This window comes from Bacillus rossius, chromosome 10 (genome assembly GCF_032445375.1).
Source record: "Bacillus rossius redtenbacheri isolate Brsri chromosome 10, Brsri_v3, whole genome shotgun sequence".
In the NCBI taxonomy this organism is placed as follows: Eukaryota; Metazoa; Arthropoda; class Insecta; order Phasmatodea; family Bacillidae; genus Bacillus; species Bacillus rossius.
In genome coordinates this window covers 57,173,946-57,318,124 of record NC_086337.1, presented here as the reverse complement: position 1 = coordinate 57,318,124, position 144,179 = coordinate 57,173,946, and the positions used below count along the sequence as shown (strand labels likewise).

At 41.5% G+C, this 144,179-nt stretch overlaps 7 protein-coding genes across 16 annotated transcripts in view; 2 read left to right on the top strand and 5 right to left on the bottom strand.

Moving 5' to 3' along the window:
* Positions 1-6,069: 6,069 nt before the first annotated feature.
* LOC134536255 (uncharacterized) lies at positions 6,070-13,859 on the top strand. 2 transcript variants are annotated; one of them, XM_063375961.1, is made up of 5 exons: positions 6,070-6,167; positions 8,872-9,046; positions 9,699-9,815; positions 10,544-10,675; positions 12,508-13,859. In XM_063375961.1, the coding sequence occupies exons 1-5, from the start codon at positions 6,160-6,162 to the stop codon at positions 12,601-12,603; spliced, it is 528 nt and encodes a 175-aa protein (XP_063232031.1). In that variant the 5' UTR covers positions 6,070-6,159; the 3' UTR covers positions 12,604-13,859. The 2 variants fall into 2 exon arrangements, with proteins under 2 accessions (XP_063232031.1, XP_063232030.1); XM_063375960.1 differs by lacking the exon at positions 6,070-6,167 and having other exon boundaries at positions 8,193-9,046; positions 12,508-13,855.
* LOC134536254 (vascular endothelial growth factor A-like) lies at positions 13,532-25,000 on the bottom strand. Its single transcript, XM_063375959.1, has 7 exons — positions 24,824-25,000; positions 24,186-24,300; positions 22,995-23,101; positions 21,499-21,594; positions 19,166-19,282; positions 15,976-16,145; positions 13,532-13,882 (listed from the first exon to the last, which is right to left on the bottom strand). The coding sequence occupies exons 1-7, from the start codon at positions 24,896-24,898 to the stop codon at positions 13,852-13,854; spliced, it is 711 nt and encodes a 236-aa protein (XP_063232029.1). The 5' UTR covers positions 24,899-25,000; the 3' UTR covers positions 13,532-13,851.
* A 12,564-nt stretch (positions 25,001-37,564) lies between these two features.
* Positions 37,565-50,600, bottom strand: LOC134536253 (growth factor receptor-bound protein 2). Its single transcript, XM_063375958.1, has 5 exons — positions 50,147-50,600; positions 47,075-47,172; positions 44,417-44,536; positions 42,654-42,819; positions 37,565-39,151 (listed from the first exon to the last, which is right to left on the bottom strand). Exons 1-5 carry the CDS (start codon positions 50,222-50,224, stop codon positions 38,978-38,980), a joined length of 636 nt encoding a protein of 211 aa, XP_063232028.1. The 5' UTR covers positions 50,225-50,600; the 3' UTR covers positions 37,565-38,977.
* Positions 50,601-55,443: 4,843 nt separating this feature from the next.
* Positions 55,444-86,721, top strand: LOC134536252 (mitochondrial uncoupling protein 4-like). 5 transcript variants are annotated; one of them, XM_063375956.1, is made up of 8 exons: positions 55,444-55,576; positions 58,742-58,870; positions 75,804-75,880; positions 76,729-76,919; positions 79,257-79,379; positions 80,824-81,021; positions 83,002-83,094; positions 84,106-86,721. In XM_063375956.1, the coding sequence occupies exons 2-8, from the start codon at positions 58,786-58,788 to the stop codon at positions 84,278-84,280; spliced, it is 942 nt and encodes a 313-aa protein (XP_063232026.1). In that variant the 5' UTR covers positions 55,444-55,576; positions 58,742-58,785; the 3' UTR covers positions 84,281-86,721. The 5 variants fall into 5 exon arrangements, with proteins under 5 accessions (XP_063232026.1, XP_063232024.1, XP_063232023.1 ...); XM_063375953.1 differs by lacking the exons at positions 55,444-55,576; positions 58,742-58,870 and adding an exon at positions 69,141-69,426; XM_063375954.1 differs by lacking the exon at positions 55,444-55,576 and having other exon boundaries at positions 58,746-58,870; positions 83,002-86,721.
* A 745-nt stretch (positions 86,722-87,466) lies between these two features.
* LOC134536251 (sodium-independent sulfate anion transporter-like) lies at positions 87,467-126,018 on the bottom strand. 5 transcript variants are annotated; one of them, XM_063375947.1, is made up of 13 exons: positions 125,824-126,018; positions 122,704-122,883; positions 108,886-109,100; positions 107,339-107,534; positions 106,029-106,249; positions 103,559-103,733; positions 102,290-102,454; positions 99,396-99,557; positions 98,220-98,360; positions 96,358-96,503; positions 92,561-92,731; positions 90,357-90,510; positions 87,467-88,113 (listed from the first exon to the last, which is right to left on the bottom strand). In XM_063375947.1, the coding sequence occupies exons 2-13, from the start codon at positions 122,732-122,734 to the stop codon at positions 88,049-88,051; spliced, it is 1,842 nt and encodes a 613-aa protein (XP_063232017.1). In that variant the 5' UTR covers positions 122,735-122,883; positions 125,824-126,018; the 3' UTR covers positions 87,467-88,048. The 5 variants fall into 5 exon arrangements, with proteins under 5 accessions (XP_063232017.1, XP_063232018.1, XP_063232019.1 ...); XM_063375948.1 differs by lacking the exons at positions 87,467-88,113; positions 90,357-90,510 and having other exon boundaries at positions 92,673-93,265; positions 98,137-98,426; positions 102,290-102,512; XM_063375949.1 differs by lacking the exons at positions 87,467-88,113; positions 90,357-90,510 and having other exon boundaries at positions 92,682-93,265; positions 98,220-98,426; positions 102,290-102,512.
* A 3,004-nt stretch (positions 126,019-129,022) lies between these two features.
* Positions 129,023-137,646, bottom strand: LOC134536250 (uncharacterized). Its single transcript, XM_063375946.1, has 5 exons — positions 137,555-137,646; positions 133,175-133,310; positions 132,157-132,303; positions 130,731-130,891; positions 129,023-129,282 (listed from the first exon to the last, which is right to left on the bottom strand). Exons 1-5 carry the CDS (start codon positions 137,617-137,619, stop codon positions 129,114-129,116), a joined length of 678 nt encoding a protein of 225 aa, XP_063232016.1. The 5' UTR covers positions 137,620-137,646; the 3' UTR covers positions 129,023-129,113.
* A 6,277-nt stretch (positions 137,647-143,923) lies between these two features.
* Positions 143,924-144,179, bottom strand: part of LOC134536249 (uncharacterized) — an 18,904-nt gene continuing 18,648 nt past the window's right edge. Inside the window, exon 5 of the mRNA XM_063375944.1 lies at positions 143,924-144,170. Coding sequence (XP_063232014.1) covers positions 144,002-144,170 — 169 coding nt within the window. The 3' untranslated portion in view covers positions 143,924-144,001. The remainder of the gene's footprint in view (positions 144,171-144,179) is intronic.

Here is a 144,179-nt window from a genome sequence, read left to right as displayed (position 1 = left end):
CAGGATAGTCGCACTTACCGAACCAACAATCCAAGACCAATATCCCTGATCCAGAAGCAGTGCCTGAACACTTCCTATGCTGGGAACATCGCGGCCTAAAGAGACGTGACACGAATCATCGCCGATAAACATATTACTTCACATGAAAACAGTGCGAGGGATATTCATGGATCCATTGCCGCAGCTAAAAAATGTCATCCTTAAAACTACTGTAAAACTGCATGATTTGTTTTTAATTGATTTAATATTCCATAAATAATATTTTTAAGTAATTGTTAAACTGATTGATTTTTATTCTCAAACACAAACCAATTACATCTCTGATGACACCGGTGTATAGAAGAAGTTAAACTCTAATTTAATATGTTGCAAGCCAAATTATTTTGGACCTTTACTTTTCTCCTCAGAAATTTTACCTGTGGTGTTACGTTTCGTGAAGTTATGAAACATTTCGAGGGTTTTGGTATATTTACGAGGGCTATTTTTTTTAATCAGGTAAAAAAATTAATACGTGAGAAAATGATTTATTGGCACTTACTTCTTTTTCACATAATCGCCATTCGTAATGCTGCACCAGTTCCTTTATTCAACCAAATGCATCGAAGTTGGCCGCCTGGGAATGAAACCAGCCAGGTAGCGCTGCTACCCGCAGTGCAGGCGAGTGAAGCGGGAAGCCTGCTCTCAGGGGCATCGCTCGTGGCACTCCCAGGCCCCGTGACGTCAAGCCAATGGCATCTTGGCGGGTCACGCGCCAGACAGGCCCGGCTGCTCACCAGGATCCCCGGGAGACAAGGACAGCAAGGTCAGGCGTGTGAGGAAGCGCTTTGTGAAACGAGGTTTTTGTCTGAAAAAAAAATGGTTCTTCGCCTGCCCCTGTGTAGTGCCCCGGCATGCGGGCTTCCCGCTTCACGCGCGCGCACTGCGGGTAGCCGCGCGTCTCCTGACGCCTGCCTTTGTGTAGTGCCCCTGCATGCGGGCTTCCCGCTTCACGCGCGTGCAATGCAGGTAGCCGCGCGTCTCCTGACGCCTGCCCCTGTGTAGTGCCCCTGCATGCGGGCTTCCCGCTTCACACGCGTGCAATGCAGGTAGCCGCGCGTCCCCTGGCGCCTGCCCCTGTGTAGTGCCCCTGCATGCGGGCTTCCCGCTTCACACGCATGCACTGCGGGTAGCCACGCGTCTCCTGGTGCCTGCCCCTGTGTAGTGCCCCGGCATGCGGGCTTCCCGCTTCATGCGCGCGCACTGCGGGTAGCCGCGCGTCTCCTGACGCCTGCCTTTGTGTAGTGCCCCTGCATGCGGGCTTCCCGCTTCACGCGCGTGCAATGCAGGTAGCCGCGCGTCTCCTGACGCCTGCCCCTGTGTAGTGCCCCTGCATGCGGGCTTCCCGCTTCACGCGCGTGCAATGCAGGTAGCCGCGCGTCCCCTGGCGCCTGCCCCTGTGTAGTGCCCCTGCATGCGGGCTTCCCGCTTCACGCGCGTGCAATGCGGGTAGCCGCGCGTCTCCTGGCGCCTGTCTGCTTGGACGACTCGAGAGACAGGCTGCTGTCTGCTGGACTGCCCTTGGAGATGTCGCCGCCGCCCCAAGCTGACTCCGAGGAACTCGAGACTGCTGTTGTCAACTGGCTTAACTCCCAGGCGGTGACCTTCCAGCAGAGGGGTTCAAGAAACTGGTGTAGTTACGAATAGTGCTTAGACCTGAAAGACGATCATGTCAAAAAGATGAAGTAATATGTTGTAAATTAAAATGTTGATATCTTTTCTCAAGAGTTAATTTTTTAATGACCAAACGGACTTTATTTTAAAAAAACAGCCCTCGTAACTACATTGAATCAAGAAAATACCGAAAGAAGATTATTCAATCACAGATATTTCGTCAAAATATGTAAATTGGGTTGCAATGATTGACATATACTTCGTCATTAACAGGGCACCTCTGCCTGACACGCATTTAGCTCTGCTCCAATCCAGGATAGGGCTTACCTCAACCCAGCCTTTTCTCCTTTTACGCTTTCTCCCTTGTATTTCGAAAACGTGAGGAGGCATACAGATAAATTTTGTAAGTTCTACAAAGAAGTTCTTTTGAAAATAGTTGCGGCAGTTTTTCGTTGTAACAGCGCGTGTTTAATATGCATATAACATGTACATAACACACTAGTTAACATTTCATAATATTGCTGATATCATACCCATGTAAAAAAAATCATGTAATTAATTCCAAAATGTTTTTGCTAAACCAAAATACACAATAAAATGTCAAGTGTATATTTAACTTCATTCCTAACAACCCATTTATGGTTGAAACTGCAACAGTGGCAATGCGTTTGTTTCTTCATTTTTTATATAACTTAAGTATGTTTTCATTTATTAACTCCTGCTTAAGTTTATTTGGAGATGTATTTTACACTTACCTTTTTCTCATTTCATGAGGGGAAAATATTTTAGAAATGTGTGAAACATGTGCCTATTTCTAAAAAGTTTAGATTCTGCCATATTTAACATTTCCACATTCATTTAATTTTGGCTGTGTGCACAGTTAATTAAGATGAAACTAATCATGGATAAAATTTTAAGATTTTACAAACAATCACATATTTATTTGAAATTTAAAATAAAGGCTTTAAATGTTTTTTTATTGTTCGTTTTAGTGAATAAGTAGTTATATTTTGTATTAATGAAACTAAACTTACAAAATTTTCACACTCGTCTTTTTTTTTAAAAGAAAGGAATATAAAAAAATATATTTTAAAGAACTATAAAACTTTTTTTTTGTTTTGTGAACTAAAAAGGTAAAAAAAATATTAATTAATTTTAAATTTAAGTAAATCGTTTAACGGAGTTGCAGTGAACTGTAACTTTGTATAAACTCATTTTTTAAATTAAACTTAAAATAGGAATCAAGTAATAAATCATATCAGCTGTATTCGTTGGGGTGGAGTCATGAAGATGAAAGACGTGGATGACGAGAGACGAGCGAAGATGGGGTCATCGAGAACTGGTGCTGGGGGGGGGGGGCGGTGTCCCGGCGTGGACAATTGAGTAGCGCGAGGCAGTGTGTTGGGACAGAGGGGCGAGGTAACATGCCAGCAGCAGTGACAGCCACTGTCGAGCCCAATTCCAGTGGAAAGATCTCGCGTGGCATGACATATATGTTTTAATCAATTACTGCCGTGATTTTACGTGTGGACATAGATGGCAACGGAACCCATATCATCTTATTGACAAAGTCTTTGTTCTGGCTGCAGGCACGGCATAAAGTTATTTATTTCTGGTAAAGGCCCCTGGATGGTGTGTTGTACCATTCGAAACGAAAACACGGAAGATCGAAGGCCAATCATCTCCCATGGCGCATTACTTGCTGGTGTGCGTCTGGGTGGTTTTTCAAGAACAAAGCTAGTGCTCCTAGTACACCCTGGCGGGTTCAGTTCTAGGAGGTGGTGGTGGTGAGGCCAGGCCGGGCTTTGCCCGGAAATAACTTGTCGAGCCAAGCTCCTGTGGGGTGAGTGAACTGTGGACTTGTCTGTGGTCAGACTTTCAAATTGTTATAATGTCATTAATAGTGTAAATATTAGCTAATAAATAAAACTGCATCTAATTAATTGGGTTATCCTTTCCCGATCTGCATTCCCACACTCGTGACCATGTTTACCAGATATATAGGTTTAATTCTTTGTCCTTTCATCTATACTAATATTATAAAGCTGAAGAGTTTGTTTGTTTGTTTGTTTGAACGCGCTAATCTCAGGAGCCACTGGTCCGATTTGAAAAAAATATTTCAGTGTTGGATAGTACATTTATCGAGGAAGACTATAGGCTATATTATATTATCAATAACATTAGGGATCCTTACTAAAAGTCCAATTTAGAATCAAATGCGTTGGAGGGGGTTAGATACAACATGCAGTACACGTACTAAGTGTGTGTTGACTATGCCGCAGGAGCTAGAAGTTTATTAAGCGAAATACCACTCACTGACTCACTCATCACGAGATCTCTAAAACTATACACCCGAATGACTTGAAATTTAGCATAGTTACTCATTTTGTTATTTAGACGCTCACTAAGAACGGATTCTGCGGAAATCCGATCCCAAGGGGAGTTTCTGGGGCGTAATATATCAAAATTTCTAGTTTTTGGTAGGAAAACACCATAGCAACGGCTGTTGCTTTGTTGATGCTTCATTCGTCTCTATGACAACGACTATTTCATTGTTAGTGCAGTCCTCATCACCGTTGAAATTTTGCGGGTACTTTATATATCAAAAATTGCCCTTTTTTTCAAGTATAGGCTATATACTTTACAGACTTGAAACTTCACAGTAATGTTCCTTATGTTACGCAGGATGACATTTTCCGAAAATTAGATCCCATAGGTGGTTAAAACCAGGCAACAGTGGGTACTTTGTCTGCATGAGAACAGGATTTTGCATTGTTCATGCCTTCTGCGTCTCCATGGCAACGGGCATCGCGCGGCAGTGGCGTACCCACAAGGAGGGGCATGTATAATGAGCGGCGTAAGAGTGATCTGCCTGTAGACTGCCGTAGCGTAGTACGGGTACATCAGTTGTACGTTGCGTGCACGAGTCGGGAAACCATCGGTGCTATTCATTTTCTCTCCGGTACATTATACAACATTGTAATAAATTTTCACTGATTTTTTTTTATTTGCCATTACTGTAAATGGGAGATGTGGCTTAAATTTTTTCCATTAGTATAGCCGTGCGAAGCCGGGTCGGGCAGCTAGTGTTTAGATATGTCGCCGAAAATATTCACAGTGAACTTTCGTTTTTTGTTGACCTCGATGTGAGCGAAGCCTTCAGCCCAAGTGGTGGCAGCGGCCAGCGACGAATGACGAGCGAGAGGCGATGCAAACAGCACCAATCAGCACAGACAAACAACCACTCTCACCAAGTGAGCTGGGCTGTGCCTCCTGCGGGCTCTTCATGGGCGTGTGCTTGCGTGGAGTACGTCTGCGCCGTTCTCTCGCAGACGCCCGCCAATCACGAGGAAGAAACCGCTGGCGAGGGCACATCATGTTGCAGTCTAATTAACGTCAACCTTTTTTTCTCGCAAAAAAAAAATGGTTGTCTGTAAATTCGGTTTAAGGACGATAGTTTAACGTGACAACGTCATAACAAAACATTAATGAAATGATTGCATCTTTTATGAATAAAATTGAATCTTTTGTATTGAATTATCACTATTTTGTATGGATACAAAGAAGGAGTGAAATGAAATCTACAATTTGATTGATAAATTTACTTTTATTTGCACTCATTAATTCAAATATGTTTATTACTTTAACGAAGAGATTATTTTAACTATAACTTGTATACATGTTTGCTATTTAACTTCTTTCAATCGGTGTTATTCTGTTAAGGATAGGACGATGATAGGAAAAGTAGGAAACGAAAGGGAGTGTTTCAAGTTTAATGTGCCTCGAAAAAGCCAAATCGATGGTTGTTCCAATCGAGTGGAAGAGATAGATGCGGCGCAAGCGTACAATGAGCGTAACGGGACACAGCGTAACGGGGCACCGCGTGACGGGACATAGCGTAACGGAACACCCCGTAACGTGACACAAAGTAACGGGATAATGTGCGTTACGGGAAAATTTGCGTTACGGGACACTTTTTCGTGCGTGCAGCCGGCGTTCATCGATTTATTAGACGTTGTCACGTCAAAATGCCTACGCCTAGTTATGACACTTGCATGGTCCAATTAATAGGTGATCGCTATCGCATAGATGTCCGTGATTGGTACTTCACTTCTCTAAGCCTTTCGTGACCGCGCTACGCGAACTGCAGATGGACAATATATATAATTTTATTGATGTGTATTAAAATAACCGGCAGTGTAGAGACTTTCACAAAAAACATTGACTGAAGGTCGCCTGGAAAATGTCCGTCTTCGACCGCCCGGCCGAGACCACGACTCGGCGCGGCAATTCGTGTGCCTCGCGGTTGGCTTCTGTGCAGTGGGAGGTTCTTTGCCCCGGAGGAGGCGTGGAGAAAGCCCGCCACGCGCTCGGGTGTTGGGAAACAGCGAGGAGGGTTGGGGGGGGGAGGGGCTAGGAGTGACGGAGCCCGCGGCCTGCAGGCTGGACTAGTCAGTGGCGCGCCGCGCAAGCGACACCAGTGGAGGGCCTCGGCAGTCTGCGAGCCTCATGGCCAGGTGGGTGGCGCCATTTACACAACTACCAACCCTCACGCGTAACCATCTGGGGAAACATAAGTCACGGCGTGTTATTGCGTTACTACCTATTATATATTTAGTTCATTTGGCTAAAAAAAAAAAAAAAAAAAAAAAAAAAAAGTAACTCTATGATTAAAGTCCCTATCATTTTGCGGTATATTATACCCCCAGAATGCACTTCAAAAATAATCCGTGTTTCTCCTCGCGATGCGATTTGACCATCTTAAATTTGTAACAACATGCAGAACTTCAAGCCAACGGTAGGCTTTAAGCTCTCGAGGTATGGAGATCAGCAAGCCACCATTTCTCACGTAGGTTTTATTTTCTTAGCAGTCTCTTTCTATGTGACGTGATACACGGGGGGGGAAAAGTATAATCAGTGAGTTATTTTTTAAGTTTCAAACGTTGCCGAGAGATGTAAAATACTACAGACGTAAGCTTGACACCAAATTAATCACCTGAATATCTTGATCTCTGCCAATAGATAGATACGGTTATTTTTCATGAAAATATTTTTCGTCAAAGGTCTGATGCATGCTATAACTCCTTCTTGTGGTGGGAGAAATTATTTTAACATGGCGTGGTGTTTACCATAGAAAAATTTTCCCCTTGTTGAAAGAGTTTCTTTCACCAATTTGTGTCAGTTCCAGCAAGAAAAGTTTCGCATATCAAAAATACGTTTAAACCTAATCAACAGTCATATTTTTTCCAAAATATTGCAATATCTCTAAAAGTAAATGAATAATGTGAGCTGAGAAGGACATGCAATTAAAAGTTTGAGGAGGAATTGTAAGGAATGGCATGCTGGAGTCCTCGAAGGATCCGCCTGGAATTGAACCCGGATATTTTTGCACTGAAACCAACTGATTTATTACCAGCAATAGTTTAAATAGGTACCGGCAGTATCGACTGTGTGTGTCTGCGAATCCAGTCGGTTGCTGGTCATGACTTGCAGTCTCCTTAGAGCTTTGCGCTTCTTGAAAGTGATCCCTCGAGAACAGAGTGTCAGTCACGACGTGAAGAATTTCTCTCGCGATTTAAACGGGTCGGTGAGGAGAAAACGTTCGCGCCCGAAGCGCAGTTGCAGAAGATCGTGGAGTGTTGTGAAGTGAAACTTTGTTTTCTTCAACAAATACCATTATAATAAAATTAATATGCCATTAAGTAATAAAAAAGTTACCAATAGTGGAATAGTTATTGATTGTGATACAATGAATAAATTATACTATGTATGTGGTAGAAGTGGGTGTTGGTAGAAATGAGAGCTCATCTTATATTGGTTGCACTTGAATGTGATAAAATATAAACCAGTTTTTAAGTCTAATCATAAACTTTTAAAAACAAATGTTTCATCAAAATCAGTCCAGTAGTTTTTTGCGCGATATTCGAACAAATAAACAGACAATCGGATAAATATTCAAAAATAATATAAAAATTCAATAAAAATACTTATTACTAAACTATTTAAAATCAAACTATTTTTAAATAAATAAAAAAATATCTATTTAATGATACCAAAATTTATACTGATTAACTGCGTAGTTGTTGGTTTAAAAAAAGAAGGGATAAATACATATTAGTTATTGTATTATTGTATATGATGATATCACTCTTCTGGTATGATAATCAAAGTTTTTCAATTAGCCTACAATATCGTACAAATATTTTTTTTCAGTTTGAGTCCTTTATAACAAAATGACTTGGGGGTGATATTTTGGGTAGCACGTTAAATAAAGATGCTTTTCATTTAAATGCCTTATTTATTGACATTGTTTATACATACATATGATCAACTAGCGTGTTTAGCTGTGTTAGTAATTTAGAAACAAAATTTTTGTCTATAATGCAAAACATCTGTGGTAATAAAAATAAAAAGTATATATAGCTTGGAGACTGAAAAATGTGGGTTATTTCGACCCTAAAAGTGTTTGACGAGGGGAGGAGGGCTTTGAAGCGGGAGGGGAAATACCGGCGCTTCGACACGTTATCCAAGAGTGTCAGAGTAAAGATGACGGACTCGGGGGATCTATTCGCTTGGGCCGCGGGAAGGAACGAAGGAAGGAAGGAAAGAAGGAAGAGAGGAAGGAATGAGGAAGGAAGGACGAGAGGAATGAAGGAAGAGATGAAGGAATGAGGAAGGAAGCAAGTAAAGAAGAAAAAGGTAGAAAGGAAGGAAGGAAAGAAGGAAGGAATGAGGAAGGAAAATGGAAGGAAGAGAGGAAGAATTGAATGAGGAAGGCAAAAGAAAATGAAGGAAGAAGGAAGGAAAGAAGGAAGGAAGTAAAGAAAGTAAGGAAGGAATGAGGAAGCAAGAGAGGCAGACAGGGTCGGAGCGGCCGTCTGTAAGGTGGGGACCGTCAAGGCGCGCGCCGCCGCTGTTTTCACTTCCTGCCGGCGCGCCGCTGTGACGCAACCAGGAGGCACTTTCCCCGCCGACCTCGCGCGCCGAGCTGCAGGAGAGCACCGTTATATCGATACATCGAACATATCGATACTTCATGTTCAAATATCGATATTTTGTTACGATAATATCAAAAAAAACATATACTCTTAACCATTTTATTCTAAAACTTGTGTTGAGTAGTGTACATCGAAAGGCCCCAAGTTTCAGCGACGCTAAAGTCATTTCCAACTATCGTGTCTCCCTGCTTGTGAACTCCAGTCAGTTCTACTGTTGCCGCAGGCGCCGCGCGCACGGGCTGCTACTAGCGCTCCTGGCGGGCAGCTGGTGCACCGTGGCTCTGGAGCAGCAGGACCAGGGCAGCCAACCCGATCAGCCGGCCAGGATCGTCCTGCCAACCTATGAGCTCGAACCCCCTCAGCAACTCGCTGAGGCCAGCACCTCACCGAGGCCTCCCGTACGTACAGCCATGTAACATCTGTGGTGCGTCATGTCAGTAAAGAACTGCCTTGTATTCAGGAACACATTTCGATTGTTTACTATTGTTTGTGAGAAGTGCCCCTCCTCCATGCCAATGAGAATGCCGACAGTGTGCTACTTATCCTCCATGGTTCACCTGGAAAAAACTACTTCAAGTTAAAAAAAAATATTCTTCCAACCGTAACACCAAAACAGTAATAAAACGATGCGATGTTTCCACAGACATCTTAACACGAAATGCATGTGTGTCATCACAGTCCGCATCACCATCATGATCACTGTACTTGTCACCATCAAAATCACCATTTTCATCATCATAATCACTTATTAAACAATATCTAATCATCATTGCCATGATCACCACCATAATCTTCAACATGAACATCTTAATCACTAACATTTTCATCATCAAAGCCATTATTACTCTCATCGTAGTCAGCATTACGCTGAACATTGTCATCATCATGACAATTACCATCAGTATCATCATCATTGTCATCGCCATTGTCACCACAATTATCATCATCGTCATCATGAGCAGCATCTCCCCAGACGTGAGAAGCTCGCAGTGAAGGGGGTCGCACGGCAGGAAAGAACGGTTGTCTCAGGGTGGTTGGTGTGGTCCCCAGGCAGGGCTGGCCTCCACCAAGAGGCCAGAGCGGGCTCGGGAGGAGCTGAAGGAGCGAGGCCCTCTGGAGCCCAAACCCGTCAACAAGCTGCAGCTGGTGCTCCTCGAGTATCTCCAGGTGAGTCCTCCCAGCATCACCAGTGTCTGTCGTCTCTATACAATTGTTTTGCCGTCACTCCAAAATTGTCTGAATGGGATGTACTCTCAAGGAGGCTCCAAGTGCATGAATTGTGTCCATTTTCAGTCTCTGTATGAAGTGTCCATGCGTGGTGTCCATGTTTAGTCTCTGTATGAAGTGTCCATGCATGGTGTCCATGTTTAGTCTCTGTATGAAATGTCCATGCATGGTGTCCATGTTTAGTCCCTGTATGACGTGTCCATGCATGGTGTCCATGTTTAGTCCCGTAGGAAGTGTCCATGCATGGTGTCCATGTTTAGTCTCTGTATGAAGTGTCCATGCATGGTGTCCATGTTAAGTCTCTGTATGAAGTGTCCATGCATGGTGTCCATGTTTAGTCCCTGTAGGAAATGTCCATGCATGGTGTCCATGTTTAGTCTCTGTATGAAGTGTCCATGCATGGTGTCCATGTTAAGGCCCTGTATGAAGTGTCCATGCATGGTGTCCATGTTTAGTCCCTGTAGGAAATGTCCATGCATGGTGTCCATGTTTAGTCTCTGTATGAAGTGTCCATGCATGGTGTCCATGTTAAGTCCCTGTATGAAGTGTCCATGCGTGGTGTCCATGTTTAGTCCCTGTAGGAATTGTCCATGCATGGTGTCCATGAGAGGTATCAAGTACAGTGGACCAAGTACAGTGCGGCAGTGTGACTCGTGTCCCGTGCGCAGCCCACTCCGCTTGTGGACGGCCTGAGGGAGGAGGACAAGTACGGCAATGATGGAGAGAGGTTCAACCGCATCGGCCGCACCTTCGTGGACGGTGTGGGCGCCCTCACCAGCCTGCTGCGCTCCGCCGTCGACGTGAGTAGAACTGCCCTGGCGCGACCCGTACGTCTTTGGCCCAAGTTTCACGGCATCCACCAGATTGTGTGGAGATGCACCCATGGCGACAGTGGTGGTTGGCTCAAATCCTTGTAACACGGCCAGCATGGGATCCCCATCCCCTTAAGTTCAGCGGCGACCAGCAAGGGTACTAGCCGGTCAGAGCTAGTAGGGGTTGGATGGACCCCGGCCAGTCTGCTGACTCGCCATCAGAGAAATACAGAGATGGTATGAGTGCCCGAGTACATTCTGACAGGGGCACAGGGTCAGAACCCAATGTACTGGTAAGCAGAACTGAACACTGAATATGAATTCAAGTTAACCTGATGCATAGGAAATTCTATAATAGTACAAGACTCTGCCCAGTAAGGCTTAGTACCAAGAAGGGTTGAAAAGTTTCTATCTATCTATCTGACCCCCCATCGGGCATTAATAATTATTATATATACCGGAGACATTTCCAGTGTATGTCCCCATCAGTCTTGACTCCACAGCCAACATTCTCTGGGGGATTGTCAAACTGTCGTGTTGGACACCCCCTCGTCTTTCTCCCTGCACTGGGTACAGGCTGCACTGCACCCCAAACCACTGACAGAAAGTGACAACATTTTTTTGATGATTTGCTGATAACTGATAAACCAGTGACCTTTCTTGGAAATTTTGACTGTGAAATTCTCAACCAAATCAGATAAAATCGATAATAAATCACTACACTTAATCAGAAATTCGTTTGGGGGAGGGAGGAATTTTGTATGCTGTTTTCTTTCAAATTCTTTCCTCATGTCGGTGGGAAATACATTGTTTTTTTTTTTTTTTTAGGATTTTGGGCAGAAGGGTGTTGTACATCCCTCTTCGTCTTCTTGTATTCACCTCTGCACTTAAACTACTGAAATAAATTGTTGGAATCCACAAATTCATATGGAGCATATTTTACTAATTTTCAGATAAATTTTCCTTATTTTGAGCATTTTCCACCATTTAAAGTTCACAGTGTGGATTCACTTTTATGCATTATTAGCATTGACTAGGTTATAAACCACGTGGGCGAGTGGTCAGACCACTCGTCTCCGACCATGACGATCCGAGTTAAATGCCCGGCAGGGTTCAACGTGGCGGATTTTCCCTTGTATCGGTTGGTTCTCAAAAGGTACTCCCGACCTCTCGCCATATAGTTCATTCCGTGGATGCTCCATTCTCATACCATCGCCCCTCATCGTTACAATGACTTCGATGTTTGGGAAACGTAAACAATACCATTCATTCATTATAACATTGCTGCTCTGTGGTCTCGTATGCCTAATTGTACACTAGTTTGCCACCATTTGATCAGCTGGCGATACTTCTCACAAGACTCCAGAAGTCACCAGTCGCCATCCGTTTATTTGGACGTAGTTGAACCTGATCCGCTTGTTGCATTCGGGTCCCCGTGTTGTCGGGTGTGTGCCGTGATGCTGAGAGGTCTCGCTCAGCAGGCGACGAGTCCAGCCATCTAGTTAAGTCTCTTTGCGTGTGATTATCTACCTTCAGCTGGTTAAGTTTCCAGATTTTTGTTCGTGATGATTCTGAGGCGCGTAAGGCGTGTCCGATCACTTAAGTGTCCAGTGTTTCAAGTGAAATCTTTACTGAAGGAACTTGATGTAGTTCCTGGTCTTTTGGGCAGAATGTTGTATCTTGGGAATCTTCTGTAGGATTTGTTTTACCATTAAAATGTTGCGACAAGGAGAACTCAAGTACAACGTGTTTGTCCATGCGGAGATCCCGCGTGTAGGGTTCTCCGGTGTGCCAACCTCCAGCACACGGTCTTGTTCCAGTATCCGACGGTCGTGCTGAAAGGCATCTCCAGGAGGTTCACGCAAGCTCTCAACAGCATCGGCTCCAGGATCGTCGGTCTGCAGCGACGCCGGTGAGCGGGGGTGGAACTACGTCGGCGGAGAGCACACCAGCCGGTGATCCTCGCCATTTTGGCATTCTACCTCGGTACTCCTGCAGTAACGTTTGCCGTGCCAACACATCGGTGTCAGTGACGATGGACAAGCGCCGAAACGAAGCGAAAAAGTCCCCTTTCTTCCATCGCAACTCAGACTGTGTATGATGTTTTCTGAAGAAAACTGGGGAAAAAAGACCACCCATCCACCCCTTCTCATGAACTCCTTGTTAAGCCTTTTGGCGTGGTGCAAAATTTTCAAATAATATTGAAACACGTGCCAAAACCAATAGGATCTCTGCAATCTAACATGTCACACTGACAGTGAAACTTAACTTAGCTGAGTCGAAGCAACGGCTTGGGTATGACATCAACAATCAACAAACTGTAGTAGGTGTGAAAAGAGTGACTCGTCATGCGCTAACGATTATCAAAGTATATGTAATATGAGGTGAACTTTAACAACTGTGCCTTTAAAATAATTTAATTGTAGAGCCCGAGGATGAATAATAAAAAAAAATCGTCCGTTAAAAACTGCTCGTACCTATGCAGAAGATCAAAATTTTCAATGCAAATGTAAAAATAAGTTAATATTTAAACATTCGTGTAAAACTAAATTATTTTGACAGATTGGATATTATCATTTACTACAATAAATCATGAAAGTTTTGCAGACCAAAATATCTTAGTGATATATGTCAGTTCAATCCTCTCATTTAAATTCAACGATTAATCCTGCCCATAGAATAGCTTATTTATTTTTCTCCACTGCAACAAAAGTAATCAAAATATAGTTTTGATATTTGAAAATGATTTTTCTACTGCAAATTCGTTGTTTATAATAAAAATGAACCGTGATAAATTAGTCATGGATTTATATTAAGGACATTGGTGGAATGATACCTCAATAATTGGTTTTGAATGTATTTATATGTATTTGTTACAAAGACAAAATAATGTATCATTATCATGGTACAATCGTATACATTTGTAGTGTACAATCGTAATTCCCAAATAAATTAAGCTTTTTGTTTACCTACTACTCAGTTTATCATTAGACACCAAAAAAACATTATTCAGAATTAATCCGCTTATTGAAGTAATTTCAAGACTTAATAGTATTACTTCATAAATGAATTTATAATTTAATGTTTTAGGCTCTAAACATGGAGGATATTAATTTTCTTTGTAATAATTTGTGTGTTTTAACAAAAATTAAAGTTGATTTCTGTCAACCTCTTGCGCGTTGTTTCTTCATGCACCTGTGAACAAAAAATACAATTGTGACGGCTGCTAGAATCACACACTTTTTTTTCTTAGCAAACTAAGATTGAATAGTGAAATTGTGGTACAAATAACAGAAAGAGTATGAACACACCTGAGTGTACAGATGTACTGGAGCCGAGCCCGGGAGAGGGAGGCTGGGACAATGGGCGTGGGATAGGGAGGCTGGGACAGGGCGCAGGAGAGGGAGGCTAGGACAGGGCGCAGGAGAGGGAGGCTAGGACAGGGCGCAGGAGAGGGAGGCTAGGACAGGGCGCAGGAGAGGGAGGCTGGGACAGGGCGCAGGAGAGGGAGGCTAGGACAGGGCGCAGGAGAGGGAGGCTAGGACAGGGCGCAGGAGAGGGAGGCTAGGACAGGGCGCAGGAGAGGGAGGCTAGGACAGGGCGCAGGAGAGGGAGGCTAGGACAGGGCGCAGGAGAGGGAGGCTAGGACAGGGCGCAGGAGAGGGAGGCTAGGACAGGGCGCAGGAGAGGGAGGCTGGGACAGGGCGCAGGAGAGGGAGGCTAGGACAGGGCGCAGGAGAGGGAGGCTAGGACAGGGCGCAGGAGAGGGAGGCTGGGACAGGGCGCAGGAGAGGGAGGCTAGGACAGGGCGCAGGAGAGGGAGGCTAGGACAGGGCGCAGGAGAGGGAGGCTAGGACAGGGCGCAGGAGAGGGAGGCTAGGACAGGGCGCAGGAGAGGGAGGCTAGGACAGGGCGCAGGAGAGGGAGGCTAGGACAGGGCGCAGGAGAGGGAGGCTAGGACAGGGCGCAGGAGAGGGAGGCTAGGACAGGGCGCAGGAGAGGGAGGCTGGGACAGGGCGCAGGAGAGGGAGGCTAGGACAGGGCGCAGGAGAGGGAGGCTAGGACAGGGCGCAGGAGAGGGAGGCTAGGACAGGGCGCAGGAGAGGGAGGCTAGGACAGGGCGCAGGAGAGGGAGGCTGGGACAGGGCGCAGGAGAGGGAGGCTAGGACAGGGCGCAGGAGAGGGAGGCTAGGACAGGGCGCAGGAGAGGGAGGCTAGGACAGGGCGCAGGAGAGGGAGGCTAGGACAGGGCGCAGGAGAGGGAGGCTGGGACAGGGCGCAGGAGAGGGAGGCTAGGACAGGGCGCAGGAGAGGGAGGCTGGGACAGGGCGCAGGAGAGGGAGGCTAGGACAGGGCGCAGGAGAGGGAGGCTAGGACAGGGCGCAGGAGAGGGAGGCTAGGACAGGGCGCAGGAGAGGGAGGCTGGGACAGGGCGCAGGAGAGGGAGGCTAGGACAGGGCGCAGGAGAGGGAGGCTGGGACAGGGCGCAGGAGAGGGAGGCTAGGACAGGGCGCAGGAGAGGGAGGCTAGGACAGGGCGCAGGAGAGGGAGGCTGGGACAGGGCGCAGGAGAGGGAGGCTAGGACAGGGCGCAGGAGAGGGAGGCTAGGACAGGGCGCAGGAGAGGGAGGCTAGGACAGGGCGCAGGAGAGGGAGGCTGGGACAGGGCGCAGGAGAGGGAGGCTAGGACAGGGCGCAGGAGAGGGAGGCTAGGACAGGGCGCAGGAGAGGGAGGCTGGGACAGGGCGCAGGAGAGGGAGGCTAGGACAGGGCGCAGGAGAGGGAGGCTAGGACAGGGCGCAGGAGAGGGAGGCTAGGACAGGGCGCAGGAGAGGGAGGCTAGGACAGGGCGCAGGAGAGGGAGGCTAGGACAGGGCGCAGGAGAGGGAGGCTGGGACAGGGCGCAGGAGAGGGAGGCTAGGACAGGGCGCAGGAGAGGGAGGCTAGGACAGGGCGCAGGAGAGGGAGGCTAGGACAGGGCGCAGGAGAGGGAGGCTGGGACAGGGCGCAGGAGAGGGAGGCTAGGACAGGGCGCAGGAGAGGGAGGCTAGGACAGGGCGCAGGAGAGGGAGGCTGGGACAGGGCGCAGGAGAGGGAGGCTAGGACAGGGCGCAGGAGAGGGAGGCTAGGACAGGGCGCAGGAGAGGGAGGCTAGGACAGGGCGCAGGAGAGGGAGGCTAGGACAGGGCGCAGGAGAGGGAGGCTAGGACAGGGCGCAGGAGAGGGAGGCTAGGACAGGGCGCAGGAGAGGGAGGCTGGGACGGAGTACGGGGTCGAGGCCGCACGTACCTGCAGTTGTCCTCGTCCCAGGCGGTGCCCGTGCTGCAGGGTCGCCGCGGTTTGTTGCGGCAGATGCAGCGACACTCGTCGCCCAGCCACTGCTTGCCCAGGTGCAGGCAGTTCGCCTTCCTCACGGCCATGTCCATGCAGCGACACTCGCACGCGTTCTCGTCGTACATCTGCCGGCAAGCCTCCCACCGCTGCATACCTGCCCTCCCACCACAGCATACCTGCCCTCCCACCACAGCATACCTGCCCTCCCAACACTGCATATCTGTCCTCCCACCACTGCATACCTGTCCTCCCACCACTGCATACCTGCCCTCCCACCACAGCATACCTGCCCTCCCACCACAGCATACCTGCCCTCCCAACACTGCATATCTGTCCTCCCACCACTGCATACCTGTCCTCCCACCGCTGCATACCTGCCCTCCCACCACAGCATACCTGCCCTCCCACCACAGCATACCTGCCCTCCCACCACTGCATACCTGCCCTCCCACCACAGCATACCTGCCCTCCCACCACAGCATACCTGCCCTCCCAACACTGCATATCTGTCCTCCCACCACCGCATACCTGCCCTCCCACCACTGCATACCTGCCCTTCCACCACTGCATACCTGCCCTCCCACCACTGCATTCCTGTCCTCCCACCGCTGCATATCTGCCCTCCCACCACTGCTTACCTTCCCTCCCACCACTGCATACCTGCCCTCCCACCACCGCATATCTGCCCTCCCACCGTTGCATACCTGCCCTCCCACCACTGCATACCTGCCCTCCCACCACAGCATAACTTCCCTCCCACCACAGTATACCTGCCCTCCCACCACAGCATACCTGCCCTCCCACCACTGCATTCCTGTCCTCCCACCACAGCATACCTGCCCTCCCACCACAGCATACCTGCCCTCCCAACACTGCATATCTGTCCTCCCACCACCGCATACCTGCCCTCCCACCGCTGCATACCTGCCCTCCCACCACAGCATACCTTCCCTCCCACCACAGCATACCTGCCCTCCCACCACAGCATACCTGCCCTCCCACCACAGCATACCTGCCCTCCCACCACAGCATACCTGCCCTCCCAACACTGCATATCTGTCCTCCCACCACCGCATACCTGCCCTCCCACCACTGCATACCTGCCCTTCCACCACTGCATACCTGCCCTCCCACCACTGCATTCCTGTCCTCCCACCGCTGCATATCTGCCCTCCCACCACTGCTTACCTTCCCTCCCACCACTGCATACCTGCCCTCCCACCACCGCATATCTGCCCTCCCACCGTTGCATACCTGCCCTCCCACCACTGCATACCTGCCCTCCCACCACAGCATACCTTCCCTCCCACCACAGTATACCTGCCCTCCCACCACAGCATACCTGCCCTCCCACCACTGCATTCCTGTCCTCCCACCGCTGCATATCTGCCCTCCCACCACTGCATACCTGTCCTCACACCACTGCTTACCTGCCCTCCCACCACAGCATACCTGCCCTCCCAACACTGCATATCTGTCCTCCCACCACTGCATTCCTGTCCTCCCACCGCTGCATATCTGCCCTCCCACCACTGCTTACCTTCCCTCCCACCACTGCATATCTGCCCTCCCACCACCGCATATCTGCCCTCCCACCGTTGCATACCTGCCCTCCCACCACTGCATACCTGCCCTCCCACCACAGCATACCTTCCCTCCCACCACAGTATACCTGCCCTCCCACCACCGCATATCTGTCCTCCCACCGTTGCATACCTGCCCTCCCACCACTGCATACCTGCCCTCCCACCACAGCATACCTTCCCTCCCACCACAGTATACCTGCCCTTCCACCACAGCATACCTGCCCTCCCACCACTGCATTCCTGTCCTCCCACCGCTGCATATCTGCCCTCCCACCACTGCATACCTGTCCTCACACCACTGCTTACCTGCCCTCCCACCACTGCTTACCTTCCCTCCCACCACTGCATATCTCTCCTTCCACCACCGCATATCTGCCCTCCCACCGCTGCATATCTGCCCTCCCACCACCACATACCTGCCCTCCCACCACCGCGTACCTGCCCTCCCACCACTGCATACTTTCCCTCCCACCACTGCAATTTTTTAATGTGGTTTTGAAAAGTTGCAAATTATGTACCATGGTAGGGGCCCGAGAAATGTATTCGTAACCACGCCATTAGTTTCTCTCAACGTACCTGACAATCAAAATTCGCCATCTTAATTTAAACAGTATCTAGGTCATAACAATTTTCTGTCTTTTCATTTTCGAAAGTTTGTTTCGTTAAAGAACATTTTGTGATTAATGGAATGTTAGAATTACTGGCAGCTACGAAACAAAATAGCTTCCCTGCTCAGAAAAAAAAAAAAAATTCTGACCTTTTACAAAAGATTCTTTTGCAAACCTGTTGCCAGAACATAGTTCATAATACCACAAGAATGATATTTTAACTGTGTACAACATGTGGCTATGGTTATTTTTGCATATATGAAATACGTTTTCCAAAATAATACCGAGAATTAATTACGAGAATTGTGGTATCATTTGATTATTTAATCGATGTTTCATTCAAGCATTTTTTTTCAACCATGGAAAGTTTAATCAAATAAATAACATTTGACTTTATTTTGTCTACAAATAATTTTGATTATTGAAGGTCCTGGGACAGCACAAAGCATAAATGCTGGTGTAATAACCCGAACCCATTATTACTGCGAACACTAGTTTGTGGTGATACAGTTATTTTAATGTAAATTTACAAATTTACAACAATCTGTTGGGTTATGTGAATATTTCTGTTTCATTTACAAAAAAATAATGTGTGTGTGTAGTTATTAGTGTTTAGTATTGAATTCATTTTTGGGAATAACCAACTGTCGATAGACTCTTTGTAGGCTAAAGGTATTTGAAAATATCTAATTTTGTGATGTCTGTTCGATAAAAACGGCCGTTATATTGAAGGCGGGAAGTAGGCATGGAGTGTGTGTGCAGCGAATTTTTTACAAAAGTTCTACTGAGAAATACGCCGGAGGAAAAAAAAATTTTTTTGATCGGCCAAACTTATCACTGAAGTTACTTTTGGGAAAATGGCGACGCTGATCCGGTGAATCGAAACCCTCGGGGTTGGTTCGCCAGATCGCGCGCTACGCTTGGCCGCGAAGAAGGAAAAAAATTGCATACCTGAAGCGGACTGCAGTGCTTTTGCTGCACGATGCACTTGCACATGCAGCTGGTGTCCTCCTCAATGTAGGCGTAGGCGCAGTCCCTGGTCTGGTCCGACAGCAAAGTCCTCTCCACCTGCGCAGTAGCGGGTTTACCAGCAGGCCGAGTAGGCTTCAGTTTGGGGCGGCAGATTTGGCGACCGAATTTTCTTTTGACGTGACAACGTCTAATAAATCGATGAATGCCGGCTACACGCACGAAAAAGTGTCCCGTTACGCACATTGTCCCATTACGCTGTGTCCCATTACGCTCATTGTACGCTTGCATCTATCTCTCTTCCACTCGATTGGAACAACCATCGATTTGACTTTTTCGAGGCACATTAAAACTTGAAACACTCCCATTCGTTTCCTACTTTTCCTATCATCGTCCTATCCTTAACAGAATAACACAGATTGGAAGAAGTTAAATAGCAAACATGTATAAAAGTTATAGTTAAAATAATCTCTTCGTTAAAGTAATAAACATATTTGAATTAATGAGTGCAAATAAAAGTAAATTGATCAATTAAATTGTAGATTTCATTTCACTCATTCTTTGTATCCATACAAAATAGTGATAATTCGATAAAAATGATTCAATTTTATTCATAAAAGTATGCAATCATTTCATCAATGTTTTGTTATAACGTTGTCACGTTAAACTATCGTACGTAAACCGACTTTACAGACAACCAATTTTTTTAACAACCTCATAGAAATCAAAAACGTTTTCGGCATGATTTTCTGTTTTGTGATTTTTTAAAGACAGACGTCTGCAACAAATTTTGCCGATGACTTTCCCCTTCCCCCCCCCCCCCCTCTTGACATTGTACATTCCGTGAATCCGTGTAGCAAACTTTTATATTCTAGAGTAAAACAGCTAGTTAACTCCCCCCCCCCCCCCCCAAAAAAAAAAATCCCGTAATCGGCCTCTGCGCCCTCTGCCCACATGATTGAGCTTTGATTAGCTCAAAAATATACCCAAAAATCATTTTACGTGCAATTTCAACGAAATTGTTGGATTGTAAAAAATAATGTAGAACATGAAAATTAATTGTAGAGGGCAGGGCGTCAAAAACATTACAGCCTATTCCTTGAAAATTTGTAAATCCGCCACTGCACCTACAGCCGAGAGCCTGACTCCACACGACAGCTTTAGCACTGATCATGGACTACGTCTTCTCTTTTGGTTTACACTATTAGGACAGTCCAGCAAAATAGACGAGCTTGCAATCGAACTCAAAATGTTAAAGTTCCTCGATGAATATCAAATATTAAAAAAAAAAATGTTGCAAAATTCTGCTTAGGTGTTGTAAAAATCTATGATTTTAAGGCATTCACTTGCCATCTCAAAGACAACAAAAAAATGTATTTCCTACACTAGACACTTCAAATGATTTACTATGTAATATCAAATATTCAAAATAATACCTTTTTATGAACTAAAATAACCATACAATAAAAATCTATTTAATCTTTATATATATATAATTCCATAGCGTTTAACTTACGAAGAAAATGTTCACATTCTTTTTTTATCACAAATTGTTAAATTAATGCATTCTTTTAAAAGTCAAATTTGTAGCTGATGAATCTTTGAAAAAATTTTGTTTCCGGTAGTCTAACAAGCAAATGATTAGAACAAATTTGCTTTCCTACAGCATTTTGAATTTTAAATAACGTACTAGATCTGTGAGTAAACTTCCTACAACACTAAGTATGTTTAAAAAAATTGGTGCGTTTACTTACGTACTTACTTGGCGTGATAAAAAAATTACTTTAATTTAGCATGCAAATAATTAATATAATTAACCAAAAAATGATTGGAGTGATATTATAAATACAGCTGGTAAAGCATAAATTCACTAAAATTAAAAAAAAATACCCAGTTTGAATACTAATAAGTTTATGGAATTAATAATAAATAAAAAAATCTAAATGTTTAGTCAAATTTGTTAATTTTAAATATTTTTTTGTAATAATATATAATGCAAATAAATTATACATACGGGAAATTTTTAAGATTTTAAAAGCATGATTTCCAACACTAATACTCACAAATAATGAATGTTTTAATTATATGGGCTGGTATTAAATAACAATCACTAAAGTATAATATTTAAAAGCAGATATAAAAAAAATTATTTGTGAGTTGGTTTTTTTTTTCCATCCCGTGGGAATGTCGTTGCGTGGTGCGCGCGCATCGTCAAGATTCCCCTCCATAGAGAGGGAGAACAAAGAGGCGTGAGTGCTGGAAGCAGCGAGCAGGGGCGGGAGCTTGGCGCGGCCGCCGCCAGGAGCGCCACTCACCGGCACGAGCGCGGTCTTGTTGCCCATGGACACGCAGGTCTGGCGCGCCTTGCACATCCCGCCGCAGCGCCGCGCCTTGACGCTCGTGGGTCGGTACTGCCGGAGCACAGAACAACCGCCGTCACAGAGGCACAGCGGCCGTCAGCCTCCCAAACCCCCCACAACCACGTCACAAGCTATACTTATCTTTGATTCAACACACTCAACTACGGGAAGCCTAAGATGTACATCAAGTTCTGTCCCTGCCCGAACACGCCCGAATATTCAGCTTCGTCCAACCTCGGGCTTATTTATATATATTTATATTTCTCTGTTTATTTTAATGTAGCTATACTAACCTAACTAACTGTCCATAGTGTTTTAATGTAGCTAACCTAACCTACCACTTTTAATATTTGAATTCAATTTTCCTGCGCAAAAATAAATCAAACGCCCGAAGTTGGCCGAAGGTGAATTGTTCGGGTATAATCAGGAATGGCAGAACTTTATTTGCATCTTAGATCTCCCCTCAACTACTTTGAAATCAACTGTGACAAAAATTAGTTAAATATGTACTCAGTATATAAACATGTGTGTGAAATAATACTAAGGCAATACGGTAAACAAATAAAATTTAATAATATAGTTGCTTAAAGCACAATTTGTTTAATACAGTAAACTGTAATTTAAAAAAAAAGTAAAAACAATTTCTACTCTCGTGTTTAAAACCGTGGTCCTTTAGATTGTATGGAAAATACGTATTATAAATACTTGTAATACCAGTTTTTGAGTTCACTCGGGTAAAAACCCCTGTTGTCCCTGTCGGGATTTGGGGGGGGGGGGGGGGGCAAATGATTTGTTTAATAAAATGTATCAGAGAAAATGCATCAAATGTTGTTGCGAGAATGCAGCAAAGTGTAGCGTTTTTCAGACGCGAATCAACCAGTCGGACCTGACCCCTGGAGGGCGACTTCCCGTCGAACGCCGGCGTGTTGCAGGTAGCCGCGATTGCAGGCGCAGACCTACACTAGCTTGCTTCTCGTACTGGCTCAGTCGCGTCTGAGGCTGAGTTCCTGTTGCACAAACCATAGCTAACAATTCTAAAGCATCGCTTCACTTTACTGCATTCTTACAACAACATTTTATTCCAATTTTCTAATCAATTTTCTTAAACAAATAATTAAAATAACAAAAAAACGCCGATGGAACCAAAACACATTTAAAAAATTTTGACAGCTGAAAAAAAACTAAACATCCAATATGGCTAAAAATTTACAGATAAATTTTAGACATGTTTAATAACACAACACCGAAAATTTTTTACGAATCTGACAAATACAACCCGCGAAATTACATCATTCCCGTTACTTTTTGAACATAAATACATTTTTATAATTTTGGATTAAATAAAAAAAGCATAATAGCATTATATTCACCACAATAACAGTGATTTTTTTTCAGAATTTATAGATTAAAAACATTTGCTTAAGCCATGGAGGTGTTACTTCTCAACTCACGGAGTATCGGCTGTCCTCGGTCATGTTTACCAGCACATCCACCAGACGGAAGCAGCTGCTCTCGGTTAGGATTGTCTCAAGGTCATCCATGACCTTACCGCAGGGCACTGCAACAAAGGGGCGAGTGTTGCACCTCTCTCTGCCACTGCTGTACCTCCTGCAAGGCGGCGTGTTGCACGTCACTCTACCACTGCTGTACCTCCTGCAAGGCGGCGTGTTTCACGTCACTCTACCACTGCTGTACCTCCTGCAAGGCGGCGTGTTGCACGTCACTATACCACTGCTGTACCTCCTGCAAGGCGGCGTGTTGCACGTCACTCTACCACTGCTGTACCTCCTGCAAGGCGGCGTGTTGCACGTCACTCTACCACTGCTGTACCTCCTGCAAGGCGGCGTGTTGCACGTCACTATACCACTGCTGTACCTCCTGCAAGGTGGCGTGTTGCACGTCACTCTACCACTGCTGTACCTCCTGCAAGGCGGCGTGTTGCACGTCACTATACCACTGCTGTACCTCCTGCAAGGCGGCGTGTTGCACGTCACTCTACCACTGCTGTAACTCAAGTGCAGTTCATTCTCGTCACTACATATCTGCGTGGAGAGAGTGTTCCAACTTCGAGGGTCGATACGCAGATCGTAGTTAGAAATTCCCGACAAGATTTGGTACCCAAAACACAGCCCTAAATACCTAAGTTCAACTATTTATTAGCTGAAGAAAACATCACTCATCAAGATCAGCGCTACATAATATGTTACATGTAAATTGCTTGTAAAATACTTTCTTTGACTTTGGTTGATTTTATCATTAGCATTTCTTTGAGGCTACCATAATTTGGCTTGCAACACAAGGTATTAAAGAATTATGGCTTACTTCATCATTAAGAAAGTTTATACATAGCACTATTTCAGAGATAATGCAAACTTGCTTTTAACTTCAAATATTATCTACATGTGGAAGAAAACTTTTGTTTGCAGCAACACAAGTTTTTTTTTTTTTTCATATTTAAACGTAATTTTTTTTCAGAACAAACAATTTGTTGTGACACAGAAAAAAGGTTTACGTTCCACTGTGCACTTGTCTCGAGAAATTAAAGAAATACATGAAAAAAGGTGGTCAGGATCCTTTCTGAGGGTCTCAGAGGATGACACCTTAGGAACTCTAACATCAGTGCCGCGGACTTGTGGACATACCTTGCTTGTAGAGGATGTGACTTGACTCGCTTAGAAAGGTTTTGTCATCTTCTTCAGGGCCGAAATCTTCCTTGTCTACTTCCTGGCTGACTGCGTCTTTCTCGTTGTGGGGGATCTGTGCGAATAAGAAGCGTGCGTGAATGCGCTGAGATGTGGCAATCACGAGTGTGTTTTGTTCTGCATGTCGTGTCGTTTTGTTCAGTGCTCGATCCTGACCCACTACTGCTCCCGTTAGGGTGTTTTCCTGATTAGGAGAAAGATGGGTCTTTTACTTACCTGACACTGTTGCCAGTGCCCAACATGGGTTCCGAGAACCGGGAAATAGATCCGCCATTTCCAATCGCGGCATGTTACGGCTAGGTCGAGAGGTTGAGGAGACCCATCCCAACTTCGGCCCCACCGACCCGTGAACCCCCAGACCACCTGCAGAGCTAGCCCCCTCTGTGGGATCTGAGTAGCTACGACACGGAACCACGCCTCTCACATCCCTGGGACCCCTCGGTCACCCAGTTGCTCGTGATCCAGCCGAGGGCTATCCAACCTCTACCAGCTCAGCAGGCTAGTACCCGAGCTTAAGTAGCACCTATTTTGTTTTTAATTTATTAATTAATTGTGAACGCAGCCTCGAGAGCACTGACCTCGTTGTCCGAGACGCCCTGGTGTGTGGCGGCGGCGACGGCCGCGCAGGCCGCTAGGAGCGCTAGCAGTCGCATGGTCCGTCTGCGGCGGGGGACAGCTCTGGTGTGGTCCCTCCAGCCTAGCGGGTCCCGCGTCCTGCAGACCGCAAGTCCCCGCCCCGCTATCTGCTCGCCGCAGACAACACGACACAACACAACCCCGGGATGTTCGCTCTTCTCTTCGCGATTGCACATCTGCTGCACACTTCCCCCCCCCCCCCCTCCTTATTGAAGGCTCTGGCTCTAATGTCATTACTAGAGACCTGCAAAATTCGCGGAATTCATTCGGTGATAGGCTAGAATTCAAACACACGTACCTCTTAGATAATTTTGCCATTGGCTTACTGTTCATCTGGACGAATCTCAACCAGTTATAAACCCTTCAACCAAAGAAGGATCGAATCACAGACGAACCAGCTGAGACGACTTACAAGTCGGCAGCCAATGAACTTGCGTTATTTTCCCCAGTGTACAGGGGCATGTGCAGTCTATCCTGAAGGCAATCGAAACCGCGAATTTTGCAGGTCTCTAGTCATTACTATTGTTTCCGAGATTTTTCTGGTAATTTTTTTTTATCACAGAATTTTTGCATAATCATGTTTCGAGTCAGATTTCCCCAACAGATACGTACTAAAGATTATCTGAGAGTTGTACTAAGTCAAGCGAGAATTTATAGTTAGCCTATAAACTCTAGCTTGACCCTCTTGGAAGGGGGAGGGTTGTTTTTACGTAGCAGCATCCCCAGAACCCTGAATAATTTTTAAATTTTCTCTTAATTCTTTATCATAGTTTACCAAACTTACTTAACAGTACGTTTTCGAACCACAGATAAAATGTACTAAGTATTTCAATTTTATTTGTGCCAAAATTGTTTTAGAACATTTAATTTGGCCCTCTCCTGACCTACACTAGAGTTATAGGTTTAATAAGTAAAATGACGAGAAAATTTTATAAAAATGATTATAATAACCAAGTGTCTCTCGGAGACTAGGGCAAACGAAAATGACTAAGCCCGCTCTTTTTTTTTTTTTTTTGAGTCATGAGTATAATACAAATTGGTACATCACATTTGTGAAGATATTTACATTGTGCAAGATATGGGTGCTTGAAAGGGCTTGCTGGCCAACCACACAGGTGTCGTAGAATGTTCATTCCTTTGGATCAGTCGACGTTGTTTCTTCCGAAGAACCACTCCTAGTTTGTCAGTACAGCGAATGAGTCAGTATTTAGGTCATTGTTCGAGCAATATTTCTCCCGGCTCGCGAGGCCAGGAAGGAAGTAGTGCTCTCGGCTGCGCCCAGGACTATCAAGGGCATCTTGCAGCGGAAGAGAATAAGGAAAGAGACGGCTGCAGCGGCCGGAAGGAAGTGGTCAAAGTGTCTGAGGAAAACCGCTCGACCACAGAGTCAACATTAATATAGAGGTGAGTTGTTTTTCCCCCCTTCGTGTTTCTTCGCATACAGCGATATAGCCTACGCATAGTTCGTAGGAAAACAGTTTCTTCCCTGAACTAGCGATGGTAAAACCCGAGCCATGGTATACGAAATTAAGATTTTTTTTCACGTTTTTTTTTTTGTGCCACTTGAAGATGTTTGAAGACATTTGTTTCTGGTGTTATATCGCGAACATAAAATGAAGCATTAAATCAGTCTGAAACGCTTACACAGTTTGAGTTGCGTCTCAGTTATGCTAAGAATGTCCTTTTTTTCTGCTTCTGTTCCGTTGTATCCTTTGTATTGTTTGTTGAGCGATTTGTCTACATGGAAGTAGACTGAACTTCACCTGACCATTGCTTTTGGCCCAGAGAACCATATCCCATGTTACAAGTTAACATTACGACAAATCCCATTGCAAATATATATATATATATATATATATATATATATATATATATATATATACTTTAATTCCTCAATGTAAATACTTTCCAATACCGGTACTATTTAAAAAAGTTTTTTTTTTTAACATGTTATAATTTCTATCTATCTACACACACGTGATATGACTACCAGTAGTTGTGCGGAAAAATTTTTTGCCACTTACACTGTTTGTTAATTACATTAAACTGTTGTAAAAACATTTAATGTGTCCAATCTAGAGGGACTTCCTGGTTTACGTTTAGAAAGAACCATTGTTGAGAATAGTTGAAACAACTGTCAATTCAGGCATTTTACCTTATCATGCCATGAAGTTTCAAGCACACAACGTATTGTTACTGTTCATTATGTTCTGAATCTTAAATCCAGCTTCAAGCACCGTTGATACCTTTCCCTCCCCCCCCCCCCCCCCTCTAGCACCACATCCGAGGGGGTTCGTACTCACCCTAAGCCCCACAATAAAGCGAAAACATAAAAACAAAATGGGATGTGGCTGTGTCATGGACACGGCCGTGTGTTGTACGTGAATACGTGTACGTAACAGGTAAAATTTTCTATAAAAAAAAATATAAAATACGCTATTTTATGTATGTTATAATCATGTTTTATTTTAAAACCACATGTAGACCCTATTCACTGTAACTATTTTACACTAATGTGTTAAATATGCAATCATTATATTTTGACGACAGCTGACGACTGAAACATAAACGAAAGTCGTAGCTTTTCAGTGTCAAAAGTTATACCAAATGAAAATCTCGAAACGCAGAAAAATGATCTCAAAATGGCGGCGCTTCCCCCTCCACCGCGCGCGATGCGGCGCAGTCCTCACTTAGCGTTAACGAATTCTTTAATCCTTTAGCTATCCAGCGGTGTAATTAAATTTTGAATGGAGATGATAGATATGTCGCTGCAGCACAAAACTGTATCACCCCGATTTTGACATTATTCGTTTTTTTTTTTTGTTTTTTTAACTGCCTCGCCACTATGGAAGCAATTTTAAAGGCGTGTTCACGTCAAAAACTGAAACTCAACACGGAAGCACAAGATATTGCTGGACTCGTGGCCGGTCAGCCCTCCACGGGCTATAGTTACTGGAAGTTCTGTGGGACTTACAGAGGCTCACAGAACAAGGAGGGAAATAAAGAAGTGCGACTCTTACAGTGGAAACTGAAAACATGTGTCGCTATCTGTTGGGCGGGCCCATAACTACCACCAAATAAAAAAATCGGAATAGAGGTTCTCATAAAAAGTTTTTTTAGTTTTTTTTTTTACTTGAGGTCTTCCACTAGGGGAGTCCTCACCAAAAATTAATCTTTATTAAAAATAGTAAAGTACATGGAATAATGAAAAACAAATGTATATACATGGCCGCAAGGGCTCCAAGCCGACGAAGTTATTTATTTACAAAATGTACAAAGTTTGAGCTCCTCCGACGATCCGTCCCTGGGGCTCTGCTGCTCGTTGCGTGGTAAATAGGTAAAGGTGTAGGAGGTGCAAAAACTCATTGTATTACACACCACAAAATTAGTGGCTACCTAAATAGAGTGAATTTCCACTGGTTGGTTTGCCTGATAATAGCTTATACATGACTTCTAATAAATTAATGTAGTTGTGTCAGCAATACATTGTGAAAACTACTATCTATCGGACGGGCCCATAACTAACTTACTTCAAAAAACTAGGTCTCAGTCTCGGTGATTATTAGAGTTTCTCCCCCCATGCAGAGGCCGGCGCGTTTCTGGATGCTTCGGGCGTCGGGTCCGCCCGGGATGACGCGACACGCCACGATTATTCCAGAAGGACGGCCGACGGGTATAAAAGCAGCGACACCTGCCTCCACGGGAAGGGATGAGACAACCCACCCTTCCCCCCCCCCCTATTTTTTATTGTTCATGCGGCTGAGCGACGGGAGCGTGCGAGTGCGACAGAGTGGCGCAAGACTGTGTGTGTGTGTGTGTGTGCGTGTGTGTGTGCACAATGTTAATTATTTTGAATATAAGAACAGAGTACGTATTTTAGAAAATAATCAATTTAGTCAAACCTGATAATGTCTATGAACAGTCAAATGGTTTGAAATTTTTGCAAAATGATAGAGCGTTATTTTCTATGGCAGTGAATAAGCATATTATCTACTCCACGAAATTATAAACGGCATTTAGTAATTATCTTGATAGAATATACCAAAAATATTGTTGAACGCTGTCTGCATTCTTCTTTTATACATACAGAAGATATCACATTTTTCAAAGGGTTGAATAGGCAAATAAAAAAACAGTTTCCAGATCATCACTGTGTATATTGTTCTTTGTTATTATTTTACGAATGTGCATTAATGCATAATGAAAACAACATAGCAATTCTTTGAATAGGACAAAACAACACAGTCACCCTGCAATGTGGCATGGTGCGTAATTGGTGTTCATTAGCAAGTCAGTACTGACTACTGGTACATTTAAGTGTTATGTCAAACTTGTTAAAATATTCACAGTAAATGCAATAAAAACACTGAACATACTCTCACAATCAGCACAATGTATTCACCACTCTAGCAATACAAATACTGAATGCAGCAAATTTTTAGTCAAAAAAAGTAAATTGAAAAGTGCACTTAAGTTTCAAAACCAGCCTATCACACTAAAGGACAGATACATATTTACATCATTAACCAGAAACCAGACATTCTCAACTGCAAAGCCAATAAATTTTCCGAAAAGCGTTTACACAAGTTAAAAGTGAAAACCTAACAAAGGGTAAATTCACACCACCTACTGATGTACTGCATGTAAGTTGTAACTAACTGCATACATACACACACTACCACTTTTACCATATATCTGAATTGAAGAGGACAGAAGATTATTTCCATTTCCACACAAAAATTAATAAACTGGTAAAATAATTTAAATGTTTTATTCCTAACAGTTACTAATTCAGCATTGAATATAATTATTCCTGGTTTCCAAGCCCACTGCTAAACAAGCAAATACAATTATAATAACTATCACACTCCCTCAGACAACTAACATAAGTGTTTTACAATGATCATGCATACAAAGTGGAATCTTGATTTACCATAATTCATACACTCTTGCTTTCCAAAGTAAAACTGTCATGCTGGCAGTGTCTCATTCCTGCCAACTATAAGATATTTTCATCAGTAAAAGAATGCTATACGTATGGTAAGTCATTTCTGGTTTTACAGTAAAAAGACCCAAAATAATTTATTAATGTTACCCAATTTGAATAAAATTTGTAATTTGAAAATTACAGTTAAGAAATCAATTTTAGACAATTTTACACACACATTACTGTAAAACAATATACATTAATCTTAGTTCTGTCTCAGTAGATACAAGATGGTGGATGTGATAGTAAACTGCATTCCATTTGCGGGCTGCGGTTCCTTGTTAAAAAAAAATCAATCCTAATATACACATAAAAAAAGAGATAATATTAAAAAAATTGTTTATGAAAACTGCAACATATCTGAAAATTAATACATGTATTTACATCACTGTAAGACCAGTACATAACAGTAAATAAAACAATGTGTACAGAACAAATAACAAGTTTGTGATGGTCAGTATTTAATATGCTCATAATGTTCTGTAAACAAAAAAAAACACATTTACACTCAATTCAGTGTCTAACTTGTTCATTTCCTTTCAAATGACATTGAAAAAGCACACTTTCATTAATGTTTGAAGTCAAAAGTAGTCAATTTCCTATACCTTTACTTTATTGTGTATATATCCCTGTCTTAGCTAATTTAAAAGATTATCTTTGTGATTAACATGTCTTATACCAATAATGTTTTATAAGGATTACCGGTGACTCTCCAAAACTTTATAAAAAAAAAAGCAAACGTGCTGAAGTGCTTTCAACAAGTGCTTTGCAATCACACACCGTTCCAATACTCTCTCTGTCGTGTCTCAGACCAAACTGTGTACCCGCTCTCGGTGAAACATACTAGCAGAAGCGAAGATGCATATTACACTTGGATTTGTCATGGTTTCAAAACTTGATAACCCCTAAACAATTGGTCCACATATTGGTCCATTTTTTTTTTACCCACTTTGGGTGACTAAATCAAGATTCCACTGCAAAAAGTCAAAGATTTTGTTTAAGACAGTAAAAAGCGCCACGACAATGTTAACGAACACGAAACAATCGAAAACTGCCACAACCAGCGACAGGAAACCACTACGGCCAGGCGACAGCACCTGCGTATCGCCAACCTTACAACACTTTATAAAAATATACACAGGTAGCAAGGCATTGTAACAGGAAGTAGTGCTGTACTCCTATCTCGGGTTGGCCAGCCTGCACAGAGGCGACACGTGGCAGGTGGGGTTGGGCTCAGTTCCAGTTGAAGAACGCAGTGCGTGTGACGTCTTGCTGATGCCAAGATTGCGCAGTAAACTGCGGTTATTTAACACGAGTCCCTCGCTCTTGCTTCAGTCAATCTCCCGAGTTTTCCGTCTTGCCTAACTTGTTTTTTTCCCTGTCCCATTGATCTATCTGTCAAGATAACAAGTTGTATTATTATGATAAACAGTGTAAGTAAAAACACATTTCAACAAATGTACGTTAACGTGCAGAATTGACTTTAAAATGTTTTCCTACACGATTTGAAAGTTTTCACAGTTATCATTTTCATTAAATTACATAACCAATTCTGCCAATACTAAAAAATATATATATGTTTGTTTGATTAAATTTTTGAAAGCTGCATATTAAATTGTGATCAGGCAGAAGACAACAGATATCAGATTTTGCTTCAAATTAATACACAATGGTTTCTATCCCTTATATTTAATTAACGTTAGTAAAAATCTGATACCGATTATTCAAACCACACAAATCTTTAATTAAAATATATATCAGTTTTAAGACAAGATACTACATAGAACGAAAAATCATTGAAGCTGTTTTGTAACTGTGATTTCACCTTTTTCCAGTTATTTTCTGTTTAAGGTAACCATGTTCAAAATAACACTGCAATGCCAAACAAAGTATATATCACAGTTAAATCCAAGTCCACACATTGTGAACATCAAAATGCTAGTTAAATAATAATTATAACCTCTAGAAGAAAAAAATTCACTTCACTCAATCCTCCAACATTTTATCAAAAATTTTATGAATTGCACTTTGGTTCCACATATATTGTATAATTTGTATCATATATGTTAAAAATTATGGCTTAAATCTTAGACGAAATTGTTATTTGCTTACTAATCATTACATATTTACTTAGAAATTTTTTTTTTTAAAGATTTACGACAAATAACTCAGACAGAGCAACCCCATCAACAGAACCTCACAAAGTTCATTCAATGGACTAACTTGTACAATTTCAAAACCACTGTAGCGTTAATTTAGTCTTCATAAACTAATTAACATTTTCTTTTTTAAATTATGTTCTATAAATATTTAGAAGAAAATGATAATATTGGCATTTTTATTTATTTGGAAAAACCTGTAAATATTTTTAATTTTAAACATCTTAAAAACATTAGTATAAATACTGCACAATGGTATCTTTTAAAATAATAGTATTCATTACATGAAAGGAAAAAAAATGTAATTCTCGTTTTCCAAGAGGTGGCAATTCACACAGAACTTTTAAAATGACGTTATAATTACATACTCATAATAAATGTCAATCCACATATCAAATTTCCACCTGATACGTCTCACCATTCAGAATTTAGAGGTGTAACAGACGTGCAAATTCCATTAACAGATCACAAAAAAAAATTCACCAAATCAATGTTTTATATTTTCGAAGTTCGAAGTATACACTACCATTAGGGCCCACTAAAATATTTTAAAAAAAAAAAGTCTGCTTACTGCATAAAGAAAATGTATTTCTGGTTTACAATAAATTTAAAAATTACAACTATGTACTGACCAAAAACCAACGTTTATATGCCATCCTTAAGACAAAATAAGAGGTTATTTAGAAAACAAGAACAATTTCAAAGAGTCATAATTCATATTTTAGAACACTATTTACTTCTTGATAGGGTTTAGTTGTTTATGTTTTAATGTCCATTGTTGTTTTCTCTGTGTGCTTTGTATTATTATTTTCACACGTGCATGTCTGTTTTTTATTTGTAGTGTACCCCCTTGTCTTAGACGAGTGCAGTATATGTGCATGCTAAAAATTTTAAATTTAAAAAAAATATATTTTTTTTTAGTGAAACATGTGAATACAGACTTCTTCTAAAACTAAAACATTTGGAAAACAGTTTGCTAGCAGCTGCAAGCTTCACTAAGCAGATGGGTTTCGCCAAGGAGGATACAAAGTTGCCAGCACTTACTATATGACCGTGTGAAAGACATAGAGAAATGACACAAGCTCACTGTTTGTCTCTCGTACGACCCACCTCTATGATTTTCATATTATAAAACTGATATTAACCCTTTTTTCACTCCCTTAGGAATAGAATTTCATAATTGTGTGTAGTCTAAGTCACTCTCCGGCCCATAAACTAACCATATGCAAAAAAAATCATGTCGATCGATTGCTCTGCTGCTGCGTGAAAGGACAGACAGACAAAACACACTTTTGCATTTATATTATTAGTAGGGATTAAAATTATGAAACTACTTATAAAACAGTAAACCATTATAAAATACTGAATTAAATTTAGATAAAAGGGTAAAAAACTAAAATATATTATAGAAACCAAATAATTAAGATAACTAACCCCATAAACACTTTTTTTTTTTTCATCTTGTGGATGTGTCTACCAAAAACTTCTGCATTATTCAGCAGACGTAACTTTTCTGTTCCCCCGTGATCGCAGTACCAAGAGTGGTGTGTCCTCCGTGCGAGGGTCAATAGTTGGCATTCACAAGCACCTTGTCCAGCTCAATGGGGACCAACGAAGTTTCGAAGGTCCGATAACCCTGTCGTGTTAAACTAGCGATGGGTCGAATACACATGTTTCCTTGAAAGAGGGTTTCCAATCGAAGTCTAGATCACAAAGGTCACAAAATAAATTCATGTATTAGTAAGAACAGAAATTTAATAACTGAAACATTCAAATTATTTAAAAAAAAAAAAAAAATTATACATATTTACCACACTAACAATTTTTTTTTGTGTCAAAAACGTTCCCTGCAGTCCTAAACAAACATTCCCTGAACACTGCAGCGGCTGGTGGCAACACACAAAATGTTTCTTCTGTAGAGATAAATAATGTAGTCCCAAACAACTTCCGAGGTGTTAGTGTTTATATTCCTGAATTTTCCTTCCTGAAACATTCTTTCTTTGAATCTTTTTCATAGAAAGTAAATATTGACTACTAAAGGTAACAAAGTATTTGGGGATTTCACTGGCCCATTTCCATAATAAACCCTACCTCAAGAGGTTTACCATAGCAAAGTATAAATGCAGTTAATTTAACTCACCAGCTTATGGTATTGGAAATAACCTCATATTGTCAGTAACGTAAGCCGTCAATTACACATCAATGGCAAGAAGAGTCCACACACGTTAAATCCAGCCTCCTCCTCACGAAACAATAAAATGACAACAAAGTTTCACCGCAAAAAAAGGTTAAGCATTTCAACAGTCAAGTGCATGGAAGTTCAACTATAACCAACTGTACTAGAAATTTATTTTTTTAGTAAAACTTTCAATTGCTTCCTAAATCAAATCTGCACACAAACAAAATGCTGTACATTTTCAGTCGCTTGAAAATGTTGACTGCTCGTATTGAACACAAATTACGTGATTGGGCCACTGCAAAATGATATGGAAAATAAAGTGTGTACTATGCTGTGCATTAGAAGTTACACTTATTTTTGATTCAAGACACTGAACTATTTTGTAATTTTTGCAACAAAAAAAATTAAATTAGTACTCTCTATTCAATATTAATATAAACATGTATATAGAATAAATTATTAATTTGGTAAAATAATCAAGATAAATTTTAGTTAAAAAAAAATCAAAAATATGCTAAATGTTTAATTTATTTTTAATAATTAATTAAATAATAATGTAATAAATCATAATGCAAATAAATTATACATACGGGAAAATAACCGCACTTACATAATTGCACTTAGAAAATATTATGAACACAATTTATATCACTAATATTTACAATAAATAAATGTTTTTAATTACATGGACCAGTATTCAATGCCAATCACTAGATTACTGACGCGACTCACTCGTAGTTAAGCATTCGTTGCTAGAACTCGCTACCGGAGCAGGTACGTCAACTATAGAATCATTCGATTTGCAGAACGAAAGGTTATAATAAACATCTCCATTAAAAACGAAAGACTTGAAAAAATACCAAACCCCAGCTTGGACCTGATTACTGACAAGGAAATTATTACCTGAAGTTTTGTTCCAATGTAATTTATTTGTAGGGATGGGAAAACCGATTCCCAATTTCATCGATACCTACCGATTCTACTTAAATAATCTATAATCGAGAATCTATGATAAAAGTCGATTCCCGCATGTAGCAAAAAAAATCATTTCACAACATTGCAAATCTGTCAGATACAATTATTTAACGACTCTGAGTGGGGTTATGACTGACTAGACGCATATATAACAGTCATATTTCCCCAAATAAACAATATATAAAACATGGGTCGATGTTATACACAAGTCAAACTACAAAAATTATTTATAAAAAAATTATCACTGCGTATTAGAAGGGGGCCTGTTCTTTTTGAGATCGCGATTAAACGACGATAAACGCGAAATCACTATAAAATAAAGTTTATACGCGAAATCGCCACAACACAGAGTTTTTCCACGAAATTTAGTATTAAAACGCAAAATCGCAATGTTTTTACGGGATATTTAAATACTGGGTAAAAGACTTGTCAAAGGTAAACAAACACCGCAACATGGCCGCCACTGAACATTAATCATAAATGCACTAAAGCAAACAAAAGCTAACACACGCTCACGTTATAATGTTAAACCCAAAAATATACTGTAAAAATACGAAAAACTACGGCGTTTATTTTCCTTTCCGGCATAATGTTTGGAGAGATAAAACAAACAGGCAAAGTTTCAAAGTCCACGCACATTGCTCGGGGCACTGACGTCAGCTTGGAACAGCGACACCGGATAAATACAAAAGAAAACAGATTGGGCGAACGGTGTTTGGAACAGCCTTACGTGAGTGGCCATACCACGTCAGCCGAGGGCGCTGGCATATAGTTGGAACAGCGTCGTAGTATCAAGCAGATTATCGAGCGAACCAGTCGTACGGGGCAGCACAAGCATTTTAAATCGCGCCAAAAAGCGGAAAAAAGTAAACATTCATTTTTGAATGGTGTGACGATGATGATTAGTTGGTCAGTGTTTTATAGATTTTGTTGGGTCGTTACCACAACGCCGAAATAACAACGAATGAATATGTGTTTCTTAAATGTAACTTAACGCCAAAATACCACAATCAATTACAACACTTTCATTTGATAGTTGTCTAGTTGTTGCTTAATTTTGGTTACTTTTTCATTTCACAAATTTTTTAGTTAATTTGTACCCTTCTCTAAGTTAGGCAAGTTGTATGAACGAAAATAATTTATACTGCTCAAGGAAAGTTAAAAATTTTTTTTATAGTTTATTCCGTATTACAAAAATTTTTTTTAGATTAGTTCGACCCCTTTGACATATGAGCCATTAACTTCTAATGATGTAAACATTTATATGAGTTAATGTTAATAACTTAATTGTGTACTCAAATTTGATAAATATTAATTTATGATGTATGCTACATCATATATGTATTGAAAGCTGAAAAAAAAAAAGTTGCAAACAGAATTTGAACTATTTAATATTAAGTTAACTAGGTGAGTATCGAGAATCGAAGGATTTTTTAAGGAATTGATAATCGGGTATCGGAATCAAAAATTTTGGAATCGTCCCATCCCTATTTATTTGCATTATAAATTAAGACATTATTTAATAAATGATTACAATTAATAAATTAAAATAAAATTGCTAATAAAAATTTATCTCAATTATTTTACTAAATTATATAACTTATTTTATTGACATGTATTATATACTTATTTATTATATATATATTTATATATATTTATTATAAACGTATTTAATTAATTAATATTAGATAAATTTCAGAATAGTTTTGTGTCTAAAATCGAAAAGACGTATCAACTTCTAATGTGCCTACAAAGTACACACACTTTTTTTTTCCCCAAATAAAATATAATCACATGGCACAAAATTTTCTAATTGTACTGCGCAAAGCGTTGGTTGCTGTCAAGTCGTAAACAACCAAAAAAAACTTTAAATAGGTACCAGCATACACATTACTTACAAGCTATTAGTCTTTATTAAGTGGTTTTAATGAATTCTCGGTGAAATTTAAGGGCTTTTAAGGGCTCTTATCCAATTAAAGACAAATTAAGGACTTTTTAAGGATATTAAATGAAACATACAAATCCAGTAGTAAAAGAAATTTTTTTTTTATCTGTGCTGATCCCGACACTGGGAGACATGTTTTAAAGAAGCAAACATACTTTACTAGCTATTGATAATCGTGAACGGACTAGAGGGCATTTGGAAATGATTACTAGTACTTGGCATTAAAGCGGATGTCTACTTTGCTGAAAACTGCCATCAATGCTGCTTGCTGAATACAGCAATTTTTGTGAACAAAAATACTTAGTAGCACAAATTCAATTAACGACTCATTAAACTGCTAAACATATCCACACAAGTGAAAAAATACTATACAAAGAGTAAAATTTGTTTAAAGGTGAAAAAAATTGAACCAAAATCTATAATAAATTAATTCATAAGTTTAGTTTTCCTCTACATAGTTTTATTTTCAAATGATACAACTAGTCTGGTGTTTGTAAAATTACTGCTAGTATCACATAATGTTCACGGTAAATCTCTTTAAAAAAATTTAGTTGAAGGGGTGAAACCAAACACTGTTTACACATCATAACACACGAACTCGATAAGATTAAAAAAACTGTTTCACTACTCAAAAAACGAGCATTTCAACCATTACACAAAAAAAATGACAAGTTCCTAGAATAAGAGTTAAAACATTTCCAACTTCACAGCTTTAAAAAATAAGTGATAAATTGAAAATTTACTAACACCAAAACACTTCATCAATAATTCAAAAAATTTGTCACAAATCAATGTTCCCACAACTCAATCAAAAAAAATATATATATATACATTTTTAAAAACAAAATGTATAAATTATAATTTGAGAAGTACGCATAGTAGTTAATACACTGCACATAATGAAAACATTGATGTCATTAACAGTAATATTAAAAATGTATGTGTATATTACAAAATTGAATTATATCTATTCTATCAAAGTTACCATGTCAAAAAATAATGGGTTATCATTTCATAATTTGACACCCACAGCAAACTTGAATCACTTGGCGTTACTAGCAAAACTGGCTTAGTCGGGCGAAACACAAGACTAATCTGTCGCCAGGGAAGACGGACTATGAAATAAGCGGAAGCGACGTTAAGTGGAGAGAGACACTAAACAACGTTGCGCGTTACGACAAGCAGAAGTGCGCAAAGCAACACGGATAGTTCTCGAACCGAGGAGATTCAGTAGTGCCACAGCGTGGCGAATAAACCTCAACTTCCTCTACAATGCACGTGCCAAACCAGCACATCTCATCTGCATGTCAAATTGCTCAAAAGGGTTAAGCTCTGAAACTATCGGGATATCGTCTTTTCTCGGCTCCGCAACGAAGGAGGGCCAACTTCAAAGGGGAACAACAAACCAAGTGTCTACCACGAAAAAAAAAAATTCTCATCAGACAAGGCAAGCTTATTTTCTCGCATTTCCCCCCCCCCCCCCCCCCGCATCCCACCACATGTTGCCTTACACAGCACGGAGTTATAAATACGTGCAGCTCTCGCATACATGAGCAATACATCGAGTACCAAAATATCTCCCTATCTGTAACCTCCACACATGTCTCTCTGATTTTTCGGTCAGACGCTTCCATACAAAAAAAAAACTACAGGCTTTGATGGCACTAGGGTCTTCAACTTCTGCTACAGCTGCACGCTTCGTTCCCTCTGCAGGGAGGACTCGAGACGTGCGGGCGGGAGTAACCGGTGTTCACAAGTGTCACTGGCTGAAAGGAATCGAGGGGACAACGCACACAACCGCTCGTCCGGGGTGAACGTCCGTGCCTCGGAGGAGCGAGGGGCGGTGGCTTCCTAGGAGTGGTAGGGGGTGACGTAGGTGGCGGGGAAGAGCCCCTTGCGGGCGCCGATCTCCCCGTGCCACCAGTGCTGGTCCGTGCGGTCCGTCACGGTGATGACGTCGCCCCGCCGGAACTCCAGCTCGCCGGGCTCCTGGGGCGTGAAGTCGTACAGAGCCTGCACCAGGCACTGCAACCAACCCCGCGCCAGACGTCACCTCCGCGCAGTTACCCCGCAAACACTCACTACACACTTGGCATTACCAACATAGTAATTTAGAATTTATGATATGTTGGTGTATTTATGTTACACAATAATTCACCTACTTTCTGTACATTGGTAGGTAATGTTTAAACAACAATTTTTTGTTCCTATCAGTTGGTAGAGAGTAGTATGGGTACAACTCAATTCTGAAATGTTAAGTGAACCATTAGATCGTAAATAAAGACAAAATCTATGTTTTGTTTCGGTCTATTAGTATAAAAAAAGTTGATACAATTTGTGTTTTTTTTTTAAATTGTAACTCTGAAAACAGGTATTGCAGAAAACTTTTCAGCAAATTACTGGAAAATTTACCCAAAAATAATTTTCCGGAAAACTAACATCTCTATGCGACAGCCATGAACTCCACCTGACTCAAGTTCTGTCCAGCTTCAAACGGCACAAGGGCCATGCCATGAACAGATTACTTGCCTTTCACTAGTGATTTGGGGTTTAATTTCAGGTGTGATCCCGCTTGCTTACCACCTGCTTATCGCTCGCTAAGGGATCACTCACCGTCTTCAATTCATTGCACTCGCCAACCTCTATCACTCTCCTTACATTCCTCTCAGCCCCACTCTAGAAAGGTCCCGTAGTACTTCCAAGTGTCACGTCAAAAGGTTGACTTAACACCCGAAGTTCTCCTCCAGGACCATGTGTCAGTTAATTCACTAATATGCTCTCACCTCTTTGCGGACCATGTCACAGTCATTCCCAGACATTACCTCACTTCCTCGGAAACCATGTGTCATTCATTCACTCTTGTACTCTCACCTCTTTGGAGATCATATGTCATTCATTCCCTCTCATTCCCTCACTTCCTCGGGGACTATGTGCCATTCATTCTCAGACATTCTCTCACTTCCTCAGGGACTATGTGTCATTCTTTTCCAGACACTCTTCTCACCTCCATAGAGACCATGTTTCATTCATTTACTGATGTGTAGAGACCCCGAAAAATGAAGCGCGAAATTCACGAAATAACGCGAAAATTTGATACTTTAAACGAATTTTGCGACTTTCCTTTGATTTTGACATAGTCGCGAAATTCTCGAATTTTCGCGCGAAGTTCACGAATTTTCACGCAAAATTCACGCTTTTTCGCACAAAATAATGTCCTTATGTCGTAAGTTCTATTTATTTACGCCATCATAAACATAGGCATAAAATAAACATAGACTGAAAGACTAGTGCCGTGATATTATCTTCGTTTTGGCACGTTACTGAAATCCACGTATTTTTATTACTCTGTTTACAAGCAGTAAATATTGCCATCGCAAATGAAAACAAAATGTAAAAATTGTCAACAATCGATATGTGCGCACTACCAACATAACAAATTGACTCCACAGTTTTCGTGTTTTGAATAATGGTCGTTTCTGCCGCAAGGCGCACTGGTGTCGATTTTTCTAACCTAATTTAATCGCATCGAGCTAAGATGGCAGTCATTTTTGCGTGCACATTTCTATGAGTGTTTACAACTACCGTCCACATTTTGTAAGTTTTGTGATACAATTGAATTTGTGGCTAAGATGCCGAAAACTTCGACAATGTTTGATCGCGAAAGAGAGATAATATCGGATGATTTTATATTTTTGATCAGCGGGACAAAATTATGATGTGCAAGTTCTGCAACATGCAGGTTGATTGTACACGCAAAGACACGTGCAAAAATCATGTGGCAATTTACACACACAAAACAAAACAAAAAAGACAATTATTTTGTCAAGCATTCTACCGTGTCTAAACAAATCTCGATAGGCGACAGCGTGAATAAAGCAAACAAGCTTGAAAGTGCAGAAAACAAGAACTTTTTTTCTGATTTTGTTAATATGATGCTGTAAGTTAACATTCCTTTGGAAAAAGCTGATCATCCAGCTATGAGGGAATGGTGTAACACCCATGTTGAAGGTTAGCCTTATTTATTTAGAAATGTTTTACCCCTCTAATAAAAGTTCATAAGCATATGTAGGCCTACAATATTATTGATTAACTTATTTCAAATAAATATGCAAGTACCTCAGATTAACAAACACATAAATAGGATGGATTGCATTGTGAAATGGTGAGCACACCACAATATATTTTTGACTGATTGATTGATGGTTTGACTCTGTAATCCAGCAGTACCTAATCTAGAAAAGGTTAGGTTAGGTTTGGCTAAGAATTGTTTTGAATAAATTAGCCCATTAATATTTTTCAGCGATAACCTTATAAATGCTACCTATTTATAAGTATATTGTAAGTTATGTATACATTTTAGGTGCAGAGGATTTGCCATCATCAGCCAACACTCTTAGAGAACTTATGTCCCAAAAATTGGCCAGGCAAATAAGGAAGCAGTAAGGCTATGAGGTTTTTATTACACCGCCAATGGCATAATTTTTTCACAATTTTTTGGGGTCTCTACTAATTGCTTATTTTTACACCGATTTTTTGCACCGCTTGCTAATTTTTACACCGGTTTTTTGCACCGCTTTTGTCATTTTTTACACCGAAATGAGCCAGTTTTATTTACCATTTTCTGGGGTCCCTACTGATGTGCTCCAACCTCCTTGGGGATCATGCGTCATTAATTCACAGACATTCTCTCACCTCTTTGGAGACCATGTGTCACTCATTCACCGACGTGCTCTCACCTCCTCGGAGACCATGTCACTCATTCACTCTTGTCCCCTCACCTCCTCGGGGACCATGTGTCACTCATTCACCAACGTGCTCTCACCTCTTCGGGGACCATGTGTCATTCATTCACCAACGTGCTCTCACCTCCTCAGGGACCATGTTTCATTCATTCACCAACGTGCTCTCACCTCCTCGGGGACCATGTGTCACTCAATTCACCGACGTGCTCTCACCTCCTCGGGGACCATGTGTCACATAATTCACCGACGTACTCTCACTTCCTCGGGGACCATGTGTCATTCATTCACCGACGTACTCTCACCTCCTCCAGGACCACGTGTCATTCATTCACTGACGTACTCTCACCTCCTCCAGGACCACGTGTCATTCATTCACCGATGTACTCTCACCTCCTCGGGACCATGTGTCATTCATTCACTGACGTTCTCTCACCTCCTCGGGGACCATGTGTCATTCATTCACCGACGTACTCTCACCTCCTCCAGGACCATGTGTCATTCATTCACTGACGTACTCTCACCTCCTCGGGGACCATGTGTCACTCATTCACCGACGTTCTCTCACCTCCTCTGGGACCATGTTTCATTCATTCACTGACGTACTCTCACCTCCTCGGGGACCATGTGTCACTCATTCACCGACGTTCTCTCACCTCCTCGGGGACCATGTGTCACTCATTCACCGACGTTCTCTCACCTCCTCGGGGACCATGTGTCACTCATTCACCGACGTTCTCTCACCTCCTCGGGGACCATGTGTCACTCATTCATCGACGTGCTCTCACCTCCTCTGGGACCATGTCCCGCAGCTTGACGTCCTGCGACCGGGACACGGAGGCGGTGCGGTGGTACTCTACCAGCTCGTTCAGGCTACTGAACTTCACCACCCACAGGAAGAACTTGCCCTGCGCGTCGCGCAGTACCTTGAAGTGCTGCACCCCGTCGGAGCACCTGCCAGCACACACACTCTCTCTGAACTAACTTGCATAGTTTATAAACCAGGCATAACTCTCTGTGCATGTATCTCCTCTAGACTTGGTACATGCGGAGTTTTGTGACACATAGTCACACATAGCGAGTTAGGCCGGGTTTATTAAATACACAAGAAGCACAAGACGCATAATGTTCAGCTACCCATTTAAGAGTACCAGTTTATAAACCACGCAAGGCCGTGCAATAACATAACGCATGTATTGTTCAACTTCCAACTTTTTTGCGTTTTGGTGAGAAGTATTCCAAAAACTTTAAAGGATACAGATGTAATGTGCATAGAATCCCACAATGTCATTTTTATTATATTCATCACGTTACAACTTGTTAAACTTTCATACTGAGAAAATAAAATTAACACTTTTAAGTCATATATTGACAATTTATTTTAATAAAAAATTAGAACTGTCAAAGAAAAATTGGGATGTAAATTTTTCTTACAGCTTAACAAGTTTATGTTATAGGGTTGCAGGTGACTAGTGTGCTTTATAAACAACTGTAATTGTCTTGCATTTGAGTGTTGCGCTGTTGTGTTATTGCATTCATTTCTTGCATTGTTTATTAACCAAGATTTAAAATTTGTCATCCCCAGTAGTTCCAGATATTTAGGAAGAAATGTTATGAAAATGAGAGTATTGAAGTACAGTTGAATGCATTACCCAGCAGCGTAAATGCAGAGAATGAACCAACATGAGTTACCACAATGCTATCAGGCATAAAAACTTCAATTGCAAGAATTGGCCTGAATATTTTATGACAGCAGATAAAATGTAGAATGTTGGCTTCTGAAAATCTAATTTCCTTTTTTTCCTAACCAAATTTCAAACTGAATAGCTAATATTCATGAATATTGAATATTTTAGAATTGAAATTAAACATACAGTGAAATTTTTTTTTACACCCAGGAGTCCACAAAAAAATTGATGCAATATGCAATAAAATAAAAAAACAGGGAAATATATGTATAAGGAACCATCATACTAGGGTAGCGCAAAATGCATGAAAATATAAATCATAGCAAACACATTTTCTTAAACCAGGAAAATTTTAAGTTTGAAAATTATTTGTTAATCAAACTAATTTAATTATAAACAAGAATAAAGAATTTTTGATATTTTTAAAATTATAATAATATATTGTTACATAATTATAAAAAACATGTAGTTAATATGTTGCAGAAAGCAAACCCAAATTTCTAAATAAATCTTTTTGGTTTTATACGTATTATTTTTTTTATTTAAACTTTTCGATTGCTGTATATATACATTTTATTTTTATTTTTTAAATATTATTTCTAAATATTTAACATGCAAGCACATTTTTCACAAGAGAAAAAAAACAGGCTATAAACAGTATTTGAAACTCTACTCAATTCATGGAGCCATGTGACTGAGCAAGGTTTAACACGTTCGCTACCAATCGTCACACGCATGTGACAAACAGTTTCTGCTTCGGAAACCACTGTCACGTGCACGTGTCACTATGATACAACACGGTGGTAGTTAGTGACAGGGCACGGCAGCTGAGGAACTACGGGGCGCGGCCGACGGCAACTCACTTGACAGAGAGGGAGAAGTCGCCCGGAGAGCTCTCGCTCACTCGTATCAGGAAGGCTCCCTCGTGCTTGTTTGATAGCAGCTTCTCCGCGTCCGCTCGCGTTATCCTGCCGTAGTACCAGCTGCAACAAGAGACCCGGCCGGCATCACAGCAGATCGCTCTGCTCGCGCGCAACACATCGACCGCTGTTCGCTACGTCTTGCGCAAACCAAAACTGTCAAGTGTTCAAGGACCTTCATACTTCATTCCCTTCACCTCCATCAACAGGCACAAAACCATTTGTAACCTCAAAAAAAAGGGGGTTGTTGTCTGTAAAGTCGGTTTACGGACGATAATTTTACGTGATAACGTCATGAGAAAACATTGATGAAAATATTTGCATACTTTTTAATTTTCAAATATTATTTACAGTTTTTTTGCAAATTTAATTTAAATAATTTGTTTAAATATAATCACGAACAATTAGTTTAAAAGCCCGCCTTAACCTGTTTGATATAGAACATTTTCTCGCACGGTGGTTGGCCGGTTCTTGCACGCTCTGCTCAGGCGGAACGTGACAATTTTCCGTGCGTGCGGCCGGCGTTCATCGATTTATAAGGCCTTACCACGTCAAAACCCTTCAAGAAAATAAAGATATTTAATAACCAGTGCACAAAAATAATGTTGGTTTGCTCAGTACTAACAGTTAAGCCCCTTTTGTACAGAATTGTCTCTGGAATACATTATGTAACCCAAGTATTGTGTCTCTCTGAAATTTGTTGTCCTAACATTCAATTTAATCACTAAAAACCTATTCTTTATAAGTTAAAAGTAAGACAATCACACAATTTTGGTTTAAGGGTGTGGTACAAAATACGAAAAACTAATTCAAAACTAACAATTCACCAATTGTATTGCATATGTGCAAAGCGCTGTTTGCTGTTAAGTCGGAAACAAAAGACCATTTAATTACCCACATTCATAAATTACTTGCAAGCTATTGATCTTTATTAAGGCGTTTCTAAAGATTTAGACAAATTAAGACTTTTAAAGGATCTTATCAAATAAAGACAATTATTATATAGCAAAATTAATGTAGAAATAACTTTCAAAAAAAATTACGGCAAAAATATGATTCAAACCAACAGGTGATGAATGCTAAGAATTGGGTGGCGGGGAGGGGGGGAGGGGGAAAAGAGTGAAAGGTTATAGAAATGAATTGAAAGATTTCTAGAATTCAAAAGTTTCTATGTCTCAATTTTTTATTTTAAATTTGATTAAGGCAGAAAAATCATATTAATAAACTTTCTGAAACTGTAAAAGAGTGGCTATTTATATAATATTATTGCGTGGTAGTTATCTTTGAAAAAAAAATTAATTTAAAACTAAATACCAATAATTTCACATAGTGAACCACTTAAGGCATTCAGTTAAATTAAGTTATGTAACTTAGAAAAGTATGTCTGAAAACAGTAAGAATTTGTTACGACTTAACTATTGAATGCAAAATGTAAGTTTTTTTTTCAATTTCCATATTCTACCTCTTTAACATTTAAATATTAGAAAAATATAGAGGCTGAGATTTTAAATGGCCCACATACAATAAGTTGTCTTCATTCCAGCTCATTGGAATAAAAGTCAGAAATGTTAAAAGGAATTAAGGGATTAATGTTAAATGTTCCATTGACATCAGTATCTCAGTTATATGACTGGAACAGGAATGGAATGCATTGGCGGTAGAAACAGGAGGGATTGATGGAAACATTTTGCCACATGTTGATATATTGGCCTTCTGATGCATAATTGGAAAAACAATATCGATAAACTACTGACTTGAAAATATATATATATTTTTGATGTATTGGGTTATTGTAATACCAAAACTTTTACTTTAGTTTTACATATTATAATTTAAGTAAATGTAGTTTTAAGTTCTTGATACATCTAAGCTTTTATAATGAAATAACATAATAAAAGTTACTGTCACTAGCAAACTAAACCACCATATTATATTTTCCTATATATATTTTTATTAAATTCATTTACCTTGAAAAATATATATTTTTTATGATAAAATTGAAACAAAAAATTAATAGCCGAAAAATACATACATTAAAATACAGATATTTTGAACGTGACGTACATATTGATAATAATTCATTGTCACCCTACACCCTACCCCAGTAACCCCATAGGCTTAGAAGTCTGTGAATTTTCTCCACATGCAATAAACCAAGTATAGACACAACCCTACCCCCCTCCCCCCCCCCCCCACACACACACACAAATGAAACCTGGATCTCTTCGGTGGGAAGCGAGAGATTTACCCTCGAACACCTAAGCCCTGAGGCTTTGAAAGATCCTATTTTTAAGCCTCTTTTTGGTTTTATAGCAATTCCTATGTGTGTTTAACTAGGACTATACAGGCATAGCAAATAAATTTTTAATGTTAAAGTTTTATCAAAATACATTCTAAACATTATATAAAATTTGTAAAAAGCAAAGCACAATATTATTTTTCAAATTCAAGCCCATCTCACAGCATCATTGACAAATATATCATTTCTGACTTTCTAAACCCACATGATGGACACAAATTTATTTCAATAATCCCAAATTTTAGATGTGTTCATGATTAAATATCTGTGATTAATGACCAAGTCTAATCGCAGGCACTTACTCGTGGCCCTTCATCTCAATGTAGTTGCTGGGGATGAGGCCCTCTGAGCCCTCCAGTTCTGCTCGGTACCAGTTCAGATCATCCTCCATGTTGAGGATCTGGAACAACCAACAACACTCTGTGGACCCATCCTTCACCGTTCCTGCACTACCACTCAGCGATACCCATCCTTCACCAACCTGCATTACCACTCAGCGAGACGCATCCTTCACCTATCTGCATTACTTACCACTCAGCGAGACACAACCTTTACCTATCTGCATTACTTACCACTCAGCGAGACACAACCTTCACCGACCTGCATTACTTACCACTCAGAGAGACCCAACCTTTACTAAACTGCTACACCAATTACAACATAGATTATTATACAGGAATGTTATTTAAGTTCTAAACTGAGTGAAACTAATCATATAAGTTGTATCAACTGATAAGAAATATTTTTAGAAAAAAATTTAGAAAAATTAAATAATAGTTTTTATATGTTTTCATGTGTTTATTAGACTTTTTGCCATTATCTGTTTGTGTGTGTTTATTAGCCTTTTAAATGAGAAAATTTTAAATAACTGAATTTATTTTTGATTCAATGTTTTTTAAGTTGCTTTCGTTCGTAAATTTTTTTTTCAAAACTAAAAAATTTGTTTTTCAACAGTTGGAGCTTGAATAGTTTGGGCCTGAACAGAAGGAACAGAACAGGAGTAACTTGAAGCGTTTGGCCTGAACCGTTAGAGGTAAGACCATAAAACTGAAACTGTCATAGATAATTTAATATTTATTTTGATTAGATGCTTGTAAGAAATTGTCATGGTGAGAAATGATGCATTATATAATTAAATTTAAAAGCTGTTACTGAGCAAATTTGTATGATAAATCATATTATTGCAATATTTACACAAATTCCAGGTGCATCTCACATTTTTCTCTATGAATGTAAATTTCTATGCTTTCCACACTACCATTCATAGTAACTGCAGAAAAGGTCAGATTGTGGTATATTGTGTGTTTATATGTTATTTTACATTAGTGTGTTGTGTGTATTTCTTACCAAAGGTATGTTTTTGTTACTGTTTAGTTTTTTTTTTCCTTGAAAAGACTACATAAGAAACTAGATGATTATAACTTAAGTGTAGGGTTAAGTTAGGTTAGTTGTGTAACATTAAAATACTGTCAAATCATTAAAATGGCTATATTAAATATTTAAAAAAATATATATTTCTTCCATACTGGATTTGGTAATGGTAAAGGCTTTGAATTTGCGTAATATTGTGTGGTTTAACAAATTAAAAACATGTAAATATTAATGTATCAGGTGCACAACAGAAAAAATAAGAATATGATTTTAAGTATTTTCAATGTTGCTAACATAATCAAACCATTTACACCAGTTTCCAGAATTTTAAATGAAGATACCCTAACAGAAAAGTAAGAAGACATAAAACAGCTTAAATCAGACAATGTACAAAATCAAATACATAGACAATGCAGAGAATTCAATGGAAGGAATTAGAAAAAATCTAGCAGCACAGATGAATACAGTACGATGCCCAAGTCAATGTCAATAACAGTAGCATGAGGTAAACAGATATTCTGGACTACATGGCCATAACAACCCAGTACGTGCATTGTGTTTTTTTTTATCTAGTTCATCTGTTCAGTATCATCTGCTGTGTTTTGCAAGTTAGTTTTTTGTCTGTATTTACTGTTCTTATTGCAACTGTCTCATCACTATCATTCCACTGTGTTCATCTGTGATGTGATGTTTTTCTTTGTGCTATCTATGCATTTAGCTTTTGACAGGCTGATTTTTTACATGTTTTCTGTGTTTGAATATTTACCTTCAGGTTGCTCTGTGACGTATGTAGTGTAAACGAGCGGTGATGTAAATCCAAAAAAAAAATTGTTTTAATCACTCTTCCCAATTGCAAGAATAATTCACAGACGCTAACTTAACCAATTGCTCAAAGGATTTTTACAGAATTCTAAATGACATTTGTTAAGCTAACCTAACCTAACCTCACCAACTGATCGAAATATTAATTTACTGGTGAGCTACTATAAATATTGCAATAATGTTTAACATAATAATCAAATAAAAAAATAGAATATTAGAAATATCATTTTGAATTTTTTTTTTAAATCCACATAATAAGAATTTCTATGAAAAATTACTAACATCTTCGTAAATATTTTTAGAGCAATTGTAATGATATTCACTTAAGCTTTCTTTTTAACAGACTCCATGAGTATCCCCTCCACAATATTTCTTTCAAGATCCAATTGAAATTTCAAATGTGCTTTTGCGGTAAGTCAAGCAAAGCAACATTATAAGTAGGTACTGTAGATGCTCAAAATTATCATTTTGGAATTTTTTGTTTATGGTGAAGATGTCTCAACAAAAATTTCTCTTGTTTCTTCATGTTGTAAAGAAAAACTATTACAAAATTGAAATAAAAACCTCACAGGCAGGTGGGTGTGTACTATAAAATCACTCCTGCACTCCATAGACCAGTGAGGTGAAGATTTCATCCAAATATGTAGATACAAAACTATTTAGTCACAAGAAACATTTTTTTAAGGGATAATAAGATAAGCATCAACCCAGAAAACATTTTTAAATATTTTAGTTTACAGTTTCTCAAAAAAAAAAACCTAGAGTTCACTCACACCCCAAAATTAACTCTTAACTGTTGTTGTCACTTGTGTTATCAGACCCTGGGCTTATTCCAATACAAAACAGTGATTTAAGAGAATGTTATTTTGACAAGACTCCTTTAACAAAAACTTGCAATGTAATTAACACTGATATTTTTGTTTTGAAAACTCTTAAAAAAATAGTCGTTAGGCGGTTACATCAATCATTGAAGCAAATACCTTTGCGATTGTATTTTATAGTGAATATTCATAACGTTGTAACTATTCGTGTGTAAAATATAGCATATAATAATTAATCACAATCTGTCTGTAAAGCAACTATGTTTCTAAATAAAAACTTTTAAACTATAAAATATCTTATGAATCGGGGAACTTATCGCTTAAAATACACATAACCTTAAAAATTTGAAATTCACTAACCTTCAAAACCTGACCTTTCCTAAAACTAAGCTCATCTTCTGCAGTAGCATTGAAATCGTGCTTTGCTATTGCTTCCATTATGTCACACAAAACTTTAGGAGCCTTTCTTAAAATCTAAAATGCTCAAGGTTCCGGATACTGTCAAAGCACACGAACATCACAAGGTTGTACGTCCATGGATCGGCATTGGGCTTTCCCCGCAGCCAAAATTAAACCACCAAGTAATACTCTTGTTAAGACCTCATCGAAACACAATCAAAAAATCACTTGCAAGTTTACACATTCACTTTCTCTTGAAAATAACGAGCAGTTAATTCATAAAAAACTATTAATACACTGGTATGAAACGTAAGTCTAGACTGTTCAACCCGCCCCTCCCCGCGTACACATTCACTCCATTATTCACGTTCTCAGCTTCTGAGAACCACCGTCAGACTTCGCCTCATGTCTGACTAATGTGCATTCGTACGTTATTCATCCGCGAAAAAGAAAATCGTAGTTTTTGATTGACTGCTTGCATGTTTAGTCACTTTATGTTAATGGAAAATAACTTTGGAACTATCTGAAAAATTTCAAAATATGATTAACTGTATTCACAAACGTTCAGCTCGAATAGATACTTGATTTTATTTGCAGTCGCGCATCTACACTAACCAAAGCTACAGCTACTACTGTGATTGAAAGATTGAATGAAATGAGCCGTTTGCGTAGTAAATAAATGTAACGAATTTAAGTTGATACGAGGATTGTAATCCAGTATCACATTACAATTAATAGTATTATACGTCAAACATAAGTAACCTAGATTTCCCCTACGTCAATCATGAAGCCAATAAAATAAAAAGGAATTAAATACCATAAACATGAATTATTTGTATGTATGTATTTACATATATAATTTGAGATTAAATTAAATATATTTTCATTTTTCAAAATAATTAATTTTTCAAAAATAAAAATTAATATATATTTAAAGTATGCGTACTTTTTTAATTTATTTTTTAGTCATTCGTAAATACTTACATTCGTAAGAGTAATTTTGATTGAATCCTAATCATCGTAAGCTTGCATGATTACAAATTAATATTTTGTATATTGCAATACAAATAAGCAGTATTTAAAGGTCTCTAGTATTCTAGAAATGTGGAAGTAGTGGTATACACCAGTGGCGTAGCCAGGATTTGTGTATGGGGGGTGTTAAGAAGCATGCAACCCCCCCCCCCCCCCCCCCCCCGTATTAAAGCGGGGGGTCCGGGGGTCCTCCCCCGGGAAAATTTGGATTTTAAGGTGTAAAATAGTGCTATTTTAGCAGTTTTCGGTACTTAAATTGAAATATTGTAATGGTAAAATTTTTATTAAATTTAATATGAAATTTGTTTGAGTGATTAATAAGAAATTAATTAAATATTTGGTGCTAAGGGGGGGGTTTGAACCCCTAAAACCCCCCCCTGGCTACGCCCCTGGTATACACTGAGGAATTAATTTTGCTTGGGGGGGGGGGGGGGATACCACATATCCCTCCCCCATCGAACTCTTCAGAAATATTTTAAAATATCTAACATTCTCACCAACAACAAGAATTTTAAAGCAAACAGCAGACAAAAGGACATGAAAAAAAAATTAAATTCTGCATAAGTTCCTGTTTTGGAATGTAATTCGTTAATATTTGTTAGGAGGGGGTGCTTTCCATAAAATCTTAAAAAAAAATAGGTGGGTTGTTAAAATTTAACATTAACATCGAGGAATTAGCGAGTGATAATGACAGCGTGACTTACGTATATGTACCTACCAGTGTTTCTGATAGAACATAATGAAAATTAAAAATATGAATGAATTAATTAGGGCTTAACGTGACGAGAGAGCGACGGAATGGATTGGTGGAAGAAACGGGAGTACCCCAAGAAAACCCAACCGTCTCACGGCAACGTGCGCCATCTTTACCGCCCCCTTGATGGAAACGGAAAGCGCCTTGCAAATTAATTATTGTTCGTTGGCAGAAGTTGACACGACAATCAAACGAGTGAGGTTTACTGTAGTACTGTCGATTCAGACGCCAATGGTATTTGTAAACACACCTAATATACTAATTAGGTTAATATTCTTACAATGATGGACTTCAAAAATCAAAAACTTATATATATATATATATATATATATATATATATATATATATATATATATATATATATAGTGGTGAATTAAACTACATGGAATAAAACAATTGGTTGATTCTTCTTACCTGATATCTCCCACCTGTGACCCTACAATTTTATTTCTCGTGACCAATGTGCTGAAATATAGGCCCAGATTGTTTGTTTATATTTACGTTTGCAAACATTTAATTTAATATTGTGAATCATTACAAAGCAGTATCGAGTGTCAATGTTATCTGATTATAAACAGAAAACATCTATATATGTGAATGCGCTTTATGACTGTGGACCGAGTCGTTTGCAACAATACATTTAAAAACTTATTTTTTATTACAACATTTAATAATACGTATTTTTCCTTGGTTAAGCTTTATTTTGAAAAAACATTTAATATTTCGGTTATTGTTGTAATTGTGTGTAATTGTTTTGGACTTAAAATTTAAAGCTTACGATTCGTACGGGCCAATAGGAATGCGTCATAAGGACGTTTTTGAACGAACTGGCAACGATCGAAAGAATGTTCGGGACTTTTTGAAGACCGAAGGACGCTCGAAGTTAAAGCCAATAAAGTTTGTTAAATAAAAATAAAAATTGAAAGTAAATAGGATTGTGTGTTTTTATGACACAAGTAGATGTGCAAAGCTACGTGTGTAGAAAATGTTTTAGGGAAACATGTAAAAAAAATTTTATTGTGGATAGAAATTGCGATTGTCGCCGATACCGTAAGTCACGCCATTTTGGCGCTTGTTAATTTCCATAATACCCCAAACACACATCTGATTTTTATGACCCTATAGACGAATTAACTTTAATTGCCTAAAGAACTTCATAGAAATTCGTGACATAAATTTTATAAACATTTTTTTAAAATTTATTACAAACTTCATTATTTCGTCTAACCCCAGGTGACTTGTTTTTAAAGTTATCTGCTCACCCTGAACTAGCTAGCCGGCGCATCATAAATAGACTAACCAGTTAAAATAAAACTTTCAAGTGGTGAAAATATTTGGTGACATAAAATCCATCAGGAATAACGAACTTTTGATTTATGTGTGTGCCCTACATACCTCCGGAAATTGCGATTTTAAGGATGATCTGTTAAGCTAATCTACCTCTGCCACAGTTTTTTATTCTGAAACCTAAACTGCCTGATTGTTGTACTAAAGTTGAATTTATTTATGTGGGATATTTGTCTAACAGTGAGGGATAAAGATATTAAAAATATTTGCAGTTTTCCAAACAACACAACTATAGTGTGTTTTTATTTGTCTACTGCCATTATTGTCCCATGTTTTTATGTGGTTTAAAATTGATTGTCACCAATACCTCATTTGACAGCAATAATAAAATGATATAGTCCACCACTAATAATAATAGAAAACTAGACCAATGAATGATAAATGTTTTGCGGTGGGTACCTGTATTAATTTTATGTTATTTTTGGAAATCAAAATATAAATTACATGTTACAAAATTTTTGACACTAAAAAATTACAATTTAATAAGCAAAAGAAACTGACTTCACACCACAGAACAGCGTTTTTTTATTATTGTTTGCGATTTATCTCCGCATTTTGGATATTTAAAACGTTAGCCACGGTTTTTAGTCAAGGTTTAACACTTAATTTTAAAGAGTGACAAACCAAAACAAATCACCTTGAAAAATTGTATTAGTTACATCATTCGTATTCGCCTATGAGAAATAATGTCATACCCTCCCAGAGGTTACATTCCTGAGTCTGATTTTTTTTAATAATTTTATACAGACTAACCCAACATTAAAAAAAAAAAAACTAATATTTTTGGCCTGTCATGCCAATAACATGAATAAATAATTCAAAATTTAAAATATTTCAGAATAATTGGAACTGGCGGTATCGGCCCTATTAAGATGTAGACAGAACTTACTGTCCTAATTATTGTCATTGTTGGCTACAAAAAGTGTTTGCCCGGCTCATAAAATCGTGCGCGGTCGTGAGTAGGTGTTGTGAAAGCCCCGGTTTCCACGGTCCGGATAACCGCGCATGCACTTCGTTTCGGGGGAGCTTGGGTCGCGCTCCAGGCCTGCGTGGAAGGACTAGGCTTCGGCGCGCACCTCGTTATCAGCGCGAGATAAGATTGGGAGGGGCGCAGTGACCTCGCGCCGCTAAGGAGAAGCCACGGGGGGGATCGGGCGAGAGATGCGGCTTAAAGACGGAACAAGCGCTTGCGGTGTAGTGATGGGCAGAACGGATCTTTTGACCGAATCGGTTCTTTTGGATCAGTGCCGTGAAATGATTCGTTCAGAACGATTCGTTCATCTCGGTCAATTCGTTCTTTTCTGTGTATAGGATCTGGCTCTTTTATCAGGTGTCGTAACTCGTTCATCCTTTAGAGTATTACGTACGTGTTTTTGTATTTGAATTTGAACATTGCTTTCCGTAACCAGTGAATCACAGTTGCGTATATGAAACAAGATTATTTATATTTTATTACTTTTTAAGTTACAAATATTAATATATAGGCTATTTACACTCTAGTGACAGTAAAGTGTTTACATGTAGACCAACACATTTAGAGAAAAAAGACAAAAATTTAATACTACTACTGCGATTCAGTATGAAGAGAAACAAATGAAGTACATTAATTAACCCAAAAATGGTAAATGTGAACATTTGTAGTTACTTTCCCTGTTATTTTTTAATTCATACTGGTTTTTTTTTTTAGTTTTTTATTTCCAAATTTGTGTATGTGAATGTGAAAAAGCAATTTTAAACCACTACTTAACAGTTGACATTTTCAGGTATAGATACTTTTCATGTTACCCTATTTTATTTGATCAGTTATCGTTTGCTCTTGTGAACATGCACACGCTGTGATTACTAATTCTTCAGACTCCTGACGTCATGAATCATTTCACGAACGAATCGGACCGGGCGCGTGGCCGGTTCTCTCATCTCGTTCTCTCGTTCTCTCGTTCTCTCCGCGTTTTCGTTCCTCCGAATCTTTCAAGGTACCGGCTCTCAAAGAGCCGGCTCTCAAAGAGCCGGTTCTTTACATCGCGAACGAATCGCAAGATTTCGTTCTCTCAAAGATTCGTTCTTTTTGAACGAATCGTTAACGAACGACCCATCACTATTGCGGTGGGGACAGCTGCACAGGCCGCAGTCTCGCGGAGGCGAGGTGCAGACAACCTGGTCCCGAGTTCTGTGTGCGGCGGTGTAGCTCCGCTCCGCTTCCAGTTGCGCTGGTGTACTTCGTCTTGGAGTCCCGTAGGGAGAAGTGTCTCTCGGAACAGGTAGGTTTATACATGTCGAAGCGTGTTATAAGAATATTTCTGGGGGTTATGGACTACCCACCAGGGAAAAGAAAAAAAATTGGTTAGGCTAACTGATAACCATCCACTGCTCCTACGAAACCCTAAAATTCTTAGATAAAATTTTTCACTCATGAAAGGTAGATCCTTACACTATGTACCAATGCTTAAGATTTTATGTCGTAATACGTGTTGAAGACACTGCTACTCAAAGTTTGTATTTTCAGTGGCAAAAAAACTGAGTCATATTAAAGTGGTTTTAGGCTGGTTAATGAGTAGCATTATTATCGGGAAAAAATATATCTGGCTTCAGAGAAGGGCCATAGCCCATCCTACATGTTCCTGCATGTACGTATTTAAACACATGTTAGCATAATTATTAGTTGCCAAGGTAGTAACAATAAAATCTCACTATTATGGCCGGAAGATATAGTTTTGTCATTGCGTAAGCTGCGTTGTTATTTTCAGACGAATCACGAACGTTGTATATTTACAGCATCTGCTATCTCATTGGCGTAGGTCAAGAGCGGAACGAGTTTCCCTAGCCTAACAAGGCAAGTAACATAATAAATGTTACAAGTCACGAACAAAACAATTTCCCGCTGTGAGTCATTGTTTCTAAGTATCGTGCATTCCAGAAAAAACATTTGAAAAAAAATTGGTTGTCTGTAAAGTCGGTTTACGGACGATAGTTTAACGTGACTCACAACAAAACATTGATGAAATAATTGCATACTTTTATGAATAAAATTGAATCTTTTTATTGAATTATCACTATTTTTTATGGATAGAAAGAAGGAGTGAAATGAAATCTACAATTTAATTGATAAATTTACTTTTATTTGCACTCATTAATTCAAATATGTTTATAACTATAACGAAGAGATTATTTTAACTATACTTTTTATAAATGTTTGCTATTTAACTTCTTCCAATCTGTGTTATTCTGTTAAGGATAGGACGATGATAGGAAAAGTAGGAAACGAATGGGAGTGTTTCAAGTTTAATGTGCCTCGAAAAAGTCATATCGATGGTTGTTCCAATCGAGTGGAAGAGAGATAGATGCGGCGCAAGCGTACAATGAGTGTAACGGGACACAACATAACGGGACAATGCGTAACGGGACACTTTTCCGTGCGTGCAGCCGGCGTTCATCGATTTATTAGACGTTGTCACGTCAAAAATAAACTAAAACTGTGCTTCACTGAGGAAGAAAGCGCGCATTTGTTGCCTGATAAAGGCGTAGTTAAGTTGGCATCTAGCTCAGGACAGTTGTTTCATGACTTAGTGGCCTCTTAAAAAAAAAACTCCCGCCTACCTGGGCTGCTGGGTGCACGGACCTTATGCAGAAACTCAGAAGAAAACCACGTGATTTGTAAACCCCTAAAGACATCCGAGTGGGGTCTGTTCACAGCATTGAAGAATACTCTGACGGCGGGTGAGTAGTTCTGTTACCGTATTTCGTGTTTAAACTGTAATTTTTAGTAGAGTGAAAAGGGAGTGAAAAGGTTTAAAACGGGTCTTTTCGGGGAAAAAAAAAATTTAAGACATGAAATGCCCGGGTCATATTCGTAAAAGGTCTTAAGGGCCTTGTATTACATTTGTATCTCCGTTTCTCCGCCATATAATGTCACGGTTACTGTCCAAATCTCATAGTTGTCCCACGTACGACTAAAAGACTGCGCGACGGATCACAGCCTTGCACTTAGAGGCGATACCGCGCTAGAAGCACCAGCGAGCGTCGCGCTTATCATCCCGCCTCGCTGAAGCACAAAACTACCCCTGACTGGGAGGGCCACTTAAGGCTGCATGGCAGAACTTAACTTAGTCACCTTGGTTACTCCTCCGCACCGACTCAACCACACAGAAGCCGAGCTGCACGACCTCCTGTGACACCCGGGTCAACGGTACGCAGACCAGGTGACCATTATCGCCAATGTGACTGGCGCCACAGACCATTGGTGTGCTTGTTATTTGTTTTTAAACTATCAAACAATAAATTAATAATTTTCGACACTTGGAAATTGTTTTGCTTTGACTTTAGTCGCTAACTTCGTAAAATCGCTAATCCACAATAGGCAAAAAAAAATTTTTATATTTATTAATTCGTCTAATTTATCCAAGCATTTGCCGAAGGTGTTTCTGATAATTTTCAAATTCAAGAACAATTATTTCAAGATATCTCGAATTTCACTCTCTAGTCAACCTAGTACTGATTGGCCATATGTCGGTTTCATCTGAAAGTTTTGATTTTTCGATATCTTTGAAGTCGAGTTCTTAAATTTTACAGGCTCAACAGGATTTACGTAGCGCTCGATAAGACACTACAGGCAGGTTGATAAAGTGACCCCCATTGGCGGAGGGGGGGGGGGGGTTTATCCCCAGAAGTTAGGGAAAAGTCAGTGAAGACAACGTGATGCAAGGTGAGCTGTTACACTACATGGAATTTCAACTGTGTGAGAAGCTGTGACTTCTTTAGGCCCATTAGTGTCAATATTATGTAAAAATTGTTTAATACACATGTTCAAATTTTAATTATTTTCAATTCCCCTTCCCCCCCTTAAAAAAAAATCTTGGGCGTACTCAGGTAGGAGATGAGGGATATAATCCCCCTCCCCCTCCCTTAAAGACCCCGGAAATCCTAAAAAGTCTATCATTCTCACAAACAAAATGAAAGTATTTGAAAGCAAACAGCGGGCAAAGAGATTTTACTCCACCCTTCCCTCACCGCCACCCCGAACACACGCACCAAAACCACTCCAACAAATGAAAACTTTCCCAGTTACAGTGGTGGAGCAATGGCGGATCCAGAGATTCACCTCGGAGGGGGTACTCTAGGATTTCAGAATAGCCAGAGAAAAAATGTCTTAAAATTACTAAATTTGTATTTAATGTACTCACACTACACATAACATCCAACCACCAGAATTTATGATTCTACAAGACATTCATTAATTATATTAAAATATTTTATTGGTTTCAGAATCAATCATTTTTGTCGGCAATATTAATGTAGCAGACAACTGGTTTTTCGGGGGGGGGGGGGGGGCACTTGCCCCTGGTGCCCCCCCTCCCCTGGTTAGGCCAATGGGTGGTGGATTGTTGTTGGAAAACAGGCGGAGTGCACTGCGCACCCACCCTGCGCAGGTGCGCGGACGGCCGTGCGCGGTGGCAGTCGCGGCGGGAGCAAGATGGCGGCAGGCGCGGCGTCCTGGGCCGACTCGCTGCCTGTCAACTACCTCGTCAGCGTGGCAGCGGGCGTCAACGCCGAAGTGGGTGAGTGGCGTCTCGGAGAGGAGTGGCACTCGCCGCTCCGCATGCCAAACAGCCCCTGGAGTGCCCCTGGGCCCGCTGCCTGGACATACGAGCCAGTGCAGTGTTGCCAGATGTGCACGTACCCGAATTACTGTGTCTGCAAGCTCGTAGCCAGGATTTTGTGAACGCGGGGTCCAGTATAACCATGTATAATTTTTATGGCCGAGTTTTCTTTACAGTTTAATTTTAAAAATAATATTGATCGTCACACTAAAATCTCACAGGATAGTTGAGTTTTATAACTCCAACATTCATGCATAGAAATTTATGTAATGATTTTGCTTGATAAAATAAAACTGAAATTTTATATGTATATATTTGTTTTTATTTGTCTTTCATACTTCGTTCTTATGTCAATTTCTTGATGATTTCGTTAAAAAGTATATATGCAATGCAGCATTATAATATTAGTCTGAGTATGTTAAGGATATTAGAGTCTATCCAGTAGCAGGGACTTACTTAAGGTGGCGGTCCGTGGGGCCTCTTCCAGGATTTAAAAGAAAAGAAACACAAGTAAAGACAGAAAGAGAAAAATTAAAGCAACTTAGCTACATAAGTTTACAGAGAGTTTTTTTTTAGAAGAATTATTGCAATCCTTAGTGGGCTGAAATAATGTGTTTCCTCTACATTACAGCCCGGTAGGCCTATGCCTCATACAAACAAGAAGCAGGAATTGTGTTTCCAAGTAATCTATATTTAATGCTGTTTTGAATATATGTTTCTGACTTGTTTTAGCAAAATCATTGAATAATTGACATACGAAAAATGTATGAAAGACAAATAAATAAAAGTAAAAATATATAAACGACCAGTTTCCTTTAATCAAGAAATCACATTACTTAAATTTCTATGTGTGAACATGGGAGTTCTTTAAGTCAACTATTCCCTGAGATTTTAGTGTGACAATAAATATTAATTTTTTAATTCAACAATAAAAAACTTTTTCATATAAAATATATAATTTTTATACAGGACCCCGCCTTTACACAGTCCTGACTACGGGCTTGCTAATATCGAAGGTTAGGTTCTCCTAGGTTCTCCCAAGCAGGCGGAGAATTCTGGCGCGGAAACGAAACACACCCGTGCAGACGCACGGCGCTCGCATCTGCCAGATTTCTCGAAATAGATCCCTCCGCGATTACAGCCGCGAAGCGCAGCTGGTAACGGCATTCGCGAGATAATCGAGATATCGAGACGAGCTCTCGCAAAGTCCCCCGCCTTATCACCGTCGGACAAAGCCACATTTTTTTTACCGACAGCTCGCCCAGATTAATGCAGGATTTTGTAGGATCCATTTAATCAATGATAACAACTTGTAACATGTTTTGCGAAAAGGGGGGGGGGGGGGGTAGTGGGGGGCCGGACCCCTCCCTTCAAGGGTTTTAATGAAATTTAAAAAAATCAAACAGTGAATTCAGAATAACAAATTATAGCAACTCAGCTACATAAGGTTACAGAGAGTTTTATTTTGAAGGATTATTGTAATCTTTACAGTGGGCTATAATAAATTAATTTCCTCCTACATATAGCCCAGCATGTCTCATACACCGAAGCGGCAGAATTTGTGTTTGCAATGTTTTCCGTTCCCTATGCTCAATTATCGAACGTCATTAGATTTTAACGGGAACACCAAAGACAAATTAACATTATACGAAAACGGTATGGTTACGATGTGTGTGGGGAGAACTACTGGTTTCGTAAGGGATAGCCCAATTATTTATTACTAATGTATACACTATAAATTTAATTACTGCGTTCAAGATTTCTGACCACAACAATTAGTCTTACGCTGATCGCAGAAACATTAACACTTTCCACTGGAGCTTGGCTCGACAGTGGCTCGCTCTTCTGTCCGCTTCCTTCGCACACTCACCCACGCCGCGCCACAGTACAGTCCCCGACTATCACTCGTCCCCAACTCGCAGGTATCAGGTGTCGTCGGTATCACTCCCCGAGGGGGAGACTCTCTCCGCTGCTCCGCTCTTCGCTCGGAACTCCCGCGGAGGCCGGCGTCGTCGCTTATATACCGGTGGCGTCCTTCTCGAACCGACGAGAGCGGCCGTGACGTGTCGCGTCATCCCGGGCCGACCCGACGCCCGAAACGCCCAGAACAGCGACGCTTATTCACGCCACTCCACGCGGCGGCCTCTGTAAAGCTCGGAATTCCCAAGCCGCTAGAGGCGACGATAGCCCGAGGCTGGACCGGTAAGGGAGGGAGAGTGGGTAGCTAGGACCCTTGTAATCCGGCCAGGCACGCGTGACATGCCTTACGTCAGTGGACTCATACACATCTGGCATGCGTGTTTCATGTATTTAATAACATTAATATAAATGTATTTGTGACTTGTTTTAGCGAAATAATCAACCATTTAACTTACGAACACAATATTAAAACAATTAAATAAAAAATCAAATCTTAACTGTTTTTTTTAAAGCAAAATCATTATTTAAATTTATATGTGTAAACTTTGAAGTTCGAAAAAACATCTATTTCCTGAGATTTTCGTGTGACGACAAATTTTATTTCAAAATTCGAATATAAAGAAAACTTATTCATGAAAAAAATTATACAACGGTTTCAGAAAATCAGAAGTACGGTTCTGGATGAGCGTTGGTCGTGTTAAAGAAAAGAAAGGGTCATAAACCAGGTCGGCTGCGTGGTGTTACGGTACGCCGGACGGACAAGGTCATCAGCCGGAAGCCGCGTGACTCGAGAGGTGCCGGATGACAGGACGTGCCGGACCGTGTGATCCGGGTTGTGTTCCGCGGCCAGGGCGAGGCGGCGAGCTTCCCTCCGCCGCCGCTACGCGTCGCCCCCGTCAAGGACTACCCCCCCCCCCCCCTTCAGCCACCACTGCTGGGGTGGGGGCGCGTATTGACGCCCTGAGACGCGGGGCGTCGCCCAAGGCCGCGGTGTGCCGTCTTCCCCCTTCTCCCCCCGCCCCACCAGCACTCCGCGGGCCTGGCACCTAGGTGGTCGGAATCACAAGTCCGCCAGTGGCAACCAGACGGGCTGAAACATTCCATCCGACCATCCGTCGAACCTTTGGTGACTTCATTCCTCCAAATGTCTGCAAGAGTTTTGCGTGTCCAAATATTTCTGTTGCTTTAAGAAAGTTTTGTAGATGATTTAATCGTTCATCTGCTTCCGTGATAATTTTTTTTTCTTTTAACTTACTAGTAGGGCCATGCATTTTTCGCGAAAAGATCTAAACGCCTATTAGACTGCAACAAGGTATACCCACACCTGTGGTTTCTTCCTTGTGATTGGCGGCCGTCTGCAAGAGAAGTCACTAACATATTTGACCGAGCCAATCAGTACGCGTTTGCTTCCTCTTTGAATCACTGTGATTGGTGTTATTACAATCGATATGTACCTGGGAGACACTCGCCCAATCACGAAACACAGACGGCGCTATAGTGCTTTAACTTTCATCTAGTCTCAAAATCTTTTCGCGAAATCTGCATGACCCTACTTACTAGAATTGAATACTGTTAACGAGAGATGCTCAGAGATCAGAAAAAAATTATCGGGTTCATTCCGTGATAAGCCAGAATCAAAGCAATTCTTCCTTCGCGCTGTGAAAAGAGGTTGCACTTTTGAGGAAACTATTTTTGCGCGGAAAAAAATTTTGTCCGGTTAATGATGTCACCTGAGTATAGGGAAGTGTGAAATTCGCGTTAACTTTTCGGTGCCAGGTTGGACTGCACGGACTTGTACATGGTCGAGTTGACGTTCTGCTGCCGCACGTTCACCTTATCACCGGGTTTAGCTCAGTGATTAGCTCAGATGTCGTTCAGGTATTCGTAGGGGCATGCATATTTCGCGAAAAGATTCCGAGACTAGCTGAAAGTTAAAACACTATAGCATCGTCTGTGTTTCGTGATTGGGTCAGTTTCTTCCAGACACATGTCGATTGTTCCTGCACCAATCACAGTAATTCAACACTAAGCAATCATGTCCTGAGTGGCTTGTTAAAATAAGGCAACGACTTCTTTCTCAGCCGTCCGCCAATCACAAGGAATAAGCCGCTGGTTAAGGTATACTATGTTGCAGTTTAATATGCGTTGGTATATATTCACGAAAAATGCCTGCCCCTAGGTATTTGTAGGGACCGGAAAAATTCGCGAATTCAATGACCTCTAGGATAGCCTCCAATATTCTCTGCACTTCTCAAGTAAACACGCGTGTTCATTGGTTACTAAATTGTGAGTCGTCTCCACTGGGTAGCTTGTGATTAGACGCTTCTTTGGTCGATATTCTCTCATTGGCCCAGAGAGCTCCAGTTAAACCGCGAGCCAATAGCAGAACCAGCAGAATTATACACATGTTTGAATTTCAGCCTATCACGAAATGAATCTGCGAATTTTCCCGGTCTCTAGGCATTTGTTATTGCTAGATACCTGCAAAATTCGCGGTTTCGATGGCCTTCAGGATAAACTGCACATACCCCTGTACATTCGGGAAAATAGCGCAGGTTCATTGGCTGCCGACTTGTAAGTAGTCTCAGCTGGTTTGTCTGTGATTCGATCCTTCTTTGGTTGAGGGTTTATAACTGGTTGAGATTCGTCCAGATGAACAGTAAGCCAATAGCAAAATTATCTAAGAGGTATATGTGTTTGAATTCTAGCCTATTACCGAATGAATCCGCGAATTTTGCAGGTCTCTAGTTATTGGTTTATATATTCAGTATAGTTAGAGACCCGTAAAATTCGCGATTTCAAATCCCTAAAGGATAGACTCCATGATCCTCTATGCACTCGTGCAAATTACATCTGCTGATTGGTTACCGACTCGTAACACCTGTTGACTGGAATGATCGTAATTCGCTAATTCTTCTGTTAAAGATTTTTCATTGGCCCAGAGTCCTTCAGATAAACTGTGGCCCAATCACTGAAGCAAAATAATGTCAAAAATATTTGGACTCTATGCCATCGCGAAATGAATCCGCGTATTTTACAGGTCTCTAAGTATAGTCTGCGGCGTAAGCAGTAACCCGCTATACAGTGACTAGAGACCCGAAAAATTCGCGGGTTCATTTCGTGTTATGCTACCATTCAAATAATCATACCTTAGTGCTGCTTCTGTCATTGGTTCACTGTTAATCTGGAGGACTGAGGGCCAATTAGAGACCCTCACTCATAGAAGTGTCGAATCACAGACACCCAGTCGAGACGACTCACAAGCCAGCAGCCAATGAACAGTTGGCATTTGCCCGAGTGTGTAGAGGATATTGGTATCTATCCTGGAGGTCATTGAACCCGCGAATTTTCCGGGTCTCTAACAATGACAGAGTAATTCAAGTGTCCAGACATTGTCAGTTTAAACTGTCGTCAGATAACAACGCGAACCTGAAAGTCCCACCTAGAGCCTACAAGAGTTGGAGGGGGCTGAGGTTTGGCTAGGGGGGGGGGGGGGGTGTTTAGTTTTGAGAGTTTTGATGTGTAACATATTAGCTCACGGTATAAGGCATTTGGTGGGGAAAATTCCGTGAATCCTACGGAAGTAATGGAACGTAAATATGTAACAACCACGGTGCTGCCATGTGTGACGCGGAAGGTGCGATCCAAAGTTCACAAAGACAAAGGGAAACTTTATAGTATTAACTGTTCAGTGAATTTTAACAAGACAGGCAGTATTTTAATAAAATTACTTGTCGAAAATCATGACCAACGTATAGGGGTTTAGATTTTTTTTCAATTCTTTTTCGCTTTTATGGAAGTTGTTTCATCATATAGTTTATTTTTTTTTTTTAAATTATGGAGCGGAGATCGTAACAATATATGACGGAGAAATGAAGATAAAAGTGTAAAGCAAGATCCTCAAGTGCTTTCGAAAATCTGTATCGGTTTTTTTATGCCTGAAATTACTCTGAAAACACGCCTTTTAAAACTCATTTTCACTCTTCTAGAAACACACAGTTTAAAAACTTAATCCGGAATCAAAAACTACTTATCCGCCCTCAAATAATTCTCGGGCTAGATGATTTTCGTAAGCAGACCCCAGTCATATATCTTGAGCAGTTTTCACATCGTGTGGTTCCTCCTGAAGCCCTGCATACCGTGTGGGCGGGGGCCTTAACAGACTTCAGCGGAAACGTTACGAGTGATGCGATACGCACAGATCACGTTTACACTCATGGCCACAAATAACATTTTATTTATTTTTTTATTGCGGCGTTTGAAAAGTTGTAGGTACATTAAATGACAGGGATGTCTGCTCAGGGTGTCCACAAGGAAAAAAAATATTTCGTACCAACTTAGGCGAGAAAAAAGTACTAGACTAAAAAAAAGTACTAAATTATAATTTTGTTATGGTTTTAACAATTTAGGAAGTTATTATGAAATTGCAATGCTCTAACTTTATTATCACACCACACACACATACATTCCATAGTTTTTAAAAATAATCACGCTTAATAATAAAACATATTGGAGTTACTGTAACATTATTATATTAAAGAAAAAAAGTACTAGATCTGAGCGTAAATGTAGTATAGCACTAAAAAAGTAATAAAAGTACTAGATCTAGTAGGAAAGTACTAACTGTGGTCACCGTGTGTCTGCTCCGGCACCAAAGCCGGTCTGCGCCTCTGTACCCGCGTCTGCTCTGCGGCCACAGCCGGGCTATTTCCGCGCCGCGGGGGGCAGGGCGGGTGGGTAAGGGTGATGACCCCGTCCGCGGCGCACGGCCTCGTCGCCTCTACGTGCGAGACTACCCAGGCAGCCTAGCTTGCAAATAATCGTAGCTACATCATTTTTGAAGTTATACTTCTTGAGGCGCGTTGAGGAAAAAAAGGGGGTTGTCTGTAAAGTCGGTTTACGGACGACAATTTCACGTGATAACGTCATAACAAAACATTTATGACATGATTGCATACTTTTATGAATAAAATTGAATCATTCTTATTGAATTATCACTATTTTGTATGGATACAAAGAAGGAATGAAACGAAATCTACAATTTAATTGATACATTTACTTTTATTTACACTCATTAATTCAAATATGTTTATTACTTTAACGAAAATATTATTTTAACTATAATTGTTATACATGTTTGCTATTTAACTTCTTCCAATCTGTGTTATTCTGTTAAGGACAGGACGATGATATGAAAAGTAGGAAACGAATGGGAGTGTTTCAAGTTTAATGTGCCTCGAAAAAGTCAAATCGATGGTTGATCCAATCGAGTGGAAGAGAGATAGATGTGGCGCAAGCGTACAATGAGCGTAACGGGACACAGCGTAACGGGACAATGTGCGTTACGGGACTTTTTTTCGTGCGTGCAGCTGGCGTTCATCGATTTATTAGACGTTGTCAGGTCAAAAAAATGTTTTCATGAAAACAACAGTTGGAAAATATATTACTAAATATTGCACCAAATATTTAAGGTCAGGAACTTTTTTTTTACGAATTTGGCAATAGTGCTAAACTGTTGATGGGTGCTGTAGATACAAGTACGAGGGTATCAGCAGTGGAGAAGGCGTGTATGTCCCTGGTAGACTAGACCTACGCTTAGGGGCGGTTCAGGGGGGAGGGGGTTATGAGGGGGGGGGGGGGGTCAACCACCACCATCCCCTCCCGGTTAAGTTTTGAGAAAAACATGCGAGCTCTCGGTGAAGGCAGTATGTTATTTTGGATGATGCAAGGTGAGCTGTTGCGACACCCCGGAGTCACAAACCACAAATATGCAGTGGCGCATGTTGAGAATGACAACGTATAGAGGCACTGGAAAAAAATCCGTGAGTTCGTCGACCTCCTAATATCCTCTGCAAACTCGGGCAAACCTCGCCTGTTCATTGGCCGCAGTGCTGTGAGACCTCTCAACCGGGGGGTAACTTGTGATTCGATACTTCTTTTGTTTGGGGGCATCTTATTGGTCCACAGTCATGGCCCCCACATTCGATTACAGGCCCAAGACCCAAGATCGGAGGCGCCCCCCCCCCCCCCCCCCCCCACACACACACACAATTTTACTGTCACGTGCTACATAATAATAATTGCAGTTTATTTCTTACCTATATCATTTTAGAATGTTATTTAACCTGAAAATACAAGGTATAATTATGGTTACTATTTTACAAGTCTAAACTAAGCTTTGTTTATAAAATATTCAATATGTTTTTTTTTTGGTTTGTAATAAAATTACAATAGTTAAACATTTACAAATAAACAGGGCTGGGCCCGGGCCTGGAGGGGACCCAGGGGTCCACCCGGCCCCACCCTTGTGGGGGCCATGCCCACAGTCCTCCATGCCAACAGTGAGAAAGTGGCAGAAGGCAGAATTTTAAAATATCACGAAATGAATCTGCGAAATATTCGGGTCTTTGATGACGTAACTGCCCCAGCCTCTTGTGTTTGGCGATAATATATATTAAATACAATTTCCCCCCCCCCCCCCAGATCCCCTCCTGAAATAAAGTCTCGTGCACGCCACTGCGGCCTTGGGCCTGGTGACAGCTGAACGCCGCTTATCACCGCCGCTTGTTCGACGAGGCGTCAGACCGCGACGGTCGCTGGTGCTTCTAGCGCGGTGTCGCCTCTGAACTGGCGCGCAGTCTTCTCCCATCTAACACAGACGATGCTATAGTGTTTTAACGCACATAATTTCGAAATAAATTTTTTCGCGAAAAAAAATATCTGTTCATACTAGTAGAGACCTGTAAAATTCGCGGATTCATTTCGCGATAGGATAGAGTCCAAATACTTTTGACATTATTTTGCTTCAGTGATTGGGCCACAGTTTATCTGAAGGACTCTGGGCCAATGAAAAATCTTTAACAGAAGAATTAGCGAATCACGATCATTCCAGTCAACAGGTGTTACGAGTCGGTAACCAATCAGCAGATGTAATTTGCACGAGTGCATAGAGGATCATGGAGTCTATCCTTTAGGGATTTTAAATCGCGAAATTTTCAGGTCTCTACTAATTGGCCCAGAATACGTCACATAAATCAATAATAAAAGTGACGTTAGAGGTACAAGTTTTTTTGGATTTTATCCTATCCGGTCTCCAAGTTTCATAAATTTTCTTTAATGGCCCAACGTTTTTATTTCCCAGAACACATTCGAGCACACACTCCAGGAAAAAAAAAGAAGACTACTCTTCGGCTGCTGTTAGTGTGGGATGTAGTCTACCCCCTTGACTCAGACCACTTGGAATTAGCACTACCGAGGGTGGGATGTTTGCCATAAGCTCCAGGCATTCTATAGCGAATCGCTAGGGACTGGAATAATTCGCGGTTTCAATGACCACTAGGATAGACTCCACGATTCTCTATGTACTCGGGGACACCTGTTTACTGCGATTCTTATGATTCGATACTTCTTTTGTTGAGTGTTTGCCATTGGCTCAGAGTCCTACGGTAAATTACGGTCCAATCACTGACGCAGCATTAAGCTAAACGAGTTTGGATTCCAGCCTGTCTCGAAAGGAATCCGCGAATTTTTCCGGTCTCTACGAATCGCATTACTGACGGTCCTATCAGTCGAAGATATGAAATGCGTGTATGTATCAGAGTTGGCCGATTTAAACCACAACTGTTCAAACCACGGCATAGACCAAGTGGTTAAATATATATATATATGTATGTATGTATATATATATATATATATATATATATATATATATATATATATTTAACCTATGTACTAGTTGATCTCTAATAACATAATGCTCATAACTTTTTTTTTGTAATTTACAGGAACACAAAAATTATGTCCTAACCAACAGGAAGGGTTCGCGGGTTCAACAACCTCCAGGATGGACTCCACGATCGTCGCCTGTTCATTGGCTGCTGACTTGTGAGGCGTCTCAGCTGGGTGACTTGTGAACCGATACCTCTTTGAATGGTGGTCTCTAGCTTGCCAAGATTTCTCCAGATTAACAGTGAACCAATAGAGAAAAAAAAAGCACAAAGGTACAATTATTTGGATTTTTAGCATAACACGAAATGAATCCGCGATTTTTTTCTTCCGATCTCTACTAATCAAGATATTATCGTTTAGATCATCTGAATAGTACGCAGCAAAATACGCCTCTGGAATTAAATAAAACCTTAAATACTGCATACAGGGCAGCCTGGAAAGAAGGAAAAAATTTGAAAGAAAAAATCCTAACCCACATCGAAACGAAATTCTTTCTCTGTACGCTCTTGCCCTCTGCGAAGACCTTGGCCTTGTGTCTTGAGATCATGCGACACACGAGATAGTTCTCACGTCTCTTTGGTACCGTGTCCGTCCTTGAAAGGAACGAGAGGTTGTAGCGGGGAAGGAGGAGGCGGTTAAGGACGTCGATGATAGTGCGCAGATGGCCCGTGCATTGTTACGTGCGCCCCTCCAGCCGGTGACGTCAGAGCCCCTCAGACCTGAGGCACGGCCGCTATATAAACCTGACCCACATACCGCAGCTATTTCCACTGCGCTACGGGGGCTACCCGCGGCGCGGCGCGCGGCCGCAGAGCTACCTAGCGGCGGGGCGCGGAACTACGAGGCGCGCCGCCTCGCCAGCACCGGTGACTCTGCTGGGAAACCATAGAGCACGAGATCACACCGTCAACTTTCGGCTCTACTTTCACGTTCAGAGTTTCCATATTGTCGTATTCAGGGCCCGGGTGCAGATAATGTCGTCGGTCCCCTCTCTATTACTTAATACACAACTCTTCAAACCCCTCGCTATTTAAAAGAAAATCAAAAGACTGCAAACCTTTATACATAGGACAACACTACGTGATTTTTAACAGTTTTTTAATTTTTTTTTAATGTTTCCCTCAATTAAAAATAATTGTTATCCCTTTATACAATTGAAAAAAAATTACAAGAATTTTCTTTATTAAACATAACTATTTACGTAATACTGAACAATTAAAAATATAACATACTTAAAACCTAACAACTAAAAAAAAAAAAAAATGAAAATTAGTTTTTCGCACTTTCATATCAGCGAACGTTTCAGTAAAAGAATCAAAATTAAATGTCCGCGCAGGTCTTGATTCAATGCATAATGTTCCTGGATCAGTCTTAGTTGATCTCAGTTGACTGAAAGATCTTTCTGCTCGAGCGACAGAGGGAAGTAGGAAGTAGGTAAACAAATTACGCGAGACGTAAACACGACGAAGGCAGCAGCCCTGGAACGAGGAGCCGCAAAGTTAGATTTTTTTTTTCAACAAATGTTAAACTACTTGCATTTGAATTCTAGCATATCGCGAAATGATTCCGAGAATTCTTTCCGGTCTCTACCCATCAACTCAGGAGTGTACGCAGAATTTCATTTCTTGTCTTGAAAAAGGGTTGTGGGAAGGGGGTAGGAGGAGGATAGCACATATTTTCCTGCTGTTTGCTTACAGTTTCTTTCCTCTGGGACAGGGGCGAAGCCAGGGGGGGGGGGGTTTACGGGTTCAACCCCCCTCCCCCCCTTAGCCAAAAATCTTTAATTAATTTCTTATTCATCACTCAAACAAATTTCATATTAAAATTAATAAAATTTTACCATTACAATATTTAAATTTAAGTACCGAAAACTGCTAAAATAGCACTATTTTACACCTTAAAATCCAAATTTTCCCGGGGGAGGACCCCCGGACCACCCACTTTAATACGGGGGGGGGGGGGGTGATGCTTCTTAACACCCCCCATACACAAATCCTGGCTACGCCACTGGTGGGGGATGATAGAGGTGTAAAGTATGTGTTAGAGAGAAGGTGCGCCCTGCCGTCCGCGCGGCGCGATGTCCTCGACCGGAAACAGGAAGGAGATAGGCGACTGCGTCACGCAGCCGCTCCCCGCCGATGTTCAGACCCACATGTTCGTTCGAGAACGTCTTTCCTCGCTGCACGCGATGTTCCCATCATCACCGACGATTTAAGGGGCCCGCCTCGTCAGGGGTATGTGTGTGTTAGGCGGGATGATAAGCGCGACGCTCGGTGGTGCTTCTAGCGCGGTCATAGGCGTGCGCACGGTAGGTGCCACAGGTGCCTTGGCACCACCATTAGGGTTAACGTTATTTTGTTTTTTACAAGCAGAAATAATACATACTTACAAAAATCCGTATTATTTCCAAAAAAAATATGTTTTCCAATCGTGTCGAGTTACAGATAGGTGTTCATAACACTATCAGTATATCAATTATCAATCGAACTAACTATACACACGGAAACAAGCCAGGTGCAATTACTTGTGTTGTACACGCAGGCCGCGGCTACGAAACTTCTGAAATGTAAATACTTCTCCTAGTTCTCCTTGAATTACATAGAATGCGCGCTCGGTGTCCACTGTTCACTCCACTGGGCAGGCGCACGGAATAATAGCCGCCGTCCGCCAGGGTTTATTTAAAAAAAGAGAGAGTTTAGTTAGTTAAAAGGATAGGCTTACTCAATGACTTATATGCAGTCGCCGAAAAAACATTTTTGTTGTATTCCAAAAGTTAAAACTTTTGCCCACTCTTATTTGTGTACTTTTATTATTTTAATATTTTACATATTTTAGGTATATTACAAAAACTCCCTTCATTTGTTGAGTTTAAAACATAACATTTGAGAATATTTTTTTCTAGCATTTATTTGGCGTCTTCAGAAAACATATAAGTACGGTTTTTCAAAGCCACCAGCATGAATTCCGTGCAAACAATTTGTGCAATATACTTTATGGCTCAACAAAGCTTAAAACTGTAAATAGTTTAGTAGATTTGCTGGTGATTAATTATAACGTTCAAAGCCATAATTTGTCATAAAAAATGTTAAAAATTTTTACATCTGTGTATTTAATGTTTTTGTTCGGGAACACCTTAAATAGCACCATTTTGCGCTTTAAAATCCAAATTTTTCCGGGGGAGGACCCCCGGACCACCCCCCCTCCTCCGCTTTTGGCTCGGGGTCCGTGAATGACAGGGCTGTTGTGTAATCTGGCACCACCAATACTGAAGTCCTGCGCACGCCTATGAGCGCGGTGTCTCCTCTGGACTGGCGCGCAGTCTTCTTGTCGTCACATGAGCGGTGACCGTAACATTATATTGCGGAGAAATGAAGATGAAGGTGTAATGCAAGTCCCTTAAGTGCTGTCAAGAATCTGTACCGGTTGTTTTAAACCTAAAAATTACTCTGAAAACATAGCCATATTTACTCTTCCAAAAAAACAGTTTGAAAAATTCATCCGAAATCAAAAGTACTTTTCGGTCCTCAGCGAACTCTTAAATGCTTTTCGTAAGCAGACCCCCACTCGGATATCTTGGGTAGTTTTCAAATCGCGTTGTTTTTCCTGAAGCTCTGCGCACCGTGTGTGTGCTCGGGTAGGCAGGGGCCTTAAACGCGGGAAAAAAACACTCTGGATTACGTGTAATTGTGCTTCTAGCGCGGTGTCTCTAGACGCGAGGCTCTGAACTGGCGCGCATAGAGCAACTATGATGGTGGAGCGGTAGCCATAAATTTATATGGCGGAGTTTAATGCAAGTCCCCCGGGTGCTTTCAATGCCTAAAACTAGCCCGAAAACACGCGTTTTTAGCAATTTTCACTCTCCTAAACCTGCAGTTGCAAAACTAAGAACGGAATCAGAACTACTCACCCGCCCTCAGCGTATTATTAATTTTTTTTTTTTCCCGCAGACGGCACTCGGATATCTGAACAGTATTCAAATGGCTTGGTTTTATTTGAAGCTCTGCTACACCGTGTGTGTGTGTGTGTGTGTGTGTGTGTGTGTGTCGAGAAGTATAACAAGTTAATATGTAACTCTGTGGCTAGTTGTTTAACATCTGTGGTTTGTCGGGTGATGTTTAATCGAGTGTTATTATTTATAGAGACCTGAACAATTCGCTGATTCATTTCGTAAAATGCTAGAATTCGAGCAATTTGTAGACACTTCCGCGCTGGTTTTGTTATTGGTTCACAGTTCACGTAAACCTTTGGCAAAAAAAAAGTATCGACTTACAGGCTACCAAGTTAGATGTCTCACTAGTCTACAGAATCTTTCCCAGGAGTCAACGAAACAGCGAATGTGTACTAGCCCTGGCTATTTCTAAACGAATAACGGACATTCGACAGTATATTCGTAGTTCACTAGCTGGAAAGAGTTGTTCTCACTTATCATAGCTAGAGACCCGTAAAATTCGCGGGTTCATTTCGTGTTATGCTAAAATTCAAATAATTATACCTAAGTGCTGCTTCTGTCATTAGTTCACGGTTAATCTGGAGGACTGAGGGCCAATTAGAGATCCTCACTCATAGAAGTGTCGAATCACAGGTCACCCAGTCGAGACTACTCACAAGTCAACAGCCAATGAACAGTTGGCATTTGCCCGAGTGTGTAGAGGATATTGGAGTCTATCCTGGAGGTCATTGAACCCGCGAATTTGTCGGGTATCTAGTCATAGCCAACGAACAAATAATTGCAGCAAACCCGAGGAGAAATTGTAATCCGCCGAGGGGAAGTAGTTATCGTAGACAGTTATACCTAGGGACCTGTAAAAATTCCCGTTATTTTCTGGGACAATAGTACTCAGTGTTTAAGATGGATTAAAAAATATATATATTCATTGCATTATAAATGTGTGTCTAGACCTGCTGTGCTCTATGGCGCACGTCTGGCAACACAGCACGCCGCTAGTGTGAAGGACGGGAGACGCTATAGTCCGCCGGCGAGGTCTCGGAGTCCAGGGCGAGGCTGGAGAGGAGTGCCGGGGTTGGTGGAGCCGGGTATTACCGGGGCGTCACGTCATCCCCCCATCGGCGGGGCGTCTATTTCTGGACGCCCGCCGACGCCCCATAACCGGGCTGGCGGAGACGCCCACCGCGCCCGGCTCCCTGCAACACGTGGTCCGGGACTGGACACTCCGCCGGCATGTGTGCCTCAGCTTAGCTTCGACGCTCTGGAGGGGACTGGCTCCAACGACCTCCAGGGTAGACTCCACGAGCCTCTGCTCACTCGGAACAATTCCACCTGTCCATTGCAGTGGCGGATCCAAGGGAGGGGGGGGGGGGCACCAGGGGCAAGTGCCCCCCCCCCCCCCCAACCGAAAAACCAGTTGTCTGCTACATTAATATTGCCGACAAAAATGATTGATTCTGAAACCAATAAAATATTTTAATATAAATAATTAGGGACCGGAAAAATTCGCGGATTCGATGACCTCTAGGATAGCCTCCATTATCCTCTGCATTTCTCAAGCAAACACGCGTGTTCATTGGTTACTAAATTGTGAGGCGTCTCCACTGGGTAGCTTGTGATTCGACGCTTCTTTGGTCGATAGTCTCTCATTGGCCCAGAGAGCTCCAGTTAAACTGCGAGCCAATAGCAGAACCAGCAGAATTGTACACACGTTTGAATTTTAGCCTATCACGAAATGAATCCGCGAATTTTTCCGGTCTCTATAAATAATGAATTTCTTGTAGAATCATAAAATCTGGTGGTTGGATGTTATGTGTAGTGTGAGTAGATTAAATACAAATTTAGTAATTTTAAGACATTTTTTCTCTGGCTATTCTGAAATCCTAGAGTGCCCCCTCCGAGGCGAACCTCTGGATCCGCCACTGGCTCATTGGCTACTGACTCGTGACACCTGTTGACTGGGATGCTCGTGATTCGATACTAATTACGTCGAGGGATATTCACTGGCTCAGAGTCTTCCAGGCAAACTGTGGTTCAATCACTAAAGCGGCAAAAAGGTTGAACGCATGTGGGTTTTTATCTTATCGCGAAATGAAACTGCGGAGTTTTCCCGGTCTCTAGCAATAGCTACGGCCAGGCACTTTCCGCTCACTAGACCAGCGGTTCCCATTGTTGACGTGATAACGTCTGATAAATCGATGAACGCCGGCTGCACTCACGAAAGATTGACACGTTCCGCCTGAGCCTAGCGTGCAAGAACCGGCCAACCGCCGTGCGAGAAAATCTTCTATAATATCAAACAGGTTAAGGCGGGCTTTTTAACTAATTGTTCGTGATTATATTTAACCAAATTATTTAAATTAAATTTGCAAAACTGTAAATAATATTTGAAAATTAAAAAAAGTATGCAAATATTTCCATCAATGTTTTCTTATGACGTTATCACGTAAAATTATCGTCCGCAAACCGATTTTACAGACAACCCCCGTTTTTTTTTCGGCCAGGGAACCATATGATCGACTTTTATATTGGCGGAACCCCAACTTCTTCAAAGAAAGTTATTTGACAGTAATTCTCACAGAACCCCCGTTAGTTTACGCGGAACACCTCTTGGGAACCGCTGGACCGGACTGCAACATTGCATACCCGCGCTGGCGACTGTTCCCTTGTGATTGGCGGCCGTCTGTAAGAGAAGCCATCACCCAGTTTGGCCGGGCCATTCAGGACGCGTTTTCTTCCGCACTGGACGGCTGTGATTGGTGTGCTGCCAGCGGACACAACTCACCCAATCACGAAACATAGACGATGCTACGGTGTTGCAACTCTCAGAGTCTCGAAATCTTTACACGCCCCTACTTATAGCTAGAGACCCGGAAAAATTCTCGTATTCATTTCACGATATGTTAGAACTGTACCTTTATATTGCTTCTGTGATTGGCTCACAGTTTATCTGGAGGACTTTGAGCCAATTGAAAATCTTCAACCAAAAAAAGTATCGAATCGCAAGCGTCCCAGTTGACAGGTCTAACGAGTTAATAGGCAATGAGCAGGTGGCATTTGCCTGAGTGTGTAGGGGGTTGTGGAGTCTATCCTAGAGGTCATCGGAAGTGCGAATTTTTCCAGTCTCTACTTATAGCGTCGAGCCACGCAGAAGCCACAAAAGTAGTTACTGAATTGTCTATGAAGTCCAGCCTAGGTTCAACCAGTACCGTGAATATCCCTGGCCTCTAGATAGAATTTGAAATTGTGCTGTTCACTGCTGCGTTCTTAGTTGTTCTATGACGCTGTGTTCCGCAGTGACGTACCCCATGGACCTGGTGAAGACGCGTCTGCAACTACAAGGGGAGTCCCTGGCGACAGAAGGCACATCTCGCGTGAGTACTGCACTTTCACCTCGTCGACTCATCGCCAGGGAGTTATACTTAGCAACATAACTCATTTCGGGAGACAATTGTTGGGTCAAACTAATTTGACTAGTAGGTTGAATTTGAAGCCAGATTGCTACAATTCCATCTCGTTTAAGGGAAAAAAAAAAAGATTGCAAGTGAGTAGGGGGAGCAGGCGGATTCTGCCACAACAAAGGATATGTAAATTAGGGTAATTAATCAGTCACCCCCTCCCAATAATCAAATTTTTTTATTGTTCTCTTTTTTCTCCCCTCCTGAGGCCTGCTCAAGTGATGTCTCCAAAAGCCATCCCTTGTTTAATGGACATTGATGACAGTCATTTTATTTTTTTTTCTAGTCGAACCCACCATAAATATTAGATCTTACAATTTTTATAACACTTATAGGTAGAGACCGGAAAAATTCGCGGATTCATTTCGTGATAGGCTGAAATTCAAACATGTGTACAATTATGCTGGTTCTGCTATTGGCTCGCAGTTTAACTGGAGCTCTCTGGGCCAATGGCAGACTATTGACCAAAGAAGCGTCGGATCACAAGCTACCCAGTGTAAACGCCTCACAAGTTAGCACCCAATGAACACGCGTGTTTGCTTGAGAAATGCAGAGGATAATGGAAGCTATACTAGAGGTCAGTGAATCCGCGAATATTTCAGGTCTCTACTTATAGGTAGGTTCTTGAAAATGTAACTTCGCCAAAATCTGAAATGAGCAAAAAAAAAAAAAACCCTTGAAGTTGCACGTGGCAGCTAAGGTCTGGGAGGTCATGACTGTTGGATGTTACAGCTGAGGTCTGGGAGGTCAGGACCCTGTTGCAGGAGGCTCGCCGAGGCCTGGTGAGGACTGCTGTCGGCGTGGTGCGCGAGGAGGGACTCTGGGCGCTGTGGCGGGGGCTGTCGCCGGCCATCTGGCGCAACACCGTGTACTGCGGGGCGCGAGTCGTCATCTACCAGCAGCTGCGGGACAACCTCCTGAGCCCCGACCCCGCCACGGGGGCCTACCCCCTGTGGTGCGCTCTTCGCACTGGCCTCCGAGCCGCGTCACCCCTCCTGCCGTCAGTAGAGGCCCGAAAAACTTGCGGGTTCATTTCGTGTTATGCTAAAATTCAAATAATTATACCTTAGTGCTGCTTCTGCATTGGTTCACTGTTAATCTGGAGGACTGAGGGCCAATTAGAGACCCTCACTCATTGAAGTGTCGAATCAAAGGCCACCCAGTCGAGACGACTCACAATGAACAGTTGGCATTTGCCCGAGTGTGTAGAGGATATTGGAGTCTATCCTGGAGGTCATTGAACCCGCGAATTTGTCGGGTCTCTAGCCATCAGCAGCCGAGGTCACTGTCGGGCGTTCCCTTGCGTTCCGAGGGCTGAGGGGCTATGATCTCGGCAAGAGCTAAAGTCTGCCTCAGCAGCGTGTACAGTTGGCAATCCTCACCTTCTATTTGCTTGAATGAAAAATTATATATATACCAGTCTCTTTGCTTTCGAAGTTGAAATTTGGTGATTAGGTACCATCTAAATATTTTTTTTTTTAAGCCAAAATTGTGTCACTAGTTTCAATAACTACCCAAAGACATAAACAACGTCAGTTATTCAGAGTTCAGATGGAGCAGATACTTATTCTCACTGTCGACCGGGCCAATAAGCGGTCCTCATTAAAGATTGTCAAAGAAATGGTTGCTGTTGCCAGTAGCCTCTCTGCTGTTAGTAGAAAAGGCATTGCGATCTTAAGTGGAGAGATACCTTCCATCTAGGATGTTTTAGTTTTCTGTCATTAATAACTCTAAAAATAATTGTTTTTTAAAAACAAATCTAAGCTTATCTCGACTTCCACTATGCAGAATTCCTTAACAGGTTTTCCTACAGTAGTGCAAATTGTGTGTCCATTAAGTTCTGTGTGAGAAATAAAATGCAAAAATATTTATATATTTATTTATTTATTAAATATAACATTTTGTTTCATTTTGGTTTTCAGATGTGACAAAATCAGTTAAAGCCTAATATTATTAATTTTTAGTACAACAAAATTTTAAATTCTGAACTCTTATAACAAATTATAAAGAAATATATTATTATAATCCAATGGGGAGAATACAAATAAGGCTTTAAGAACAAGCACTGTTTCACTAAAAGTGCTTTTTTTTGCCAAATTAGACTCAGATTATGGATTCCATCCTAAAAGCCCTATGTGGTGTCTGCCCTAGATTTTGCAGGACTCTGCAGGGCCCTCATATTTTGGAGCGGAACCTTGTCGAAGGGTCTGGAAATTATTCCAGAAAATGTTGGGATGGTTCCTTATTATGAGTCATGGTGATCCTTTCTGCCTCGCTATCATCGACACTTTAAGCCCAATCAAATAAAAGTGACAATAAAGTTTGATCTTAATATCTGTTTGTTTTGAAATTGATTGCTAAAATTAAAATCTCAAAACGTTATAAATAATTTATTAAAAAATTGTGTAAAAAATAAATGATTTTTTTTATGATTGTGGGCTATAATTTTTTTTAGCCAAAGAATAAAAGTAATCATAAATAGGGGACTGCAATTTTTGTGAAAATATTTAGAGATTAGCTGTGCATTGTGGCATTGTCTGTGTTTTCGTGATTGGTTACGTTACCCTCCCTGAATGGTTTTGCCGAATAAGACAATGGCTTCCGTTGCAGACTGCCTCTAATCACAAGGAAGACACTGCTAGTGTGGGAGTGACTTGTTGCGCCTAAACATTAAATTTTTTTTGACGTGACGTCTAATAAATTGATGAACGCCGGCTGCATGCACGGAAATGTCCCGTTACACACATAGTCCCGTTATGCTGTGTCCCATTACGCTCATTGTATGCTTTTGCCGCATCTATCTCTCTTCCACTCGATTGGAACAACCATCAATTTGACTTTTTCGAGGCACATTAAACTTGAAACACTCCCATTCGTTTCCTACTTTTCCTATCATCGTCCTATCCTTAACAGAATAACACAGATTGGAAGAAGTTAAATAGCAAACATGTATAAAAGTTAAAGTTAAAATAATCTCTTCGTTAAAGTAATACACATATTTGAATTAATGAGTGCAAATAAAAGTAAATTTATCAATTAAATTGTAGATTTCATTTCACTCCTTCTTTGTAACCATACAAAATAGTGATAATTCAATAAGAATGATTCAATTTTATTCATAAAAGTATGCAATCATTTCATCAATGTTTTGTTATGACGTCACGTTAAACTATCGTCTGTAAACCGACTTTACAGACAACCAATTTTTTTATTTTTGAAAATGTTATCCCTCAAGTTTGACATTACGTATAGTCGGGGAGTGTGCGCGAGGGCGAAGGCCACGTGATTTCAGGAAGTCCGCAGCCAACGGTCTGGCGGCGGGCGTGGTGGCCCAGTTCCTGGCCAACCCGGCAGACCTCGTCAAGGTCCGCATGCAGGCGGAGGGCCGTCGTCGGCTGAGGGGGCTGCCTCCCAGGTGAGGCCGGCAGCCAGCGCCTCTGGCGGAGGCGAGAGAACATGCTCCGAGGCAGGTTAATAACAAGGCGGCAGTTGCTGAACTTGTAGGCAGGCGGGTAAAAGAGCGTATCCAGGTGAAAACAGAAGGGGAGCAGGGGGAAATTTTTTTTTGGAATTTGCCAGATGGGGCATTTTTCAGAACTTTTATATTTCAATTTCTTTATTTATTAGATTGCAACATAAAATTTTTTTCGCTAACTACAGTTACTTGCTTCTTGTTTTGTTTTATTTTTCCACTTCAGAAGGGGAGCAGCTTCAACCCTTTTGGATTCGCACATGGGTACATCCATGGCGTAAAGACAGGAGATGGCATCAGGGGCGTAGCCAGGGGGGGCGAGGGTTTTTAGGGGTTCTACCCCCCCCCCCTTAGCCCCCATATTTTTTTCTTATCTGAAAGCAGGTAGCTAAAAGCCTGGGTGTCTTACTGCTATCACCGGCCACTGCACTGGAGGGGAAGAGTAAGCGAGCCCTAACTATTCTCCTTCCCTTCCCCTAACCCCGTCACGAGCAGAAGCTATAAGGTTGTGACGCCGTGACGGGTCTCAAGCTTTCAAATATCTTACACCTACTGTATTTAACCAGCGCGGTAATTATAAGCAGGTGGTGACTGGGCTTCCAAAAGTGTAAGGATCGCTGCGTGCGTATAGAATTGAGACGATGACATGGTGTCATGCAACTCTTCAAGCTAAAGCTAATTGTTTCCAGGAATAGGCCAGTTCTGCCGAAACCCAACCCATTTTAGTCCTTTTTTGTTTTTTGCATTGTCCAGCTTCGAGCATGATTTATGATTTTGAGTGAACGTGGACAAGGCACTTGGATTGATTAAAACCTCTTTAGTTAATTTCTTACTTCATCACTCAAACAATTTTTTTTATTAAAAAATTAATAATATTTTTACCATTACAATATTTAAATTTAATTACTGAAAACAGCTAAAATAGCACTATTTGGACGTAGTTATGCAAAAAGGAACCAACCCACAATTTTGTTATATTTTATTTGAAAATAAATTAAAATAGTACAAGGTTGATCGTACCGTCGTTGCTATTATTATATCAGTATTTATACTGGACCATTAAAATTATACCCACATTATGTTACAATACGAGAATTACAATTTATAATTAACTTTAACTTCAAAATACTCAGAATAGGTTTCATGTGGGTTGGTTCCTTTTTGCATAACTACGTCCATTTTACACCTTAAATAATACAAATTTTTCTGGGGGAGGACGCCCGGACCCCCAGCTTTAATAGGGAGGGGACCATGCTTCTTACCCCCCTCCCCATACACGAATCCTGGCTACGCCACTGGCTGGCACGATATGACATGGTGGGAGTCGCTCCCCGCGACGAAGGCGGACAGACACCATGGACCACACCGTGTGCGTGCCGGCCGGCAGGACGGAGTCTCTGCTGCGCGCACTCAGGCAGATCCGCGCCGAGGGGGGCGTGTGGGCGCTGTGGAAGGGCTGCGTGCCCAACATGCAGCGCGCGGGCCTGGTCACGCTCGGCGACCTCACGGCCTACGACTGCTCCAAGAGGTTCCTCCTGCACCGCCTGGCGCTCGGCGACAACTACGTCACTCACGCGCTCGCCAGGTGACGGCTAGGGACGTTTTCCCAAACCTTTAGGCCGGGTTTATAGAAAACGCAAGAACGCAGAAACGCAAGAACGCAGGACGCGACAACCGCAAGAAATTCACAGTCGTTTATAAAAAAACGCAAGGACACCGGCCATCGCCAACGTAAAAAAATAAAATTTCAGGAATAAGTCATGATTATTTTTAAAATTTTTGTTGTACTTATCGTACAGGCAGGGAAATTTTTTGGATAAGCTGAACAAGAAATTCTTCAGCTTCCTCCATTGCGCTGTATTCACTAGAAGAATGCCAGCCCAAAACATAAATAAAGAAACACAAACGTAACAATTACAATCGCAGAGCCTTCTATAAGCATTACATGACAGTTTCAGTTTCCACATACTAAAGCAACCAGTATAGAAGGCCGAAACGCAAGGAGAAAACGCAAGAAGTAGAAAGTTGAACAACTTCTGCGTTGCGTTCGTGCGTTATTGCAAATCTTGCGTTTTTTATAAACGTGCTGGTAGAAGAGTTAAGGTTGGACTTTTACCATAGTTGCATTTCTTGCATTTTCTATAAACCCGGCCTTACTCCAGCGCCGGTACCGTGCTCCACGAATTCTTCGATCTGTTGTTTTCAAGTAATAATGATCACAGGCTGTCGCGGTTATTGTCCGAAGCTGCTTGGCTTCTGGTTTCTAGCAGCATTGAACACGAAGATTACACAGGCGTTTCGGTAGACCTTCGTCACAATCTTCAGGGTAGCAGTTACCTACCGAAGCCAAGCAAATTTATTTTTGAATATTTTGCATGATAATAAAATACAATATTAAATGCAATAAAATGCAATAATAATGGAAGTAATTCATACAATAAAATTAAAAAAAGTTTAATCAATATGTTTAGGTATGTGGCAAAATAATTTGAGTTGGATAAAACATTTTTTAATGGTTTCCAATCCACTTTTTTTTAGATTCTGAATTAATATCATAAAATCTTTTTAGTTGTGTGTGTCAATACCGCACAAGAGAATTACAAATTTTAAGCTTAATTACATTCTGAAGTAACTGGTATTTCATGCTTTGATTCTTGGTTATCCGATTCCTGGATACCTGGAGTCTTTGAGAATCTAGGGCGTCGCGGTATTGACTTTGATGTCCCTGATTCCAAACACTTCAGTGTGACTCGACTTCGCGAGTACCGAGTCAGTGACATAGCATCCGCGCTGTCGTCCAGATTTTCTGTTCAGTTTCGTCATTGTATCGCCTGGAGTTGTTGTGTTTTTGTTTTTACTTTTCGTGTTGAAATTGTCTTGTCATCAGTCTATTTTTTTCGTCTGTGCTTTATTTTTCTCCGAACAAATTTCTTGTGGCGAGGTGAGTTGGGGGCTCGATCGTGGTTTGTACCCTCTTTCACAACCAAAAATTAAGGAGTTTTTAAGGACCCCTTTACTTTACTGCCTTCACTACTATAAAGAGGTAGAAAACTATTTGTAATATAAAATACCTCCAGAAAATAAAAATGTTAAATAGTTAATGAAGAACAAACAAATAATTCTGTTGGTTAGTAATTTGTCACAGATAACCCTCTTTTGTCCCAGAATTATCTCTTAAACACATCTAACCCACGCTTAGTGTCTATCTGGAATTTGTAGTCCGAATGTTTTAATTTGATCACTAATAGTCAGCAAAACATACCTTTTTAGTTTAAAGGTCTGAATCAAAATATGAAATACAAATTCAAAACTTTTATACATAAAATCGTCTCATGTGGACTAAACTTTGCCAATTTTAATATGCACGTGCGAAGCGTTGTTTTGCTACCAAGTCGAAAAAAAAAAAAAAAAAACTTTCCAATATGCGCATTTATCGATTACTTACAAGCTATCATTTATTATTAAGGAGTTTTTAAGGAATCTTAGTGAAATTGAAGGACTTTTAAGGGCCCTTGTACAATTAAAGAAAAATGAAGGTGGTGCATGAGCCCTGTGGATGTTGCAGCGTGCTGGCGGGACTCGCGGCGGCCGTGATGGGCAGCCCGGCGGACGTGGTGAAGGCCCGCGTGATGAACCAGCCGACGGACGAGCGGGGGAGGTACATCCGCCAACCCCCCGGCGACGGAGACTCTAGCGCTCGCTGCAACAACACAGCGTCCCGGACGGCGAAGCAAGGCAGCTCAGGCCGGTGGCTCAGGCCCACACCTCATTTCAAATCCAGAAAAAAACATACTACGTGTAAAAAGATAAAAACGAGAGCTTTACAATTCTATTGTATTTACCTGAATATATAACGCTATGATATTTACCAAAAACTGTGAAAACTAAAAGTGGGGGGTCGCATTATAATCGAAAACACGCATCTTGCCACAGGGGAACAGCTTAGTTGAAAAAAACTACAGGTTCTGTCTGTAAACTGCATCACTCATGCCACTTTAGCCCGGGGCTTCCTGGACCCCTGCTCGGGCTGACAGATGAGAGATGCAGGCTGTAGGAGGGTGTGCAAGTGTAGTTTGTCCCTGGGTTTGTTCTGCTTCTCCTCACTGAGGCTGCTGGGGACCTTTCTCTTTCACCCTCCCAGGGGAACACCAACCACAGTATATGACTGGTATCCAACTTGTGATCAGGGGCGCAACAACAGGGAGGGGGGGGAAGGGTATTTTGACCACAACCCCCCCCCTCTGAAACATTGAAGTGGGGGCAAACGGGGGGCATAGAAATTGCTGTGTAATCAATTTTTAGATAATAAAACTGCTTAAATAGCACCATTTTCCACCTTGAAACACAAATTTTCCCGGGGGAGGACCCCCGGACCCCCCCGCTTCAATAGGGGGCTTCGATGATTCTTTATAAAAAGGTATATTGCCCCCCCCCCCCCCTTTGGAAATTTAGTTGTTGCGCCCCTGCTTGCGATGTATTGAAAATGAAACGACTGCAAACATATTTGGAGTAGCGGAACTAGTACGTGGTGGCAATGCGAGGTGCTGTCGAGGAAAGGTTCCGGAATGAGTTCTTGCCCCCGGGGTGGAAAGCAGTCTAGCAGGGGGAAGTCAGGGGGGATGCGAGCGTGATCGCCACGGGGCGCAGCGAGAGACCGTGCGTGTTGCAGGGGGCTGTACTACCGCAGCAGCACGGACTGCCTGCTGTGCACGGTGCGCGACGAGGGCGTGCTGGCCCTGTACAAGGGCTTCATCCCGCTGTGGCTGCGCCTGGCGCCCTGGTCGCTCACCTTCTGGCTGTCCTACGAGCAGATCAAGCTGTTGCTGGGCGCGCAAACCTTCTGAACCCCCCATCATGATCCTGCCGCACTGTTTACAACCCTCCAATCCCCCCCCCCCCCCCCCGCAGCGTTTACAAACCCCCCCCCCCCCCCCCGGGCCGCAATGTTTACAACCCCCCTACAGTGTTTACAAACACCCCCCCCCCCCCCTCTTTCTCACGCATAGCATCGCTCACAAAAAACACTGCTGCTTTTCCATAACACAAGTCTTTCTTCTTTATTTCACTTTTTAAAACACACTTTTCCCATCACATCAGACTTGCGATCTCGGGCAACACCACATACAGAAAATCCCTGTTAAGAATTTGCTGAGATGCTTACAGATTTTAAACATATCGACAGGGAAAATTAAAAAAAAAAAAGATGGTAAAATTATATGATGTCATAGATAGGTCCAGTTATCCATTTTTTTGTTATAGTTAATACGTAGAGAATTTTTTTAACAGGGTTTTTACCTGCATATTACAAGTGATCAGGAAGGTACACAAGGAAGAGCTTTGAGAAGAGGGGGGGAGGAAGGGGGGGGGAACGCAGGAGAGAAAAATCCCCCCCCTTCCTTTTTACAAAATCATAAAAAAAAAATTATATAATTCCCACCAACAAATGGAAAGAATTTGGAAACAAACAGCAGGCAAAGTGGTTCTATGTGAATTACCCCTCCCCAACCGCCCTTTCCGAATGAAATTCTGAAAAATTTTGTGTCGGCACCTGCTAATTTATGTACAGTTACAGTGTGAGAAATAAGTAATGCAAACTTGGATGGTAAATTACGAAACATAGTATAGTATACTGGGAGCTCACCGGTATTAGAAATAGAGCTAGGCCGGCACTGCGGAGTGTACCGGCAGGAGCGCTAACCTGTGCTGCTACTGGTCGGTGGAGTAGCAGTGCTCTGCATGAGGCATGAGCGGAGCACTGAAGCACATTGCAAGTCGACAGAGCTAGGGAGCTCCATCACGCTCAGGAAGGTGTGCGTTAGGCCTGCACGAGTGATAGTATTTGATGCAAAGCGAACATCAAATCTTAACATTTAAAATATTCGCGAAGTCGAATCAAAATGTAAATATGTTCTCAGTGAAGCTGTATCACACTTATTTTTATAAAATAAATGATTGAAGTAAAAACAAAAATTTTCCTTTAATGTTTTGTAATGTTTAAACTGATTAAGTGATTAACCGATTGAGCCCTATTTAAAACATCATTCAATAAAAATCATAAAACAACCCAAAATGCACAATATTACATTGAGCATTCATAAATGCAAACAAAGTGCCATCTTGTGATTTTTTTTTGAGTAACCAACTTAAATGAAATAAAAAATAAATTTTTCAATGAGCCAATCTTAGTCTTCCAAGGTTTTAAGGCTTGGCAGCAACTGCAAAGCTTCACATTAGATCCAAAGCTTTGCATCACAACCGAAGCTTCAAATAAAATGAACGATCGATATCCTGGTGAAATCAATTCAATTATTAAAAAAAAAGCTTCAATTGATTCGCTTAGTCGAAGCTTTGCACAGGCCTGATGTGCAAACCAGTGTAAATTTATTTCATGCGGGAAAACAGTATAACATGTGTTCCAACAGCTATACTAATGCAAACCATGGTATAGAAAATATTTAACAATTATATGATAAAATTTGGTGGATGCTACAGCAGGAGTGCAATGCCTTACGCTCCGCCACTGAGGTTACGTGATTGTAAGTTTCTATGTGTAGTTAGTTGAGACAAGATTTTATGGTTTTAGTTTTAGTTCAATTTGGTTTATTTAACAGGAGATTTTGATGTTATTGTTTTTATCTTTAATGAATTCTGTTTATTGAAAAAAAAAAAAAAAGCGTATTATTGAACAAATATGACACTTAATTGTTTCATGCTACTTATTTTTCACCAGAACAGTGTCTTTTAGACCAAGATATAATGCAGTTGTATAATATAATAATTTTTAATTAGTATGTCTAGGGCAGAACATTTGAAACAAATCAGTAAGTATTTGTGTGTTTAAAAAATATATCAACTTCTTAATGTAAAAATAAGTTACTAATAACAGGCTTTTAAGATAAAAAAAACAGTGAACATTTTTTTCCCAATCTAGTTAGTACATATATATTGGTACGAACAACCAGTAGCGTAGCCAGGATTTGTGTATAAGGGGGGTTAAGAAGCATGGTCCCCCCCCTATTAAAGTGGGTCCTCCCCCGGGAAAATTTGTATTTTAAGGTGTAAAATAGTGCTATTTGAGCAGTTTTCGGTACTTAACTTTAAATATTGTAATGGTAAAAATATTATTCATATTTAATAAAAAAAATTCTTTGAGTGATGAAGTAAGAAATTAATTAAAGATATTTTAATCAATCCAAGTGCCTTGTCCACGTCCACTCAAAATCATAAATCATGCTCGAAGCTCTACAATACAAAAAAAAAGGAATAAAAGTGGTTGGGTTTCGCCAGAACTGGCCTATTCCTGGAAACAATTAGCTTTAGCTTGAAGAATTACCCAGTCACCACCTGCTTATGATTACCGCGCTGGTTAAATACAATAGGTAGGTGTAAGATATTTGAAAGCTTGGGACCCGTCACGGCGTCACAACCTTATAACTTATGATCGCGACAGGGGTAGGGGAAGGGAAGGAGAATCGGTAGGGCTCGCTTACTCTTCCCCTCCTGTGCACTGGCCGGTGATAGCAGTAAGACACCCAGGCTTTTCGCTAGCCTGCTTTCAGATAAGAAAAAAATATGGGGGCTAAGGGAGGGGGGGTTAGAACCCCTAACCCCCCCCCCCCCCCCGGTTTCGCCCCTGCGAACAACATGCTGAATAAATTAAATTCTTTGAATTTAATAAATGAAGATATGTATTACATTAATGTGATTTGAGTTAAGTTTTGATTAAAAATACTGATTAATTTCATGATTTTAGTTGCATTTCGTTGCTTTATTGTGTATTAACTTGCATTTCAATGTTATATGGTATACGGACATGCTTTCCTGTGTTGTTTTGTTTTATCGCATTTCACCATGTAACACTTTCCCTGATAATCAGCAACAAATCTACATTTGGCTCTATTTTAATAAACTGTACTCTACTCACTTCATTTTCTACTCAAATATTTTTATTTCAACCATGAAAATAATCTGAAGATGTGGACCTATTGACTCAATTTCTAAATATTAAACACAGATGAAAGAAAATAAGCTTTCTGCCATTATCACAGTTATGTATTTTTTGAAAATATTGTAAAACAGTACATTTAATCACACATGGTAACATAATCCAGGGTGTTCACAGTCTAGGAAACCAGAGAAAAAATGAAAAGTGAGAGAAGCTGGAATTGGCAAATGTAAATATTTACTTAAATCCTTTAAGGTCATAGAAATTCTCCAGTGATAGTAATTTGAGGGGAAAATGTCATGTACGTATTCTAGTCTGCCATCACACAGACTGTGAAAGCAGATTTATTTTCAATTGTGATTTTAGTGACCAGTCATATACACTATAAAATGGCATATCCCAAAGTCCTGTTTGAACTAGGCCAGCTATAGTGATGGTGAAGGCTGGATGTTCTTTATTTCTTCCAGAATATTGCAAAAAAAAAAAAAAAAAAAAAAAATCATTTTCAAAATTCATTCGGGAAAGTTTAAAATTTTGATCAGGGAAATTTTACTACAGATTTCTGTGGACATCCTGAATTAAGTACTTTTATACATAAAATGTTAAATTTCCTGGCATGCTGACAGAGCCGACAGTACAAAAAAAAAAAACTAAATAGGTATGTTGGTCATCCTTCCGCAGCCAGAACTGGGGTCATATCTTCGTTACGTGATACCCTCGAATTATCTTCACCTGCAAAAGAAATTATTATAGTAATTACACCATACTTTCTGAAATAAAAAATGCTGATAGCCATTGAAAAAGTTAACTGCATCCTAGCTGTCTCAAAAAAAAATTGTTTGGCCCGAACATTAAAAATTTGCCTGGTTGCCCAAAAACTGTCAAAATGAAACAACTCTGCATTAAGTAAGTATGCTGTCTAGGTTATGAAATTCTTCCTGAATTACACATAAAAACATAATTTCCTGAATTTTAAAGAAAATGTTATTGATATGTTTGTGCACAGAACATTAAATTATGCATAGAATCAAATTACAAATTAATTTTTTTTTTTAAAGCACAGGTAATAAACAGATACCAAATCTGATACTAAACAGAACAACATGGCTGATAATATTACATGAAATGATGCTGACAGTTCGGTTGCTCTATTGGCAAATGGTAGGGCAATGTTGGTGTCCCCGACACAAGACGAAATTCAGTCTTATCTCTATAAATTCATGGTAGATGGTGATGCCCTGCAGCCATCATTCAAGCCAAATTTGATAGAGTGACCCAGTGAAGGTCCAAACTATTTTTGGGATATAAGAAGCATGTTTCACCCTTAAATGACTGTACATTTGTCCAGTGTCATTAACACGCAGTTTTCATTTTACTAGATTAAGATGAAATGTTCCAAAATAAGCTTGAACTGTGTAATTATATGGGATACTTTGGCATGTGTTGCTATGTCGTTTTGGCTGGGTCCAATAATTTATTACTTGAAACAATTTTATCCTAATTTGTTCCCAGAGCGACATATGAGCATTAAAATAGTAATATCTTAATTAAAGAAACAGCATGATTGGCTGTATAGCATGTCTCATTCTCAGTTGGCAGTGCGCACTGTAATGAATATCTTTCTCACTCCAACTGACGATTTCGGCCATTAGCACTGGCCTTGTTTTGGTCAGGATATACACCATGGAGCATAACAGTTTCAGACACACCTTTAAAATATAATTACATTTTTTTAAATGTATCTGAAACACTGCATATTTTTGATAATCCGGAATGAGAATTTTTTATATGTTTTTATGTTTATTTCATTAAGAGCATGATCTGATAGTAATACATTTTTGCTTCTAAGGACATGCAACTAAATGATGCCATCTTGGTTTAAACCATTTTTTTGTTAGCAAAATATTTTTTATAAATTTTTTTGTTTGAGCACAGCACATAACTTAATTGAATGCTAAAATAGTTTCTCCCGTGAAAAATAATTGGTGTTTTGCATTGCATTATTATTATTTTTTTCTTTCAGAACGACTACAACTGTAATAATACTGTCAATCCTGTTTCATGGTGTTAGAAAAATCAAGTAGCAAAATTTGAAAACTAATAAAAATTACAATTAACGATGGTATACAAAATAAGATTATTAGTGTTAGCTAGCCGGATGACAACAATCTGGCAACACTGGGCATAATTTACTCTGTCATGAGACTCAGGGCCGGATTCAGAGGTCTGGAGGCCTCGGGGCAACAGAGGAGCGGAGGCCCCCTGGCCCCAAACTATTTTCCAAGTAAAATGCACCATTTTTTTCAGTCAAGTTTTCCAATAAATAATTTATATTGCGAAATCAAGTATATTCTCTTAGTATTGAAAAAAAAAACATACATAAATATAATCGGAGACAAGAATTGCACAAAATTAAATTTTAGTGTTCATGAATATTTCTGTTAATATTTAACAATAATATAATCATGTATGTACAAAGTACTGTAGGTAAAGGTAAAACAGCGAAAAAAGAATATCAAAGGAAAATATGTTTACTAGAGTTTACTTGTCGGAATTTGAAAGATTTTTTTTCCCGAAGTCTCTATTGTGGGGGCCCTCCGTTTGTGGGGGCCCCGGGGCTTTCGCCCCGGTTGCCCTCCCCTAAATCCGGCCCTGATGAGACACGCTACAGTGTTCCAACATCATCAGGGATAGTGAGCAGGGGCTCAACAACTAAAATTTCCAAAGGGGAGGGGGGGGGGGGGGGGCAATATACCTTTTTATAAGGTACTCCCCCGGGAAAATTTGTATTTCAAGGTGGAAAATGGTGCTATTTAAGCAGTTTTACTATCTAAAAATTGATTACACAGCACTTTCTTTGCCCCCGCTTGCCCACACTTCAAGGTTTCAGAGGGGGGGCAGAATACCCTTGCCCCCCCCCCCCCTCCCTGTTGTTGCGCCCCTGATAGTGAGGTCACGGGGGCCCGGCTGCACACCCGGGAAGAGGTCCTGCAGCGTGCTGCCGTAGCGGAAGTAGGCGCCCATGCACGGGTCCAGCCCGCGGCACGTCTTCTCCACGCTGCCGCGCCAGTTCCAGAACACCAGCGCCTGCCGCCGCACGCCCAGGTCCTCCGTCAGCAGCTTCATGTTCTGTCCCGTCACGACACGTCACGTCACGACACTCCACTCCACAAGGTGCTCGGTGGCTCGGGCACAAGCATCCGACTTGTTGTCGGAGGCTCAGAGAGTCAATCAGGGTGCTTGTAATAAAAATTACCTTAATTTTCCCCGACTAAAATTGCCAATTTTCATGACTACTCTCTTTTATCGCATAATCGTAGCACCCATATTTTAGGGCGTCAAAATTTGTTTTAAATAAACCTCTCAGGTAAGAATCGCATGACGTTTTTGGTGCCCGCTATTAGATTCTGAGCTCTTTGTGTAGGCATTTTTTCCATATAAAGGGAGGAATTTTAAAGTAGAAATCTAATATTTATTACCACTTACTTATTTAATTAACGAAAATACGAAGTTGTTTGATGTGTCAATTTTCTTTTAAAGACTTTTTAAATGTTATAACTTTTATCTGATCGTCCGCGTCGCCGCGGTAAACCGCTTATAAAAATGTAGCCAGCGCTAGTTGGCATCATTAATGTTTGGTTATGTTGCTTCCCGTATAGAGCGCGCACACGTAGTTGAATTACAATATCTCGCTGAGTGCATGCAAAACATCCTATCTTTCGAGTGTCAAGTTAACTACATCTGATGGCCCACACTCTTTCGTGGTAAGTGGGTATGTACTATGACGATATGACGATAGTTATGCGTTTGTTCAGGCTCGCATTCGGGTCACAGATTTTGTTTTCTATTTAAAGTTGCAGAAAGGTTTTTGTTGCTTGACTTATTAATTTAAATTGCTTGGCGTACTCTTTTATACGTCACTTTTTAAATAAACGTACTTTCCATGAATGGGTTTTGTTTTCATGAATAACTTTACCTAACAAAATTTTTTTTTCTTGCATAAATGTCGCACGCCTACTTTTCAAACTTAATTTTAGTATAAAATGTGCGACGATTATGCAATAAAACATGGTATTTCATTTAATAATTTAGCAATCTTCTAAATGAAATAACGAAAATTCACCTTCCACCTTCTCATAGCTGGCACAGAGTTATAAAATAATAAAAATTAAAGCTCGAACAAAATCTTGCAGATGCCATTTTATAGTATGTATGACTATGCACTAAAAAAAAAACCATCCGGCAAGACTATAAAATGACATTTTACGCTAAAATTACTATCACTAAGGAATTTCCAGGATTTCAAATGAATTCCCTGACTTCCCCTGGCCAATTTCAACTTCCAAACTTTCCAAAACTTTTCAGAATGTGAACACCCTGCATTTTAATATTTTTTTGCTTCAAGACACCAACTGTGAGAACTTAATTAAGTAGAATAGAGTAGTGACCCTGGCTGACAGCGACATAAACGAATGAACTAGGCTTAATGCCTCGCTGACATCGAGGTCATCAGAAACAATGAGACGTAATGATTAGGGACAAGATTAAATGGTGATTTGGGATAAAAAAAACAGAATTAACACCAAAAGCATGTCAAAATACCGCATAGCACCGACATGCAAGTTATTTCGTAGAATTAAATCGCATTTAACCAAAACTTCATTCAAACTATAAAAAAAATAATCTTTTAATGTTTGAAATTAAAAGAACGTTATTATTTTCGGACAAAAGTTGTTCCAGAGTGCATGCATCAGAATAATTAATTTAGGTAATTTGTTTTATTGTGCATCTCTTTTTGAAACACTTTGAAACCACAAACGCTCACTAATTTATATTTTATTGTCCTGTACGGATCGGTTTTAGAAAAAATTTAACACATAATATTTTATTGTAAAAATTGCAGCATATAAATTTTACCAATGTTTTGGCGGAGTAAGTACAACAAATAGCTTCTATAAAAATAAAAAAAACCATAGCAAATAAATCCTCTGTTTTAAAAACGAAATTGGACTAAGAATAATACCATAAAATCTTGTCTCTAATGAGCATTTAAGAAACGCAAAGGGGGAAGAGGGGGAAACTAGACGACTCGTGGCAGCGTCCGGCACATACACCACTTGCAAACGCTCCGGGGAACAGAACACGGACGGATGGCCTTCGAGGCGTGTGAGGGGCCCACCTTGGCCGTGGTCGCGTCGACGGAGAAGACGTGAGTGCCGTCCACCACGACCAGGAACACGGGCCGCTCCTCCGCGGAGCAGCGTGCCACGATCATGTCACGCACGTACTCGGCCGCGGGGAACACCAGTCCGTGCTCCGGCCTCACCAGCAGCACGTCGTTGCCGCTCACCTGCGTGGCAGTGGCGGCGCGAGTGTTAGTAGAGCAGCGGTGGCATGAGTGTTAGTAGAGCAGTGGTGGCGTGAGTGTTAGTAGAGCAGCGCGCCACGATCATGTCACGCACGTACTCGGTCGCGGGGAACACCAGTCCGGGCTTCGGCCTCACCAGCAGCACGTCGTTGCCGCTCACCTGCGTGGCAGTGGCGGCGCGAGTGTTAGTAGAGCAGCGGTGGCATGAGTGTTAGTAGAGCAGTGGTGGCGTGAGTGTTAGTAGAGCAGCGCGCCACGATCATGTCACGCACGTACTCGGTCGCGGGGAACACCAGTCCGGGCTCCAGCCTCACCAGCAGCACGTCGTTGCCGCTCACCTGCGTGGCAGTGGCGGCGCGAGTGTTAGTAGAGCAGCGGTGGCATGAGTGTTAGTAGAGCAGTGGTGGCGTGAGTGTTAGTAGAGCAGCACGCCACGATCATGTCACGCACGTACTCGGCCGCGGGGAACACCAGTCCGTGCTCCGGCCTCACCAGCAGCACGTCGTTGCCGCTCACCTGCGTGGCAGTGGTGGCGTGAGTGTTAGTAAAGCAGCGGTGGCATGAGTGTTAGTAGAGCAGTGGTGGCGTGAGTGTTGGTAGAGCAGTGGTGGCGTGAGTGTTGGTAGAGCAGTGGTGGCATGAGTGTTAGTAGAGCAGTGGTGGCATGAGTGTTAGTAGAGCAGTGGTGGCATGAGTGTTAGTAGATCAGTGGTAGCGCATGAGTGTTAGTAGAGCAGTGGTGGCGTGAGTGATAGTAGAGCAGTGGTGGCGTGAGTGTTAGTAGATCAGTGGTAGCGCATGAGTGTTAGTAGAGCAGTGGTGGCGTGAGTGTTAGTAGAGCAGAGGCATGCTTCTAGAGAAGTTTTAGTATCCATAGTTGTGGTAGTTTTTTTTTATAATTTTTAAATTATCGGGGCTTAAGTTGCTTACTCGCAATGTTGATTTTCTAATTTTTTCATCATTACTTTTATTTCAGGGCTATTTCTAAAATTTTAGCTATATATCCCTCTTGCAATTGTTGGTCAGTCACACATATTTTCAACAGATTTTGTTTTTTAGTGTAAGTAAATGGATGTAAAAATATGCACAAGTGATCATAATTATGAAAACTTATGCAATTTTTTCACACCCAGTCTATTACTCGCAGTGAATAAATTTTGATAATCTTTGTGGCATCCCGCTTCACTAACACACACAGCCCCTGGCTAGGTGGGCCCCTTAATGAACAATGGAAAAATTAGCAGAATCAGTAGTAGTGGTAGAAGTTGTGGTGTTTATGTACACACACACACACACACACACACTTTTTTGACGTGATAACGTCTTATAAATCGATGAACACTGGCTACACGCACGAAAAAGCATGACTCATTGTCACGTTCCACCTGAGCCGAGCGTGCAAGAACCGGCCAACCACCGTGTGAGAAAATCTTCTTTAATATCAAACAGGTTGAGGCGGGCTTTTAAAAAGCGGCAATTTAAAAAATTTGATTTATTTTTCCAATTTCATAATTTCAAATTAACAATTTATTGACATTGATCAGATTTCAGTTTATTTGTGTAACTAATTGTTCGTGATTATTTTTAAACAAATTATTTAATAAAATTTGCAAAAAAATTGCAAACAATATTTGAAAATTAAAAAGTATGCAAGTTTTCGTCAATCTTTTCTTATGACGTTATCACGTAAAATTATCGTACGTAAACTAGGGGTCTGCGAGCAGAGGATATTCACTTCGAGTCGAGCTCAAGCGAGTTTGCTAAAATACTCGCGAGTATCGAGTCGAGTTTGAGTTTTTTTTTTTAAGTTTATTCCACATAAATTAATTTACTGTGATGGAGTAATAAAATGTGAGAACTTTTGAGAAAAATATGGAAATAAAAGAAGAAACCATTATCATTGTTAGCCTACTAAATAAATAGGCAGGCCTACATATTTATTAAATTGTATGGTCTATGGCTGTTCTTATATTTGGTTTACATGGCTACAAAGATACAAACACTTTAGGCCTGTTTGGTAAGTCGGTCATGCAAAAAAATTAGTTGTTCTGCATGCTCTGGGAGCAAGTTTTCTCTTCGACGGGAGATGGTATTTCCTGCTGAGGAGAAAAGTCTCTCGCTTGCTACCTGAGTGGCAGGTATTGCGAGGTAATCCTAGCTACTAGAGGTCTGCAAGCCTAAGAATTTTACTTCGAGCCAAGCTCGAGCTAAACTACTTGAAAGTTCTCGAGCTTTTATGGTACAGTTGCACTTTTTGGAAGTTATTTTTGTCTTAAACTTAGTATAATGTTTGAATAGTGTTAAAATGAAGTGGGCTTATTAATTTTGGTAACTATTTACAGTGTGCATTTACATTTTGCACTGCTGGAAAAAAATTAAAAAAAAAAAAAAAATATTTTTGCCATTGAATCTTACCTGATTACATTGATTTATCACTTGCAAAAAGAAAAACATATGCACAATAGACCTACAAGGAAATTATAAAGTCTTTTTCAGTATCCTGAAGGCTGAAATATGTTTACTCATGCCATCAAATGTAGAGCTGTACTGATACGAATCGGCAGAAGCCGATTTTGCCGATATTTAGTTGAATCTGCATTTCTGCCTATTTCCGATACGCTTGCTAATGTTTGGCCGATATTACTGAAAAACGAAAGAGTGCCATAACCTAAAAATCCACGAGTACCTTTTTCACTTTTCATAGTAGTACTGCATTCTTTCAACTAACATTTTTTCTTAGCAACATGTGCCAACCGTACATATCAAAATTTAACATTTTTTTTTAATATTCTTTAATTTTAATACGTCATAAATAAATATATTTCCACCACGGTAAAAATACATATCTGTTGTTACAGTAACTATAGTGCAAATGTGGTAGCTATCATGCTTCTGTAGTAATTACTAATTATGGTATCTACAAAGAATCTTTAGTTCTTTTTATGGTAATTATCTTAAGATAACTAATGGGCTTGTACTGTAGGTATGGTACATTATCCATATTTCTTCGTAAGTTGTTGTTCATTTGTCTTTTATTCACATTTACGTGCATCATTAGTAATTGAGACATGAACTTTTGGAAAAATTGTAAACGGTTCTTTATATCACATTTAATGGCGTAATTGAACAAACGTAACAGTGTGCATTTGTAGACTTATTTTAATCAAATATTTTGGTGATTTGTTCAATATTTGTTTCAATTACTTAAATAACTGGCGATTAATTAAGTAAAATTCAAAACTTTTTGGTTAGGTAGGCCCACCAAAAATTTTTAACCTTCATTTGTAGGAGAGTTGTTATTTGTGATGTATGAAAATTTGTATGAAAGTTCGTCAAATATGCAGGCAAGTACAGTATATATGTTTTATTTATGATGCAATTTATAAGTAAACAATAAACATAACTTTTGCAAGTGGAGGGGAAAAAAACTCAACTCGATTTTTCGAGTTTTGATTTCGAGTTCGAGTTCGAGTTTTACACAAAAACTCGACTCGACTCATTAAATTCGAGTACTCGCAGATGTATAACGTAAACCCGACTTTACAGACAACCCCCTTTTTTTTTTCGAAGGTGATTTCTCGAGCGAACGCTCTGCGGTCGGATCGTACCGTTACGTGCTTGATGGTGACGCTGGGCCGCGCCGACTCGTACAGGATGAACACGACGTCGGCTGCGACGCCCAGCAGGATGCCGTACTCCAGGCTGAGCAGCAGGCCGCACGTGAACGTGACGAAGAACGGAACGAGGTCCAGCTCTGGAACAGACGCGACCGTCGCAAGGCAGCACTTACAAACTGCACGGCGGATCCTGCCGTGGTGTCTGCTGACGATCTGGAATCAATGAACGGGCTTAAAGTCTCATTGACATCAGGCTCATTAAGCTGAGCATGGGCGTAGTTCCCCAGGGGGGGGGGGGGGGGATGGGAGGGGGCAAGTGGCCAGCCCCTCCTGGAATCAAAAGCCCTTCACTGATGGGGCCAACTTGCGCCTGCAAAATCGTGACTGTGAAACGGGTTTGATAATCTGGACGTGAAAGCTATGTCCCGTGGAAAACTTTCTGTATGTTTTAAAGATTTCATATTATTGTATGCATACAGGCCTAAATATGGGCAGTATACAACATATGAGCACCCTACCCTATCCAGAAATGACTTGTGTCTGTTAAAACCCACTTGCAAATCTCTCGGGCCGCGTAAACCCGCCCCCCCCCCCCCCCCCCTGGGAATCCGGCATATTTAGCCCCTGCTGATGAGAATGGAGTACATGTATTTACATAATTAATTGGAGGATACCCCCCTGGCTTACCGCAACAACTGCGAAAAATTACTTTGATTCCCTCTTCCTCTCCGGAAACTAATGTTCTAGAGAATACGTACCTTGTAAGTTTTCAGCGGTGTGTATGATGTAAATAAAAGCAATAATAACACAATCTGGTCACAGATTACTTTCAACTCTTCAAACATCTTTGAAGACAACATTATGGCAGAAATTACCAGTGAATCAACTCATTTATCTGACACACTGCCAACATTGCAACTGTCTTCCTGTTTCGTTAAAATACATGGAATAGTAACAGCAGGGTTCCCAATCTCACATTTTCCCTGAGTTTTCCCTGTCACACCTAAGATTTTTTTCCCCTGTCTCATTCGTCTATCTGGCAAGATAAGACATACTACAATATACATTATTATCAAAACAAACACACATAACACGCAGAATTAAGTGTAATATGTTTTCTTACAAAATATACAGTTTACACTGTTGAATATATAGCTCAGTAAACCACAATGCCCATCAAGATACAAATTCCTAAGACACAAATTTGTGGTTAAAATATAAACTTCTTTTAAGACATTAATGTACAAAAGTTATGAAAAATTCTCATACTGGTTTTTAATAGGATATAATCAATTTCCCGGTGTATTCCCGGTTTTGAAAACAGTTTTATAATTACCGGAGATTTCAGTTTTCCAGATTTATCATTAAAAGGGTTTTTTTATTACAAGGATAAAATTGTATCTGTTTATAGGTCCAGGGATAATTTTGTTTAAACTTGTAATGCAGCAAATGTTATTAAAGAGGGATTTTCTTGAGACGGTTTTAATGTAAAATTTGGTACAAAATTCATGCTAAATAAATTACATTCAATGAATTCACCATAGTTAAATACGTATAACAATTTTGTAACTTGAGTTAAGTTTTGTCAAATTGCTGATTGATTTCATGTGTTTAGTTACATTTCGATGCTAAATGGTGTATTGGCTTGCATTTCAGTGTTGTGTTGTATTACATTGCGGTGTTATTTTGGTTTTATCGGTTTTCAGCACATAATATTGCCCTTACTAACGAATGTCACATTGTTTTGGCAGGTCAAACAGAAAACCCTACCGAAAATCCTGTAGTGATATTCTACTGTTGGACCGCGATGTACCGCCCTAGGAGCCGTGGCGGGCGGAGAAGCGTGTACTGACTTTTGGTGCTCCAGAGCAGCGGGACGACGCGGTAGTCGACCATGAAGAACATGGCGCAGACGATGACCCCGCCGAGGCTCGCTTTGGGGATGAAGTAGAAGGTCGCGGTGAGGAACCTCAGCGCGAGGACTATCAGCGTCCCTGCGGACCACACGCGGAGTCACTGCCTGCCCCGGGGGCGGATCCCGGGGTGGGGGTGCCCTCCAGCTAATCACAAAAAAGAAAAACATTACCAAATACGGATGTCTGGGACTTCTTTCCTAAAACACTGAACGATATTAACACCACACTACTCATGGGACAATGTACTTAAATCTCTCTTTCTATACTTAACGCTTGCATTATTTTCTGTTATTAAAATATATGTTTTATTCACAGTTTTGAAAATAAACTTTACAATACTGAAAAGCAGTACAAGCGTCTCAATCATTTCAGATACAGTTAAATTTTCAGTTTAAAAATAAATTAAAGTGCTAAAACATGTCTGCAAAACATTATAATTCTCACATCCTAGTATAATCATCATTTGAAAACTAACATAAGGGTTCAACGAGACACACCCTATGGGAAGGGAGGGGTGATGTTAAAAAAAAATCTTTGCATGACATTACCTGTGGGAAGGGAGGGGTGATGTTAAAAAAAAATCTTTACATGACCTTACCTGTGGGAAGATAGGGGTGGTGTTAAAAAAAAACTTTACATGACCTTACCTGTGGGAAGATAGGAGTGGTGCTAAAAAAAAATCTTTACATGACCTTACCTGTGGGAAGGGAGAGGTGGTGTTAAAAAAAATCTTTACATGACCTTACCTGTGGTAAGGGAGAGGTGGTGTTAAAAAAAAATCTTTACATGACCTTACCTGTGGGAAGATAGGAGTGGTGCTAAAAAAAATCTTTACATGACCTTACCTGTGGGAAGGGAGAGGTGGTGTTAAAAAAAATCTTTACATGACCTTACCTGTGGTAAGGGAGAGGTGGTGTTAAAAAAAAATCTTTACATGACCTTACCTGTGGGAAGAGAAGGGGAGGGGAGGGGGGTAAAAGCCATCCTTATGTAATATTTTACTTTGAGTAAAAATTCCCCTGCACTGAAATGATTGCCTAAGTGACACGGAACAGTTACACGTGTGCCCGAGTGAAGGGAAGAGAGACACACGACACAGTCGCGGCTCCGTACCTGTGACCAGGCCCCCGAGGGGCGTCCGCACGCCAGACGCGTTGTTCACCGCGGTCCGCGTGAACGACCCTGTCACGGGCATCGAGCGGACGAAGGAGCCCAGGATGTTGCTCATCCCGAGCGCCAGCATCTCCTGGGTCGCGTCTATCGACTTGCCTTTGGCTGGAGCAAGCAGAGAGAGAGACACACGGTCGTCGACATGACGTCTGGGGCGAAGCAACCACAAATTACTAGGGATGTGAGAGTACCCGATATTTTCGGGTACGGTTCGAATCCACAATTACCCGTACCCGGAATCGTTGTACGTACATGGATTCGAACAGTATTACGAATATTCAAAAAAGTTATAAATTAATATAATACGGCTCAACAATACTAGCAGTGAAAAATAAAATTAGGCTACTATTACGTAAGTATTTATAATGATGTATCAAAGAAAGATATGTAAATTAAATAATTAAAAGAATTTCGAGATTTCGATAGCTTAAACTAGGCATGGTCGGGCAGAGAAATTTGACTTCGGGCGGGCTCGGGCGGGTAATTGTCCAAAATTTTCGGGCTCGGGCAATCTCGGTCGGGCATCAAAATCAGTTAATGAAATAAATTTTGAACATAAAATAGTCGTACTTAAGTTTGCATTGACAAACCTGAACTGTTTTTATTTATTTACTATACCGCACTGATGTGAAAGTTAAACATTAAACTAAAAAATAGAGTGCATATTAATCTTGGAAATAAAGTGCTTATTAACTAAATTGTGTTTGGGTAGCTGCTTGAAGGTTCATTGTCACTGTTGATTGTTTGACCTACACTTCCACTGGTATCCATTTTGGTAAAATAATGACATGAATTAAATAGAAACAATTCACAACCACTTTCTGTAAATGCCACGCAACTACAATGTGTGTAATTAAAGTCAGCTTATAATCCTTCTCACACACAGCAAGCAGATCCACCGGCCTTGAACACTGCTTTGTGACTATTGAGCAGTGAGCATCCGCCGTGCGTACGCGCGCGCGCGTGTGTGTGTGTGTGTGTGTGTGTGAGGCGGGCGACCAGCTGCATCGTTAGTCAGCCAGCGAGAGTAACGGTAAATGTTGACCTTGACCACTTCGGCTTGCTGCAGGGCTCGCTCTCTTATATCTGTCTCCCCCTCCCACAAACACACTTGCTGACCGGGCACCTTCTTTATCTTATCTCTCACGCACACTCACTTCACCGGCTGGTGCCGGGACGGCGGCGGCGTGGCATGTTCCTGCAGCTGCCGCGCGTTCCAAAAAAAAGAAGCTTTGTTTACTTGCGCCGTGCGGTATTGCCGTTTTCCAAGGTGCCCAATATTTTCGGGCACTGAAATACCCGCCCGGAATTTCGGGTATACTTGATACCCAAAACACTGCCCGAAATTTCGGGTACCTGACCATCCCTAGCTTAAGCTATAATTACGAATTTCGTCGTATAGCAAACTAAAAACAATTACATACCTACAAGAAAAAAACGTCTGGGCTATTTAATGGAGAAAAAATGGTTTCGTTTTGCTGAAACATTTATAAAACTGAGATTTCCCTGTGGCGTGCAGTTTATTACGATTGAGTTGGAGAATCGAATATGTTTTGATTTTATATTTTAAAGTGTTTATTATTAATTATAATTAAGTTTACATAATTATAAACTTTTCAATCTCAGTGTAATAAATAATTGCCAGTAGTTACAGTAAGAAAAAATAGAACACACATTATTTTTAAAATAATCAGTTATTTTTAATTATTCTATGCTTAATATTCGGAATCGGATTCATATCTCAAATATTGCCAGGGATTCAAATCGGATTCGAACCGAACTGAAAATCAAGGATTCGCACATCCATACAAATTACCTCTAGTTTCCAGCATTCAAGTTTTTAGTAATCTTTGTTTCAAAATCAATCTGCATCTTCACGTAAGCTCTGAAAGGCATCTTTACCACATTAACAAAGAGGAGAAGGTTGATGTTGATTCAGAAAATACTAAAATATTTCTTATCAGCCCACTACATGTTTATTTATTTTTTTTTTATTGATCCTTCCTACTTAATAGAGTAGCCCACCCTTGTAATCGAGTATTTTGGAATGCCCTGTTATCAGAGCCAAGATTTTTTGGTGTTGAAAAAATGCAACTTTCCCCATTAATAATATTTGATTTTGTTTCTATACTCATTTAAGATTAAACACACATAATAATAAGTACATATCAAGCACAGTAACATTGATCAATTGCTACAACAATTTGTGGTAAGATTCTTAAAATGTGTACATAAAACAATACTATATATATATATATATATATATATATATATATATATATATATATATATATATATACATATATATATATATATATACACATATATATATATATATTAATAAGAGTAAGTTACACAAAAAAAAATGCAAAACATTAATTATTCTTTTGTAATGTTTCTTAGTTCACGACAAACATTTTCAGATTTAAATTTTAGTTTTTATCCTTGTGTTATTAATACATTGCTATAAATATGAATAAAAAGGGTAGTGTTGAAGACCCAAAATCACACGTTCCTCTGTAGGCCTTTAGCCATGTGTGTAGGTATCGGCTATAGACTGCATAAAAATGACTGCCAAACCTAATGATTTTTGAAAATGATACCTTAACTGAAAAACTGAGGTGATCGAGGTGAATTTTACTGCAATTTTTTTTTTGGTTCTGCTCTTTGCATTTTGGTGTTTTGCGATGCATCGAATTAATTTTTGAGTTTGGTGGTGTTGTGACATCAGTTTCGCTGTTTATTTCGGATTTATTGCTGCCCACCTCGTAAGCTTGCTTCTACTGGTTATGCTACTAATTCAGAATAAAAACGAAAAAGCGAAGGCGGCCACTCACAGAAGCTCTTGGCGATGGCTACGCTCTCCAGGATCGCGATGAGCGGAACCACAGCCAAGGACGCGCCCATCTGCCGCGCCATCTGCACGAACGAGTACTCCGTGCCGTTGACGCGCGTGCTGAACGGCGGTGGCCGGAAGGGCGGCAGGCCCTCCTCGATCTCTCCTGAAACAGCCTCGAGGGGAAGAACACCGGCTGCCGTCCCCAAGGCTGTGACGACACGCTGATGGAAACAGGAAGCGTTCATAACACTACTACTCCAATCGAAAATGCGCGGGGACACGATTACATTGTCGCTTCGCAAACAATACCGCCAAACTGACATTTCTAACGAACTTATTATTTTTTTTTGGTTTCAACGAATCTAGCGGACGTTTCGCACACACTGATACAATTTTTAACGGCAAAAATCGTACAGATGGCAACACCATCGCACGAAAATTGAACCCGCCTGAATACAGAAAGCAGACTTACTAACTGCAGTAGGCTCCAGCTGAGGTGACAAGGAGTGTAGTTGGTTATTTACAGTAAAAAAAAAAAGTATTCAAAATATTGTTTCTTAAAAAAAATTGCATTACATAAAATACTTACACACTATAATATGTACTTTTTTGATCCCTCTCCTGTAAAGTTACCGAAATGTTAATTAATCGGTATTGTTAGCTAAGCGATGATATGGTAAATTGCAATATAACTGAAATAACACAGAAAAATACATATGTCAATACAGCATCAGTACCTAAATGCCAGTTAATACACACCATATATAGCACCAAAATTCAAATTATATCAGGAAAATAAATAGCATTTAACCAAAAAATTAATTCAATTCATAAAAAAAAGCAAATCTTCTAATGTTTTAAAATTCAAGGAATGTCATTCATTACTTCCAGACAAAAAAAAGTGTACAAAAAAGTGCATGGATCAGAAAAACAATTGATTAATTTCGTCTTAAATTTTATTAATTTATTATATACTGTCCAACACAATAAAAAAAAAAAAACTTAAGATTTTCGGCGACAGATGAGTGCATGTACATACACATGTGCCCACGTGATGTAGGAATTGGTGCCCTTTTTAACTTAACAAATGGCTGGAGGCACGATTATATCGCGAACAGCAATGAAACACAAACACAGACACGGAAATAAAATAAAAACGTGAAATAAAACATAAAATTTGTTGGTTATAGTGTGAAATTCAATCAGTAAATGTTTAGTTTGTCAGCTAGGGAAGTTTGTAAAGGAAGGCGAGAGGGCGCCCGCTCACCTGTGAGCCTGAAGGGCGCGACCCCGTGTAAGTGTAGCAGGTACGCCACCAGTGCTCCAGCCAGCACCACCACGGCGTTCCGCGCGACGCACAGCAACCACAGCGCGCTGCTCGCAGCACGGCGCCACACGCCACGCTCGGGCCCGGTTCGGACTGCGCTGGACGCTCCCAGCACCTGCCGCGCGGGGGGAAACACGCGCACGCTGTCAGAGCCCGTCTGCGACGGTCCGAACCTGTGCGTGGTCCGTGTCCTTGTCCGAACGCGAGAGACGTCACATTGTCTCACCGAAAACTGCCCTGTCCACAATTGCGATGTCCGATGTCCGAATGTATTGATTTATAAAGTTGTCACCAGAACGCAGTAAATGTGCCAAACCAAATGTTTTTGTTTATTGTTTTGATGCTTTGTAGTTTAAGATTGAGTTATAACTGACAAAACACCTTCAATTTCCTTCAATAACAAAAAACAAACTCCTCGTTTTCAAACGGGAACCGGAAATTCAAATATCGTGAGTGTTCTGTTCTTTTTCTGCGTCCGAAGTACACAGGTTGGGACAAAAAGTTCAAATTGGCGAATGTCTTCGGACCAGGTAGGTTCGGACCTTCGCCCACTTGACGCATGACGTCAGAGGGTCACGTGGACCAATCAGCGACGAGTGTCCTTCGGACACAGTTTAGGACATTGCTTTACAGTCTCCACAGAGGACGGGAACAAACACATCACTTACGAAGGCAATGAACATCTACAGTAAATGTATGGATGAAGTCCACGCGCGACTGAAGTGAAACTATTTTGCTTATTGGGTATATGTAGATAGTGTAATGAAATTGTACTGAATTTTGTTAATAAACAATTTAATTAGTGTATTTATTTTTTGATAACACCAGCTATATTCTTCTGATTCTAAATTACAGCATTACTCTATGCTTGTTCATAACATCTCTGAGGAAACTTTTATGTTTTGTTCTATAGAGTAAATACTCTTTGTAATCAAATTTTGTTTATTTTAAAACAAGCGCAGGGGAACAAAAAAAATTAAGGTTTTATTAAGAACATTAGCTTTGGAAAAAAATGTTGGATGAACAAGACTGAAAAGGACTGTCAATTTGTATGTGTTAATATATTTATTAATTTGAGTCCTACCCTGAAGTTTTAAAGACTATCTACAAAGAAATAATAATAGAGACAAATTATTAGTATTTCTTTTTTTATTTAACAAGAGATAATAACTGAGAATAGTATGAATGCAGGTATGATATCAAATTTAAAAAAAAACTTTCTTTTTGTGCCCTGTACTCGCATCTGTTCACAGGCACTTTATGCTGATGCTCTCTCCTCTGCTCTTTTGGCGGTTTATTTCCATGTTGCCTTTGAAGATATGTCTTATCTGCTTCTGCTTTTTTTTATTATTTTTAGGCATGATATTAAATCATGATCTCCAGCTGAATAAAATGAAAGAACAAAATAACAGTCCAATCGAAAATAAATTACACTTATAAAGCTAACCTTTAAGTCTATACATCTTTTTTGCATTTTAAATCACACTAATCACATAATAAATAAATGATGCTTATAAATTTAATTGCACAAATCAATAATTCCATTTCACAGAAATAAATTGTAGATACTTTAAGTAAAATAAAAGAAAAACACCCTTCAGCAAAGAAGTTTCACTTAAAAATATAAAAATAAATAAATATATCCAGAAAATTCTTTCCAACAAAATTTCAAAAAATTAGCTCACCATGCATAATGAAAATATATCTGTTACATGATACAATTAACATTACAAATACGTACGTTAGTATATAAAAAATTAAATGTTTCGAAAGTATTCACATGTCGAATCAACATTTAAACATCTTCACTCAGCTAATGAAAAAGCCATTCAAACTGCTGAATTTTGGGTAATTTCCAGCTTATGATTTTTACAATTTTATTTATAGCTTGCTGTCTCATGGATTCATACAAATGATTAATGATAATGTGGCTAAAAAAAATAGAAATTCATTTTAATTTTTTTGCAGCTCGACAATGCGTTCGAACATACTTCTGTAGTCTCCCATTTCAGAAACACGTCTTCATAAAAATGTTGAAATTAGCAAAACAACCAAAGACGACGGGCGAGGCTGACAGGGCCTGATTAACCCTTAGGCTAATTAGGCTGCAGCCTAGAGCGCGAGGATCGGGAAGGGGGGCGCTGAAAACGTGTCATCGCATGCACTATTAATCTAGCATCATTGCATCTACCCTGCATATTTCAACTAGACCGAGACAAAACCCTAGAACTAAATGCGCTGTGAACTGAAAAAGCCTTGGGACTCCCTGATTTTAACAATAACTTTTTGAAATTTTAAAAAGCGCGTGTAAAGCAAACACCGACTTGTCACCTGGCGGGGGCAGGTCCTGGTAATTAGCCCAGGGCGGTCAGAACTCTTGGTCGGTCGCTGGAGGCAGAGCGAGACTTGCCTTCCCGAGCAGGAGCACGGCGACGGTCGTCAGCCCCAGCGCGGAGTCCCAGAGCCGGGCGCGCCCCGCGCGGGAGAGCAGGTTGGCGCACGCCTGGACGAAGTTGTTGGCCTGGCCGCCGAACCCCAGCAGGTCCTTCACCTGCGACGAGGCTATCGTGATGGCCGCCGCGGAGGTGAAGGCCACCGTCACCGGCATGGAGATGAAGTCCACCAGGAAGCCTGCGCCGGGACCAGGGGCACGTGCGAGGGGAGACACTTACCCCACTCCCACTCCCTCTGAACGCCTAATATCCCAACAACATGTGTTACTTTTATCATTATATACGTATTTTCATGCATACTATCATGTGATTCTTATCAAATAAATATGTTAAAATCCTAATTCAAATTTGAATACTTAATTTTCCTATTGTGACCAAAGTTATATACAAATATATATCTTTACCCCACTTTTTATTGGTTTGAAACAAACCAGAATCATCATAGACTATTTTTAAATTATTGCAAAGACTTTACATTTTTGACTTAACTCTCGCTACTCGATTAGTAAATATTTCCTGAAAGTCTATAGTTACACAGTGCCAAACTGACTATTTTTAAACGCCCTTAAAATTTTTAGTTGAAATAATTCAATAAAGTAAAATATTAGTATTAAAACTATAACAAATAAACATAGCAAGAATAAAAAAAATGGAAGTAGCAAACATTTTTTTTTCGATACTTCTAGTACCTGTGGTATTGGCAGAGAACTTAATATTGGCCGCTAGCCAATACCATTATCGTGAGACAGGATTATACAGTAAATAAAAAAAAAGAAGAAAAAAAACAAACCATTAAGCATGTCAAAAAAACAGCATAACACCGTAATGTAAGTTAATACACCACAGAGCACTGAAATGCATGTTATATCCTGGAATTAAGTAGCATTTAACCATATGTTAATTCAAATCAACAAAAAAAGTTTTCTTTTAATGTTTGAAATTCAAGGAATGTCGTTATTTCCAGACAAATATTTTTACCATAATGCATGGATAAAAAATTGTTTAATTTATTTTATTGGAAATCTCTTATTCAATCACTTTTAAAACAAATGCCGGCCAATTAATTTTTTTTTACTCTTTTAAATGTATCTGTTTTACAGCACTTTGTTAGAAATTATTTTATCGCAAAAGAGCAGTAATGTATTTATTTGTTACAGTTGTGACATGCACACCAACACCTCACAAAGAGGGTACTAGGGTGTGCACCAGTGTTCTGGGAAAGTTGAGCACCACGCAGCACCGTGACGGCCGTGGCGCGCGGACGCACCCATGCGCAGCAGCCCGAGGGCGAAGACGACGCAGCCGCTGAGGAACGCCAGCAGCACGGCGAAGTCCGCACCGTGGGCCGACACGAAGGACTGCGTGAGGAGGGCCAGGATGGCGGTGGGGCCGATGGTGATGTCCTTGCAGCTGCCCAGCGCCACGTACACGAACGGCCCCGTCATGGCCGCGTACAGGCCGTACTGCGGCACACGGAGCGGACACCGCACCTTCACGACCTTATTTTTGCTCTATAGAGCGATTCCTTCCGCTGTTTCATTGTGCAAGCATTCCATTTTGTGATTCATAGCAAATTTTTTTCTGCCTGATACGTATATATTGCTACACATTTCAGTGTCCACACAGAGAAAAGATGGGGGGGGGAAGGGGGAGACACATTGCGGTATGCCTCCCCCTTCCCCAAGAACCCTGAATAATTTTCAAATTATCTCCTAATTCCTAATCATTGTTTTCAAAACTTACTTACGTATTATTTAACTTCAGTTCTATAGATAACGACATGATGTTTTTGAACAACAAATTCCTCCCATTTCAGGTCAAAATTTTATATTTACAGTAATTACAGATAAACTTGTAGACCTTTTCAAATGTTTAACTTTCACGAAATGAAAATATACACAGCACATTACTTTTTGCATGATTAGCTGCCAAAGTTACATTTTTAACGTTTTTGGTTTGTACAAATAAGGAGAAATTAATTTAATGCAGAACTGAAACTTTTAAGTTTTAACTGCAATGCCACTAGCTACTTCATGATATGGTTTGCATTTCTATCACAAACACTCATTTCATGTTTCTTGGCTGTCAAAATCGTAACAAATTTGAGAATTTTGAAATGCCAGGTAAAAAATAATTAATATTTTCTGAAAGAAATTCAAACCATTTCTTGGAGTGGCCTTGCAGTTAAACCTAAAAAGTTTCAGTCCTGCAATAAATTAAATTCTCCTTATTTGTACAACCCAAAAAACTTTAAAAATGTAACTTTGGCAGCTAATTATGCAAAAAGTATGCGCTGTATATAATTATTCATTTCTTGAAAGTTAAACAATTTGAAAACGTCTACAAGTTTGTCTGTAATTACTGTAAATATAAAATCTTGACCTGAAATGGGAGGCACCCCTTTAACAACAGTGTCTGCTGAAAAAGATATCCTACACACGGGCAAACAAACAGATGTACTCCGACCTTTCGGCCGGCGTTGCTCACGTATCCCCTTCCAAATGTGCGCCCTTGAAGGGTAGTGTGGGAGTATCTTCCAGTTCATTTCTTTAAAACATTCCAGAGTTTTTTTAAAAAAAAAATACACAACTGTAAGGGATCGCTCCCTATTTGTTGATCGGGTGGGTCATGACCAGCGGCTGGGGCCACCAGCCCAGCATAGTCGCCACCTCAGCCCCTCTACTGCATTCAGCTGACCTGACAGTTGGCTGTGTCCTGAGCCCTGAGACTTCATCAGCACTGCTGGCGCCTACATCACGCTGGGACCCGGTAAACAGGACAATAAGCGGACGGCTGAAGCTGGCGTGCACCCACCTGGGGCTCCAGGCCCGCCACCACGGCGTACGCGATGCCCTGCGGCACGGCGGTGAGGCCGACCGCCACGCCCGCCACGGCGTCGTGAAGCAGGTCCTCGCGCCGGTAGCGCGGCAGCCACGCCGCCACGGGCAGCTTGCGCTCCAGCAGGGACCGCGAGCACATCGCGCCGTCAGCCGCACGGGCCGCGCGCTCCTTCCAGGATGCCGGCTTGCCTGTGAGCACGCGCACCTCCCGGTCTCCCTCCAGTCCTCAACACCTCGGTTACATCCGGGCAGGGAGCCGTACAAACATCTATACTTTTAGGCAGGTATCTATCGTATTGAATCATCCTTTTAAAGATATTTCTCAGTAAAATTGGTAACAACTTATTCAAAATCATGCGAAAAGTATACGCTGTATGTAATTTTTCATTTCGTGAAAGTTAAACAATTGAAAAAGTCTACAAGTTTATCTGTAATTACTGTAAATATAAAATCTTGACCTGTAATGGAAGACACCCTCTTATAAACACCTTTTTTAAAAATATTTTTCAGTAAAATTGGTAACAATTTATTCAAAATCAGGCTGCGTGTTTAGTTCTAAAAGTTCTATTGCACTTTTTTTTATATTTATATTAAAAACAGTTGAGTGAGTGGGTGTGAGAAACAAAAACAAGTATTATACTAGTACTTCTTTTTTTTTCAGTTGCAACGTCCTGCTAGCTCAACCCGAGATTTAAGAATACCCCCTTTCAGGATCCCATAATTCGTGCAATGTCAAAATGTAATATAATTTCGGGTTGTGTTTTTTAATGTTTTTTTTGTTGGTTTGCAACAGAAATTTGTGATAAAAAAAATTTGATTGATTCATCGCCTGTCTTGTAATTCATGTATTATTTAACCTGAAACATGAAAACACAATGTTAAGTGTTAAGGAATAGTATTGATACATCAAAGTAGCGATAGTTTATGTGATATATATTTACGAGTGCAATAGTTTTCCTCCGATACCACTACTGAGTGCAGTATTGATACTTTTCATTCGGCACAGTGTCCCTACATCTAGGGATGAGATGAGACTGGACCATACTAGCCGAGGGATGCAGGAGTACCCTGAGAAGACACACCTGCTCATGCGTGTCTGTCACATTCCCCACTTGCAAACATTTCTGGTGTAGGAATCACCGGGAATCCAACCCTGTGCCAGATGGCAGATGCAAAACTGCCAGGGACAATATTACGAGTAAAAACTTCAGTGTGTCAGAAATGCAGTTGGTTCAAGCTAAAATGAATATTTTCAGAAACCTGTCTGTTTTCAGTAACCTGAAGATACGCTTCGAAGAGCAAGGCAAAAATGTTGCATTGGTTATTTGAAATGTTTATTATTGGCACACAATTTAATATATTACCTTTATTAAATTTGGATACACAATTATTAATCTCAATTACTTCCTTAACCCTTTTTCACCCCATAGGGTTAGAATTTCTGAAAATATAAAACTTGTTATTGGTATTTTCTGTATGTTTTTATTGGTACCCAAAATCACTTACTATGCTTAGTTAAATTCAGATATATAACTATAATTATATTTTGCAATATATATCAATTGTGGTTGATTGTGGTTGATATGTTTATTATTGATACCTAATATCATTTATTATGCTTAGTTAAATCTGAAGATATAATTTTTTAAGCTTAAAATATTACTTACCTACTTCTTTTTCACCTCTCAGGGTTAGAAATATACAAAATATAAAAATTGTGGTGTTTGTATTCATATGTTTATTATTTGTACCCAAAATAATTTAGTATGCTTGGTTAAATTTGGTGATAATATTATTCAACTTTAAAACATACAACTTTTTCACCCCTTCGCAAAAAATAAAATTTTTAATTGTATATTTTCATATGTTATTTTTTGGTACCAAATATATTTTCTTAGATGAATAATTTTAGAGATATAATTGATGATCTTAAAACCATATTTACCCCTTTTTTCACCCTCTTAGGGGTGGAATTCTGTAATTACATATAGCCTTGTTTTTAAGTTAGCCAAAGACCTTTCTAATAAAAAGAAGTTCAGCAAAATCTGTCCAGTAGTTTTTGATTGATGCTCAAACAAACAGTCAAACAGTCAAAAATTTAAAAAAATATATTTTTTGAATTCTCAATAATTTAAATAGCTATTTCCAATAATTTTATCCAATGTACACACTTTTTGCCTCAAACAGTTTTATTATTAGTAGGCCTATAGATAAGTGAAAACCCATTGGGGTTAAAGTCTTAAATAAACATTTTAATTTTTAAAGTTCTAGATGCACTGCAAGTGTATTTACATATTTTGCAATTGTGAATTATTAGCTCTGACTTGTACCTATTTGTTGAATTGACAGAATGTTTTTCTAAAATAAATTTTATGCAAACCATGTAAAATTATACATCTCACATTTCAGCAATGGGGTTGAAAAAAACATAAAAACACTAGGGTATATCCCTAGGATAGTTATAAAGAAACAATCAGAAATGTTTCAAAAATGAGAAATGCATTGGTGATGCAGAATTTAACAAAAAAAATTGTGTAACAATGCATTTCCTCTCTTTGTTTTTACGAGAGAAATAAGAGGAATAAATAAAAGTAATTAGAAGAAAGAGGGGAAGAAACACTAAACTGTTTGCGTTACCCCAGTTACCACAACATAAGAAGCTGGAGAAATCAATTTCTCCTTAATAACTGTTAGTGTATGGGTCCAACTGATATTTGACAGTTTTTAAATATCGGCGAACATATAGGATGTCATTAAGTTTACATTTACCTCTTAAAATGTTCCAGGAGTTTATAGAAGTTTGCCAAATATTTCCAGAAGAAAGAGGTACTTCAAAATCTACCTATGCCTGTAGGCTATGCAGAAAGGGAATTTTTTACTCTGCTATACTTTATCGATACAAAGATGTTAAAAGAAGATGCACACATCAACAGACCACAACAAAACCACTTGCTTGATGCATGTGACTTATCAATTTACGTTGGGCGATAGATATCACAAACAGTGTACATCAATAGTTTGCTTCAATTTATCAAAATAAATTTCAATATCACTAGTGACTTATATCGATGAATATTGTCAAATTGACATCCAAATCAAAAGTGTATCCAGAATTCCATCTTGGAGGGGGATATAACCACTTTTCCTGCTGTTTGCTTTCAAATTCTTTCCATTCTTGGTGGGATTGATGTATATTTTTCAGGATTGCATACGCCACTGGACAAATTTTTGTGTTTGACATATGTCAGTACCACTGGATCCTCCTATATATACTCTTTGTTACAAATAAGCATATACTCAATAGCAATTAATATACTACTACAAGTTACAGACGCGTGAAAATGTTTTCTCGCTATAATAATTTACAAATTGACGTCGACCCAGAGGCCACCCTAGCTCCTACAGGCCGTTATGGCGCGTCACCGCCTTCTTCTGTGCGCGGGCGTGTGCGGGAGCCAGTGGTGCCACCTTCATTAAATCAGTGTCCCTCCGACGTAGTTTTTTTTATGTATATTTTCTTTTCTTTCAGCAGGACATAATTTTTATTGTAAAAACTATAATATCATCCATCATGTATAATTTAAATTAGAAGGGTAAATAACATGTATTTTAATATGCACGGGGTGAACAAGTCGCGGGTTCCCGTCCACGAGGACGTGAGATGCTGCACGAGACGCGCGCGGGGAGGGGGTCGGCGCGAGCAGAGGGCAGTCGCGTCTGGAGAACCGCGGAGGAGTGACGTGTCGGCCGCGAGCTCTCGCCAAGACGAGTGAAACGGGTGAGCATAGAGGCCTCCGGGCTTAACGTCAGTGACGCGGGGAATAGATCAGCAACAGTCTTCGAGTCGTGTCAGGCAGTTCGAAACTATGGAGATTAGTATGTAAACTATTGCCAAGGGGTCGCCTTATTGTAAATAGTTTAGTTTTCTTTTTATTAGTGTTTCATAATTTTTTTCCTTTCCTCTCGTATGTATGTATATATATATATATATCTTTATTCGCTTGTATAGTCATGCATTGCCTAGGATAAAATAGTACCATTGTGTCATGGACGAGACCTCGCCATTTTAATGGGACATTTCAGAAACTGTGTCCGCAGGTAGTGCTTGCCTGAATTCGCTATAGGACAGGAAATCAAAGCCCTGCCGGTTTGGGACAAACGCCATCGGTTAGCGCCGCGACGCCGGCGCCTACTACTTCCCATAGGCGGCCGTGTAAGGGGAAATTCTCGTGTAGTCAGGCCTCACCTAAGAACGGTCGTAGGCGGGAACTGCGATAGCCCCGTGCCAGTGCAAATAGTGGCCAATAAAAAGAGTGAGTGCCACGAAACCCTATGTAGTTTCATTATTAGCAGGCTAGATCCTCTTAACTGCCACGCGGCCCGAAACCCACCCCCAACTGAGCTAGCCCAAGAACCTACACAACCAATAAGGGGATCAGCCCGCTCGACGACAAGTGGCCCCCAACTAGGTGGCAACGCATTCTCAAACTTTCAAATTTTCAAAACTTTCAATTTTTTTTAAAAACTTTCAAACTTTCGAAATTTTGTCTCAAAGGGCGTAATTTGGCAAAGTGCGGGTTGCCAAGAACACGGACAAAGTGGGCGGAAAGGACATCACGGACATTATATGGACTGGAGTAGCGTGCGACGTAGCGCGAGTTGCGTCACGCGAACGGCGCGGGAGCTGCCTGGCGCGGCGGAGCGGCGGAAGCAGGCGGAAGGAGCGGCGCGGGAAAGAGATAAGGAGACGCATCCACGCCGGGATCAGGTTCACGCGGGAGAGAGATAAGGCGGCGCGACCCACGCCGGGCTCGAATTCGCGCGGTATCGCGCTGCGGCTTATCGCGCGCCGAGAGGCGAGTTCGCCGACCGAGCCGAGAAGGATCGGATAACCAAGTGAAGCCGGGTGACGACCGGAAAAATGGAGGGACCGGATGAGACAAAGGCGAGGGTGATGGACACGTGTGTGGGGTGTGGACTTCCGTTCAGGGGGAGACACGGACAGGACCTTTCGTGCGAATGCCCATGGGGACTAGCGGACGTGAAGAGTAGCGGGGAGAGTAATGACAGACAATCGGGGAGTCATTTACCGGGTCACCGCGACGAGGGCGTTAGAGAGCCCATAGGTCATGGTCATCCGAGTATAGTGATGCGAGTGGTCGAGGTGGCTAGCCCATTACCGGAGTTTGCGGGAGAACCGCACGAAGATCCGAGTGCGTTTGTAGCCGCGTGTGTGGACAGGCTTAGGGGAGTGCCACGAAGGGACTGGGTGACGAGAGTGTGTGGCCAGTTACGGGGCCGGGCGGCGAAATGGTGGACGGACACGGGGGACTATCTCTCCGAGTGGGGAGAATTCGAGCGAGCACTAGAGAGGCGGTTCAACGGACCACTGGCACGAGCCGAGTGTCAGCGACAACTTTACAGTGTACCACAGGCCGCAGGGGAGAGCGCCGAATCATTTATCTATAGGAAGGTGCGGTTGCACCGGCGAGTGGGGCCGGAGAGAACAGTGAGCGAGGTCATGCCCGTAATATGCGAACAGTTGTTGCCGTCGCTACGCCCTTTTCTGCGACGGGCCGTGGACCTAGAGGTATCCGAGTTCGTGGAGCTGGCCCGGGAGACTGAAATGGACTTGGCAGCAAGTAGGAGGGAACTCTGGGCAAGAGAGTCACGACGGGAGCCTAGGATGACACCAGTGATGTCACAAGAGACTGTGACACCCGAGGACGCAATGACATTGGTCCGATACAGGGGCGGGGCCACACCACAAGGGCAGAGGACGACAGGGGGACCCACACGGGAGACCAGAACACGGTCAGAGGAGCGGAGTACGAATCAGCGGACGAGTGACAACCGTCCACCCAGGTGTCAGTATTGCCGCAGCCCGGAGTATCACTGGCACGCGGAGTGTCCAACCAAGGCGGAGTTGTGGAGGAAGATGGAAAGGGAAGGACGCCATCCGGGAAACGGACAATAGGGGGCAGGGACAGAGTCGGCCACTGCCTCCTAGATACGAACCCGGACAACATGACAGAAAAGACCTCACCGAGCCCGAGAACGAGTCAGCCCAACGACGCCCGCCATGACACCAGCCACAGGGACGAGAGGAACACAGGGACGTCGCCCGCCAAAAGTGACAGCCCCACTGGGCAGCTCGGAAGAGACACGAGGGACCACGGGAACCGCAGCATGGACGCCACAGCAGACGGGGGAGCCAGTAGCAGTCCAACAGCAGGGGACAGGTCACCACCAGAGGAGCAGGGGGCTCCTCCAGCACAGCTGGGACAGCTGGGCACGGACCAGGCGGCGCTGCTCCGGGTGCCAGTGCTCCTGAACGGCCGTCCCGTCCACGCGTTGGTGGACACGGCGGCGACCCACTCTTTTGTCTCCGCCCACCTGGTGCCGGACGAGGACTTGGAGCCACACGAGGACGAGGTGCAACTGGCAACGGAGGGGACAAGCGCGTCCACGTCTGGACGCGCACAGGTAACCATCGGTGTTCGTGACTTATTCAGTCGGACTAGCGCCCTGGTGATGCGTGGACTGCGGGAGGAGTTGATCCTGGGCCTGCCTTGGCTGGTCCAGGAGGACGCCGCCATTGACATCAAGGACAGTAAGTTGCACGTGGGCCGTCAGGGGCGCCGAACGCTGTACGGCGTGGGCCGGGCGGGCCCTGTTCCTCCCTCACCACAGATCCAGCTGGCAGACCTCACTCATGACGTGCCACCAAATTACACAGGGTTGTTCGAGGGCGTGTTGTCGCAGCAACCGTTAGTGTTCGCGGCCACAGACATGCTGCGGCGGACAACGGTGACGGAACATGCCATCCCTACAAAGCCACACAGTCCCATATACGTAAAGCCGCGGGAGTTTGGACTCAAAGACCGTCAGGTAGTGCAGGAACAGATAACCGAAATGCTCCAGAACGGAGTAATAGAAGCTAGTGAATCTCCGTACAATAGCCAAATCGTCATGGCTAAGAAGAAGGACGGGACCTTGAGGTTCTGTGTGAACTTCAAACCCGTGAACTCTGTCACCATACCCGCCCCACCACCACTGATAAACATTGCAGACGCGTTGGCAGGCTTGGGGGACGCCCGTATATTTACGTCACTTGATCTAAGGTCCGGGTATTGGCAAGTCCCCGTCAGGCAGGAAGACCGTCCTAAGACCGCGTTTACGGCCCCGGACGGACGCAGGTTTCAGTTCCGAGCCATGCCGTTCGGGCTGATGGACGCCCCCTCGACATTCCAGGCCATGATGGTCCGCGTCCTGGATGGGTTCGTGGGCGACTTCGTCACGGCCTATCTGGACGACGTGATCGTCTGGTCACGGACGTGGGAGGACCATGCGCATCACCTGGCATTGGTCCTCGAACGGCTGGCCAGACACGGGCTGACCTGCGCCCCGCACAAGTGCCATATCGGGGCAACGGAGATCAGATTCCTGGGGCATGTCGTCAGTGAGAAGGGGTGCCGCCCTCTCCCGGAGCACCTGGACCTGATCGCGTCCAAGGCGGCTCCACAGACGAGAAAACAGCTGCAAAGACTCGTGGGGCTCCTGAACTGGCTGCGGTCCTTCATACCGGACTTCGCAGCGGTGACGGCCCCCATGACGGACTTGCTATCCCCCAAAACAAAATACAGGTGGACCGCGGAGGCCGACCGCGCCCTGGCTACTGTCAAGCGCTTGTTCAAGGACAGTCACACCCTCGCACGGCTGGTGCCGGGCGAACCCCTGTACCTACAAACGGACGCGAGTCAAGTAGGTATGGGGGCCGTGTTGTACCAGGTCGGACCCAATGGCGAGCGACGCGTGATGGAGTATTCCAGTGCCAAATTCGGGCCGGCCGCCCGGAACTACGATGTGAATGAACAGGAGTGCTTGGCAGTGGTGTGGGCTGTCAAGCGGTACCAACACCATCTGGAAGGGCGGGAGTTTACTCTTAGGACGGACAATCAGTGTTTAAAATGGTTGAACTCGATGCAAGGGAGGAAGAGTAAATTTACCCGGTGGGCTGTGACCCTCCAAAACTTTGCATTCACAGTGGAACACGTGCCAGGGAGGACTAACCAACTTGCCGATGAATTGTCACGACATCCTAACCCAGAGGACATCTTTGAGGACGAGGGCACGTGGGACGATCTGCTTCCTCCGTCAGGGCGCGCACCCGTCACGGGAGACCAGATGGGGCCCGCGGCATTGTACGCGGTAACACAGGAGGAACCAGTCACTGAACCCGAGGCAGTGGACACTCTCTCCCAGCTGATTAGCGCCGTGCAGCGGGTTCAGCGGGGGGACGACGTCTCGAAGGCCGCCGTGGAGGCGTGCGGGAACCAGGTGGTACCGGATCAGCGCTGCGTGGACGGGGTCCTGCAGACGCGGGTGCCGGGAGGTGGGGATGCTTGGCGAACTCACGCCCCGAAGGGGGCCCGCGCGGCCATACTGGGTTATTTCCATGACCACCAGCTAGCAGGCCACCCCGGGGCCGAACAAACCGCGGAGGCAATCAGGGTCTCCTTCCACTGGCCCGGCATGGGACACGATGTCCGGGAATACGTCCGACGCTGCCACACTTGCCAGCAGCGCAAGGCCCGGAGGACAGACGGCGAGGAGCAACAGCGACCTCGCCGCCCGCAACACCCATTCCACACACTAGCTCTAGATATCATGGGGCCCTATCCCCGCAGCAGCAAAGGCAAGCGCTTCCTTGTAGTGCTAACAGACCTGTTTACCAGATGGGTCGAGGCCTATCCGGTCTCCAACGTCCGGTCGGGAACGTTGATAGCGCTGATCGACGGAGAGGTAGCCCCTCGCTTCGGGTACCCAGCGGTGCTCCTATCGGACAACGGATGTCAGTTCACGGGAGCCCGCTGGAAACAGGCCTGCAGAAGGTGGGGGGTGAGCCACCACACGACGCCGACGTATCACCCGAGGGCCAACCCAACCGAGAGACGGAACCAAGAGATAAAGGCTCAGCTCCGTCTCCGGTTGGGAGAGGACCATTCAAAATGGGATACCCATTTGCCGAACCTCTTATACTGTCTGAGGCGTCGTACGAGTGCCGCCACGGGTTACTCGCCGGCAGAGCTGGTCATGGGGCGGAACCTGGCGCTGCCAGGAGAATGCCGGGTAGAGGCGGCAGCCACAGAAGCCGGATGGGGCGAATGTCTCAATACCGAGCTGACCAGAATGCAGGAGAGGGCTAGGCGGAGACAGGAGGCCTATCTACAGCAGACGACACCACAGTCCACTAGACCCCCCCCTACTCTGAACCCCGGGGACCAAGTGTACGTCCGACAGCATCCTCTGTCGTCAAGGGCAAAGAACTTTTGTGCAGGTCTAGCCCCGAAATGGGCGGGCCCCAGGACCGTTCTGCGACAGGCGGGGGCCACATCGTACTTAATACGTACACCAAGCGGGAGGCCCGCAAAAATTCACAGAGACCAACTGCGCCTAGCCGCGGGGGAGAGACAAGCTCCAAGGGACACGGACAGGGGAGAGGGGTCTGCCTCTACACCAGTCACCGACGCAAACCAAGCCAGCCGTGACATGGACGGAAGGTGGGACGAGGACATGGCGGGACAGAAAGAACAAGGAGACGTGACAGAGACGCGACCGGCAGCCGACACAGGGGCAGCCATGAAAGGAACGGAGACAGGAGGGGCAGAAGAGAGCGTAATGGAACCAGCCAGGACATTTGGGGAACCAGACGAAACGACCGCCGACACAAACGTGATCCAGTTCATCACGGAACCGGACACGGACGGGGAGGACGAGGAGGGGAAAGACCCAGACACCCCTCTCTGGCCCCTCAATACGAGTCTGGCGGACTCGTCGTTCATTATGACCGTCACCGAACCAGACTCAGATACAGAACGGGGGGACACAGAGGGGATGGAGGAAGAACTGATGGGGGTCCTGACAGGTGAACCAGGATCTTCGGGGTGGTCTGCCATCCCAACCACGAGGATGGGGGGAAAGGGCAGGACATTAGACCCCAACTGTTCGCTCAGCCCCTCAATTTCCAGAAGCGAATCTGGGGAAAACTCCCGACCTAGGAGGATACGGCGGGTACCCACCTACTTACGGGAATTTCAGTGCAATAACCTACCAAAGGCAAGCCACCACACTAACACAGGATCCCGACTCAGTGTCATGAGTTTACTGCCACCCTTCGCGAGACACCCGCACACGATACACACCAGAGGCCAAGACACTTCCTACCCTCTCGTTTCTACGATCAACGAGTGCAACGGCAGATGCGATTAAGAGACGTTGACGCGCATAATGGCCTTGTGGGAGGGGGGGGCATTTGACGTCGACCCAGAGGCCACCCTAGCTCCTACAGGCCGTTATGGCGCGTCACCGCCTTCTTCTGTGCGCGGGCGTGTGCGGGAGCCAGTGGTGCCACCTTCATTAAATCAGTGTCCCTCCGACGTAGTTTTTTTTATGTATATTTTCTTTTCTTTCAGCAGGACATAATTTTTATTGTAAAAACTATAATATCATCCATCATGTATAATTTGAATTAGAAGGGTAAATAACATGTATTTTAATATGCACGGGGTGAACAAGTCGCGGGTTCCCGTCCACGAGGACGTGAGATGCTGCACGAGACGCGCGCGGGGAGGGGGTCGGCGCGAGCAGAGGGCAGTCGCGTCTGGAGAACCGCGGAGGAGTGACGTGTCGGCCGCGAGCTCTCGCCAAGACGAGTGAAACGGGTGAGCATAGAGGCCTCCGGGCTTAACGTCAGTGACGCGGGGAATAGATCAGCAACAGTCTTCGAGTCGTGTCAGGCAGTTCGAAACTATGGAGATTAGTATGTAAACTATTGCCAAGGGGTCGCCTTATTGTAAATAGTTTAGTTTTCTTTTTATTAGTGTTTCATAATTTTTTTCCTTTCCTCTCGTATGTATGTATATATATATATATCTTTATTCGCTTGTATAGTCATGCATTGCCTAGGATAAAATAGTACCATTGTGTCATGGACGAGACCTCGCCATTTTAATGGGACATTTCAGAAACTGTGTCCGCAGGTAGTGCTTGCCTGAATTCGCTATAGGACAGGAAATCAAAGCCCTGCCGGTTTGGGACAAACGCCATCGGTTAGCGCCGCGACGCCGGCGCCTACTACTTCCCATAGGCGGCCGTGTAAGGGGAAATTCTCGTGTAGTCAGGCCTCACCTAAGAACGGTCGTAGGCGGGAACTGCGATAGCCCCGTGCCAGTGCAAATAGTGGCCAATAAAAAGAGTGAGTGCCACGAAACCCTATGTAGTTTCATTATTAGCAGGCTAGATCCTCTTAACTGCCACGCGGCCCGAAACCCACCCCCAACTGAGCTAGCCCAAGAACCTACACAACCAATAAGGGGATCAGCCCGCTCGACGACAAAATCAACATCAAATTTTCCCACTAAGTTATAGAAATGTTATTTATTTTATTTTTTTTTTTTTAAAGCATGGTGAAGTTATTTTCAAGTGAATCAACAACGTACAATAACAACAGGTTCGTAGTAATTGTTAGAACAAGCAACTTATTAACAAAGTGAATTGATACCTACCTAACAAATGTCACAGTTACAAAATAAACGGTGTCTCATTTCATCACTAGAGATTGTAGATTAATTGTAGATTTTAATTGTCTGACAGGCTCCAAGAAAATTTGTTCATGTCTTGAATACTGGAATTATTATTACCTTATGAGCATTACTCGTATCGGTGAAAGAAGCTCGTCTCGCTCTTGAACTAATAACCCAGCTGACGTATACATGACATTCGTGATAAATCTGGAAATGTTTACGTCACGTCAAAAATATCTGTTCCAACCAAGTACTACGATGATGTTACGGTGTTCTGTAAAATGTCTTGGCCCACTCTTGGCCTAACAATTTTTTTTTCTCCCGCGATAGAGCACTATCTGTATTCATAACAAAGGACTGAAAAATATCACAGGTTTAATTTCTAGGATAGACTGCACAGTCCTCTACATAAATGGGAAAATTTGCCATGCTCATTTGATGACTTTCTAAACGGTATGTTAGCCTATGTGCAGAATAAGGCCAAAGGTAAAATTGTTAAAATTTTAATGCATTCACAAAATGAAACCACTAAGGTTCCCAGTATTTTTTTTTCATGATTAGGGACTATAGAAATTCTCCGTCAATGACATCAATGTCCAGGATGGACTGCATAGTCCTATCCATACACGAGTCGGTCAAATATCACCTTGTGGGTTGGCTGCACTGATGTTAGGAATTGCCAGGAGACGGCATGTTGTGACGTAGGTGGTCACTATTTAACCTTGCCATCGCCATATTGTATACGCCCAAAACATTGCGGAAATGGTATGAATTATAATATCCGTCGTTAAAAACAGTCACTTTCATACAAAAAATTTCATATAAAACTGTTTACACGCTGCAAACACTACACTTCAGCAAATATTTTAGGCGTTTAGCCAAAATGGCGCAACAATTAGCTGAAGGAACAGTTTCACGCAGTTTGCATGTAATCATGCCGACTTCACCTACTGGTTGGCTGCTGTCTTGTTAGAGGTCTCAACTTATCGGCCTGTGATTTCGGTAAGTACATAATATTTCTTTGGATGAGGTATAATCATAGACCCACAGTTCACATAAATTTGTAAATAATACAGAAAAGGTATCACAGAGGTTGAAGTAAATATAATTTTAGCCTATTTTAAAATGAATCCGCGGAATTTTTCTGGTCTGAATTCATAACGTTTAGGGCTGTATTCCAAGACGTTAGGGTAGGACAGCGAATAAGCACTGCCTTGGGATACAACCGTAACCTAATTCGTGGGCCATGTTCCAGAACGTGAAACCGAATCCGAGTAAGGAAACAAATCGGTATGTAACAGTTTAATAAATGGTGTCCTGCGTGAGACTAGAAACTGGTTTCAACTCATTCTAGCATATGTTTGGAAACCATCGATACAACGGCAAAAATACTAGACATCGAAGCACCGTTGCATTAAAATAGAACCGTATTTCTAATTTTCTCAATTAGGTACTTTTTATGTTGCCACCATTTGTTGTTGTGACCATTAAAGCGAACAAAATATATTTCAGGATGGTTTCGCTATCATAAAGTTTCATTCGGCACACCAACACGTTCGGCACGTCCCACGATGATCACAGGTATGACTATATACGAGTTAATGGCGTCAGACGCGGGTCCGCCTTCTGGACGAAATCAACGAAAAAGTTAGCTCTGTGCATGCGCGGAATTTGGGATACGGATCGGCAACGGCTAGGACTCCAAAAAATCGTTCCCTAAAAATGAGGGACTGGCGTGTCTTGTCGTGCACTAAGAATACGGTGGCCAGGGCTACACCTGGGTGAGCGTCAAATCAGCGTCATGGCCAAGGCTATACCTGGTGCGTACCAATTAGTGTGGTGGCCTAAACTTTTACTTTTGTGTTTTGGAATACCGGGCTTCGAATAGAGACCGGAAAAATTCGCGAATTCATTTCGCGATAGGCTAACATACAAATAGTTATACCTCAGTGCTGCCTCTGTTATTGGCTCACAACTCACCTGGATGAATCTGGGCCAATGAGAAACAACCAACCAAAGCTTCATCGAATCACAGACTGCTACGTTGGGACGTCTCACAAGACAGCAGCCAATGAGTGGGTGGCATTTGACCGAGTGTACGTAGGACTATGAAGTTCATCCTGGAGGTCATTGAACCCGCGAATTTTTCCGGTCCCTAGCTTCGAGTTATTCGCTGCGTGTTTGTCCCGGGGATAGAGGATGCTCACCACTGTCTCGCTGTCCGACCTCGGAGGACATCCCTGCAGGGCGGCGGCGACGGGAGATGTGGGGCTGGAGCTGACGTGGCGCGCCTCGCCAGGCGCCAGGCGCTACTGAGCCAGCTGCCAGCTGTCTGCTGTCTGCCGTCTGCTGTCTGCTCGCCCGCCCACCGCGCCCGCGAGCGAGGCCTGGCGGGCAGGGTGTCCACAAGGAAAAAAAATATTTCGTACCAACTTAGGCGAGAAAAAAAAGTACTAGATTTGGAAAAAAAAGTACTAAATTATAATTTGTTATGGTTTTAACAATTCAGGAAGTTATTATGCCATTGCAATGCTCGAACTTAAATATCACACACCACACACACACATACATTCCATAGTTTTTAAAAATAATTACGCTTAATAATAAAACATATTGGAGTTACTGTAATATTATTACCTATATTAAAGAAAAAAAAGAAAAAAGTACTAGATCTGAGCGTAAATGTACTAGACCACTAAAAAAATTATAAAAAAGTACTAGATATAATCAAGGGCGTAGCCAGGGGGGGGGGGGGTTTAGAGGTTAACACCCCCCCCCCCCCCCCTTTTTCATCACTCAAACAAATTTCATATTAAAATTTATAAAAATTTTACCATTACAATATTTAAATTTAAGTACCAAAAACTGCTAAAATAGCACTATTTTACACCTTAAAATCCAAATTTTCCCGGGGGAGGACCCCCGGACCCCCTCGCTTTAATACGGGGGGGGGGGGGGCATGCTTCTTAACACCCCCCATACACAAATCCTGTCTACGCCAGTGGTTCTAGTAGGAAAGTACTAACTGTGGACACCCTGCTGGCGGGCAGACTGCGAACTACACCAACCCGGCGGGACAGACACATCGCCCAGAACAGCCCCCAGAGGAGACGGGAGCAATACTTCTGTGTGATGCGGTGTTGTGTCACACACGGTTATGCACAGAGCGGCCTAGTCAGACGTGCAATATCTGCGTCAGAGAGGCGGGATAGTGATAAGTGCGACGCTCGCTGGTGCTTCAGCCGCGGTACCGCCTCTAAGGGCCCGTTCTGCAACGGAGTCTCCGATCACGTAAACGGAGACGGATCACCCGGAAACAATTCATCATCGCATCTGCCGCTTCCACAACGCACGACTACGTAACAAATGGCAACCAATGAGATTGTATTTTAAAGTTACGAAATATTAATTAAATTTATATATATATATAGACCCTATATATTATGCTTCAAAATCATAGCATGGACAGAATTTACATACATAATGAAATAAACGACATAGTAATAATAGAACACTATATATTTTTTTACTAGAAACAAATTTTAACGTATTTAGAGCATAAACAAACATGGCTAACACCGCAGCCAAGTACTCGACTTCTACTGGTCGCACGGAGCGACGTAAAACTCTGTTCCGTGAGATCCGTCTCCGCTTCCGTGTCATTGTATAACGGGCGTAAGTGCCAGGCTGTGGACTTGGGCGTAGCATTCTCGTCGTGCACAGGGAAACTGCGAACCATCGCGGAATATTGAAGATAAAGTTGAGTGCTTTCAATAATGTCTTCCGGGAGTTTCATGCCTAAAAATTGTTCTAAAAACTAATTTCAGTATTTCGACTTCGAGTTTTGTGTTTCGTTCAAAACAAAGGTGAACAGTTAGAGTTGGAAGAGTTTTCTTACTGACGAAGATCCCTGGATAATTTGTAACCAACCTTCTTTGTAAATAAAAGGTGAACATTTTTAACAGTGTGTTTTTGTAATTTTTTTTCCAAACACAAATATTGTCTTTTTCAATAACGATAGGCCGTGCATTTTCCGTGAAAAGGTTTTAGGACCAGATGTGTATCAAAAAACTTTGTATCATTGGCTGTGCTTCGTGGTTGGCTGGGTTTATTTCAGGTGCGTGTACGCTGGCAGCACACCAATCACAGCCGTCCAGCGTGGAAGAAAACGCGTCCTGAATGGGCCGGAAAAAACAGGGAAATAGCTTCTCTCGCAGACGACCGCCAATCACACGGAAGAAACATCTGGCGTGGGAGCAGTACAAAGGGCGTTAAGATTTTTTATTTTTTTTGCTAAAAATGCTCGACCATTAATAGAGACCTGTAAAATTCGCGGATTCATTTCGCGATAGGATAGAGTCCAAATACTTTTGACATTATTTTGCTTCAGTGATTGGGCCACAGTTTATCTGAAGGACTCTGGGCCAATGAAAAATATTTAACAGAAGAATTAGCGAATCACGATCATTCCAGTCAACAGGTGTTACGAATCGGTAACCAATCAGCAGATGTAATTTGCACGAGTGCATAGAGGATCATGGAGTCTATCCTTTAGGGATTTGAAATCGCGAATTTTACAGGTCTCTAACCATTAATTATCACTAGGGGCAGGAAATTTTCGCGAAAAAATCTGAACGCCTACTAGACTGCAACAAGGTATAGTAGTACCCACACCAGCTGTTTCTTCCTTGTGATTGGCGGCGGTCTGCGAGAGAAGTCGTTGCCTTGTTTGCACGAGCCACTAAGGACGAGTTTGCTTCCGCACTGAATTAGTGTGATTGGTTGTTGCAACAATCGACATGCACCTCAAAGTAACTCACCCAATCACGAAACACAGACGATGCTACAGTGTTGTAACTTCAAGCTACTCCCGGGATCTTTTCGCGAAATTTTCATGGCCCTAATTATCACCAAAAAACGAATGTTATTATTATCACTAGAGTCCTGCAAAATTCGCGGATTCATTCGGTGATAGGCTAGAATTCAAACAAATATACCTCTTAGATAATTTTGCTATTGGCTTACTGTTCATCTGGACGAATCTCAACCAAAGAAGGACCGAATCACAGAAAAACCAGCTGAGACGACTTACAAGTCGGCAGCCAATGAACTTGCGTTATTTGCCCGAGTGTACAGAGGTATGTGCAGTCTATCCTGAAGGCCATCGAAACCGCGAATTTCGCAGGTCTCTAGTTATCACATTCATGCCATTAACATTATAACGTCTTAAGAAGAACAAACAATGAACTAGGCTTCAAGAAAGCAGATCACCGTCGAGTCTAGCCTCCAGATCACTCAAGCAGAAACACGTCCGTGTTTATACTCACGATAACGGTTTTAAAATGGCTGTGGACTCAAGAAACGAGGCAGCTGCTGTCATGCGCTTCTGGTCCCGGCGAGTCTCGACAGTTACGCAACCGCGCATTGACGCCACTGAGCAGCCAGCCAGTCAGGACCACCGAGTGTGACGTTTACTGACCAATAATCGAGCTGGATTGTCCCCGACTGCAGCCCGTGCTTTCCCGAGCTGTTGGCGTCGTTTAGCGAGCCTGTGCTTTGTCGCGGTGCGCCCCCCTCCCCCCACCAACGGCAACAGGAGGTTTGCTCGACGTGGCCTCGTCAGGGCTGTATGTGTGATAAGCGCGACGCTCGCTGGTGCTTCTAGCGCGGTGTCTCCTCTGGACTGGCGCGCAGTCTTCTCGTCGTCACAGGATAACTGTGAGATCTGAGCGGTGACCGTAACATTATACTGCGGTGAAATTAAGATAAAGGTGTATTGCAAGTCCCTTAAGTGCTTTCAAGAATCTGTACCGGTCGTTTTACGCCTAAAAATTACTCTGAAAACATGCGTTTTAGCAATTTTAACTATTCTAAAACTACATTTTACAAACTTAATCCGAGATAAAAAGTACTTTTCGGCCCTCAGCGAATTATTAAATGCTTTTCGTAAGCAAGTCCCACTCGGTTATCTTGAGTAGTTTTGAAATCGCGTTGTTTTTTCTGAAGCTCTGCACGCCGTATGTGTGACCAGGTAGGGGGGGCCTTAAGGCCCTGTCTCACCGGACCACGGGTTCACTGGGTTCCAGTGTGATATGGCAGATCGGGGTAGGCGCCATCAGTGCTGAGAAGGTCTTAAGGGCTAAGAACACAGCCTACTGTATGGTTAGTTGAGGGAGGTAGGGGGACAAGATGGTGACTATGCTGGGATGGGTAGCCCTAGCCTCTGGTCATGGCTGAAGCCCTCACACCTTCCCGATCGAAAGGGAGGGAGTAATCCATTGACAACTCTGTCTTAATTTACTTGCTCGGGAATGTTCAAATCGATCTGTAAGCTGACTCCCAATCTACCCTTAAAGTGCGCTCACGTGGGAGTACAGGTGAGGTTTCCGACCTATTGTTTGGAATACGATGTCAAATTTTCGTTTCCAACACCTTCCAATATGTTGTGTCAAATATAGTTGGAGGGTAAAGACGTCACCGAATAAAAAATTGGTTGTAAAGTCGGTTTACGGACGATAGTTTAACGTGACAACGTCATAACAAAACATTGATGAAAGGAATGCATACTTTTATGAATAAAATTGAATAATTTTTATTGAATCATCACTATTTTGTATGGATAAAAAGAAGAAATCTACAATTTAGTTGATAAATTTACTTTTATTTGCACTCATTAATTTAAATATGTTTATTACTTAAGCGAAGAGATTATTTTAACTATAACTTTTATACATGTTTGTTATTTAACTTCCTCCAATCTATGTTATTCTGTTAAGGATAGGACGATGATAGGAAAAGTAGGAAACGAATGGGAGTGTTTCAAGTTTAATGTGCCTCGAAAAAAGTCAAATCGATGGTTGTTCCAATCGAGTAGAAGAGATATAGATGTGGCGCAAGCGTATGATGAGCGTAACGGGACAATGTGCTTAACGGGACACTTTTTCGTGCGTGCAGCCGGCGTTCATCGATTTATTAGACGTTGTCACGTCAAAAGACACTACCGCAGCCATGTTTGTTCGGCGAGTTGGATGACTCGAGTTTACAGCAAATATTTCACGTATAGGACGGGTTTTAAAATAAGCTGATGGATGTTGGATGCGATCGGCCAATCGAATTCGTGCCTAGCGAAGACGGAAATGACATCCTTTTCCGTCTCAACGATTCTTTGAAATGACGAAGAGCACATGGCCGATTAAAAAGATTTAAAAAAAATTAAATAACAAAAATAATTTGAATACGAATGTCGTATGCGAAAACATTTTATGCGTAAAAATGAAATTTATGTAACAATTCCGTCCAGCATTGTGATGTATAATTTAATTTCCTAATTGAAAAGTTTGAGATAAGGCAGATAACAACTGCTGATTTGTACACTGCTCTGTTCAAAATTACGGAATATTTACTGATTTTTCAAAGCAGAGTGGAGCTCTAATTAATTAAAAGTTCTTCATAGTTTGAGATAACTGTAGCTATGTTCGTAAAAACCTACGTTGAATTCCAACCGGGGCAGCTACATGAAGACTTTTCGGGAAGGGCTATCGTTGCAGAAAATAATATCAAATAAGCCACAAATTAGCCAAGGAACATTATTTACAAAATATATATTCTCACATATATAACTTTAATAGTTTTTAAAAAAAATTATTTTATAAAATTTTAACACTTGAACTTTAGTTTTTAAGTAAAGATAAATATTTGTAATAATGGGTATTGGCCCCTCGCCCCCCCCTTTTTTTTTGGAAGACACGTTTGATTGCGACTTACGAGTTCGGTTTTCCTGTTGTAAACAAGCAAGGTAAACATGCATGTGGAAATAAGAAGAGTATTTTTGAAGTTAACTGAGAAAAAAAAAACTTCTTAAAAGTCCAAGAGATTTCTCGTGGGTTCATTATTAACACAAACTTAACTCCGAAACCGCACGAAGTTCCCTGAATAATTGCACCTAGGATACTTCATAAGTACTTATACTCGGGCAAATGTCACCTGTTCATTGGCTGCTGACTTTAGAGGCATCTAGATTGGGCTGCATGTGATTCGGTACTTATTCAGTTACAGGTCTCTCTTTGGTCCAGAGACATCAACATAAATATTGTGAACCAACAGCGAAAGTAGCAAAGAGTTTTATTCCAGCTCATCACGAAAGTAATCCGAAAATTTTTCTGTACTACTTTTATTCTCATTTAAATTGGATATAAAAACTTTTTTTAATCGTAAAAATTTTTTTATGCAACGCATGTTTCGCATGTTACGGTGGAATATGTCATTTAGGCAGTAGGTCGAGTGCTACTATTTTCCAAACATAAATATGATCTGTGTAACAGCGATTATGTATATCTGGCTGGAATTTAAGTTCACGTGGGGTTCAAGCATAACAGATCATTATTATTGAAATAAGTTTCTCTGATGACCAAACCGCTTGGAGAGTTAACTTTGTTTCTGCCACAAATGTAATCCAAAACTTGAAAAAATAATTATAAACACTCCCTTAAAAAAACATGGCATAAGAATAAAAAAAATGAGACCATGGCCAAAATTGCTGATCATTTATTTTTTGTCAGCCACGCTCCACAGACTCCCCGAGACACATCAGAGTGTTTACAGCACCAGGGAGCTGAGCTCACAGGCTGAAGGTCATTTTCTTCAAGGTGTTGTTCAAGAGCTCGACCATGTCGCTCTCCATCATGGCGAGGATTTTGCTCTTGAAAAGTTGCAGCATCACCGTCGCCATTCCACTGTTGACCATCTCGCCGATGGCGTTGTTATTTTCGGCGTGCACCTTGAAAGTCCTGCGGCAAGAAAGATGAAATTACTCACTCTACACTCGCTTGAAAATAAAACTGACTTCCATAGCTAGGTACTCCAGCTACATAGTAGGAAAGACTCCAATATCTTTGACATACTAGAAAAAAGGGCTCTTTGACTCAAGTCACGGCATGAGAATATTTTTTTTATCAAAATGTCATTGAAATTGTAATTAAATAATTATCTATAATTTTTTTATAATTACTACGTTTTTCCAATGTGGCGGTGTTATGTCACGATTCAAAATGGCGGATTCCAAAATGGTGGTTTCCAAGATGGCGGCCGGGGCTATGGTGAAGGGCGAGGTCAAGTGGTCAAGGTGAAGCCCAAAAAACAAGGTTAAAGTTCAAAGGTCTTGGTCATGTCTAGATCAAAGATTCAGGTCACGAAGCAGCCGGAACGAAAAGTGAAAATCATGGTAGTGGGAGACCCGTGGGTGATGCAACCATGACGGAAAGCGTTGTGCTCGGGTGTGGGGTGCAAGATGGCCGATGTGAAACATTTGGGATCAGAGCGCCCGATTCCAAAATGTGCGGCCTGGACCTCACAATCCAAGATGGCGGTCGTGACAATATAATCTAAGACAGATGACCCCGGCATCGGTCACAACATCCTGCGATGCAGGAGTAGTTATTATATATACTTCTAATAATGTCAATTACAGATGTGCTAGTGTCTGAACTCCGGAATTTCCCATTCTCAAACTTTTTCATGGAAATTTTTACCTCGAATATAAAATCATTAGCTAGAGACCTGCAAAATTCGCGGATTCATTCGGTGATAGGCTAGAATTCAAACACATATACCTCTTAGATAATTTTGCTATTGGCTTACTGTTCTTCTGGACGAATCCCAACCAGTTGTAAACCCTCAACCAAAGAAGGATCGAATCACAGACAAACCAGCTGCGACGACTTACAAGTCGGCAGCCAACGAACTTTCGTTATTTTCCCGAGTGTACAGGGGTATGTGCAGTCTATCCTGAAGGCCATCTAAACCGCGAATATTGCAGGTCTCTAATCATTACTAGGGGCAGGAAATTTTCGCGAAAAAATCTGAACGCCTATTAGACTGCAACAATGTATACCCACACCAGCGGTTTCTTCCTTGTGATTGGCAGCCGTCTGCGAGAGAAGTCGTCGCCTTGTTAGCACGAGCCACTAAGGACGAGTTTGCTTCCACACTGAATTAGTGTGATTGGTTGTTGTAACAATCGACATGGCGCCTCAAAGTAACTCACCCAATCACGAAACACAGACCATGCTACAGCGTTTTTTAACTTCCAGCTACTCTCGGGATCTTTTAGCGATATTTTGCAGGTCTCTAATCATTACATACCTACTAGATTTGCTGGGAATCGAAAATTTAATTGATTTTGTTGATCCATCCTTAACAACTGAAATATCCTGAGAACGAAGACGGTGTTGCCTACCCGTCGGTGCTGAGTGTGATGTTTTCGACGATGAACGTAACCGCAGAGGTGTCGGTGAGGTTTGCCAGGAAGATGAGCTCGGCGTACAGAGACGTGATGACGACGTTCAGGCCTCCCCCGTCGTTTATGAGCGGTCCGGTGACCAGGTAGTTCCCGGTGTACTGCACAGACAGACGAGCACAACACACCTCACACGCCTTGTCAATCGAGTTCCTCGGGCAGTCCGCTACAACAGTCACAAACTGCCATCGTGCAAATGCCAACTTGGAAACAGCAGAATTTAAGAGGCCACTCCAGTGTTTCAGGGGCACTACGCAACCCGCGTTGACCTCATAACATTTAATGCTATTTTCAATTTTGCTTATAACTAATTAACTAATATAGATTTCGAAATGATGCTTGCTTGATATGTAAGACAACGATGCTCTTATCAAAGCCCCTTTCTTCAAAAACGTGCATAAGTTATGGTTCAAACCTAGACAATACACTTTTGCATATTAGTAAAGATTAGTATAAATCCATAATTTATGCACCTTTTTGAAGAAAGGGGCTTTGATAAGAGCATCGTTGTCTTACATATCAAGCAAGCATCATTTCGAAATCTATATTAGTTAATTAGTTATAAGCAAAAAGAAAATAGCATTGAATCTTATGAGGTAAACGCGGGTTGCGTAGTGCCCCTGAAACACTGGAGTGGCCTCTTAAGTTTTTTTTTCCCAACTCTTATTACGAACTGTGTTGTCTCATTCCGGTTAAAGGTTTTGCTGCATATCTGAGGCCCAGTTACTGATTATTAGGGGCAGGCATTTTTCGTGAAAAAATCTTAACGCCTATTAGACTGCAACAAGGTTTACCCACACCATTGGTTTCCTCCTTGCGATTGGCGGCCGTCTGCGAGAGAAGTATTTGCCTTGTTTGACCGAGCCACTCAGGACGCGTTTGCTTCCACAGTGTGTGTGATTGGTGTTGCAACAATCGACATATGCCTGAAAGAAACTCGCCCAATCACGAAACACAGACGATGCTACAGTGTTTTAACTTTCAGCTCGTCTCGGAATCTTTTCGCGAAATATGCATGTCCCTTAATAATGTTCGCAGGCTTTCACGGCCTTTGTCTGAAGAAGCTTGGTTTCTGGGTTGTAGCCGTGTCCTTGGCAAATAATTCACCGACGTTTCGGTCGACATTGCAGTCGCCATCATCAGGGAGCAGTTAGCAGTTTGCAGGTAACTGCAGGTACCGTTGGTGAATTATTTGCCAAGGACACGGCTACAACCCAGAAGCCAAGCTACTATGCATGTCCCTACCTATGGGTTATTATCGGCGAATCTCTAGAGATCGCGTGGTTCCGTGCAATCTATCCTGATGGTCAAATAAACCGTGAAATGCAGGGTTCTCTACATGTCGGTGCCAGAAGACAAGAACTACATTTATCTGACTGAACTCGAGTCCCACGCTGACGTTGTCCATCTTGGTCGTGCTGTTGTAGGAGGTCGTGACGTCACCCACTCTGCTGACGTTGCTCACGCCGTTAACTGTGCCGTTCTTAAAGTACAGCTCGTACGTGATGGATTCCTGGAATAGTTTGGAGTCTCGTCACCACACGAAGCGAAAACAATAGCCAGTTATTATCCGGGTGAAAAAAAAATCAATTTATTGGTAATATTGCTCAACATGAAATGGAAGAAAAAAACCTAGATACTGCACGGAAGATTACTTACTGTGCAAACCAGATAAAAGATATTTAAAAAAAAAATTTTTTTTTCTAAACCAATATAGAATAACTACCATTAATTTATGGTAAATGAATGTTATATATAAAACTGTTTATTATAATAAAATTCAGTTTTATATAATTTTATATCATTAAATTTAATTACTGAATTTACTAAAACTCGTATGTAGCTATAGATCTTAAAATATGTAATATGAAAAACTATTAACAGAGAGTATATGCGATGAAATCATAGAAAAAGGACTAATGGAAATGTGTTCTACAGGACCCCAAAATTCCCATTTTTTAAACCTCTAATTTCCTAGAAACACACTTATTTATAATAGCTTAAGACATGCAATGGAGAAATTAAAATGTCACTATTTTATATTTTATAATGTTAAATATTTCTTTATAGATACCAAACCAAACAAAACTAGTGAAATTCTTCTTTATCATACCATAAACCTTAAAGAAGAAATATCTAGATCAATTCTTTACATTTTAATTCAGTGACGTGCTAACAACCCCACCATCCATGGCATCTAAGACTCCAGCCAACATCACTGTCATCAACATTATCAATGATTCAGCTTACATTAGGGGGTGAAGTAACATGGAAATGAGTGGGGCCGAAATCACATGTATTAACACCAAGTTCAATGGTGCTTGCAATTAACTCTATCAGAACTAGGCATACTTACCTTGACGTAATGTATTCGGTAAGCTTACCACTTCAAATTCGTCCTCAATATCGTTGATACTGTAAGGATCAAGGCTGTAAGCTGACGGGTCTGTCCTAATGGACAGTAGAAACGCATCTGCGAGTTCATTGAGGTTGGTAACAGCTTTGGCCTCAGTGAAGACCCTGTAACAGATAATAAAGCAGTAAAAATAATGTAAAAAAATTGGTTGTCAGTAATTTCGGTTTACGGACGATAGTTTAACGTGACAACGTCATAAAATAACATTGATGAAATGATTGCATACTTTTATGAATAAAATTGAATCATTTTTTTGAATTATCACTATTTTGTATGGATACAAAGGAGTGAAATGAAATCTACAATTTAATTGAGAAATTTACTTTTATTTGCACTCATTAATTCAAATATGTTTATTACTTTAACGAAGAGATTATTTTAACTATAAATGTTATACATGTTTGCTACTTAACTTCTTCCAATATGTGTTATTCTGTTAAGGATAGGACGATGATAGGAAAAGTAGGAAACGAATGGGAGTGTTTCAAGTTTAATGTGCCTCGAAAAAGTCAAACCGATGGTTGTTCCAATCGAGAGGAAGAGAGATAGATGCGGCGAAAGCGTACAATGAGCGTAACGGGACACAGTGTAACGGGACAATGTGCGTTACGGGACACTTTTTCGTGCGTGCAGCCGGCGTTCATCGATTTATTAGACTTTGTCACGTCAAAAAGAAGATGAAGGATCCCTGAGACTACCCACTGAATCCACTGTTACAACAAAGCGTGTAAGCGGTGTGTCTGTAAAACATCGACTGTCGGGTAGAACTGCCCTGAAAATACGTGTCAAGGCATGCAAATGACTCGCTTCGCCTTATAAAAAGACTGTAGAAATCGAGAAGTGGTAGGAATTTCTTTGTTTGTAATTTTAGAATTTATATAATAAATTTTTTTATTTGTATTTTTTTTCCCTGAACCTGTTACTGAAATGTTAAATTAAAGTAAATAATTGTTTTTCTCCAAAAATTATAAATTTTGCATCAAGCAGTCCAAATTTCACTGTTACAAAACAAAATCTATACATATAAAAATGAACCCCTATTTCTCCTGGTCATGCTACAACTTGAGAACGTCTTTGACGATTTCATTAATCTTCTTTTTTTTTTATGTTTTCTAATACTTCGTAGAAGGTTCTTACATTAAAATAATTAAGAAAATTGCGCAGAAACTTAGAAAATTTAAGAAAACTTAACGACTACCTTTATTATAAACTTTATTAATGTAACCTTAGCCCCAGCGTTATATACTCTTTGCTCTTTGGAAGGCGGTCGAACAACTCATTCAGCACTCAAATTGTCGTTGAACATGCAACATAATGAAACTCCAACTTGAACCTTTCGAGGAATTCTGTGATGGCCAAAGTGTTGCAGCAAAGCAGATTTATCGTTTGGGATGAATTCACGATGGCACACAAAAAATCTTTGCAGGCATTAGACCGCACAATGAAAGATTTACGAAACAATCAAAACCGGTTTGATGGAGCGATGATTCTATGGGCAGGTGATTTTCGACAAACATAGCCAGTAATGCCTCGATCAATGACAGCCGACGAACTTAATGCATGTTTGAAGTCATCCATTTTATAGAAATACGTCAAGACACTAAAATTAAATATGAATATGTGAGTCATATTGCAAAATGACGAATCTGGTGAAGTATTTTCCAAAAAATTGCTTGATACTGGTAATGGCAAAATTCCGGTTTACACATCGTCTGGATACATTACATTACCTGCAAATTTTTGTCACTCTATTGAATCAAAGACCGAACTCATCGAGATGGTTTTCCCAAACATTGCTGAAATTTACAAAAATCATGTTAAGTGAAAGTGTTATATTGGCTGCAAAAAACGTTGATGTCAACGAAATGAATTTTCAAATTCAAAGTAAGATAGCTGGCGAATTGATGACATACAAATCGGTTGATTCCGTTACTAACCAAGATTATGTTGTCAACTATCCAACGGAATTTTTAAATTCCCTGGAACTGCCCGGATTACCACCTCATAATCTGCAACTAAAAATCAGATCGTTAATCATAATATTACGAAACATAAACCAGCCACGTCTTTGTAATGGCACTCGGCTTGCGGTGAAGAAATTAATGAACAACGTCATCGAAGCCACAATTTTAAAATTGAAGTATAAAGGCGAAGACGTTTTCATTCCACGCATCCCTATGATTCCAAACGACATGCCATTCGACTTCAAACGGTTAAAATTTACAGTGCGGCTTGCATTTGTAAAGTCAATAAATAAATCGCAAGGGCAGTCGTTAATTGTTTGTGGCATTAATGTTGAAAATCCATGTTTTTCACATGGCCAACTGTATGTCGCCTGTTCCCGTGTCGGAAAAACATCCACATTATTTATTTACGCACCAGGAAATAAAACTAACAATGTTGTTTATCAACAAGCATTACAATAAACAATATGTTATAGAGATAATAAAAAATTACAAACATATACAATATCAGAATATACAACAATAGAAATTATTACTATTATTTTAGTATTCCAGTTTGAATTGAATGACAGGACAACGTCTATCGGGTCAGCTAGTATAAACTTAAAAAATTGACAGAGGAAGAATACTCGAATTCCACATCCTACATTAAATATCTCTCTTTACTGATTTCGCTGTTGGCTGACATTTGATTTTGAGGAATGTGTGTAAATGAGATACCTTTAACCAAAGAAGCGCTTACTCACAAGCTATCAATTTGAAACCTCTCGCAAATCTTCAGGCAATGAACTGTTGGTGTTTGTGCGATAATGCACAAGACTTTTGAGTCCATTTGGGAGCTCATTGAACCCACGAATATTTCAAGCTTCTATGTATGATAGTTTGTTGATCCATGACAAGGTAGTGAGGATGCCAGGCAAAGGGGCAAATGCCTCACTATTTCTCGGTACATTGGATTAGCAGGCTAACTGTAACAGAACCTGGTTTTTATTTTATAGTATAATAGGACCATTCGAAAATCTAACTAGTCCAACACGGCTGTAAGTTGGACCGCAATTAGTCGAGTTTACGGATCCCAACTTTAAAAGGGAGGTCTTCTCTTCAAACGGGAAGTACAGCTTGTGACAACCTCTCACAGAAAGCCCAGGATTGCGGAGGCTAGCCTGCTGGGGGGATGGCAAGATGCTGAAGGAAGGAGGTGGTGAGGTGGTGTGCTGACCTTGAAGGAACCATACCTGCGATGGAGCAGTCCTGAAGACAGGACTGTGGAGGCTAGCCTGCTGGGGGGATGGCAAGATGAAGGAAGGAGGTGGTGAGGTGGTGAGCTGACCTTGATGGAGCCGTACCTGCGATGGAGCAGTCCTGAAGACAGGACTGCAGATGATAGCCTGCTGGGGGGATGGCAGATGGTGAGGTGGTGAGCTGACCCTGAAGGAACCGTACCTGCGATGGAGCAGTCCTGAAGACAGGACTGCGGAGGCTAGCCTGCTGGTGGGATGGCAGATGGTGAGGTGTTGAGCTGACCTTTGAGGAGCCGTACCTGCGATGGAGCAGTCCTGAATACAGGACTGCGGAGGCTAGCCTGCTGGTGGGATGGCAGATGGTGAGGTGTTGAGCTGACCTTGAAGGAACCGTACCTGCGATGGAGCAGTCTTGAAGACAGGACTGCGGAGGCTAGCCTGCTGGGGGGATGGAAGCTGGCTGAAGGAAGGAGGCGGTGAGGTGGTGAGCTGACCTTGAAGGAACCGTACCTGCGATGGAGCAGTCTTGAAGACAGGACTGCGGAGGCTAGCCTGCTGGGGGGATGGCAAGATGCTGAAGGAAGGAGGTGGTGAGGTGGTGTGCTGACCTTGAAGGAACCATACCTGCGATGGAGCAGTCTTGAAGACAGGACTGCGGAGGCTAGCCTGCTGGTGGGATGGCAGATGGTGAGGTGTTGAGCTGACCTTGAAGGAACCGTACCTGCGATGGAGCAGTCTTGAAGACAGGAATGCGGAGGCTAGCCTGCTGGGGGGATGGAAGCTGGCTGAAGGAAGGAGGCGGTGAGGTGGTGAGCTGACCTTGAAGGAACCGTACCTGCGATGGAGCAGTCCTGAAGACAGGACTGCGGAGGCTAGCCTGCTGGTGGGATGGCAGATGGTTAGGTGTTGAGCTGACCTTTGAGGAGCCGTACCTGCGATGGAGCAGTCCTGAAGATAGGACTGCGGAGGCTAGCCTGCTGGTGGGATGGCAGATGGTGAGGTGGTGAGCTGACCTTGAAGGAACCGTACCTGCGATGGAGCAGTCTTAAAGACAGGACTGCGGAGGCTAGCCTGCTGGGGGGATGGAAGCTGGCTGAAGGAAGGAGGCGGTGAGGTGGTGAGCTGACCTTGAAGGAACCGTACCTGCGATGGAGCAGTCCTGAAGACAGGACGCAGGCGGCCACCAGCAGGAGGGCAAGGTACGTCATGGTCGCTGAAGAGTCGCAGACACAAGCACGAAGGCTTATATATGTACAAACGTGCCTATATACGGGCCTGTGCACCTCGGCGCTGTTTGGGCAGGTGCTACCCCGCAGCTGTGTCCTCGCGTCGGAGCAGGCCTTGTGTCTGGTCGCGTACAGGCGGACCCGTCAGTATCTCTCATCCACACGGACAATAAGCATAGTGTATGCATCTTGAACTAACAGTCGTATGAAACATAGAGGGTAGTAAATGTGGAGGAAGACAATTGCCTAAATGTCTACAGCCTGATGTAGGAGGTTTCATAGACGTAAACGAGGACATTTCCTGGAGAAAACATATATCCCATAATGGTGTTTTTATTTCAATTTATTTTTATTTACTTTCCAACTTTTTCCTTTTTTTAAGTGTTAAAATTTAACTTAAAATTCGCTTTTGAAATAAATGGGAAATACTTTATGCAGGTTGTATGGAGTGCATTAAATATTAAGAGCTACCAAATTTAAATGATAGAAAAAAATAACATTGAGTTAAAAATCCAACTAGAAATTTATTTATTATTTTGTATATTACTTATTTTATTAGAGTAAAATACTTGCTTAACTTAACCACAATTTTTTTTTAGCTACGCCAGTGTTTTCTTTCACAGCCAACAAATGGTCACAGTTTTTCTCTCTCGAAAAATCGGTGTCGCATTTCATAAATTGAGATGGTATACATACCATGGGAAAATTTAACTATCTGTTAAGCGGCAATAAACTTTGTATTTGTCTGGAATATTTATTACCTTATGGCATTGATCGGTGAATGAAGCTTGTCCCGCTCTTGAACTAAAAACTCAGTTGTTGCATTATAGAACGTCCGTGAGTCACTTAAAAATTTATGTTCCACCAAAGTAGTTAATGTTGTTACAATGTTCTGAAAAAAAAAGTGGCCGAAAACGTTTCCGCGATTGATAACTACTTGTATTCATAATACAGGACTGAAAAAAAATCACGGGTCTAATAAATACCATTACATTCTATCCGGTAAAAATTAAACCAATATGGCGGCAACGACCTCTATCGGACGATATGTGTACTACGTGACACTAGCGCTCCCAGTAATGAGTATTGAAAATAAGATGGCGGCAGTGCCCGCTAGAAAACGACGTGTACACCATGTGGCACAAGCGCTCCTAGTACCAAGTATTGAAAAATAAAATATGGTGTATCTGTTTGCAATGAGTGACGCAAGAATTCATTCATCTTCAAAAAAAGAATTACAAGTCCGAATATATGTGTTCTTTTTTATTTACCTTATTTAATCCTCTGTCTAGTAAATGTGTCGATGGCGTGTGGGTATGTTTTCCCACCAAGAGGTCCGAGCTACTATGGTTCGAATCAAATTGTTTTCAATGTGTTTTGTATAAAAAATTAATATGTCAATAAGGACCATAGAAACACTAATAGGTAATGGAACATCAACCTAATGTGCATGTGACAGAGCAATACTGACACACTCCAGGAACTAACAGCAGAAACAAAGGTGGTGGACATTAAATCAACCAAGATTGTGAACTTCAGCAGAACCAAAAAAAAATGGTGATAACATCAGCAGACGAAAACAAGATGGTGGTTATGTCATTAGAATGGAACACAGTGGGTGTGACATCATCCGAGATGGCAGAATCCAGTAGACGAAAAAAAAAGGTTGGTCACCATCGTGTCACAAATTTAAAATAATCGGCACAAATTTATTTTTCATGTATATTCCCTAATATAAACTTTTTTCTAGCCCATTGTTATTCCTGATCAAATCTTTCCTACGAGTGTCCTGCTACGCTTTCCTAGCGCCGCAACCGATATCCTGGTGTGACTTCGTCAGGCAAGTATTAGCCATCATTTTTCTTCCCGCCTTGGGCCATGAACACGACCAGTAACAGCGTCCACCCAGGGCAGCCCTCTTCCCAGAGCTCAGCTTGGGTTAGCAGCTCCAGTCATGCCCCAACCCTGTGGATTGATTAATTCGTCCTTCTGTCGTCACCGTGGTCGCATCTCCCCGGTGCTTCTCACCCGCGACTCCATTCAGAAGCAGTCTCACCGCGACTAACTTAAGGGACGTATTCCCTTGTAGTTCAGGAGTGAACCCGTAAGTTTTGGTATTTTATATTCTAAATTGCTAGTCGCTTTAGTTCGGATTACTAGGTAATCTCGTAGCATGACTCGCGTGTGACTACTTATTTCAAGGGAGTGATTTTCATCATTTCACCCCCAGAATGGTAAGTGGAAAATTCTATGCCCTTTCGCCTAAAGTTGGCTCCCTACTTAACTTTTCCCCTGACTTCTCGATTCATGTTGCTTGTCAACTTATATTCTATTATTTACCACTGGATCCTTTTATTTTGGTTCCAGTGGTGTCCAAGAGATGGAACAAGAGTTTTGTTTCTCCGACTCCAGCCCATCATGAAATGCAACTAATTTACACCCTTCCCTCTGGAATGGACATGAATTCTACGCATCTCTCCCGCTTCTAGCCGCTGCCAGTAATAATCAGATATTGTTAAATCAGAATGTACATAGTCCTGCGCTTATTGGGCTAACAAATGTCAGTTAAATTATTTGTGTTAGTTTTTGTGAAAGCTTGATTGTGTCAAAGGAAAATGTTAGATTTATATTCTAGGTAAAAATCAATAATCTGTTCATAATTGATAAGTTCTGACGGCCGGGGCCCCAGTAATTAGAAGCAGTGCAATTTTGTAATTTTTGAAACTATTAAAAGAAAAAAATTGAAAACCATAACTAACAATAAAAATGGTAAACTTTAAGCAAACTTCTTTTTTTTAAATTTATTACTTCAAATACGATCTATTTTATACTTCCTATTGTTAGAAGTAAGCTTTTTTTTTCTTTTTTTAATGTTTCTCCCTTGTGTACCTCTGAGTATACTGTAGTTTATTTCTCCCACTTAAAGGGCTTTTATAACAAAACTGCACAAGGACAGTAACACCGTATGTCATCCAAGATGGAAAGGTTCTACAGACGCTAACAGTGTTCAGTTCATTGAACGGTACGAGCATGAATGCCCCTACTGATAACGGCTGAGGCCATAGCTCCACGCGTGGAGCTTAGTCCCAGTGGTTGTCACGTGAGCCTGGAAGCAAGCCGGCACGAACAACAGCGAGGATTGGACATCAGCACAGATTTCAACCTCTCACGAGCTGCCATTGCTGCTACCAGGACGGACTGCACAGTACTGCACGTAGTCAAGAACAGTACAATATTACAGTTGTCTGGAGTTTGTGTTGATGGTCATCCCTCTTGTTTTGTTCGTACCACGTAGGATAGAAACACTCGAGCGGTGAATGATCACCATTGATTAAAGGCAGTATTCACAGCCATTATGTGTGTCGAACCGCCTTAATTTTGTTGTTATGAACGTGAGAGGCAAGGGCACGACGCACGGCCACTGACGTCACCACGCGCATACCTTCAGGGATTAGAGCGGCCCTTGCCCCCGCGCCCTCCTTCTCCGGAGCTCTTATCTATCTCTCGGCGGGCCTAGCGATTCCGAGTTGGAGTGGCGTGAATATGCGCCGTTATTCTGGATGCTTCTGCGTCGGGATGGTTCGGGATGACGCAACATTTCATAACCACTCCAGTGGGGTCCAGAAAGACTGCCAGGGGCATTAAAGCGGCGACGCCGGCCTCCGCTGCAGTTCCGCAAATACGAGTTGAGTGAAGTGCGACATCGGTGACCGAGTGGCGCGAGACTGTGTGTGTGGACAGGGGTGGGTGAGGGGAGAACCACTGTCGAGCCTAGCTCCAGCGAGGAGTACGAACTGTGGACTGGACAGATATTGAGTGATTTATGGACATGAATTTTAAAGTGCGTGTGATTTGTGAACAGACATTAAGTGCGGTGATTTAGTTACCAATGTAGATGTCAGTAGCAAATAAAAATGTATAGAAATTAATTGGGATATCCTTGCGAACCCGTTTTCCCCAACTCGTAACAATATTCATTACCTACAATAGTCTAGTTATCGAGTTGTGGCTATCCACATCGTAACTAACCATTCACAAAAAAAAAATATTTTCACATAATATTTTTTTATTTGAAAATAACATACAAGATCCCGGCCATTTAAACCACCTCAATAACACTGTGGAATTGCTTTGTTGTCAGCAGGAAAACAGTTATTTTGACACATTATGTACGACCCGGAGTCAGTGACGAACCAGTTAGCTGAAGAGTATCCAAGTCACTCACACCCCAGACGACACAGCAATAAGTTATTCGCAAAGTACTCGGCGAATGAATGGCGACATTTAGTTAAGTATTTAAAATAATGTCCACAACAATTTGGGTAAAATATACCGACATAATGAGGAAATTGAAAAAAAAAAAATCAATTTTCCCGTTACGTACTGGTGTTTCTTTTCACTACTAATATCAAATTTGTCACAAAGGCTATGTGTCATTATGTCGTTTTGAACATGAAGGCAAATTAAAAATTTTTAAGTGTAGTACACTGTAGATAAATAACAATTTTACAACTAATTATTGGAAAAAAATAGTTACCGAAATTGCTTGTTGTATATTTACATTCATAACCATGTAAATTGTATAATACATTTCTATGGAATATATGAAACTATAAGTGTTACATGAAGAATACAGTATCGTTTCTACAAAATTACGGTAAACATGGAATTATAGCATTCGTTTCGCTAGCTCCCCATAGGCATATTTTAAATGGTGCAATATTTTACTAGAATTGTTCAAATAGAATATTTTGGCAACTAGGTTTACAAATAATGTTCTTGTAAAATGTTCAAAATTTTCCTAGGGTTTAATCTCAACACATTTGTTCCAAATACAAACTTTAAGGTACGATACATGTTATTACCATGATATGGAGATATTTGGCAAACGTTTATGATACGTGTGCACACTTGAATGACCTTAGTCATTGCATAACGGTTATTAGACACGCCTTGAAGGACTAGAGGACAGTAAAGTTCGCCTAAACAACATCTGATCGAGCCACGGGCAAGCCGGAGAGGTGATATGTGGCAGCTATGCGAACAAACACGTGACATCGTGTTTATGACGCACAAATTTAGCTTACTCTATATATGAAGATCCACAATTACTACACGGATTAATTTATCTTCTGGCCAGATTAAACTTACCCATGTATAATCAAGCCTTTCTAGAGTAATTGGTTAGTAAGAATGTCACATTCTTTCGGTAGGCCTAAGTTGCACGTGAATTGTTAGCCACTGCTTTTCTTCATTTATGACTCTTTCAGGGTAGTCATCAATATGATTTCTCAGCTTATAAATCCATGTTAAAATCGTGGATATATTTATTTCGGCTTTGCGCGTCGTAGACAGCGAATTTATTAGAAAGTTTATAAAGAAAATATTTAACCAATTGAAATTTGTCAAAGTAATTTAAATGGTTCAAACACAAGATAATTAATTGTGATATTTCCATAGAGGACATGAAACTAATTTTCTTGGTCTTTTTTTCACATTTTTAATGCAATGCATATGATTGGAAATTTGAAGAAAAAAAATGAAATTCGAACCTTAAGTAAAATGTAATCAAATGTTATGAAATATGGTTTTTATAGAACTCATTTAAGTTTTTTAAATGTAAAGTTTCATTGCAATATGTTAAATATGAAGGTAAATAAGAAAAAAATCTGTTTAAATTTTGCTAAACTGTTTACACCCTTATGCATATTCTGATAGGATCAAAATCAGATAATATTTAATATTAACATTTTTTATTCGATGCATAGTTTTCAATTTATTGCAGTAATCGTTATTTAAGACGTAGGTTAGTGGTATATTTGACATACCAATTGTAAACTGAATAACTGATTATCGATCGAATAATTTTTACTATAAAGCTTTAAATGTCATGTTATTTCAAGAAAAATGAGCAAACTGGTGGAACTATTGATAAACATTAAATACATATATTCGCACAGAATATCGAATTCAAAAACTTTTTGTCGTTCACTTTATTTATGCGTTGTGCTTATTGCAAGTTATTGAGGAATTCTAAATTGAGGTAGGAAGTTAAGTAATACCTAAATCTTATCTGTGTATCAGAGATCATTTTTCAGGTGAGTTCAAGCACATCAGAAACACATTTTGGGTTGGGGGGGGGAGGGTGAAGTGACTGTGCTGACAGTATCGCTGGTGAGATTTCACTTTGTTTCTATATCAAAATGTCATTAAAAACCAGACAGAAAATAACTGTCAAAACACAAACGATGTCCAGGACACGATGGTAAGTAAAAGGAAGCACGGCTGATTGTCGATGTTTTATTTTTTGTCAATCAAGTTTCACAGACTCCGAGACACGCCGCACAGCTACGGGCCGCTGGGCTCAGATGTTGAAGGTCATGTTACGCAAGGCGGTGTTCAGGAGAGAGACCATGTTGTTCTCCATCAGGTGGAGGATCTTGCCCTTGAAAAGTTTCAGCAGGATCTTCGCCATGGCGTTGTGGATCCACTCGCTGATGGCGTTGTTCTTCTCGACGTGCAACGTGAATGTCCTGCGGCAA

Excerpts from the sequence above, each read along its gene's own strand:
- LOC134536250 (XM_063375946.1), bottom strand. The coding sequence starts at position 137,619 with ATGACGTACCTTGCCCTCCTGCTGGTGGCCGCCTGCGTCCTGTCTTCA. Across the intron at positions 132,304-133,174 it reads TTGAGGACGAATTTGAAGTG|GAATCCATCACGTACGAGCT; the intron begins GTAAGCTTACCG and ends AAACTATTCCAG. Across the intron at positions 130,892-132,156 it reads TCGAGTTCAGTCAGATAAAT|TACACCGGGAACTACCTGGT; the intron begins GTAGTTCTTGTC and ends CTGTCTGTGCAG.
- LOC134536253 (XM_063375958.1), bottom strand. The coding sequence starts at position 50,224 with ATGGAAGCAATAGCAAAGCACGATTTCAATGCTACTGCAGAAGATGAG. Across the intron at positions 47,173-50,146 it reads GGAAAGGTCAGGTTTTGAAG|ATCCTCAACATGGAGGATGA; the intron begins GTTAGTGAATTT and ends TGGTTGTTCCAG. Across the intron at positions 42,820-44,416 it reads GACTTCTCCCTCTCTGTCAA|GTGCTCCGACGGGGTGCAGC; the intron begins GTGAGTTGCCGT and ends GTGTGCTGGCAG.
- LOC134536251 (XM_063375947.1), bottom strand. The coding sequence starts at position 122,734 with ATGTCCTCCGAGGTCGGACAGCGAGACAGTG. Across the intron at positions 109,101-122,703 it reads GGTCGGACAGCGAGACAGTG|GCAAGCCGGCATCCTGGAAG; the intron begins GTGAGCATCCTC and ends GCGTGCTCACAG. Across the intron at positions 96,504-98,219 it reads GCTGCTCTGGAGCACCAAAA|AGCTGGACCTCGTTCCGTTC; the intron begins GTCAGTACACGC and ends CGTCTGTTCCAG.
- LOC134536254 (XM_063375959.1), bottom strand. The coding sequence starts at position 24,898 with ATGCGACTGCTAGCGCTCCTAGCGGCCTGCGCGGCCGTCGCCGCCGCC. Across the intron at positions 24,301-24,823 it reads AGGGCGTCTCGGACAACGAG|ATCCCCCACAACGAGAAAGA; the intron begins GTCAGTGCTCTC and ends TTATTCGCACAG. Across the intron at positions 23,102-24,185 it reads TCACATCCTCTACAAGCAAG|TGCCCTGCGGTAAGGTCATG; the intron begins GTATGTCCACAA and ends CCTTTGTTGCAG.
- LOC134536255 (XM_063375960.1), top strand. The coding sequence starts at position 8,687 with ATGTTCAAATATCGATATTTTGTTACGATAATATCAAAAAAAACATAT. Across the intron at positions 9,047-9,698 it reads GCACCTCACCGAGGCCTCCC|GCAGGGCTGGCCTCCACCAA; the intron begins GTACGTACAGCC and ends TGTGGTCCCCAG. Across the intron at positions 10,676-12,507 it reads TGCTGCGCTCCGCCGTCGAC|TATCCGACGGTCGTGCTGAA; the intron begins GTGAGTAGAACT and ends GTCTTGTTCCAG.
- LOC134536252 (XM_063375952.1), top strand. The coding sequence starts at position 69,222 with ATGGCCCGTGCATTGTTACGTGCGCCCCTCCAGCCGGTGACGTCAGAG. Across the intron at positions 75,881-76,728 it reads CGACAGAAGGCACATCTCGC|GAGGCTCGCCGAGGCCTGGT; the intron begins GTGAGTACTGCA and ends ACCCTGTTGCAG. Across the intron at positions 79,380-80,823 it reads CTGAGGGGGCTGCCTCCCAG|GACGGAGTCTCTGCTGCGCG; the intron begins GTGAGGCCGGCA and ends GCCGGCCGGCAG.